Source organism: Cetorhinus maximus, chromosome 6 (genome assembly GCF_964194155.1).
Source record: "Cetorhinus maximus chromosome 6, sCetMax3.hap1.1, whole genome shotgun sequence".
NCBI classification, from domain to species: domain Eukaryota; kingdom Metazoa; phylum Chordata; class Chondrichthyes; order Lamniformes; family Cetorhinidae; genus Cetorhinus; species Cetorhinus maximus.
Genome location: NC_135884.1, coordinates 96,239,085 through 96,366,120, shown reverse-complemented (window position 1 = coordinate 96,366,120; position 127,036 = coordinate 96,239,085). Strand labels below are relative to the sequence as shown.

At 45.6% G+C, this 127,036-nt stretch overlaps 12 long non-coding RNA genes across 18 annotated transcripts; 5 read left to right on the top strand and 7 right to left on the bottom strand.

Moving 5' to 3' along the window:
- Nucleotides 1-4,442: 4,442 nt before the first annotated feature.
- LOC144681359 (uncharacterized) lies at nt 4,443-5,893 on the bottom strand. The gene is made up of 3 exons (XR_013576770.1): nt 5,444-5,893; nt 5,169-5,246; nt 4,443-4,718 (listed from the first exon to the last, which is right to left on the bottom strand). It is a non-coding gene; the product is annotated as an uncharacterized LOC144681359 (long non-coding RNA).
- Nucleotides 5,894-8,884: 2,991 nt separating this feature from the next.
- Nucleotides 8,885-10,033, top strand: LOC144681938 (uncharacterized). The gene is made up of 3 exons (XR_013576882.1): nt 8,885-9,024; nt 9,223-9,300; nt 9,751-10,033. It is a non-coding gene; the product is annotated as an uncharacterized LOC144681938 (long non-coding RNA).
- On the bottom strand, nt 9,006-23,347 carry LOC144681939 (uncharacterized). Its single transcript, XR_013576883.1, has 2 exons — nt 23,306-23,347; nt 9,006-9,085 (listed from the first exon to the last, which is right to left on the bottom strand). It is a non-coding gene; the product is annotated as an uncharacterized LOC144681939 (long non-coding RNA).
- A 5,482-nt stretch (nt 23,348-28,829) lies between these two features.
- On the bottom strand, nt 28,830-98,285 carry LOC144681951 (uncharacterized). Its single transcript, XR_013576892.1, has 4 exons — nt 97,599-98,285; nt 97,323-97,400; nt 96,521-96,872; nt 28,830-28,844 (listed from the first exon to the last, which is right to left on the bottom strand). It is a non-coding gene; the product is annotated as an uncharacterized LOC144681951 (long non-coding RNA).
- On the bottom strand, nt 28,921-30,244 carry LOC144681949 (uncharacterized). The gene is made up of 3 exons (XR_013576890.1): nt 30,081-30,244; nt 29,806-29,883; nt 28,921-29,353 (listed from the first exon to the last, which is right to left on the bottom strand). It is a non-coding gene; the product is annotated as an uncharacterized LOC144681949 (long non-coding RNA).
- On the top strand, nt 49,507-51,016 carry LOC144681952 (uncharacterized). The gene is made up of 3 exons (XR_013576893.1): nt 49,507-49,596; nt 49,795-49,872; nt 50,325-51,016. It is a non-coding gene; the product is annotated as an uncharacterized LOC144681952 (long non-coding RNA).
- On the top strand, nt 59,636-61,036 carry LOC144681950 (uncharacterized). The gene is made up of 3 exons (XR_013576891.1): nt 59,636-60,024; nt 60,223-60,300; nt 60,753-61,036. It is a non-coding gene; the product is annotated as an uncharacterized LOC144681950 (long non-coding RNA).
- On the bottom strand, nt 68,367-82,964 carry LOC144681946 (uncharacterized). 4 transcript variants are annotated; one of them, XR_013576884.1, is made up of 4 exons: nt 76,167-76,394; nt 69,807-69,887; nt 69,095-69,172; nt 68,367-68,642 (listed from the first exon to the last, which is right to left on the bottom strand). It is a non-coding gene; the product is annotated as an uncharacterized LOC144681946 (long non-coding RNA). The 4 variants fall into 4 exon arrangements; XR_013576886.1 differs by lacking the exons at nt 69,095-69,172; nt 69,807-69,887; nt 76,167-76,394 and adding exons at nt 82,263-82,340; nt 82,538-82,790; XR_013576885.1 differs by lacking the exons at nt 68,367-68,642; nt 69,095-69,172; nt 69,807-69,887; nt 76,167-76,394 and adding exons at nt 81,534-81,810; nt 82,263-82,340; nt 82,538-82,964.
- Nucleotides 85,008-87,282, top strand: LOC144681947 (uncharacterized). Its single transcript, XR_013576888.1, has 3 exons — nt 85,008-86,293; nt 86,482-86,559; nt 87,010-87,282. It is a non-coding gene; the product is annotated as an uncharacterized LOC144681947 (long non-coding RNA).
- LOC144681954 (uncharacterized) lies at nt 88,069-124,778 on the top strand. 4 transcript variants are annotated; one of them, XR_013576897.1, is made up of 3 exons: nt 88,069-88,406; nt 123,970-124,047; nt 124,499-124,778. It is a non-coding gene; the product is annotated as an uncharacterized LOC144681954 (long non-coding RNA). The 4 variants fall into 4 exon arrangements; XR_013576896.1 differs by lacking the exon at nt 88,069-88,406 and adding an exon at nt 123,042-123,210; XR_013576898.1 differs by lacking the exon at nt 88,069-88,406 and adding an exon at nt 123,684-123,772.
- Nucleotides 106,076-107,111, bottom strand: LOC144681955 (uncharacterized). Its single transcript, XR_013576899.1, has 3 exons — nt 107,066-107,111; nt 106,791-106,868; nt 106,076-106,340 (listed from the first exon to the last, which is right to left on the bottom strand). It is a non-coding gene; the product is annotated as an uncharacterized LOC144681955 (long non-coding RNA).
- LOC144681953 (uncharacterized) lies at nt 115,608-117,587 on the bottom strand. The gene is made up of 3 exons (XR_013576894.1): nt 116,600-117,587; nt 116,325-116,402; nt 115,608-115,872 (listed from the first exon to the last, which is right to left on the bottom strand). It is a non-coding gene; the product is annotated as an uncharacterized LOC144681953 (long non-coding RNA).
- Nucleotides 124,779-127,036: the final 2,258 nt, after the last annotated feature.

Sequence of the window (127,036 nt, the reverse complement as noted above, 5' to 3'; positions counted from 1 at the left end):
GCTGAGGGAGTATGAGCAGCTAGGATCTAAATTAAAAAGCAGAACCTGAATGGTAATAGTCTCTGTATTACTACCTAAGCCACAAGCAAATTGACATAGGGCAAATCAGATTAGGGAGTGAAAAGTGTGGCTAAAAGTCTGGTGTGGGAAAAATGGATTTTGATTTATGGGGCACTAGCACCAGTGCTGCGGAACGTGGGAGGTGTACCATTGGGACAGTCTTCACCTGAACCATGCTGGGACAAGTGTTCTGGTGAGTGACATAACTATGCCCCTGCATTGAGGGCTTTAAACGAAATAGTGGGTGCAAGGTCTCAAATTTGGTAAGATGTGATAAATTAAATGGAGAAGAAAAGGCAAAGAGCAAGATAATATTAAGGGAAATGATGATCAGTTCTTGGCAGGAAGGTACAGAATGTAGAAACCTAAGAGTGCACCAGCAGAGAAGGCTAGATGTTTCAAAACAAAGAACTACAGGTTCTGTATCTGAATGCACATAGCATTTGCAATGAAACAGGTGAACAAGTATTAATAAATATGCATGATCTGATAGCCATTACTGAGTCATAGCTCCTGGCTGCCAAAGACTGGGACCTGATTATTCACATTGACATTTAGGAAGGGCAGGAAGCTTGGAAAAGGTGGAGGGATAGCTCTGTTAATTAAGGATGACATTGGTCCAATAGAGATGACCTTAGTTGTGGAGATCAAGGTGTAGAATCAGTTTGAGTCGAGATGAGAAGTAGTAATGATGAGAATTCACATGTGGGCGTGGTTTATAGGCCCCTTTCGAGTAACGACACTCTAGACTGGTAAAAGAAGAAGAAATAATGGGGCATGTGAGAAAAGTACAGCAATGATAATGGCTGACATTAATATGCATATCGATTGGACAAATCAGATAGGCAAAGCTCATTTGGATGATAAGTTCATAGACTGCTTTTGGGACAGTTTCTTAATTAATTACCTGATAGTGAAGGCACCCCTTGGTAGCAGCGATCATAAAATAATTGAATTCTACATTCAGTTTGAGGGAGAGAGGAGTGGATCTAAGACTAGTGTTTTAACCTTAAATAATGATGATTATGAGGGCATGAAGACTGAACTGAATGAAGAGAATTAGGAAATTAGGTTAATGGCTAGCTCAGTAGAGATGCAGTGGCAGGTATTTAAGGAGATATTTCAGAACACTCAGAAAACATACATTTCAGTGAGAAAGAAGAATTCTAAGGGAAGGACACACCATCCGTGTCTAACTAAGTAAGTTAAAGATAGTACAAAATTGAAAGAAAAGCATAGAATTCCACAAAAATGAGTGGCAATTCAGAAGTTTGGGCAGAATATAAAGAACAGCTAAGAATGGCTAAGAGATTAATAAGGAGGGAGAAATTATAGTATGAGTCAAAGCTAGCAAGAAATACAAGAACAGATGGCAAGAATCTTTACAGGTAATTAAAAAGGAAAAGATTAAATGAAGTGAGTATTGTTTCTTTAGTGAGTGAGAATGTGGAATTAATAATGGAAAACAGAAATACTGGATGACGTGAATGGATATTTTGCATCTGTCTTCACCATAAAGGATACAAAGAACATCCCAGATATAATTGTGAATCAGAGGTGAAGGAGAGGGAGAAACTTGAAACAATTACAATTACCACAGAAAGGCAACTGAGAAAAGTATTAGAAATAAAATCTGACATGTCATCCTAGGATCTGAAAACAAGTACCTGCTGAGCTAGCGGATGCATTGTTTTTAATTTTCTCAAATTCCCTGGATTCTCGAAATGGCTCATCAGATTGGAAAATAGTGAATGTGACTCCTCTATTCTAGAAAGGAAGGAGTCAGGAAGCAGGAGACTACAGGCCAGTTAGCTTAACATCTGTGATAGGAAAATTGCTGGAATCTATTATTAAGGAGGTTATAGTGGGGCACTTAGAAACTTCCAATGCAATCAATCAGAGTCAATGTGGTTTTGTGAAACTGAAATCATGTTTGACTAATTTATTGGAGTTCTTTGAGGGAGCAACAAGCAACGTGGATAAAGGGGAACCTGTGGATGTGCTGTACTTAGATTTCCAGAATGCATTTGAAAAATTGCAAAATCAAAGGTTACTACGCTAAATAAGTGCTCATCATATAGCGGGTGATATATTAGCATGGACAGAGGATTGGTTAGCTAACAGGAAACAGAGTGTAGTCATTAACTAGACTTTTTCAGGTTGCCAAGATGTGATGAGTGGAGTGCCACAGAGATCAATGCTGGGGTCTCAACTATTTATAATTTATATCAATGAATTGGATGAAGGGACAAAATTGATGGTTACTAAATTTGCTGATGGCACAAAGGTAAGCAGAAAAGTAAGTTGTGAAGGGGGCATAAGGAGTCTGCAAAGGGATATTGATAGGTTAAATAGGTGGACAAAAATTTGGCAGAAGGAGTATAATGATGGAAAATGTGATCTTCACTTTTTCAGGAAGAATAGAATAGCAGTAAATTATTTTAATGGGGAGAGACTGCATAACTCTGAGGTACAGAGGGCTCTGGGTTTCCTGGTGCATGAATCAGGAGAAGTTAGTATGCAGATGAATCAGGTGATTAGGAGGGCAAATGGAATGTTGTTGTTTATTGCAAGAGGAATGGAATATAAAAGCAGAGATGTTTTGCTCCAGTTGTAAAGGACATTGGTGAGACCACATCGAGGGTACTGTGCACAGTTTTTGTGTCCTTATTTAAGGAAGGATTTGCATGCATTAGAAGCAGTTGAGAGAAGGTTCACTCGTTTGGTACCTGGAATGGTGGGTGTGTTGCCTTACAGAGAAAGGTTGGATAGACTGGGCCTGTATCCATTGGAGTTAGAAGGTTGAAAGCTAATCTTACTGAAACAGAAGACCCTGAAGGGACTTGACAGGATAGATGCTGAAAGGATGTTTCCCCTTATGGGGGGGGACTAGAGCTAGGGGACTCAGTTTAAAAATAAGGTGTCTCCCATTGAAGATGGAGATTAGAAGACATTGTTTTCTCTCAGAGTGACGTGAGTCTTTGAAACTCTCTACTCCAGAGAGTGGTGGAGGCAGGGTCAATGAACATTTTAAGGCAGAGGTAGATAGATTATTGACTAACAAGGCAGTCAAAGGTTATCAGGGGTAGACAGAATTTGGAGGTGAAGCCACATTCAGATGAGCCATGATCTTATCAAATGGCATAGCAGGCTCAAGGGGCCGAATAGCCCAATCCTGCTCTTCCTGCTTATGTTCATCAATACAACATGTAAGGGTAGTCAGGTGCCTCAGATTTGCAAGTTCTGTATAGAAGGATAAAACAATATATTGCATTTTTAAAATGCCATGTTTGAACTGTTATGTAATGTACTTTTACATAATTTATGAATGAAGAACAGTTTTTTAAAATAAATTGACTGATTTATTTCAATTATCATGCTTTAATATAGTTAAGAGTTGGAATTCCGTGTTATGTTAGTATTTATTGTTGCACTCTTGCCCCTGAGACACAAGATGCCGGGTGCAAGTCCCACTCCAGGACTTGAGCATAAAAATCAAGACTGATGCACCAGTGCAGTGCTGAGGGAGTGCTGCACTGTTAGGAATGCTGTCCTATGGGTGAGACGTTAAAACAAGCCCCCATCGACATCCTTGGTTGGATGTTGAAGATCCCATGACACCATTTTGAAAAAGAGCAAGAAAGTTGTTCCTGGTGTCCTTTCTAATATTTATTCCTCAATCAACATCACAAAAATAGATAATCTGGTCATTTTCATATTACTGTTTGTGGACTTTACACAAATTGACCATCACGTTTCACACCTTGAACAGTGACTAACGTCTCATTGAAAGGACTGCACTTCATACTGTGTGGCACTCCCTCGGTACTGCACTGGAGTGTCAGACTTCATTTTTGTGCTCAGGGCCTGCACTGGGAGTTGCACCCAAAAACTTTTAACCCGGGGGCAAGGGTGCTACCAACTGACAGACATGTCAACAATACTTCATTGACTGGACTTTGAGAGGTGCTGTGATTATGAGGGGTGCTATATAAACAAAAGTCTTCAATGTTATTTCCCACTGCCCTGTGGGATTCCTCAGGAACATGGCAGAGTGGCGTACTGAAAAACAACATGGGAACAGAGAGCCTATTATCTCACCTCCCATCATTTGCTGGTTTGATGTTGGAGATTAAAGTACACTCCAAACTGACGTGAATCTTACTACTGAACAACAACACCATCACCTCATTCACTTCACCAATCCCCAATCTGCACCATCATCACTTTGGTTAACCTCTTCCAGCACACTGCTCCAGATGGTAACATACGTAAAAGCATCATTTTCTGCAATGTGGTCTGTTTAGACACTAACTCATTCCCCACATGTTGTAGAGTCATTGGAAATGTCATTTCATGAAGGAAGAGAATGACTCATCACAGGAATTGAAGTAGATTTTTTATTCAAACATTTAAAAATATCATTTCAGAAACAATTTATTCACTTTAATTAGTCCACACACACACACAACTCATCAGGATATAGACACTGAGGACATGCAGCTTGTGGAATACAATACATATGCACAATATTTAATCTATTGTGCCTGAAGGGTCTGTTGTTCAGGAACAGCAGCTACATTTGTCAGAGGGATTCCCTTTACACACACAGCCATTGGCGCAGTTCGTACATCCTGCAGGACAGCAAGGGCAGCAACCTGAGAGGAAAGGACAAATACAGAAATTAGGAACAATGAATGAATTCACTGAAACACTCCCAGGGCCTCCCATTACAGCCCTCAGCTCCTCCCTCACAAACTAATCCCTGTCATATCTCCAAGTTACCCATCTGAAGAAGCTCAGCATCACAACACTGTGTAAGAGAGTTTGGGTGAAGATGTAACTGTCACTGTCTCTACAACACTATTTCTAGTGTGAAGTCTATAATATCAACACTTCCTGATGTAAAACTAAGACACTTCTTTAACCAGCAGGGTTCCTGTCTCCAGATTCTTTCGATTGGACATTGAATAAATCTGATGGGAAATAAATCAGGTGAAATCATTGATCTTGTACTTTTCTATCGTGGTCCTCTCTGAGTTCTGCCCAGAACTATCTGTCACATAAACACAATGTGAGGAGTTTTAAACTCTCCCACAGTTACTCACTTTTCCGGCAGCGTCCAGCTTTGCTGCTGGGACATCGGCAGTTGGAGCACCTGCAGGTGTTTTCACAGGAGCAGGATCCTGAAAACAGGAAAAACACAGACACTGAGTTGTGGGAAAACCATGAGAAATGCCCCCCGTGTGGAGGAGGCCCGGCTCTTTGTCACATTCTCTTCTCCAGTGACTTTCAGAAACAGCCTCCCCTACAATGCTGCAGCCCCTCAGTGAGACTGAGCCGGGACACTGTGCTGAAAGGACTGACACCAGTCACCACTCACCATCCAGGCACACACAGGGCTTCGAGTCAGACATTTCAGGAACTTCTTCTTCAGCTTCGAGCCGTCACCCAATCAGCGCTTCTCGATCTTGTGCCGTTTGCTGAATCGGAGCCGAGTTTTATGGGCTTGTGATCGGTGGGGAACCGGCTGCAGAAGCGGGGAAGGGGCGGGTCTGTCCGGGCTGAATGCACACAGAGCACCGAAGTGACTCAGCGGCTGAAAGTTTAAATTGCACCCGGCTCCTTCACTCACAACACGGCCCAAAAAGATTTCTCAATGACAGCAATTTCCCAACGTTTCCTGTGGAGTCAGCGTGTGTCTGAGCGTCTGCAACACGTCCCACCCCCACAGTGTGGGGGAGTCCAGGACTGCACTCTCTGTTTGAAGGTTGAATTCCTGTTCTCACTCTGGACATGTGCTGGTTTCTCATTGCTCTGCCTGATCCTGTGTCCCAGAGAGTTTATCACCTGTTTTGATATCTAACAGAGTTTACATTGATGTTGTGCTTTCAATGGGCAGCACGTTTCAAAGCCCCAGTGTTTGGAGAGATGAGAATTGATCAGTTTTGTCTGATCAGTGTGAGTAACCTGGAGTACAGGTGACCTATGGACCGTGTGCACCCTCCTGTCATTTAAAAGCTGAATTTCTGCACACGACAACAACAACAACTTGTATAATAACAATTTATAAAGCGCCTTTAGTATCATAAAACGTCCGAAGACATTTCACCGGAAATTTATAAGGCAACAATTGTGAAAACTAGGGTGTGATTTTTAAATGATGTGAGTTGAGGGCGAGGGCAGGGGGATAAGTGAGATGTATTTTAGCCTGGGGGGCTGGTGGAACGGGTTGAAGCTGCAGAGGCATCTGATGAGATAAGTCAGAGAGATCGATGGAGGCCATTCGGCCCACTCGTTCTTAGACAAAGAAGTCAGTGAGCTCCTGGCACTGATTGTTGGAGGTGAGGATGGAGTCGGCAAGGTGGAGGGGTTTAGAAATATGGTTTGGGGTAGAGAACCGTTGTTACGGGTTAACTTTACATTCCGGGGTGATCCTGGAGTAGTGAACAGTTTTAACAGACTCATTATTGTGTAATTCAGTGCAGAAATATCAGGAGGTGAATGGTTAAACCAATTACCCACCTGTCCATTCATCTCCCTGTGCCTTGAGCTTAAAGGAACAGAGATGAGGTCCTTACCGGTGGAATAGCTAAAGTGAGAGAGAGTCATGGATTTATTGGGACTAGGGCATCACTGGTGCAGGTGAGAGTGCAGGTGAGCAAATCAGCCCCTGAAGCATTATCATGGCGAGTGGAGGGCCAAAGGCTGGAGAGTTGGAATTTTGAAATTGCAGCTGTAAATAAATTGTCGGATAGATTTTTTCAGAGGCAGATACTGCAGAAAGTAAAGATGGGGATGTGGAATGTGAGTGGGCAGTGGGCCCAACAAGTGTTGAACGATTGCATTGGTTTGATGCGGTGGAAGTAGTGAGGCCCTGTGAGATGGTGAGGTCAAGGTGGTGTCTGTGAACATGGATTGGGGATTTGACATGGAGGGAGAGATTATGGGAGGATCAGAGGTCAGTGAACTGAGAGGGAAAACATGATGAATCAAGATGGAGGTTGAAATCACTGCAGACCCTCGGTGAAGTGGCTGAGAGAGAAAATTAGTGAATTCTATGGACAGAGTAAAGCAATGTCATAAATAATGGGTCCGATTCAAGTTTTGCAGTCATGCCACATCCAGTCATTACTGGTGGGGGACTATTTAACAGCTGACAGGAGATAAGGCTGCATAAATATCCCCATCCTCAAAGATTGGGGAGCCAGCACATGACTGCAAAAGACAAGGCTGAAGCATGTTCAACCATCTTCAAACAGAGGTGCTGAGTGGATAATACATCTCGGCCTCCTCCTGCTGTCCCCAGCATCACAAGTGCCAACTTGCAGCCAATTTGATTTGGTCCATGTGGTATGAAGAAATGGTTAAATGCACTGAACACAGTAAAGTCTATGACATCCCAGCAGCAGCACCAAGACTTGTGCTCCACATCTAATCACAACCCTAGCCATGCTGTTAAACATAGGGAATAGGAACATGCAAAATCGGAGCAGGAGTAGGCTATTCAGCCCATTGAGCCTGCACTGACATTCAAACAGATCCTGGATGAACTTCTACCTCAACATCATTTTCCCCACTATCTCCATCTCCCCTGATGTCGTTAGTCTCCAGAAATGTAATGATTTCTGTCTTGAACATGCTCAATGACTGAGCTTCCAATGCCCCCTGGGGTAGAGAATTCCAAAGATTCACCACCCTCTGAGTAAAGAAATTCCTTCTCGTCTCAGTGTTAAATGGCCTGCCCCTTATTCTGAGACAGTGCCCCCTGGATCTAGACTCACCAGCCAGGGGAAACATCCTATCCACATCGTCCCTGTTACACCCGGTAAGAATTTTGTAAGTTTTAATGAGATCACCTGACGTTTTTCAAAACTCCAGAGAATACAGGCCCAGTATCCTCAACCTCTCCTCATAATACAATCCTGCCATCCCAGGGATTAGTCTGTTGAAGCTCCATTGCACTTGCTCTCAGGCAAGTACATCCTTCCTTAGATAAGGAGACCAGAACGGTACACAATACTCCATGTGAGGTCTCACCAGAGCCCTGTACTATTGCAGAAAGACATCTTTACTCCTCTACACAAATCCCCTTGCGATGAAGGCCAACATACCATTTGCCTTCCTAATTATTTGCTGCACCTGCGTGCTAGCTTTTAGTAGCTCATGAACAAGGACACCCAGGTTTCTTTGGACTCCAAATTTCCCAAACTTTGATCATTTGAGGAATGCTCTGTGGGTGTTCCTACACCACATGGACTGCAGATGTTCAAGAAGGCAGCTCAGCACCACATTCTCAAGGGCAATTAGAGATGGGCAACAAATGTTGGCATTGTCAGCGGTGGCAACATCCCTTGGATGAATAAGAAAGAAAATATCTTGGGGTGTTCTCCAAGATGAAGGTTAGTGGGAGAAAAAAGACACCAAGGGTTATCCCTGTATTCCAGGGTGATTCTGGGATGGTGAGCAGTGTTGAGGGAGCAGGGGAGAAGCCGATAATGTGTAATCTGGAGCAGCCAGATGTGGCGGTGAGTGGTGAAACCAGTTGTCTGTCATACCCATTGCTGAGATCAGGGTGGACCCGGGGGAATGGAGAGGAACCTATGTCCACCTTGTAGACTGAAGTGTGATTTTAGTTACTCTGTAAATAGTTACAAACACAAAGGAGCCGATTGAAATTGCTGTCATTGAGAAATCTTTTTGGGCCGTGTTGTGAGTGAAGGAGCCGGGTGCAATTCAAACTTTCAGCCGCTGAATCACTTCGGTGCCCCGTGTGCATTCAGCCCGGACTGACCCGCCCCTTCCCCGCTTCTGCAGCCGGTTCCCCACCGATCACAAGCCCATAAAACTCGGCTCCGATTCAGCAAACGGCACAAGATCGAGAAGCGCTGATTGGGTGACGGCTCGAAGCTGAAGAAGAAGTTCCTGAAATGTCTGACTCGAAGCCCTGTGTGTGCCTGGATGGTGAGTGGTGACTGGTGTCAGTCCTTTCAGCACAGTGTCCCGGCTCAGTCTCACTGAGGGGCTGCAGCATTGTAGGGGAGGCTGTTTCTGAAAGTCACTGGAGAAGAGAATGTGACAAAGAGCCGGGCCTCCTCCACACGGGGGGGCATTTCTCAGGGTTTTCCCACAACTCAGTGTCTGTGTTTTTCCTGTTTTCAGGATCCTGCTCCTGTGAAAACACCTGCAGGTGCTCCGACTGCCGATGTCCCAGCAGCAAAGCTGGACGCTGCCGGAAAAGTGAGTAACTGTGGGAGAGTTTAAAACTCCTCACATTGTGTTTATGTGACAGATAGTTCTAGGCAGAACTCAGAGAGGAACACGATAGAAAAGTACATGATCAGTGATTTCACCTGATTTATTTCCCATCAGATTTATTCAATGTCCAATCGAAAGAATCTGGAGACAGGAACCCTGCTGGTTAAAGAAGTGTCTTAGTTTTACATCAGGAAGTGTTGATATTATAGACTTCACACTAGAAATAGTGTTGTAGAGACAGTGACAGTTACATCTTCACCCAAACTCTCTCACACAGTGTTGTGATGCTGAGCCTCTTCAGGTGGGTAACTTGGAGATATGACAGGGATTAGTTTGTGAGGGAGGAGCTGAGGGCTGTAATGGGAGGTCCTGGGGGTGTTTCAGTGAATTCACTCATCGTTCCTGATTTCTGTCTTTGTCCTCTCCTCTCAGGTTGCTGCTCTTGCTGTCCTGCAGGATGCACGAACTGCGCCAATGGCTGTGTGTGTAAAGGGAATCCCTCTGACAAATGTAGCTGCTGTTCCTGAACAACAGGCCCTTCAGGCACAATAGATGAAATAGATGTCCATATGTACTGTATTCCGCAAGCTGCTGTCCTCAGTTTCGATATCTTGGTGAGATATGTGTTTATGTAAAGTAATGAAAAATGTCTGAATATTGTTGAAATTCTGATTTTTGTATCAAGAATAAAAAATTTTTCAGTATTTGAAGTTCAGTCATATGTGCTATTGTGTTTCTTGACGATGTGATTTTGCTAATAACAGCACAAGATCTAGGAAATGAGTTGAGTCTAACTTTACCATTTAGACACATGGCATAACATAAGTCACATTTGCATCTGTCACAGTCTGGTCAATGAGGTTAAACAACGTGATGATGGACTAATGTCGAAAATGGTGGAGTGAATGAATCAATGGCGGTTCTGCTGACCCTCTCATCCACGAATGTGGCAGCATGCTACTGTCGAATGCACCAGAAATTGGTTGTAATCTTGCCACCTCTGACTGTTAACTGTGCACCCTAAGGTTAATTTTCAAATATTCTTTGGAAGTATTGGCAGAAATGCAGACTCCTTCAGAGATTTGTGAACTTGCTTCCCCAGGTATTGCTGTTTCTGCACTCCCAATAAAGTTGTATCATTTATTTCACATTGTATCTCCACATTCTTTGTTTAAAACCTATCAAATCACATTTCTGTGCCTTAAATTTCATCTGTCAGATGACTGCTCATTTTACCACTCTGTTTCCTTGAGCCTCATCATTGCTGACTACTACATCCCCTCTATACCGGTTAAGGTTCCTAACTTGTGGAAGGCCAAACATTTAATTCTTGTTATCCAATTTTCTCCTATCCAATCTTAACTTCTCTGTTACTGCTACATAGAGAACATTCTTCTCTACAGAGAAGAAAGTGACAAAAATACACCTCGTACCTTAACAATGACCTCTGCCATCATACGAAGGTTGGCTTTTCAGTTCCTAATCAGCCCCACATTCTGCTTTGACTACTCTTTCACCATTGACATGTTTAATAGGGAAAATCCACATTCTGAGTGAAGGTGCTGAAAATTTCGATTTATTTTAAAAGGCTAGCCATGAACAGCAGCTCGAGTGCCAAAGCATACACAGACAATCACAGCCTTACAAGAAAGCTAAAAACTTGTACAAAGGGCTCAGCTGTAAATTTGCAATTAGGAAATGGGAGACACACACGGTCGGGGACACGGGATGACTCGATCAAGAAATGGGGAAGGCCATTTCACACCGTCTGATAGCCTCGAACCGCATCCAGTCAGCCCCTGTAAACCTTTTGTATAGATCAAACATACATTCTTTGCTATCTTCAAAAGGACAATGCCCTGTCTCTGCACTGTAATTACTGTACAAGGACACAATTATCAGCCCACCGGGAGGTCCTTGCGCTGTGGCCTTTGTCTAACTAATACCATTAAGTTTTAACTGATAGTAAAAAATATATAAACTGTGCCTATTGAACCTCGGTGGAGAATCACCTGGATTGCCCAGCATTTGCTCCCTGCATGCGTAATAAAGGAACCACTTGAATATTGCATCTGGACTCCGAGGATTGAAATTTTGTACCAGAATATTCATCTGACCTTTCAATTGGTGCTGTGAGCTGGGTACAAGGGATGCAGGATAATGACAGGGAACTGGGACAAGTCACAGTGTGAGTACATTTTTATTCATTCTAAATCCGACTCCGTCCCGACCCAGGAAGTGTCAGGTGCCCCGTGTATCCGAAACCTAAGCTGCAGGCAGTAGTTCAAGGGGTGGTAAGGGTGGGGTAGAAACGCTTGTATTATAGATTGTTGTAATTACATCCGGTATTAGTTGCAAGTAACGAGTTTGGTCAGAAAGGACCCAGGTAAGGACCGTATTGCTGACGACAACTATACACTGACCATCTTACCCAGTTATGGCCAGTAGTGGCAAACTCGAATAGGGATGAGAGGGATCCATAACACTGCATTTAGCTGACAAAATAAGAAATTGATAGGCAAAATGATAAAGAACAATTGGAACCCATTTGACTCACCCACTGATCAAAGAAAATGGTAGGATAATCTGAAAAAAGATGATAAAGCATGGATCCTAATGTTAAGACAACATGTAGAGTTACTGCAGAGTAAGAAAGTAAATAGAATGTTGGCCAACAAATCCCAAAATGAAGAGCTAGTACAGGCAAAAAAAATCTCATGTCAGTTTCGCCAGCTTTAACACAGCCACCAGTAGCTCCACAATACACAGATAATGGAGATTGCAACGGGCTGGCGGAACAGACAGCAGGATATGAGGAACAATGGGAAGTGGGTTGGGAATCACCACCCCCATATCCCGTGGCCCCAATTAAGATAGCATATGTGCCCCTGGTGCCTGACAACCAGGCAGACCAGACACAGCAGCAAGCTGATTTCCGAGCCTTCAGAGCAGAAATAGCACAAGTCTTAGGGCAAGCCCCAATTAATTGGAATATAATGACTGGAATAAAACAAGAAAAGGGTAAGGGTGCCCATGAATATGGCAATTGGAAGTTTGAGGCATATTGTAACTACGGGGGTGTAGGTGCCGTGCCGAACCAAGACGATGTACAGTTTATGCAATTGTACAAGAATGTCCTTAGCCTGGCCCACTGGCTAATCCTAGACACCGGGCTAGTAGACAAGAACACATAGGATGAGCTAGAAAGATGGGCCACTGGGGTAGGTCCATAGGGAAAATGTAGATAAAGGTGTAGGCAGCGGAGGTTACAGACCCCACTGAAACAGTGGCCACCACGACAGCTGTCCCTAAACCCGAGGTGTCCTTTCATTGTAAAAACCCAGGGCATAAGCAAAATGAGTGTAAAACCCAAAGGCGAGACAACCACCGGCACTCCGCAATTGCCATAGGTTAGGACATACAGAAAGAGACTGTTGGGCAAAAGGCGGCGGGGCCAAGGGGAGGGGACCCTGACAAAACAAGGCAACACAAAATCCCAACAGCATCTCAGCGAATCCGATGGACATGTCGAACTCCCAGCTGATCAGTATCATTGAGAACCTGACCAAGACAAAGCCCCAATAGGTAGCACCAACCCCCGAGGAAGGAACCGACCCTCGCACATACATAACAGCATTGTTAGGGGGCCGGCAATGTGATATGTTAGTAGACATGGTGGCATCGGTATCCATATCTGCTTTAGATTTGCCATTGACCAGGCATTCTATAACTATTCAGGGAGTAGGGGGACAAGGAGTAAGTGCATACAAGCGCCAAACCCAGGTGTTAGAAATAAAAGGGTTGTTAATCCCAGCCCAATTCTGGGTCTGTAAGAACCCCGAAGGTACAATACTGGGTGTAGATATATTAAACAAATTAGATGTACTAGTAGACCATAGGAATAAGCAGATAATTTGGACAGATAACTGGGAGAAGATACAGAAAACGAAGAGGAGACAGGCTCTAGCCAAAAATATAACCATTCTGGGAAGCGCCTCAGTGATAACAAGGGGTTGGTCCTGGGACGGGACATACGGACTCCTGTGCCAGGCACTACCTGAGGTATGGGCGAGTACCAAACTGGACTGTGGGCTAATTGATACCCCACCAGTTGTGATCCCTGGGCCGCTCCACCAGGCCCACAAACAATACCCCATGAAACCAGAGGCCATGAATGTTGTGGAGGGAATTGTGAAAGAACTCGCAGCTCAGGGAATCCTGAGGCCAACCACCTCAACCACCAACTCCCCAGTATGGCCGGTCAAAAAGCCCGACGGGTCATATCGATCGACAATAGATTATACAGCATTGAACAAGTTAACACCATGGGAGCACTTAATAGTGTCAAGTCCCATGACCATCTTTAACGGATTGAAACATCAGATATTTACAGTTTTAGATATAGCCAATGGATTTTGGTCAATACCACTGGACCAGGAATACCAAGATATATTCGCTTTCACGGTGGGAGGGAGACAGTATACCTGGGCGAGGCTCCCACAGGGATTCCACAACAGTCCAAACATCTTCCATTGGGTCACGAGTGAGAAGCTGAGTCAGTACAATGTAGAGCCATACAACAGTACAATCTTACAATAATTAGATGATATCATAATTGCGTCAGAATCAGAAAGGGGCCACATTGGATCTCTCTTGGTGGTCTTAAGGACACTGAAAAATACTGGATTTAGGATAAACCCCAAAAAAGGTGCAAGTGGGGCAAATACTGGTTAGATACTTAGGACATGAGATCAGTCAGGGAAATAAGATCTTACCACAGGACAGGAAAATATCCATCGCAGACATGCCTCGCCCCATTACAGTAAGTGGGGTCTGAAAGGTCATGGGGCTGTTCAACTACAGCCGCAACGTCCTACCCCAGTTTGCAGCAAAGGCCGCGCCGATACAGAGGTTAGTAAAGGGAGGAAAGCCCAGGACAGAAAAGATCGAATGGGGAACAGAGAAAGAGACAGTGTATACAGAGTTGGAGGCTGGTTTCATGTCAGCAGCGGCCCTCAAGCTACCCGACATGTCCCGACCGTTCCACGTCTACAGCAGTATAGATGGGGATTTTTACAATGCAGTAGTGAGACAACAACGAGGAGAAAGTATGAGACCCGTAGCATATTATTCCACACAGCAGTCCCCTGTAGTGAAGGGACTGGCCAGGTGCATGGCAGCGCTAGACTGTGCTGCGTGGGCAGTCCGGGTGTCTGAACCTGTCACCATGTCTGGATAAATAATACTGCACGCCCAGCATACTTGAGTGGAGTTGTGAAACACTGGGAAACTGGAAGCAGTGTCAGACTCCAGATGGGCAGCATGGGAAGCTGTGTTACTACCAAAAGATAAGGCAGTACAGATCATTAGGGATACTAAAGTTAATCCAGCAAAAGGGATGATATCCGAAGGGGAACTGCACCAGTGTCAGATGAGATTAGACCAAGAGGTGGAGGGGGGCATCTCAGATGAACCATTTGAGAACCCAGATTTGACCCTCTATGTGAATGGATCTAGGAGCTACATAAACAGGCAATTTCGGACTGGGATGGGCAGTCGTAGACCAGAACGAAGAGGCTGTCCTAAAAGACGGATTAGAAGGGGCCCTGTCAGCTCAGGTAGCCGAACTGATTGCCCTTACGGAAGCCCTCAAAGCGGCTAAAGACAAGAGGGTGAACGTGTATACTGACAGCCGGTATGCATTCGGGGAAGTCCACGACTACATGGCAGCATGGAATAGGAGGGGATTCATCACCTCAGGAGGGGGGCACATAACGCACGAGAATGTAGTACGAGAGTTAGTGGAAGAAGCTCGGGCGCTGCAAAGGCAGCAGTTATTAAATACAGGTGCATAGGAATATGGAAAACCAGCAACAAGGGGGTAATATGCTTGCAGACGCAGCTGCCAAAGAAGCAGCCGAGAAAGAGGAAATGCGCGTAGTCCGGGTGGCTGCATATAGCCCAGAGGAGGTGAACGTGCAGAAATTACAGGGAGATATAGATCACATGGAGAAGGAAAAATGGAGAAGGGCAGAGGCAACCATGGGAAAAGACGGAATTTGGAGGAAAGGGTTGTTAGCAATGGCCCTGAATTGTATACAATGCACCCTGTTGAAACTGTATCATGAACCAGACCACAGCGGACGGGGCAGTATGCTCAGTAGACTGCTTCGTAACTGGTGGTAGACTGGCACTGGCAGAGATGTAGCCAAGTATTGTCAGAGATGCATCATCTGGGGCCAGCATAACCCTGGGAAACCGATCAAAGTAAGGCTAACCGATCAAAGTAAGGCTATAACACCAGCTGCGCTCCAAGGGCTCATGGGAAAACCTACAGCTAGATTTTACGGGACCCCTTCCCGATAGCAGGGAAAAGAAATTCTGCCTGGTCAGAATTGACCAGTTCACTAGATGGGTGGAGGCTTTCCCCACCAGGGACTGCAGCGCCACCACGGTCACAAAGATCCTCACTTTTGAAGTAGTACCAAGGTGGGGAACCCCTTTACAGATGGATTCGGATCAAGGAACGCATTTTACGGGCAGTGTTAAGAAAAGGACGTGTGAGATGCTTGGGGCAAAACAGAAATTTCACGTACCTTACCATCCACAAAGCTCAGGAATGGTAGAACGTATGAACCGCACATTAAAAAACGCTATTGGAAAGGCAGTCACAGCAACTGGTAGGGGATGGGTGGATGTGCTACCCTGCATATTGATGTGACTGAGGGCTACCCCTAACAGAACAACTGCATTAATCCTTTATGCATTAAGGACCTGGAAGGCTATGCGCTTGCCAGGGGACTTAGCCACCGGAAGCGAGGATATGGGACCCATCAGAAATAAAATTAACAGCTATATTAAGCAATTTGGTGGACAACTAAAGGAATTACAACAGGAAGTGAGGTACCAACAGTTTATCAGGTATTTAGCAGAGAGGACAAAAGGGGGACCCCCTTCACCACCAGCTGAGGTCGGAGACATGGTGTTTGTTGAAATTGCCCCGAGCCAACCAGGTTTTGACCCAAAATGGACTGGATCTTACAAAATTATTTTGACCAGTGATTCATGTGCCTGCGTTGATACGAAGGGAAAAGGTAGGTGGAAACACTGGTCGCAACTGAAAAGGTATGATGTATGTAAGAAAGACTGAATTACCGGGCAGTGGGGGGAAAATGGGCAACGAGCAGTCTATACTGTGTTAGCCAAGTGGTTTAGGATTCATTCCCAATCTGGAGTACTGGCCATCTGAAAGGCAAAGGGGGATCCTCAACTATGGGGAGGGTCACCATGGGCTGTGCACAAGGAGGGGTGAAAAGGAGAAAGCTGCCTCTTATATATGACCTAACCCCTGGTGATCACCAGCAGTATGCTTCATTACAGAAATAACAATAACCGGGTAACCTCCACGCCAAGATGGAAAAAAGCTGGGTGTCGATAATCATTACCAGGGCCCTGGCTATTGCAGCCACCAGCATACAGAACATAAACCGTGAAGCAGCGGCTGGTATGGGCTTATACTACAAGAATGTCAGCAACGGATATTACGTGAAAGGAGGTGTGAATGTCACAACGGAAAAGTCAATGCTCTTCAAGTGTGGCACTGGGCTTATGCAACTATCCGTTGGAATGAGCGCTGGAGAGAGTCTAGGACAGAGTTCGCATATGAGAATGGAACTCCAATGGAAAAATGAGGGCCCAATATGCATCCAGATCAGCGATGGTTCAGACAGACCCTGGACATGTGCAAAGGAGGCACAGGTCCAGATACAATGTGTGAGAGATTTTTCGCAATTTACCTTCACACCCCGGGACAACAACAACTGGGGTCACTGTCCCGGGGAGGAGGACTTGGGAATGACAGATACCTGGCATTGGATCTTGAGGGCTAAACACGCAGAGTTGACTACAACGGCGGACCCCCGGACTGACACCACTCCGCTATCACAGGACACCATAACACCACAGAGACTTTCTTGCCCAGACATGAACCCTGGGCCACAAAATGGACTGGTACTGTATATGGACAGTGAACTATTGTATGATTAATGTTAAACATGAAATTGTACCGGTAATTGTGAACCTGGCAGGTATACAACTGCCTGAGTATTGCAGTAACCAAGCGCCCCTACGAAAACTGTACAAATTACTGAGTAAGGCTGTGATTAGTCAGGCGGCCGATGCCACGGGCGCCACTAGATTCAGGGGACATGCTGCTTTCCACCGCCAGAAGAGAGGGTTAGTTAACAATGTACTGACAGGGGTGAACACAGGGACTTCCCTGGTAAACTCTCTCGACATTCAAGGAATCAACTCCAAGGTCACGAATCTTAAAGGAATCATGAGGCAGCTGCTCATAAGAGCAGCGAGGGGCAGAGAAATGGCAGCGGCCTTTGGGGGGCAAGAGTGTGGCATCTCTATTGGAAAGTGTACACATTATAGACACCCATGCTAAAACCAGCAACCAATTAATAGAAAGGGAGGAACGACAAGAGGACAGCACCCAAAAAAGCCAGCAGTGCCATGCTTATGGCCAGGGGATGATTGGGCAATTAAAACACAATCTGGCCCAGATCCAAAGGGGGGAGGTACCGGGCTGGATCAACAGTACCCGGTCACAGGGGAAGGCCAAGAACCCAGGTGTCATTGACGCCTGTACATTGAAAGGAATGACCAGGGTGTATCTGGTGATTCAGAATTGCACCACAAACCAATTGTACGTGATAGGCATGGTATTGGCAATCTCCTAAGTCACAGCAGACACAGGACCGCACCCTCAGTACCAACATTGGGTTAATCCGAGACAATGAGTCCCTCCGGTACTACCCCATAAACATGCATGCCAAAGACAAGAATCAGGGCATACATGGGGTATCACTGAGCGGGTGCAGGAGGAAAGGTAGCCTCACGATTTGGCCCCATCCAGTCAGAACGGGGGGGGGCTGGACTCGTGCGGGTACAACCGAATGGAGGGTTGTATGCTAGAAATTACCCACAGAGAAAACCATCACACCCACTCAGGATACAAGGGAAAGGGGGAATACTGTGTGACAACTACTGAGCAGTCATACATGTATGGAAGCCTACATTGCAACATCACCACACCAACTTCTGCTTTAAACCCCGGCTCCCGGTTACTATTGGACACACACAAGTGGTGTACATCCAACAAAGGGGTCAGGTCTCAATCAACACCTCCGACACACACTGGAACATTATAAGGAACCTAAGCAGGCCCCAATTCCCCACCTTCCCGAAAATCTGACAACGATTAAGGGTGACTTATGAAAGGTGATTAAACAGTATTACGTGTTACAGGCAGTGTTTAAAAGGCTAATCAATGAAATGGAAGATCAAATGAGAAATCCGAAATGGTGGGAGCAAGTGGGAGGTGAATGTGGATATGCACCCATGGATAAGAATAATCTCTCATATACTCGTCGCAGTGCAGCTAGTGTTAGCATTGGGGTGGGGAATTGCAGCATGTCGCACCTGTAAGAAGGAAGCCCTTAGACAGGACAAAAATAATGTTAAAGGAGCAACAACGGCTGCTGGGACAGAACACAATATTAATGTAGTAGGGTCCCAGCTTCCCATCTTGGTGGCCGCGCACCACCAGAAAGACAGGAGTCTCGGACATTAGGAAGCTTAAAAACTTGGGGAGAGATCCAGGTGATGCCATGGCCTGTAGGGCTTGCTCGGATCAGCACCACCGGAGCCGTGACAGAACCATCGGATGCAGATTAATTGGCTAGCTTAACCTAATGGTTACGGACCCAAAAGGGGGGGGGAACTGAGGATGCAGAAAATTTGGATTTATTTTAAAGTGCCAGCCAGGACCAGCAGTGAGGGCACAAAAGCATATACAGACAATCACAGCTTTAAATGAAAGCTAAAAATTTGTACAAAGGGCTCCGCTGTCAATTTACAATTAGGAAATGGGAGACACACACGGGCGGGGACACGAGATGACTTGATTAAGAAATGGGGAAGGCCATTTCACACCATCTGATAGCCTCGAACCGCATCCAGTCAGCCCCTGTAAACCTTTTGTATAGATCAAACATACATTCTTTGCTATCTTCAAAAGGACAATGCCCTGTCTCTGCACTGTAATTACTGTACAAGGACACAATTATCAGCCCACCGGGAGGTCCTTGTGCTGTGGCCTTTGTCTAACTAATACCATTAAGTTTTGACTGATAGTAAAAAATATACAAAGTCTGCTCATTTGAACCTCGGTGGAGAAGCGCCTGGATTGCCCAGCGTTTGCTCCCCGCATGCATAATAAAGGAACCACTTGAATATTTCACCTGGACTCCGAGTGTCGAAATTTTGTGCCAGAGTATTCCTCAGACCCTTCACGTCAAAGCATCATTTTCTGCAATGTGGTCTGTTTAGACACTAACTCATTCCCCACATGTTGTAGTGTCATTGGAAATGTCATTTCATTAAGGAAGAGAATGACTCTTATTACAGGAATTGAAGTAGTTTCTTTATTTACACTTTCAAAAAATATAATTTCAGAAACAATTTATTCACTCTTATTGGTTCTTATATACACAAAACTTATCAGGATATAGATACTGAGCACAGCAGCTTGTGGAATACAGTACATATGCACAATATTTCATCTATTGTGCCTGAAGGGCCTGTTGTTCAGGAACAGCAGCTACATTTGTCAGAGGGATTCCCTTTACACACACAGCCATTGGCGCAGTTCGTGCATCCTGCAGGACAGCAAGGGCAGCAACCTGAGAGGAGAGGACAAAGACAGAAATTAGGAACAATGAATGAATTCACTGAAACACTCCCAGGGCCTCCCATTACAGCGCTCAGCTCCTCCCTCACAAGCTAATCTGTGTCATATCTCCAAGTTACCCATCTGAAGAGACTCAGCATCACAACACTGTGTGTGAGAGAGTTTGGGTGAAGATGTAACAATCACTGTCTCTACAACACTATTTCTAGTGAGAAGTCTATAATATCAACACTTCCTGATGTAAAACTAAGACATTTCTTTAACCAGCAGGGTTCCTGTCTCCAGATTCTTTCGATTGGACATTGAATAAATCTGATGGGAAATAAATAAGGTGAAATCATGGATCTTGTACTTTTCTATCGTGGTCCTCTCTGAGTTCTGCCCAGAACTATCTGTCACATAAACACAATGTGAGGAGTTTTAAACTCTCCCACAGTTACTCACTTTTCCGGCAGCGTCCAGCTTTGCTGCTGGGACATCGGCAGTCGGAGCACCTGCAGGTGTTTTCACAGGAGCAGGATCCTGAAAACAGGAAAAACACAGACACTGAGTTGTGGGAAAACCCTGAGAAATGTCCCCCCGTGTGGAGGAGGCCCGGCTCTTTGTCACATTCTCTTCTCCAGTGACTTTCAGAAACAGCCTCCCCTACAATGCTGCAGCCCCTCAGTGAGACTGAGCCGGGACACTGTGCTGAAAGGACTGACACCAGTCACCACTCACCATCCAGGCACACACAGGGCTTCGAGTCAGACATTTCAGGAACTTCTTCTTCAGCTTCGAGCCGTCACCCAATCAGCGCTTCTCGATCTTGTGCCGTTTGCTGAATCGGAGCCGAGTTTTATGGGCTTGTGATCGGTGGGGAACCGGCTGCAGAAGCGGGGAAGGGGCGGGTCTGTCCGGGCTGAATGCACACGGGGCACCGAAGTGATTCAGCGGCTGAAAGTTTGAATTGCACCCGGCTCCTTCACTCACAACACGGCCCAAAAAGATTTCTCAATGACAGCAATTTCCCAACATTTCCTGTGGAGTCAGCGTGTGTTTGAGCGTCTGCAACACGTCCCACCCCCACAGTGTGGGGGAGTCCAGGACTGCACTCTCTGTTTTGCATATTTGCTGCTTTCTCATTGCTCTGCGAGATCCTGTGTCCCAGAGAGTTTCTCACCTGTTTTGATGTCTAACAGAGTTTACATTGATGCTGTGCTTTCAATGGGCAGCACATTTCAAAGCCCCAGTCTTTGGAGAGATGAGAATTGATCAGTTTTGTCTGATCAGTGTGAGGAACCTGGAGTACAGGTGACCTTTGAACCGTGTGCACCGTCCTGTCAGATTAAAGGCTGAATTTCTGTACACAACAGCCAGAACTTGTATTTATAAAGCGCCTTTAGTTTCGTAAAAACGTCCGAAGTCACTTCACCGGAAATTTATCAGGCAACAATTGTGAAAACTAGGATGTGATTTTTAAATGATGTGAGTTGAGGGCGAGGGCAGGGGGATAAGTGAGATATAGTTTAGCCTGGTGGGCTGGTGGAACGGGTTGAAGCTGCAGAGGCATCTGATGAGATAATCAGAGAGATCGATGGAGGCCATTCGGCCCATTCATTCTTAGACAAAGAAGTCAGTGAGCTCCTGGCACTGATTGTTGGAGGTGAGGGTGGAGTCGACAAGGTGGAGGGGTTTAGAAATATGGTTTGTGGTACAGAACAGGTGTTAGGGGTTAACTTTACATTCCGGGGTGATCCTGGATTAGTGAACAGTTTTAACAGGCTCATTATTGTGTAATTTCCTGCAGCAATATCAGGAGGTGGATGGGTAAACCAATTACCCACCTGTCCATTCAGCTCCCTGTGCCTTGAGCTTAAAGGAACAGAGATGAGGTCATTACCAGGTGGAATAGTTAAAGTGAGAGAGAGTCATGGATTTATTGGGACTAGGGCATCAATGGAGCAGGTGAGAGTGCAGGTGAGCAAATCAGCCCCTGAAGCATTATCATGGCGAGTGGAGGGCCAAAGGCTGGAGAGTTGGAATTTTGAAATTGCAGCTGTAAATAAATTGTTGGGTAGTTTTCTTTCAGAGGCAGATACAGAAGTAAGTAAATATGAGGATGCGGGATGTGCGTGAAGAGTGAGACCAAGAAGTGATGAAAGATGGCCTTGGATAGATGTGGTGCAAGTAGTGAGACCCTGTGAGATGGTGAGATCAAGGTGGTATCTGTGAACATGGATTGGGGATTTGACATGGAGGGAGAGATTATGGGGGGATCAGAGGTCACTGAACTGAGAGGGGAGAGAACATGATGAATCAAAATGGTGGTTGCAATCACTCTGGACCCTCGGTTAAGTGGCTGAGAGAGAATATTAGTGAATTCTATGGACAGAGTAAAGCAATGTCATAAATAACGTGTTAGATCCAAGTTCTGCAGTCAATGAACAAAGAAAAGTACAGCTCAGGAACAGGCCCTTCGGCCCTCCAAGCCTGCGCCGATCATATTGCCCGTGAACTAAAACACACTTCAAAGAACAAAGAAAAGTAGAGCACAACAAAGAAAAGTACAGCACATACTTTGCTTTTATATTCCATTCCTCTCTTTAGAAACCCAAGTAATCCACAATTTTTATTAAACCACCTTACGCTGCTGCCTTTAGGGGCTTGTGTATGTGGACACCAAGATCTCTCTGTCCATTTACACTTCTTGTGCCATTTACAGTGCACTCTCTTTCCACATTCGTTCTCCCAAAGTGAATCACTTCACATCTCTGTGCATTCAATTCCGTCTGCCATGTTTCTGCATATTTCATCATTCTGTCTGTTACTCTGAAACCTGGAACTATCCTCACCCCTGTATACTATCATATCATCTGCTAATTTTATAATTCTGCTCCTTGAACCATATGGTTTATAAAAATTGCGCAGAATAATCAATAGACCCAAAACTGACCCTTGGGGAGCACAACTGCAAACCACCTTCCAGTTTGAAAGACATCCCTTTGCTTCTTGAATATATTTTTACAGTTAAGGCAACATCGAACAATATTGTGAGCTATACTAACCACAAGAAAAGAAAACCGATAAAAAGAGTCATTGATGCACAAAGTGAGATGTGCAGATACATAATTTTTATTACACTGTCATTTGAAGAAAAGAGCACTAGAGGGCAGACTGACAAAGGTGACTGACCATTTCAAATTTATGATACAGGATCAATTGGCAAAATAGACAAATCATGAAGACTCGAAACGTCAACTCTTTTCTTCTCCGCCGATGCTGCCAGACCTGCTGAGTTTTTCCAGGTAATTCTATTTTTGTTTTTAAATTTACCTGTAGTTTACTGTATTACTTAACAGATACAATTATCAATTATTTAATGTACTTTAAATTGGCAGTATTGAAAATCACTAGTCACAGGCAAGATTAACTAATCACTGAGATATTGCAACTGGGTACAAGAAGCAGTGGCATTAATCAGCTTAAAGAAATAGTTGAAAGTGTCAATGAGTTCATTGTTTGACTTAATAACTGCAAAACCTTAGAATTTTAAGTACTTTAATGCTTGTGAGAGAGACATTGGGTGGGTCTAGCATGGATGTGATGCCTTCCAACACTCACTGTATATTAAGCACAGCATCAGTGTGAGACTGAACCCATGGAATTGTGTACCAGCAAAATACGTTTGGATGGAGACAAAACTAATGAAAATTAAATTTTCAAATTCCATACGTCTTTTTTTTTGACATTTTTGAACTATGGATCACTGTACAATTGGAAGTCATTGCTGTTACACAATATGTTATTGTCTCTTCCATTACAGTGATTGCTTTGCACATCCCAGTCCGACCACATCCAGTCATTACTGGTTGGGGACTATTTAACAGCTAACAGGAGGATGAGGCTGCATAAATATCCCCATCCTCAAAGATTAGGGAGCCCAGCACATGACTGCAAAAGACAAGGGTGAAACATGTTCAACCATCTTCAACCAGAGGTGCTGAATGGATAATATATCTCGGCCTCCTCCTGCGGCCCCCAGCATCACAGATGCCAATTTGATTTGGTCCACGTGGTATGAAGAAATGATTAAACACACTGAATACAGTAAAGTCTAGGACATCACAGCAGCAGCACTAAGACTTGTGCTCCGCATCCAATCACAACTCTAGCCATGCTGTTACACAAGAACATAGAGAATAGGAACATGGGAAATAGGAGCAGGATTAGGCTATTCAGCCCATTGAGCCTGCACTGACATTCAAACAGATCCTGAATGATCATCTACCTCGACGTCATTTTTCCCACTATCTCCATCTCCCCCGGTGTCATTAGTCTCCAAAAATCTACTGATTTCTGTCTTGAACATGCTCAATGACTGAACTTCCATAACCCCCTGGGGTAGAGAATTCCAAAGATTCACCGCACACTGCGTAAAGAAATTCCTTCTCGTCTCAGTCTTTAATGGCCTGCCTCTTATTCTGAGACTGTGTCCCCTGGATCTAGACTCACCAGCCAGGGGAAACATCCTATCCACATCGTCCCTGTTACACCCGGTAAGAATTTTGTAAGTTTCAATGCGATCACCTCGCAATGTTCAAAACTCTGGAGAATGCATGCCCAGTTTCCTCAATCTCTCTTTATAACACAATCCTGCCATCCCAGGGATCAGTCTGTGAACCTCCATTGCACCTTCTCTTCGGCAAGTATATCCTTCCTTAGAGAAGGAGACCAAAACTGTGCACAATACTCCAGGTGAGGTCTCACCAGGGCCCTGTACAATTGCAGCAAGACATCTTTACTCCTGTACACAAATCCCCTTGCGATGCATGCTAACATACCATTTGCCTTCCTAACTATTTGCTGCACCTGCATGCTAGCTGTTAGTAACTCAGGAAAAAGGACACCCAGGTTTCTTTGGACACCAAATTTCCCATCCTCTCACCATTTAAGGAATCCTCTGTTTCAGTACAGTTACATTCTGTTAATGCAGAAAACTGTCCCAGAATGGCCAAAATGCTAAAAGCAGGAACAATCCAATCCTGCCAAGTACTGTGCCAGCAGCCTGCTCTTCATTATGAACGAAGTGATGGGAGGTGACATGGACAGTGCTATCATGGGTCACTTGTTCACCGATCAGCTGCTCACTGATGCTCAGGTTGGGTTTCACTGGGCAAATCCTGGAACTCCCTCCCTAACAGCACTGTGGGTGTTCCTACACCACATGGAGTGCAGATTTTCAAGAAGGCAGCTCAGCACCACCTTCTCAAGGGCAATTAGAGATGGGAACAATTGTTGGCATTGTCAGCGGTGCCCACATCTCTTGGATGAATAAGAAAGAAAATATCTTGGGGTGTTCTCCAAGATGAAGGTTAGTGGGAGAAAAAAGACACCAAGGGTTATCCTTGTATTCCAGGGTGATTCTGGGATGCTGAGTAGTGTTGAGGGAGCGGGGGAGAAGCGGTTAATGTGTAATCTGGAGCAGCCAGATGTGGCGGTGAGTGGTGAAACCAGTTGTCTGTCATACCCATTGCTGAGATCAGGATGGACCTGGGGGAATGGAGAGGACCCTATGTCCACCTTGTAGACGGAAGTGTGATTTTAGTCAATCTGGAAATATTTACAAACACAAAGGAGTCAATTGAAATTGCTGTCATTGAGAAATCTTTTTGGGCCGTGTTGTGAGTGAAGGAGCCGGGTGCAATTCAAACTTTCAGGTGCTGAAAGAGCCAAGCCATGGCACCACGAATGGCCCAGCTGTACAGGAGGGGAGGAAGCAGAGCAGAAGGGCAGTACCGATAGGGGATTCTTTAGTTAGGGGAGCAGAGAGGTGTTTCTGTGGCCGTCAAGTGACTCCAGGGTGGTTTGTTGCCTCCCTGGTGCTAGGATTAAGGTTGTCACAAAACAGCTGCAGGACATTCTTGTGGAGGAGGGCAAACAGCCAGAGGTCATGGTCCACATTGGTACTAACAACATAGATAGGAAGGGGGATGTGATCCTGCAATCGGAATTTAGGGAGATAGGTAGAAAATTAGTAAGCAGGACCTCTAAGGTAGTAATCTTCGGATTATACCCAGTGCCACGTACAAGAGTGTACAGAAAAAGGAAGACGAGCGTTCCTTGACTGTGTTCAGGAGAATTTCTTACAGCAGTATGTGTCCAGCCCAACAAGTTGGAGGAACTGCCAGACCTGGTTCTTGGGAATGAGGTGGGCCAAGTAGATCAAGTAATGGTAGGGAAACATTTAGGGTACAGGGACCATTGTATCATAAGGTTTCGGTTTATGTGGAAAAGGATATTGGCCAATGCAGAGTAAGAATAATCAATTGGTAGAGTGCGGACTTCAATGGAGCAGGAACGGAGCTGGGCCGGATAGACTGGAACCAAAGCTTGGTGGCAAAAACATTAGTTGAGCAATGGGCTACCTTCAAAGAGGAGATGGTTTGGGCACACTCAAAGTATGTTCTCTCCAAAGGGAAGAATATTACAAACAAGCCCAGAGCTCCCTGGATGACATAGGAGGTAGAAATTAAGTTAAAGAAGAAAACGTGTGCTTACAAGAGGTTTCATGTAGCAAATACAATTGAGAACCAAGTTGAATACAGAAAGGATGTGAAAAAGGAAATACAAGAAGCAAAGAGTGGTTATGAAAAAGGACTGGCAGCTAACATAAAAGGAAATCCCAAAGTATCCTATATGCACATCAACAGTAAAAGGGTGGTAAAAGGAGTAGGGCCGATTAGGTGCCAAAAATAGGATTTACACATAAAGGCAAGTAGCATGGCTGAGGTGTTAAATGAATACTTTGCATCAATCTTTACCTATGAGGTAGATGCTGCACATGCCATGGTGACAGAGGAGGAAACTCAGACAATAAAAGTGTTTAAAATTGATAAGGAGGAAATATCGGATTAATGTTGATAAGGCGCTGCGGCCGGATGAGATGCATCCAAGAATATTGAAGGAAGTGAGAGTGGAAATTGCAGAGACACTAGCAATAATCTTTCAATGTCCCCTGGATTTGTGGCAGGTGCCAGAGGACTGGAGAATTGCAAACATTACGCCCTTGTTCAAAAAAGGTTGTAAGGATCTACCCTGCAATTACCGAACTTCGGTGGTGGGGAGATTTCCGGAAACAATTATTTGGGATAGAATTAATAGTCACATGGAAAAATTTGGGTTGATTTGGAACAGTCAGCATGGATTCATTAAAGGAAAGTCCTGTCTAACTAATTTTCTGGAGTTTTTTGAAGAGGTAACAGAGATGGTTGAGGAGGGCAAGGCTGTTGATGTGGTGTATATGGACTTCCAAAAGGCGCTCCACCTTCTCTGCTGGGGCACTCTTAGCTTTCTACATTCTGTACCTTCCTGGCAAGTGCTGAGCAGCATTTCCCTTCTTATTACCTTGCTCTTTTGCCTTGACTTGTCCATTTTATTTATCACATCTTCCCAAATTTGCCTTGCCCCCACCATTTCATTTAAAGCCCTCTCTACTGCCCTAGTTATATGACTCACCAGAACACTTATCTCAGCATGGTTCAGGTGAAGACCATCCCAATGGTACAGCTCCCACTTTCCGCGGTACTGGTGCTAGTGCCCCTGAATCAAAACCCATTTCTCCCACACCAAACATTTAGCCACGATTTTCACTCCCTAATCTGATTTGCCCTATGCCAATATGCTTGTGGCTTAGATAGTAATACAGAGACTATTACCTTTCAGGTTCTGCTTTTTAATTTAGCTCCTAGCTGCTCATATTCCCTCAGCAGAACCTCTTTCCTAGTTCTCCCTATGTCACTGCTACCTACATTGACCAAGACCACTGCAACCTACCACTCTAACTGCAAGTCCCTCCCCAGCCCAGAGCAGTGGCCCAAACCCTGACACCAGGCAGGCAACACAGCTGCATGAACTCTGACTCTCGGCTGCAGAGAACTGTGTCAATCCCCCTGACTATACTATCCCCAATTACCATTACATTCCCATTAACTCCCACTGCATGAATGTCGTCCTGTACCATGGTGCCAAGGATTAGTTTGCTCATCCATACAGGTTGCAAGAACATCGAACCTGTCGGACAATTGCAAAGATGAATCTCCTCCACTTTTACCTTTTGGGTCCCCATAGCTGTCTCATTTGCACTCACACCCTCCTCACTGCCACTGACCAAATTAAAAGACCCTATTCTAAGGGTGTGACTGCTTCCTAGTACAAAGTGTCGAGGTAACTTCCTCCCTCCCAGATAAAAGATACATTTACATTTCATGTCCGAAATATTCTGGTGCACACATCTGGGAGATTTTTCCATATCTTTCAGCCCTTGTGTGCATTATGATGGCAGTTCCCCAGAATGTGGATTTTCCCCATTAAACACATCAGTGGTGAAAGAGTAGTCAATGCAGAATGTGGGGCTGATTAGCCACTGAAAAGCCAACCTTTTGTCTGGAGGCAGAGGGCATGGTTAAGGTATGAGGTGTATTTTTGCAACTTTCTTCTCTGTTGAGAAGGATTTTCTCAAAACTACTTCCAAAGAATATTTTAAAATTAACCTTAGGATGCACAGTTAACAGACAGATGTGACTGGCTTACAACCAATTTCTGGTATATTTGACAGTAGCATGCTGCCACACTCGTGGATGAGAGGGTCAGCAGAACTGCCATTCATTCATTCACTCCACCATTTCTGACAATGGTCTATCATCACATTGTTTAACCTCATTGACCAGACTGTGACAGATGGTAATGTGACTTATGTTATGCCATGTGTCTTAATGGTAAAGTTAGACTCAACTCATTTCCTAGATCTTGTGCTGTTATTAGTACTATCACATCAGTATAAGTAACAGAATAACACTTATGACTGGACTTGAAATACTGAAAATTTATTTAACTCTTGATACAAAAATCAGAATTTCAACAATATTAACACAGTTTTCATTATTTACGTAAACACACATCTCATCAGGATATAGACACTGAGGACATGCAGCTTGTGGAATACAGTACATATGCACACAGGAATTGAAGTAGTTTGTCTATTTACACTTTCAAAAAATATAATTTCAGAAACAATTTATTCACTCTTGTTGGTTCTTATATACACACAACTTATCAGGATATAGACACTGAGGACATGCAGCTTGTGGAATACAATACATATGCACAATATTTCAGCTATTGTCCCTGAAGGGCCTGTTGTTCAGGAACAGCAGCTACATTTGTCTGAGGGATTCCCTTTACACACACAGCCATTGGCGCAGTTCGTGCATCCTGCAGGACAGCAAGAGCAGCAACCTGAGAGGAGAGGACAAAGACAGAAATCAGGAACAATGAATGAATTCACTGAATCACCCCCTAGGCCTCCCATTACAGCCCTCAGCACCTCCCTGACAAACTAATCTGTGTCATATCTCCAAGTTACCCATCTGAAGAGGCTCAGCATCACAACACTGTGTGTGAGAGAGTTTGGGTGAAGATGTAACTGTCACTGTCTCTACAACACTATTTCTAGTGAGAAGTCTATAATATCAACACTTCCTGATGTAAAACTAAGACACTTCTTTAGCCAGCAGGATTCCTGTCTCCAGATTCTTTCGATTAGACATTGAATAAATCTGATGGGAAATAAATCAGGTGAAATCATGGATCATGTACTTTTCTATCGTGTTCCTCTCTGAGTTCTGCCCAGAACTATCTGTCACATAAACACAATGTGAGGAGTTTTAAACTCTCCCACAGTTACTCACTTTTCCGGCAGCGTCCAGCTTTGCTGCTGGGACATCGGCAGTCGGAGCACCTGCAGGTGTTTTCACAGGAGCAGGATCCTGAAAACAGGAAAAACACAGACACTGAGTTGTGGGAAAACCCTGAGAAATGCCCCCCGTGTGGGGGAGGCCCGGCTCTTTGTCACATTCTCTTCTCCAGTGACTTTCAGAAACAGCCTCCCCTACAATGCTGCAGCCCCTCAGTGAGACTGAGCCGGGACACTGTGCTGAAAGGACTGACACCAGTCACCACTCACCATCCAGGCACACACAGGGCTTCGAGTCAGACATTTCAGGAACTTTTTCTTCAGCTTCGAGCCGTCACCCAATCAGCGCTTCTCGATCTTGTGCCGTTTGCTGAATCGGAGCCGAGTTTTATGGGCTTGTGGTCGGTGGGGAACCGGCTGCAGAAGCGGGGAAGGGGCGGGTCTGTCCGGGCTGAATGCACACGGGGCACCGAAGTGATTCAGTGGCTGAAAGTTTGAATTGCACCCGGCTCCTTCACTCACAACACGGCCCAAAAAGATTTCTCAATTGCAGCAATTTCAATCGGCTGCTTTGTGTTTGTAAATATTTCCAGAGTGACTAAAATCACACTTCAGTCTACAAGGTGGACATAGGGTCCTCTCCATTCCCCCGGGTGCACCCTGATCTCAGCAATGGGTATGTCAGACAACTGGTTTCACCACTCACCGCCACATCTGGCTGCTCCAGATTACACATTATCCGCTTCTCCCCCACTCCCTCAACACTGCTCACCATCCCAGAATCGCCCTGGAATACAAGAATAACCCTTGATGTCTTTTTCCTCCCACTAAGCTTCATCTTGGAGAACACCCCAAGATATTTTCTTTTTTATTCATCCAAGAGATGTGGGCATCGCTGACAATGCCAATGTTTGTTGCCCATCTCTAATTGCCCTGGAGAGAGTGGTGGTGAGCTGCCTTCTTGAACACCTGCAGTCCATGTGGTGTAGGAACACCCACAGTGAGGTTAGGGAGGGGGTTGCAGGATTTGCCCAGTGAAACCCAACCTGAACATCAGTGAGAAGCTGATTGGTGAATAAGTAACCCAGGATTGCGCTGTCCATGTCACCTCTCATCACTTTGTTCACAATGAAGAGCAGGCTGCTGGCACAGTACTTGGCAGAATTGGATGTTTCCTGTTTTTAGTGTATTGGCCATTCTTGGAAAGTTATCTACATGACTAGCTCGATGCCAGTATTGTAGCTGTACTGTAACAGAGCATTCCTTTATGGTGAGAGGTTGGGAAATTTGGTGTCCAAATAAACCTGGGTTTCCTTGCTCATGAGTTACTAAAAGCTAGCATGCAGATCCAGCAAATAATTAGGAAGGCAAATAGTATGTTGGCCTTCATCGCAAGGGGATGTGTACAGGAGTAAAGATGTCTTGCTGCAATTGTACAGGGCTCTGGTGAGACCTCACACAGAGTATTGTGCACAGTGTTGGTCTCCTTATCTATGGAAGGATATACTCGCCTTAAAGAGAGTGCAATGGAGGCCCACCAAACTGATCCCCGGGATGGCAGGATTGTGTTATGAGGAGAGATTGAGGAAACTGTGCAAGTATTCCCCAGGTTTTTGAAGAACGAGTGGTGATCTCATTAAAACTTACAAAATGCTTACCAGGTGTAACAGGGACGATTTGGATAGGATGTTTCCCCTGGCTGCTGAATCTACACCCAGGGGACACTGTCTCAGAATAAGGGACAGGCCATTTAACAATTAGGCGAGAAGGAATTTCTTTACTCAGTAGGTGGTGAATCTTTGGAATTCTCTACCCCAGTGGGCTGTGGAAGATCAGTCATTGAGCATGTTCAAGACAGAAATCAATACATTTCTGGAGACAAATAACATTAGGGGAGATGGACACAGTGGGAAAAATGATGTCGAGGTAGATAATCATCCAGGATCTGTTAGAATGTTCGTGCAGGCTCAATGGGCTGAATAGCCTACTCCTGCTCCGATTTCCCATGTTCCTATTCCCTGTGTTCCTGTGTAACAGCATGGCTAGGGTTGTGATTGGATGTGGAGCACAATTCTTAGTGCTGCTGCTGGGATGTCATAGACTTTACTGTATTCCGTGTCTTTAACCATTTCTTCATACCAAGTGGACCAAATCAAATTGTCTTCAAATTGGCATCTGTGATGCTGCGGACGGCAGGAGGAGGCTGAGATGTATTATCCACTCAGCACCTCTGTTTGAAGATGGTTGAACTTGCTTCAGCCTTGTCTTTTGCAGTCATGTGCTGCGCTCCCCAAACTTTGAGGATGGGGATATTTATGCAACTCATCCTCCTGTCAGCTGTTATATAGTTCCCCACCAGTAATGACTGGATGTGGCAGGACTGCAAAACTTGAATCTGACCCATTATTTATGACATTGATATATTTTGTTCATAGAATTAACTAATTTTCTCTCTCTGCCACTTCACCAAGGGTCCAGAGTGATTTCAACCTCCATCTTGATTCATCATGTTCTCTCTCCTCTCAGTTCACTGACCTCTGATCCTCCCATAATCCCTCCCTCCATGTCAAATCCTCAATCCATGTTCACAGATACCACCTTGACCTCACCATCTCACAGGGTCTCACTACTTCAACCGCGTCAATCCAAGGCCATTTTTCATCACTTGTTGGTCCCACTGCCCACACACATCACTTGTTGGTCCCAGTGCCCACCCACGTCCACCTTCCCTGTTCCCCATCTTTACTTTCTGCTGTATCTGCCTCTGAAAAATACTACCCAACAATTTATTTACAGCTGCAATTTCAAAATTGCAACTCTCCAGCCTTTGGCCCTCCACTCGCCATGATAATGCTTCAGGGGCTGATTTGCTCACCTGCACTCTCACCTGCTCCATTGATGCCCTAGTCCCAATAAATCCATGACTCTCTCTCACTTTAACTATTCCACCTGGTAATGACCTCATCTCTGTTCCTTTAAGCTCAAGGCACAGGGAGCTGAATGGACAGGTGGGTAATTGGTTTACCCATTCACCGCCTGATATTGCTGCAGGAAATTACACAATAATGAGTCTGTTAAAACTGTTCACTACTCCAGGATCACCCCGGAATGTAAAGTTAATCCCTAGCACCTGTTCTGTACCACAAACCATATTTCTAAACCCCTCCACCTTGCCGACTCCACCCTCACCTCCAACAATCAGTACCAGGAGCTCACTGACCTCTTTGTCTCAGAATGAGTGGGTGGAATGGCCTCTATCGAACTCTCTGGCTTATCTCATCAGATGCCTCTGCAGCTTCAACCCGTTCCACCAGCCCCCCAGGCTAAAATACATCTCACTTCTACCCCTGCCCTCGCCCTCAACTCACATCATTTAAAAATCACATCCTAGTTTTCACAATTGTTGCCTGATAAATTTCCGGTGAAGTGTCTTCAGATATTTTTAATGATACTAAAGGCGCTATATAAATACAAGTTGTTGTTGTCGTGTACAGACATTCAGCCTTTAATCTGACAGGGCGGTGCACACGGTCCAAAGGTCACCTGTACTCCTGGTTCCTCACACTGATCAGACAAAACTGATCAATTCTCATCTCTCCAAAGACTGGGGCTTTGAAACGTGCTGCCCATTGAAAGCACAGCATCAATGTAAACTCTGTTAGACATCAAAACAGGTGAGAAACTCTCTGGGACACAGGATCTGGCAGAGCAATGAGAAAGCAGCAAATACCAGAGTGAAAAGGGGAAATGAAATTTCAAACAGAGAGTGCAGTCCTGGACTCCCCCACACTGTGGGGGTGAAACGTGTTGCAGACGCTCAGACACACGCTGACTCCACAGGAAATGTTGGGAAATTGCTGTCATTGAGAAACCTTTTTGGGCCGTGTTGTGAGTGAAGGAGCCGGGTGCAATTCAAACTTTCAGGAGCTGAAAGAGCCAAGCCGTGGCACCACGAGTGGCCCAGCTGTACAGGAGGGGAGGAAGCAGAGCAGAAGGGCAGTACCGATAGGGGATTCTTTAGTTAGGGGAGCAGAGAGGTGTTTCTGCGGCCGTCAAGTGACTCCAGGGTGGTTTGTTGCCTCCCTGGTGCTAGGGTCAAGGCTGTCACAAAATGGCTGCAGGACATTCTTGTGGAGGAGGGCAAACAGCCAGAGGTCATGGTCCACATTGGTACTAACAACATAGATAGGAAGGGGGATGTGATCCTGCAATCGGAATTTAGGGAGATAGGTAGAAAATTAGCAAGCAGGACCTCTAAGGTAGTAATCTTCGGATTATACCCAGTGCCACGTACAAGTGAGTACAGAAAAAGGAAGACGAGCGTTCCTTGACTGTGTTCAGGAGAATTTCTTACAGCAGTATGTGTCCAGCCCAACAAGTTGGAGGAACTGCCAGACCTGGTTCTTGGGAATGAGGTGGGCCAAGTAGATCAAGTAATGGTAGGGAAACATTTAGGGTACAGGGACCATTGTATCATAAGGTTTCGGTTTAGGTGGAAAAGGATATTGGCCAGTGCAGAGTAAGAATAATCAATTGGCAGAGTGCGGACTTCAATGGAGCAGGAACGGAGCTGGGCCGGATAGACTGGAACCAAAGCTTGGTGGCAAAAACATTAGTTGAGCAATGGGCTACCTTCAAAGAGGAGATGGTTTGGGCACAGTCAAGGTATGTTCTCTCCAAAGGCAAGGATATTGCAAACAAACCCAGAGCTCCCTGGATGACAAAGGAGATAGAAATTAAGTTAAAGAAGAAAACGTGTGCTTACAAGAGGTTTCATGTAGCAAATACAATTGAGAACCAAGTTGAATACAGAAAGGATGTGAAAAAGGAAATACAAGAAGCAAAGAGTGGTTGTGAAAAAGGACTGGCAGCTAACATAAAAGGAAATCCCAAAGTATCCTATATGCACATCAATAGTAAAAGGGTGGTAAAAGGAGTAGGGCCGATAAGGTGCCAAAAACAGGATTTACACATAAAGGCAGGTAGAATGGATGAGGTGTTAAATGAATACTTTGCATCAATCTTTACCCATGAGGTAGATGCTGCACAGGCCATGGTGACAGAGGAGGAAACTCAATCAATAAAAGTGTTTAAAATTGATAAGGTGGAAATATCGGATTAATGTTGATAAGGCGCTGAGGCCGGATGAGATGCATCCAAAAATATTGAAGGAAGTGAGAGTGGAAATTGCAGAGACACTAGCAATAATCTTTCAATGTTCCCTGGATTTGTGGCAGGTGCCAGAGGACTGGAGAATTGCAGAGACACTGGCAATAATCTTTCAATGTTCCCTGGATTCGGGGCAGGTGCCAGGGGACTGGAGAATTGCAAACATTACGCCCTTGTTCAAAAAAGGTTGTAAGGATCTACCCTGCAATTACCGAACTTCGGTGGTGGGGAGACTTCCAGAAACAATTATTCGGGATAGAATTAATAGTCACATGGAAAAAGTTGGGTTGATTTGGAACAGTCAGTATGGATTCATTAAAGGAAAGTCCTGTCTAACTAATTTTCTGGAGTTTTTTGAAGAGGTAACAGAGATGGTTGAGGAGGGCAAGGCTGTTGATGTGGTGTATATGGACTTCCAAAAGGCGCTCCATACGGTGCCACACAACAGGCTTGTGAGGAAAGTTATTGGTCATGGAATAAGAGGGGCAGTAGCAACGTGGATACAAAAAATTGCATGAGGGATAGGAAACAGAGAGTAATGGTTAATATGTATTTTTTGGGCTGGAAGAAGGTTTGTCGTGGGGTTTCCTCAGGGGTTGGCATTGGGACCCTTGGTCTTCCTGATATATATAATTGATCTAGCTCTTGGTGTAACTAAATCATTAAAGATGGCAGGACAGGGAGGGAGAGCTGTTTCTAAAGCATACAGTATTGGTTTCATCAGTAGGGGCAATGAGGGGTGTAGACAGAGTAGATAGGGAGAAATTGTCCTCGCTCGTAAATGGATCGAGAAACAGAGGGCACAGTTTTACAGTGTTTTGTGAAAGATGAAAATGCGAGGTGAGAAAAAACTGTTTCACACAGTGAGTAGTTAGGGATAGAATGCACTGCCTGGAAGTGTGGTGGAGGCAGGTTCAGTTGAGGCATTCAGGAGGGCATTAGATGGTTATTTAAATAGAAACAATGTGCAGGGTTACAGGGAAAAGGCAGGAGATAAGCACTAAGCTAAAATGCTCAGAGAGCCGGTACAGACACGACGGGCTGAATGGCCTCCTTCTACACTGTAAGAATTCTGTGATTCTGTGAAATGTCAATGTGAGTATTCAGGTACCTCGACATCCAGGAGCTATGACTCTGTAACGGCTATCAGATCATAAATATTTATTAATATTTGTTCATCTGTTTCATTACAAATGCTATGTGCATTCAGATACAGAACCTTTATTCTTTCTTTTGAAACCTCTAGCCTACTCTGCTGGGGCACTCTTAGGTTTCTACATTCTGTCCCTTCCTGGCAAGTGCTGAGCATCATTTCCCTTCTTATTACCTTGCTCTTTTGCCTTGTCTTGTCCATTTTATTTATCACATCTTCCCAAATTTGCCTAGACCCCACCATTTCATTTAAAGCCCTCTCTACTGCCCTAGTTATACGGCTCACCAGAACACTTATCCCAGCATGGTTCAGGTGAAGACCATCCCAATGGTACAGCTCCCACTTTCCGCAGTACTGGTGCTAGTGCCCATGAATCAAAACCCATTTCTCCCACACCAAACATTTAGCCATGATTTTCACTCCCTAATCTGATTTGCCCTATGCCAATATGCTTGTGGCTTAGATAGTAATACAGAGACTATTACCTTTCAGGTTCTGCTTTTTAATTTAGCTCCTAGCTGCTCATATTCCCTCAGCAGAACCTCTTTCCTAGTTCTCCCTATGTCACTGCTACCTACATAGACCATGACCACTGCAACCTACCACTCTAACTGCAAGTCCCTCCCAGCCCAGAGCAGTGGCCCAAACCCTGACACCAGGCAGGCAACACAGCTGCATGAACTCTGACTCTCGGCTGCAGAGAACTGTGTCAATCCCCCTGACTATACTATCCCCAATTACCATTACATTCCCATTAACTCCCCCTGCATGAATGTCTTCCTGTACGATGGTGCCATGATCAGTTTGCTCATCCATACAGGCTGCAAGAACATCGAACTTGTCGAACAATTGCAAAGATGAATCTCCTCCACTTTTACCTTTTGGGTCCCCATAGCTGCCTCATTTGGACTCACACCCTCCTCTCCCTGCCACTGACCAAATTAAAAGACCCTATTCTAAGAGTGTGACTGCTTCCTAGTACAAAGTGTCGAGGTAACTTTCTCCCTCCCAGATAAAAGGTGCAATTACGTTTCATGTCCGAAATATTCTGGTGCACACATCTGGGAGATTTTTCTATATATTTCAGCTCTTGGGTGCATTATGATGGCAGTTCCCCAGAATGTGGATTTTCCCCATTAAACACATCAGTGGTGAAAGAGTAGTCAATGCAGAATGTGGGTCTGATTAGCCACTGAAAAGCCAATCTTTTGTCTGGAGGCAGAGGACATGGTTAAGGTACGAGGTGTATTTTTGCCACTTTCTTCTCTGTAGAGAAGGATGTTCTCAATGTAGCAGTAACAGAGAAGTAAAGATTGGATAGGAGAAAATTGGTTAACAAGAATTAAAGGTTTGGCATTCCTCAAGTTAAAAATCTTAACTGGTTTAGAAGGGATGTAGTAGTCAACAATGAGGAGGATAATTACAGGCTCAAGGAAACAGAGTGGTAAAATGAGCAGACATCTGAAAGATGAAACTTAAGGCACGGAAATGTGATTTGATAGATTTTAAACAAAGAATGTGGAGATACAATGTGAAATAAATGATACAACATTAGAGGGAATGCAGAAACAGCAAGACCTGGGGAAGCAACTTCACAGATCTCCGAAGGAGTCTGCATTTCTGCCAATACTTCCAAAGAATGTTTTAAAATTAAACTTAGGATGCACAGTTAACAGGCAGATGTGACTGGCTTACAACCAATTTCTGGTATATTTGAGAGTAGCATGCTGCCACACTCGTGGATGAGAGGGCCAGCAGAACTGCCATTCATTCATTCACTCCACTATTTCTGACAGTCGTCCATCATCACATTGTTAAACCTCATTGACCAGACTCTGACAGATGGTAATGTGATTTATGTTATGCCATGTGTCTTAATGGTAAAGTTAGACTCAACTCATTTCCTAGATCTTGTGCTGTTATTAGTAATATCACATCAGTATAAGTAACAGAATAACACTTATGACTGGACTTCAAATACTGAAAATTTATTTAACTCTTGATACAAAAATCAGAATTTCAACAATATTAACACACTTTTCATTATTTACGTAAACACACATCTCTTCAGGATATAGACACTGAGGACATGCAGCTTGTGGAATACAGTACATATGCACACAGGAATTGAAGTAGTTTCTCTATTTACACTTTCAAAAAATATAATTTCAGAAACAATTTATTCACTCTTATTGGTTCTTATATACACTAAACTTATCAGGATATAGACACTGAGGACATGCAGCTTGTGGAATACAATACATATGCACAATATTTAATCTATTGTGCCTGAAGGGCCTGTTGTTCAGGAACAGCAGCTACATTTGTCTGAGGGATTCCCTTTACACACACAGCCATTGGCACAGTTCGTGCATCCTGCAGGACAGCAAGAGCAGCAACCTGAGAGGAGAGGACAAAGACAGAAATCAGGAACAATGAATGAATTCACCGAATCACCCCCTAGGCCTCCCATTACAGCCCTCAGCACCTCCCTGACAAACTAATCTGTGTCATATCTCCAAGTTACCCATCTGAAGAGGTTCAGCATCACGACACTGTGTGTGAGAGAGTTTGGGTGAAGATGTAACTGTCACTACAACACTATTTCTGGTGAGAAGTCTATAATATCAACACTTCCTGATGTAAAACTAAGACACTTCCTTAACCAGCAGGGTTCCTGTCTCCAGATTCTTTCGATTGGACATTAAATTAATCTGATGGGAAATAAATCAGGTGAAATCATGGATCATGTACTTTTCTATCGTGTTCCTCTCTGAGTTCTGCCCAGAACTATCTGTCACATAAACACAATGTGAGGAGTTTTAAACTCTCCCACAGTTACTCACTTTTCCGGCAGCGTCCAGCTTTGCTGCTGGGACATCGGCAGTCGGAGCACCTGCAGGTGTTTTCACAGGAGCAGGATCCTGAAAACAGGAAAAACACAGACACTGAGTTGTGGGAAAACCATGAGAAATACCCCCCGTGTGGAGGAGGCCCGGCTCTTTGTCACATTCTCTTCTCCAGTGACTTTCAGAAACAGCCTCCCCTACAATGCTGCAGCCCCTCAGTGAGACTGAGCCGGGACACTGTGCTGAAAGGACTGACACCAGTCACCACTCACCATCCAGGCACACACAGGGCTTCGAGTCAGACATTTCAGGAACTCCTTCAGCTTCGAGCCGTCACCCAATCAGCGCTTCTCGATCTTGTGCCGTTTGCTGAATCGGAGCCGAGTTTTTGGGCTTGTGATCGGTGGGGAACCGGCTGCAGAAGCGGGGAAGGGGCGGGTTCGTCCGGGCTGAATGCACACGGGGCACCGAAGTGATTCAGCTGCTGAAATTGCATTTGAATTGCACCCGGCTCCTTCACTCACAACACGGCCCAAAAAGATTTCTCAATGGCAGCAATTTCAATCGGCTGCTTTGTGTTTGTAAATATTTCCAGAGTGACTAAAATCACACTTCAGTCTACAAGGTGGACAGAGGGTCCTCTCCATTCCCCCGGGTGCACCCTGATCTCAGCAATGGCTATGACAGACAACTGGTTTCACCACTCACCGCCACATCTGGCTGCTCCAGATTACACATTATCGGCTTCTCCCCTGCTCCCTCAACACTGCTCACCATCCCAGAATCACCCTGGAATACAAGGATAACCCTTGATGTCTTTTTCCTCCCACTAAGCTTCATCTTGGAGAACACCCCAAGATATTTTCTTTTTTATTCATCCAAGAGATGTGGGCATCGCTGACAATGCCAACGTTTGTTGCCCATCTCTAATTGCCCTCGAGAGAGTGGTGGTGAGCTACCTTCTTGAACACCTGCAGTCCATGTGGTGTAGGAACACCCACAGTGAGGTTAGGGAGGGGGTTGCAGGATTTGCGCAGTGAAACCCAACCTAAACCTCAGTGAGAAGCTGATTGGTGAATAAGTAACCAAGGGTTGCGCTGTCCATGTCACCTCTCATCACTTTGTTCACAATGAAGAGCAGACTGCTGGCACAGTACTTGGCAGAATTGGATGTTTCCTGCTTTTAGCGTTTTGGCCATTCCTGGGCATTTTTCTACATGACCAGCTCGATGCCAGTATTGTAGCTGTAATGTAACTGAGCATTCCTTAAATGGTGACAGGATGGGAAATTTGGTGTCCAAGTAAACCTGGATTTCCTCGCTCATGAGTTACTAAAAGCTAACATGCAGGTGCAGCAAATAATTAGGAAGGCAAATAGTATGTTGGCCTTCATCGCAAGGGGATTTGTGTACATGTCTTGCTGCAATTGTACAGGGCTCTGGTGAGACCTCACATGGAGTATTGTGCACAGTGTTGGTCTCCTTATCTATGGAAGGATATGCTTGCCTTAAAGAGAGTCCAATGGAGGCTCACCAGACTGATCCCCGGGTTGGCAAGATTGTGTTATGAGGAGAGATTGAGGAAACTGGGCCAGTATTCTCCAGATTTTTGAAGAACGAGTGGTGATCTCACTAAAACTTACAAAATTCTTACCAGGTGTAACAGGGACGATTTGGATAGGATGTTTCCCGTGGCTGGTGAATCTGCATCCAGGGGACACTGTCTCAGAATAAGCGGCAGGCCATTTAACAATGAGACGGGAAGGAATTTCTTTACTCAGAGGGTGGTGAATCTTTGGAATTCTCTACCCCAGTGGGCTGTGGAAGCTCAGTCGTTGAGCATGTTCAAGACAGAAATCAATACATTTCTGGAGACAAATGACATTAGGGGAGATGGACACAGTGGGAAAAATGACGTCGAGGTAGATAATCATCCAGGATCTGTTAGAATGTCAGTGCAGGCTCAATGGGCTGAATAGCCTACTCCTGCTCTGATTTCCCATGTTCCTATTCCCTGTGTTCCTGTGTAACAGCATGGCTAGGGTTGTGATTGGATGTGGAGCACAATTCTTAGTGCTGCTGCTGGGATGTCATAGACTTTACTGTGTTCAGTGTCTTTAACCATTTCTTCATACCACGTGGACCAAATCAAATTGTCTTCAAATTGGCATCTGTGATGCTGCGGACTGCAGGAGAAGGCCGAGATGTATTATCCACTCAGCACCTCTGTTTGAAGATGGTTGAACATGCTTCAGCCTTGTCTTTTGCAGTCATGTGCTGGCTCCCCAATCTTTGAGGATCAGGATATTAATGCAGCCTCATCCTCCTTTTAGCCGTTAAGTCGTCCCCCAACAAGTAACGACTGGATGTGGCAGAACTGGAGAATTTGAATCTGACCCATTATTTATGACATTGCTTTACTCTGTCCATAGAATTCACTAATTTTCTCTCTCAACCACTTCACCGAGGGTCCGGAGTGATTTCAACCTCCATCTTGATTCATCATGTTCTCTCACCTTTCAGTTCACTGAGCTCTGATCCTCCCATAATCTCTCCCTTCATGTCAAATCCCCAATTCATGTTCAAAGATACCACTTTGACCTCACCATCTCATAGAGCCTCACTACTTCCACCGTATCTATCCAAGGCCATATCTGACCACTTGTTGGGCCCGCGCCCCACCCACGTCCCCCTTCCCTGTTCCCCATCTTTACTTTCTGCTGTATCTGCCTCTGAAAAAATCTATCCAACAATTTATTTACAGCTGCAATTTCAAAATTCCAACTCTCCAGCCTTTGGCCCTCCACTCGCCATGATAATGCTTCAGGGGCTGATTTGCTCACCTGCACTCTCACCTGCACCATTGATGCCCTAGTCCCAATAAATCCATGACTCTCTCTCACTTTAGCTATTCCACCCGGTAAGGACCTCACCTCTGTTCCTTTAAGCTCAAGGCACAGGGAGCTGAATGGACAGGTGGGTAACTGGTTTACCCATTCACCGCCTGATATTTCTGCACTAAATTACACAATAATGAGCCTGTTAAAACTGTTCACTACTCCAGGATCACTGCGGAATGTAAAGTTAACCACGAACACCTGTTCTCTATCGCAAACCATATTTCTAAACCCCTCCACCTTGCCGACTCCACCCTCACTTCCAACAATCAGTACCAGGAGCTCACTGACTTCTTTGTCTAAGAATGAATGGGCCGAATGGCCTCCATCTATCTCTCTGACTTATCTCATCAGATGCCTCTGCAGCTTCAACCCGTTCCACCAGCCCCCCAGGCTAAAACACATCTCACTTTTACCCCTGCCCTCGCTCTCAACTCATCGTTTAAAAATCACATCCTAGTTGTCACAAATGGTGCCTGATAAATTTCCGGTGAAGTGACTTCGAAAAGTTTTATGATACTAAAGGCGCTATAGAAATACAAGTTGTTGATGTGTACAGAAATTCAGCCTTTAAACCGACAGGACGGTGCACACGGTTCAAAGGTCACCTGTACTCCTGGTTCCTGACACTGATCAGACAAAACTGAACAATTCTCATCTCTCCAAACACTGGGGCTTTGAAACTTGCTGCCCATTGAAAGCACAGCATCAATGTAAACTCTGTTAGACATCAAAACAGGTGAGAATCTCTCTGGGACACAGGATCTGGCAGAAAATGAGAAAGCAGCAAATATCCAGAGTGAAAACAGGAAATGAAATTTCAAACAGAGAGTGCATCCTGGACCACCCCACACTGTGGGGGTGAAACATGTTGCAGACGCTCCGACACACGCTGACTCCACAGGAAATGTTGGGAAATTGCTGTCGTTGAGAAATCTTTTTGGGCCGTGTTGTGAGTGAAGCGGGGAAGGGGCGGGTCTGTCCGCGCTGAATTCACACGGAGCACCGAAGTGATTCAGCGGCGGAAAGTTTGAATTGCACCCGGCTCCTTCACTCACAACACGGCCCAAAAAGATTTCTCAATGACAGCAATTTCCCAACATTTCCTGTGGAGTCAGCGTGTGTCTGAGCGTCTGCAACACGTTTCACCCCCACAGTGTGGGGTGGTCCAGGATGCACTCTCTGTTTGAAATTTCATTTCCTGTTTTCACTCTGGATATTTACTGCTTTCTCATTGCTCTGCCAGATCCTGTGTCCCAGAGAGTTTCTCACCTGTTTTGATGTCTAACAGAGTTTACATTGATGCTGTGCTTTCAATGGGCAGCACGTTTCAAAGCCCCAGTGTTTGGAGAGATGAGAATTGATCAGTTTTGAATGATCAGTGTGAGGAACCTGGAGTACAGGTGACCTTTGGACCGTGTGCACCGCCCTGTCGGCTTAAAGGCTGAATGTCTGTACACGACAACAACAACTTGTATTAATATAGCGCCTTTAGTATCATTAAAAATATCTGAAGACACTTCACCGGAAATTTATCAGGCAACAATTGTGAAAACTAGGATGTGATTTTTAAATGATGTGAGTTGAGGGCGAGGGCAGGGGTAGAAGTGAGATATATTTTAGCCTGGGGGATGGTGGAACGGGTTGAAGCTGCAGAGGCATCTGATGAGATAAGTCAGAGAGATCGATGGAGGCCTTTCGGCCCACTCATTCTGAGACAAAGTGGTCTGTGAGCTCCTGGCACTGATTGTTGGAGGTGAGGGTGGAGTCGGCAAGGTGGAGGGGTTTAGAAATATGATTTGTGGTACAGAACAGGTGTTAGGGGTTAACTTTACATTCCAGGGTGATCCTGGAGTAGTGAACAGTTTTAACAGACTCATTATTGTGTAATTTCCTGCAGCAATATCAGGCGGTGAATGGGTAAACCAATTACCCACCTGTCCATTCATCTCCCTGTGCCTTCAGCTTAAAGAAACAGAGATGAGGCCATTACCAGGTGGAATAGTTAAAGTGAGAGAGAGTCATGGATTTATTGGGACTGGGGCATCAATGGTGCAGGTGAGAGTGCAGGTGAGCAAATCAGCCCCTGAAGCATTATCATGGCGAGTGGAGGGCCAAAGGCTGGAGAGTTGCAATTTTGAAATTGCAGTTGTAAATAAATTGTTGGGTGGTATTTTTCAGAGGCAGATACAGCAGAAAGTAAAGATGGGGAACAGGGAAGGGGGATTTGGGTGGGCAGTGGGACCAACAAGATGGAGGTTGAAATCACTCCGGACCCTCGGTGAAGTGGCTGAGAGAGAAAATTAGTGAATTCTATGGACAGAGTAAAGCAATGTCATAAATAATGTGTCAGATTCAAGTTCTGCAGTTCTGCCACATCGAGTCGTTACTGGTTGGGGGAGGATTTAACAGCTAAAAAGAGGATGAGGCTGCATTATATCAGGATGTGAATGGGTAAACCAGTTACCCACCTGTCCATTCAGCTCCCTGTGCCTTCAGCTTAAAGGAACAGGGATGAGGTCCTTACCGGGTGGAATAGCTAAAGTGAGAGAGAGTCATGGATTTATTGGGACTAGGGCATCAATGGTGCAGGTGAGAGTGCAGGTGAGCAAATCAGCCCCTGAAGCATTATCATGGCGAGTGGAGGGCCAAAGGCTGGAGAGTTGGAATTTTGAAATTGCAGCTGTAAATAAATTGTTGGATAGATTTTTTCAGAGGCAGATATAGCAGAAAGTAAAGGCGGTGAACAGGGAAGGGGAACGTGGGTGGGGCGTGGGCCCAACAAGTGATCAGATATGGCCTTGGATAGATGCGGTGGAAGTAGTGAGGCCCTGTGAGATGGTGAGGTCAAAGTGGTATCTGTGAACATGAATTGGGGATTTGACATGAAGGGAGAGATTATGGGGGGATCAGAGCTCAGTGAACTGAGAGGAGAGAGAATATGATGAATCAAGATGGAGGTTGAAATCACTCCGGACCCTCGGTGAAGTGGCTGAGAGAGAAAATTAGTGAATTCTATGGACAGAGTAAAGCAATGTCATAAATAATGTGTCAGATTCAATTCTCCAGTTCTGCCACATCCAGTCGTTACTGGTTGGGGGACGATTTAACAGCTAAAAGGGGGATGAGGCTGCATTAATATCCTGATCCTCAAAGATTGGGGAGCCAGCACATGACTGCAAAAGACAAGGCTGAAGCATGTTCAACCATCTTCAACCAGAGGTGCTGAGTGGATAATATATCTCGGCCTCCTCCTGCAGTCCCCAGCATCACAGGTGCCAATTTGAAGACAATTTGATTTGGTCCACGTGGTATGAAGAAATGGTTAAATGCACTGAACACAGTAAAGTCTATGACACCCCAGCAGCAGCACTAAGACTTGTGCTCCACATCCAATCACAACCCTAGCCATGCTGTTAAACATAGGGAATAGGAACATGGGAAATCGGAGCAGGAGTAGGCTATTCAGCCCATTGAGCCTGCACTGACATTCAAACAGATATTGAATGATCATCTACCTCAACTTCATTTTCCGCACTATCTCCATCTCCCCTGATGTCATTAGGCTCCAGAAATGTATTGATTTCTGTCTTGAACATGCTCAATGACTGAGCCTCCACAGCCCACTGGGGAAGAGAATTCCAAAGATTCACCGCACACTGAGTAAAGAAATTCCTTCTCGCCTCAGTCTTAAATGGCCTGCCCCTTATTCTGAGACTGTGTCCCCTAGATGTAGATTCACCAGCCAGGGAAATATCCTAACCACATCGTCCCTGTTACACCTGGTAAGAATTTTGTAAGTTTTAATGAGGTCACCTCTCAATCTTCAAAACTCTGGAGAATACAGGCCCAGCTTCCTCAATCTCATCTCATTACTCAATCCTGCCATCCCAGGGATCAGTCTGTGAACCTCCATTGCACTCTCTCTCAGGCAAGTATGTCCTTCCTTAGATAAGGAGACCAAAACTGTGCACAATACTCTAGATGAGGTCTCACCAGGTCCCTGTACAATTGCAGCGAGACATCTTTGCTCCTGTACACAAATCCCCTTGAGATGAAAGCCAACATACCATTTGCCTTCCTAATTATTTGCTGCACCTGCACGCTAGCTTTTAGTAACTCATGCACAAGGACACCCAGGTTTCTTTGGACAACCTCTCTTTCCCAACCTCTCACCATTTAATGAATGCCCTGTTACAGTACAGCTACAATACTTTCATCGAGCTGGTAATGTAGAAAACTGTCCAAGAATGGCCAAAACACTAAAAGCAGGAAAAATCACATCCTGTCAAGTACTGTGCCAGCAGCCTGCTCTTCATTATGAACAAAGTGATGGGAGGTGACATGGACAGTGCTATCATGGCTCACTTATTCACCAATCAGCTGCTCACTGATGTTCAGGTTGGGTTTCACTGGGCAAATCCTGCAACCCCGTCCCTAATAGCACTGTGGGTTTTCCTACACCACATGGACTGCACATGTTCAAGAAGATAGCTCACTGCCACCTTCTCAAGGGCAATTAGAGATGGGCAACAAATGTTGGCATAGTCAGCGGTGCCCACCTGTCTTGGGTGAATAAGAAAGAAAATATCTTGGGGTGTTCTCCAAGATGAAGGTTAATGGAAGAAAAAAGACATCAAGGGTTATTCTTGTATTCCAGGGTGATTCTGGGATGGTGAGCAGTGTTGAGGGAGCAGGGGAGAGGCGGATGATGTGTAATCTGGAGCAGCCAGATGTGGTGGTGAGTGGTTAAACCAGTTGTCTGTCATGCCCATTGCTGAGATCAGGGTGGACCCGGGGGAATGGAGAGGACCCTATGTCCACCTTGTAGACTGAAGTGTGATTTTAGTCACTCTGGAAATAGTTACAAACACAAAGGTGCCGATTGAAATTGCTGTAATTGAGAAATCTTGTTGGGCCGTGTTGTGAAGGAAGGAGTTGGGTGCAATTCAAACTTACTGGTGCTGAAACACTTCGGTGACCCGTGTGTATTCAGACCGGACAGACCCGCCCCTTCCCCGATAAAGGAGGGGGAACATCGAAAAGGGGGTGGGGATGGAGGAGAGAGTTCAAGATCTTAAATTGTTGAACTCAATATTCAGTCCAGAAGACTGTAAAGTGCCTAGCCGGAAGATGAGGTGCTGTAATTCCAGTTTGCGTTGAGCTTCACTGGAACAATGCAGCAAGCCAAGGACGGACATGTGGGCATGAGAGCAGGGTGGAGTGTTGAAATGGCAAGCAACAGGGAGGTCTAGGTAATGCTTGCGGACAGACCAAAGGTGTTCTGCAAAGCGGTCACCCAGTCTGCGTTTGGTCCCTCCAATGTAGAGGACACCGCATTGGGAGCAACGAATGCAGTAGACTAAGTTGAGGGAAGTGCAAGTGAAATGCTGCTTCACTTGAAATGAGTGTTTGGGCCCTTGGACGGTGAGGAGAGGGGAAGTGAAGGGGCAAGTGTTGCACCTTCTTCGGTTGCATGGGAAGGTGCAGTGGGAGGGGGTTGAGGTGTAGGGGATGATGGAGGAGTGGACCAGGGTGTCCCGAAGGGAATGATCCCTGCGGAATGCCGCCTGGGGGATGAAGAGCAGATGTGTTTGGTGGTGGCATCATGCTGGAGTTGGTGGAAATGGCGGTGGATGATCCTTTGAATGCGGAGGCTGGTGGGGTGATAAGTGAGGACAAGGGGTACCCTATCATGTTTCTGGGAGGGAGAAGAAGGTGTGAGGGCGGATGCTTGGGAGATGGGCCGGACACGGTTGAGGGCCCTGTCAGACACCGTGGGAGGAAAACCTCGCTTAAGGAAGAAGGAGGACATGTCAGAGGAATTGTTTTTGAAAGTGGCATCATCAGAACAGATGCGACGGAGGTGAAGGAACTGAGAGAATGGGATGGAGTCCTTACAGGAAGCGGGGTGTGAGGAGCTGTAGTCGAGGTAGCTTTGGGAGTCGGTAGGCTTGTAATGGATATTGGTGGACAGTCTATCACCAGAAATTGAGACAGAGAGGTCAAGGAAGGGAAGGGAAGTGTCAGAGATGGACCATGTGAAAATGATGGAGGGGTGGTGATTGGAAGCAAAATTAATAAATTTTTCCAGGTCCCAACGAGAGCATGAAGCAGCACCAAAGTAATCATCGATGTACCGGAGAAAGAGTTGTGGGAGGGGGCCGGAGTAGGACGGGAACAATTTCTGGTGATAGACTGTCCACCAATATCCATTACAAGCTTACTGACTCTCACAGCTATCTTGACTACAGCTCCTTACACCCCGCTTCCTGTAAAGACTCCATCCCATTCACTCAGTTCCTTCGCCTCCGTCGCATCTGTTCTGATGATGCCACTTTCAAAAACAGTTCCTCTGACATGTCGTCCTTCTTCCTTAACCGAGGTTTTCCACCCACGGTGGTTGACAGGACTCTCAACCATGTCCGGCCCATCTCCCAAGCATCCGCCCTCACACCTTCTTCTCCCTCCCAGAAACATGATAGGGTCCCCCTTGTCCTCACTTATCACCCCACCAGTCTCCACATTCAAAGGATCATCCTCCGCCATTTCCACCAACTCCAGCACGATGCCACCACCAAACACATCTGCTCTTCATCCACCTGGCAGCATTCCGCAGGGATCGTTCCCTCCGGGACACCCTGGTCCACTCCTCCATTACCCGCTACACCTCAACCCCCTCCCACGGCACCTTCCCATGCAACCGCAGAAGGTGTAACACCTGTCCCTTTACTTCCCCTCTCCTCACCGTCCAAGGGCCCAAACACTCCTTTCAAGTGAAGCAGCATTTCACTTGCACTACCCTCAACTTAGTCTACTGCATTCGTTGCTCCCAATGCAGTTTCCTCTACATTGGAGGGACCAAACGCAGACTGGGTGACCGCTTTGCAGAACACCTTTGGTCTGTCCGCAAGCATTACCCAAACCTCCCTGTTGCTTGCCATTTCAACACTCCACCCTGCTCTCATGCCCACGTGTCCGTCCTTGGCTCGCTGCATTGTTCCAGTGAAGCTCAACGCAAACTGGAATTACAGCACCTCATCTTCCGACTAGGCACTTTACAGCCTTCCAGACTTAATATTGAGTTCAACAATTTCAGATCATGAAATCTCTCCTCCATCCCCACCGCCTTTCTGATTTTCCCCCTCCTTTTTGTTTTTTCCAATAATTTATATAGATTTTTCTTTTCCAACCTATTTTCATTATTTTTAAATGTATTTCCATCCATTGTTTTATCTCTACCCTTTAGCCTATTTTGATTCCTTCACCCCACCCCACCCCCACTAGGGCTATCTGTACCTTGCTTGTCCTGCTTTCTACCCTTAATTAGCACATTCCTTTAGATAACATCACCACCTTCAACACCTCTTTGCCCTTTTGTCTGTGACATCTTTTGGTTATCTCCCCCTATCACTGGCCCTCTATCCAGCTCTTCTTGTTCCACCCCCCCCCACCCCAAACCATCTTATATTTCACCTCTTTCGCCTTTTTCCTTAGTTCTGTTGAAGAGTCATATGGACTCGAAACGTTAACTGTGTTCCTCTCCGCAGATGCTGCCAGACCTGCTGAGTTTTTCCAGGTATTTTTGTTTTTGTTTTGGATTTCCAGCATCCGCAGTTTTTTGCTTGTAACAAGATCGAGAAGCGCTGATTGGGTGACGGTTCGAATCTGAAGAAGTTCCTGAAATGTCTGACTCGAAGCCCTGTGTGTGCCTGGATGGTGAGTGGTGACTGGTGTCAGTCCTTTCAGCACAGTGTCCCGGCTCAGTCTCACTGAGGGGCTGCAGCATTGTAGGGGAGGCTGTTTCTGAAAGTCACTGGAGAAGAGAATGTGACAAAGAGCCGGGCCTCCTCCACACGGGGGGGCATTTCTCAGGGTTTTCCCACAACTCAGTGTCTGTGTTTTTCCTGTTTTCAGGATCCTGCTCCTGTGAAAACACCTGCAGGTGCTCCGACTGCCGATGTCCCAGCAGCAAAGCTGGACGCTGCCGGAAAAGTGAGTAACTGTGGGAGAGTTTAAAACTCCTCACATTGTGTTTATGTGACAGATAGTTCTGGGCAGAACTCAGAGAGGAACACGATAGAAAAGTACAAGATCAATTATTTCACCTGATTTATTTCCCATCAGATTTATTCAATGAGCGATTAAAAGAATCTGGAGACAAGAACCCTGCTGGTTAAAGAAGTGTCTTAGTTTTACATCAGGAAGTGTTGATATTATAGACTTCTCACTAGAAATAGTGTTGTAGCGATAGTGACAGTTACACCTTCACCCAAACTCTCTCACACACAGTATTGTGATGCTGAGCCTCTTCAGTTGGGTAACTTGGAGATATGACACAGATTAGTTTGTGAGGGAGGAGCTGAGTGCTGTAATGGGAGGCCTTGGGGGTGTTTCAGTGAATTCATTCATTGTTCCTAATTTCTGTCTTTGTCCTCTCCTCTCAGGTTGCTGCTCTTGCTGTCCTGCAGGATGTACGAACTGCGCCAATGGCTGTGTGTGTAAAGGGAATCCCTCTGACAAATGTAACTGCTGTTCCTGAACAACAGGCCCTTCAGGGACAATAGGTGAAACATTGTCCATATGTACTGTATTCTGCAAGCTGCATGTCCTCAGTGTCTATATCCTGATAAGTTGTGTGTTTACATAAAGTAATGAAAAGTGTGTTAATATTGTTGAAATTCTGATTTTTGTATCAAAAGTTAAATAAATTTTCAGTATTTGAAGTCCAGTAATATGTGCTATTGTGTTGCTAATAACAGCACAAGATGTCAGAAATGAGTTGAGTCTAACTTTACCATTTAGACACATGGCATAACATAAGTCACATTTCCATCTGTCACAGTCTGGTCAATGAGGTTAAACAACGTGATGATGGACTAATGTCGAAAATGGTGGAGTGAATGAATCAATGGCAGTTCTGCTGACTCTCTCATCCACGAGTGTGGCAGCATGCTACTGTCAAATATACCAGAAATTGGTTGTAAGCCAGTCACATCTGTCTGTTAACTGTGCATCCTAAGGTTAATTTTCAAATATTCGTTGGAAGTATTGGCAGAAATGCAGACTCCTTCAAAGATTTGTGAACTTGCTTCCCCAGATATTGTTGTTTCTGCACTCCCAATAAAGTTGTATCATTCAATTAACATTGTTTCTCCACATTCTTTGTTTAAAATCTATCAACTCACATTTCCTTGCCTTAAATTTCATCTGTCAGATGTCTGCACATTTTACCACTCTGCTTCCTTGAGCTTCCTCATTGTTGACTACTACATCCCCTCTATACCGGTTAAGGTTCCTAACTTGTGGAAGGCCAAACCTTTAATTCTTGTTATCCAATGCTCTCCTATCCAATCTTAACTTCTCTGTTACTGCTGCATTGAGAACATCATTCTCTGCAGAGAAGAAAGTGGCAAAAATACACCTTGTACCTTAACAATGTCCTCTGCCGTCATACGAAGGTTGGCTTTTCAGTTCCTAATCAGCCCCACATTCTGCTTTGACTACCCTTTACCATTGATGTGTTTAATAGGGAAAATCCACATTCTGAGTGAAGGTGCAGTAAATTTCGATTTATTTTAAGGTGCTAGCCATGAACAGCAACTTGAGTGCCAAAGCATACACAGACAATCACAGCCTTACATGAAAGCTAAAAACTTGTACAAAGGGCTCAGCTGTAAATTTGCAATTAGGAAATGGGAGACACACACGGACAGGGACACGGGGTGACTCGATCAAGAAATGGGGAAGGCCATTTCACAGCATCTGATAGCCTTGAACCACATCCAGTCAGCCCCTGTAAACCTTTTGTACAGAACAAACTTGCATTCTTTGCTATCTTCAAAAGGACAATACGCAGTCTCTGCACTGCAATTACTGTACAAGAACACAATTATCAGCCCACCGGGAGGTCCTTGTGCTCTGGCCTTTGTCTAACTAATACAATTAAGTTTTAATTGATAGTAAAAAATATATAAACTCTGCTCATTTGAACCTCGGTGGAGAAGCACCTGGATTGCCCAGCGTTTGCTCCCTGCATGCATCATAAAGGAACCACTTGAATATTGCATCTGGACTCCGAGTGTTGAAATGTTGTACCAGAATATTCATCTGACCTTTCAATTGGCACTGCGAGCAGGGTACAAAGGACGCCGGATAATGACGGGGAACCGGAAAGAGTCAGAGTGTGAGTACATTTTTATTCATTCTAAATCCGACTCAATCCCGACCCAGGAAATGTCAGGTGCCCCGCTAAACTAAGCTGCAGGCAATAGTTCAAGGGGTGGTAAGAGTGGGGTAGAAATGCTTGTGTTATAGATTGTTATAATTACATCCAATATTAGTCGCAAGTAATGAGTTCGGTCAGAAAGGACCCAGGTAAGGACCGTATTGCTGATGACAACTATACCCTGACCGTCTTGCCCAGTTATGGCCAGTAGTGACAAACCTGAGTGGGGACCAGAGGGATCCCTAACATGGCATTTAGCTGACAAAATAAGAAATTGATAGGCAAAATGATAAAGAATAATTGGAACCCATTTGACTCACCCACTGATCAGAGAAAATGGTGGGATAATCTGAAAAAAGATGATAAAGCATGGATCCTAATGTTAAGACAACATGTAGAGTTAAGTAAGAAAGTAAATAGAATGTTGGTCAACAAATCCCAAAATGAAGAGCAAGTACAGGCAAAAAATCTCATGTCAGTTTCGCCAGCTTTAACACAGCCACCAGTAGCTCTACAATACACAGGTAATGGAGATTGGAACGGGCTGGCGGAACAGACAGCAGGATATGAGGAACAATGGGAAGTGGGTTGGGGATCACCACCCCCATAGCCCGTGGCTCCAATTAAGATAGAGTATGTGCCCCCAGTGCCCGACAACCAGGCAGACCAGACACAGCAGCAAGCTGATTTCCGAGCCTTCAGAGCAGAAATAACACAAGTCTTAGGGCAAGCCCCAGTTAATTGGAATATAGTGACTGGAGTAAAACAAGAAAAGGGTGAGGGTGCCCATGAAAATGGCAATTGGAAGTTTGAGGCATATTGTAACTACGGGGGTGTAGGTACCGTGCCGAACCAAGATGATGTACAGTTTATGCAATTGTACAAGAATGTCCTTAGCCTGGCCCACCAGCCAATCCTAGACACCGGGCTAGTCGACAAGAACATATGCGATGAGCTAGAAAGATGGGCCACCGGGATAGGTAACCACATAGGGAAAACTAAGATAAAGGTGTTGGCAGCGGAATAGGGGGACAAGGAGTAAGAGCATACAAGAGCAAAACCCAGGTGTTAGAAATAAAAGGGTTGTTAATCCCAGCCCAATTCTGGGTCTGTAAGAACCCCGAAGGTACAATACTGGGGGTAGATATATTAAACAAATTAGATGTACTAGTAGACCATAGGAATAAGCAAATAATTTGGACAATAACTGGGGGAAGATACAGAAAACAAAGGGGAGACAGGCTCTAGCCAAAAATATAACCATCCTGGGAAGCGCCTCAGTGATAACAAGGGGTTGGTCCTGGGACGGGATATATGGACTCCTGTGCCAAGCACTACCTGAGGTATGGGCGAGTACCAAACTGGACTGTGGGCTAATTGATACCCCACCAGTTGTGATCCCAGGGCTGCTCCACCAGGCCCACAAACAATACCCCATAAAACCAGAGGCCATGAATGCTGTGGAGGGAATTGTGCAAGAACTCGCAGCTCACGGAATCCTGAGGCCAACCACCTCAACTACCAACTCCCCAGTATGGCCGGTCAAAAAGCCCGATGGGTCCTATCGATCAACGATAGATTATACAGCGCTGAACAAAGTAATACCACAGAAGCACTTAATAGTGTCAAGTCCCACGATCATCTTTAACGGATTGAAACCTGAACATCAGATATTTACAGTTTTCGATATAGCCAATGGATTTTGGTCAATACCACTGGACCAGGAATCCCAAGATAAATTCACTTTCACAGTGGGAGGGAGACAGTATACCTGGGCGAGACTCCCACAGGGATTCCAGACCAGCCCGAACATCTTACATCAGGTCACGAGTGAGAAGCTGAGTCAGTGTGATGTAGAGCCATACAACAGTACAATCTTACAATATGTAGATGATATCCTAATTGCATCGGAATCAGAAAGGGGCCACATTGGAGCTCTCTTGGTAGTCTTAAGGGCACTGAAAAATACTGGATTTAGGATAAACCCCAAAAAAGGTGCAAGTAGGGCAAATACTGGTTAAGTACTGAGGACACAAGATCAGTCAGGAAAACAAGATTCTACCACAGGACAGGAAAATAGCCATTGCAGACATGCCTCGCCCACCACAGTAAGTGGGGTCTGAAAGGTCATGGGGCTGTTCAACCAATGCCACAACATCCTACCCCAGTTTGCAGCAACGGCCGCGCCGATACAGAGGTTAGTAAAGGGAGGAAAGCCCAGGACAGAAAAGATCGAATGGGGAACAGAGCAAGAGACAGTGTATACAGAGTTGGAGGCTGGTCTCATGTCAGCACTGGCCCTCAAGCTACCTGACATGTCCCAAATGTTCCACGTTTACAGCAGTATAGATGGGGATTTTTACAATGCAGTAGTGAGACAACAACGAGGAGAAAGTATGAGACCCGTAGCATATTATTCCACACAGCAGTCCCCTGTAGTAAAGGAACTGGCCAGGTGCATGGCAGCGGTAGACTGTGCTGCGTGGGCAGTCCGGGTGTCTGAACCTGTCACCGTGTCTGGATAAATAATACTGCACACCCAGCATACTTGAGTGGAGTTGTGAAACACTGGGAAACTGGAAGCAGTGTCAGACTCCAGATGGGCGGCATGGGAAGCTGTGTTACTACCAAAAGATAAAGCAGTACAGATCATAAGGGATACTAAAGTTAATCCAGCAAAAGGGATGATATCCGAAGGGGAACTGCACCAGTGTCAGATGAGATTAGACCAAGAGGTGGAGGGGGGCATCTCAGATGAACCACTTGAAAACCTAGATTTGACCCTCTATGTGAATGGATCTAGGAGCTACATAAACAGGCAATTTTGGACTGGGATGGGCAGTCGTAGGCCAGAACGAAGAGGCTGTCCTAAAAGAGGGATTAGAAGGGGACCTGTCAGCTTAGGTAACTGAACTGATTATCCTTACGGAGGCCCTCAATGCGTCTCAAGGCAAGAGGGTGAACGTGTATACTGACAGCCGATATGCATTCAGGGTAGTCCATGACTACATGGCAGCATGGAATAGTAGGGGATTCATCACCACAGGAGGGGGGCACATAAGGCACGAGAATGTAGTACGAGAGTTAGTGGAAGAAGCTCGGGCACTGCAGAGGTGGCAGTTATTAAATACAGGTGCATAGGAAGGTGGAAAACCAGCAACAAGGGGGTAATATGCTTGCAGACGCAGCGGCCAAAGCCGAGAAAGAGGAATCGCGCATAGTCTGGGTGGCTGCATATAGCCCAGAGGAGATGAATGTGCAGAAATTACAGGCAGATACAGATCCCATGGAGAAGGACAAATGGAGAAGGGCAGAGGCTACCACGGGAAAAGATGGAATTTGGAAGAAAGGGTTGTTAGCAATGGCCCTGAATTGTATACAATGCACCCTGTTGAAACTGTATCATGAACCAGACCACAGCGGACGGGGCAGTATGCTCAGTAGACTGCTTCATAACTGGTAGTAGACTGGCATTGGCAGGGATGTAGCCAAATATTGTCAGAGATGCATCATCTGGGGCCAGCATAACCCTGGCAAACCGATCAAAGTAAGGCTAACCGATCAAAGTAAGGCTATAACACCAGCTGCGCTCCAAGGGCTCATGGGAAAACCTACAGATAGATTTTACGGGACCCCTTCCCGATAGCAGGGGAAAGAAATACTGCCTGGTCAGAATTGACCAGTTCACTAGATGGGTGGAGGCTTTCCCCACCAGGGACTGCAGCGCCAGTACGGTCACAAAGATCCTCACTTTTGAAGTAGTACCAAGGTGGGGAACCCCTTTACAGATGGATTCGGATCAAGGAACGCATTTTACGGGCAGTGTTAAGAAAAGGACGTGTGAGCTGCTCGGGGTAAAACAGAAATTTCACATACCTTACCATCCACAAAGCTCAGGAATGGTAGAACGTATGAACCGCACATTAAAAAACGCTATTGGAAAGGCAGTCACAGCAACTGGTAGGGGATGGGTGGATGTGCTACCCTGCATATTGATGCGACTGAGGGCTACCCCTAACAGAACAACCGGGTTAACCCTCTATGAGTTGATAACCAGGAGGGCTATGCGTTTGCCAGGGGGCATAGCCACCGGAAGCATGGATATGGGATCCATCAGAAATAAAATTAAAATCTATATTAAGCAATTGGATGGACAACTAAAGGAATTACAACAGGAAGTGAAGCACCAACAAGCTATCAGGGATTTAGCAGAGGGGACAAAAGTGGGACCCCGTCACCACTGGCCGAGGTCGGAGACATGGTGTTTGTTCAAATCACCCCAAGCCAACCAAGTTTTGCCCCAAAATGGAATGGACCATATGAAATTATTTTGACCAGCAATTCATTCTATCACAGGACACCACAACACCACAGAGACTTTCTTGCCCAGATATGACCCCTGGGCCACAGAGTGGACTGGTACTGTAGTTGGACAGTGAACTATTGTATGATTAATGTTAAACATGAAATTGTACCGGTAATTGTGAACCTGGCAGGTATACAATTGCCTGAGTATTGCAGTAACCAAGCACCCCTATGAAAACTATACAAATTACTGAGTAAGGCTGTGATTAGTCAGGCGGCCGATGCCACGGGTGCCACTAGATTCAGGGGACATGCTGCTTTCCACTGCCAGAAGAGAGGGTTAGTTAACAATGTACTGACAGGGGTGAACACAGGGAATTCCCTGGTAAACTCTCTCGGCATTCAAGGAATCAACTCCGAGGTCACGAATCTTAAAGGGATCATGAGGCAGCTGCTCATAAGAGCAGCGAGGGGCGGAGAAATGGCAGCGGCCCTTGGGGAGCAAGAGTGTGGCATCTCTATTGGAAAGTGTACACATTATAGACACCCATGCTAAAACCAGCAACCAATTAATAGAAAGGGAGGAACGACAAGAGGACAGCACCCAAAAAAACCAGCAGTGCCATGCTTATGGCCAGGGGATGATCGGGCAATTAAAACACAATCTGGCCCAGATCCAAAGGGGGGAGGTACCAGGCTGGATCAACAGTACCCGGTCGCAGGGGATTGCCAAAAACCCAGGTGTCATTGACGCCTGTCCATTGAAAGGAATGACCAGGGTGTAACCGGTGATTCAGAAGTGCACCACAAACCAAATGAACATGATAGGCATGGTATTGGCAATCTCCTCAGTCACAGCAGACACAGGACCGCACCCTCATTACCAAGTGGAGAACATTGGGTTGATCCGAGACAATGAGTCCCTCCGGTACTACCTCATAGACACACATGCCATACACAAGAATGAGGGCATACATTGGGTATCACTGAGCGGGTGCCGGAGGAAAGGTAGCCTCACAATTTGCCCCCATCCAGTCGGGATGACTGGGGGGTGCTGGACGAATGCGGGTACAACCGAATGGAGGGTTGTATGTTAGAAATTACCCACAGAGAAAACTATCACACCCACTCAGGATACAAGGGAAAGGGGGAATACTGTGTGACAACTACTGAGCAGTCATACATGTACGGAAGCGATGCAACATCAACACCCCCAACTTCTGCTTTAAACCCCAGCTCCCAATAGTTACTATTGGACACACATGAATGGTGTACATCTAACAAAGGGGTCAGGTCTCAGTCAACACCTCCGACACACTCCACGATACACTGGAACATTATAAGGAACCTAAGCAGGCCCCAATTCCCCACCTTCCTGAAAATCTGACAAAGATTAAAGGTGACTTACAAAAGGTGATGAAACAGTATTACATGTTACAGGCAGTGTTTAAAAGGCTAATCAATGACACGGAAGGGCAATTTAGGGATCCGACATGGTGGGAGCAAGTGTGGGACTGGGGGCTGAATGTGGATATGCACCCAGGGATAAGAATAATCTCTCACATACTCGTTGCTGTATAGCTAGTGTTAGCATTGGGGTGGGGAATTGCACCATGTCACACCTGTAAGAAGAAAGTCCTTAGACATAGGACAAAAATAATGTTAAAGGAGCAACAACGGCTGCTGGGACAGGACACAATATTAATGTAGTAGGTCCCCAGCCTCCCGTCTTAGTGGTCGTGCACCACTGGAAAGACAGGAGTCTCAGACATTAGGAAGCTTAAAAACTTGGGGAGAGGTCCGGGTGATGCCATGGCCTGTAGGGCTTGCTCGGATCAGCACCACCGGAGCCGTGGCAGAACCATTGGACGCAGATTAATTTGCTAGCTTAACCTAACGGTTACACACCCAAAAGGGGGGGACTGAGGATGCAGAAAATTCGGATTTATTTTACAGTGCCAGCCAGGGCCAGCAGCTAGGTTGCCAAAGCATACACAAACAATCACAGCCTTACATGAAAGCTAAAAACTTGTACAAGGGGTCAGCTGTAAATTTGCAATTAGGAAATGGGGGACACACACGGGCTGGGACATGGGACAATCAAGAAATGAGGAAGGCCATTTAACACCGTCTGATAACCTCAAACCACATCCAGTCAGCCCCCGTTTACCTTTTGTATAGAACAAACGTACATTCTTTGCTATCTTCAAAAGTACAATGCCCAGACTGTGCACTGCAATTACTTTACAAGAACACAATTATCAGCCCACCAGGGGGTCATTGTCATGTGCCCTTTTTCTAACTAATGCCATTAAGTTGTAACTGATAGTAAAAAATATATAAACTCTGCTCAGTTGAACCTCAGTGGAGAAGCACCTGGATTGCCCAGAGTTTGCTCCCCGCATGCGTAATAAAGGAACCACTTGAATATTGCATCTGGACTCTTGAGTGTTGAAATTTTGTACCAGAGTATTCCTCGGACCTTTCAGACCAAGACATCTTTACTCCTGTACACAAATCCACTTGAAATGAAGGCCAACATACCATTTGCCTTCCTAACTATTTGCTGCACTTGCATGCTAGCTTTTAGAAACTCATGAAGAAGGACACTCAGGTTTCTTTGGACACCAAATTTCCCAACCTCTCACCATTTAAGGAATGCTCTGTTATAGTACAGCTACAATACTGGCATCGAGCTGTAGAAAACTTTCCAAGAATGGCCAATACGCTAAAAGCAGGAAAAATCCCATCCTACCAAGCACTGTGCCAGCAGCCTGCTCTTCATTATGAACAAAGTGATGGGAGGTGACATGGACAGTGCTATCATGGGTCACATATTCACCAATCAGCTTCTCACTGATGTTCAGGTTGGGTTTCAATGGGCAAATCCTGGAACTCCCTCCCTAACAGCACTGTGGGTGTTCCTACACCACATGGACTGCACATGATCAAGAATGCAGCTCAGTACCACCTTCTCAAGGGCAATTAGAGATGGGTAACAAATGTTGGCATTGTCAGCAGTGCCAACATCTCTTGGACGAATAAGAAAGAAAATATCTTGGTGTGTTCTCCAAGATGAAGGTTAGTGGGAGAAAAAAGACACCAAGGGTTATTCTTGTATTCCAGGGTAATTCTGGGATGGTGAGCAGTGTTGAGGGAGCAGGGGAGAAGCGGATAATGTGTAATCTGGAGCAGCCAGATGTGGCGGTGAGTGCTGAGATCAGGATGGACCCGGGGGAATGGAGAGGACCCTATGTCCACCTTGTAGACTGAAGTGTGATTTTAGTCACTCTGGAAATATTTTCAAACACAAAGGAGCCGATTGAAATTGCTGTCATTGAGAAATCTTTTTGGGCCGTGTTGTGAGTGAAGGAGCCGGGTGCAATTCAAACTTTCAGCCGCTGAATCACTTCGGTGCCCCGTGTGCATTCAGCCCGGACAGACCCGCCCCTTCCCCGCTTCTGCAGCCGGTTCCCCACCGATCACAAGCCCATAAAACTCGGCTCCGATTCAGCAAACGGCACAAGATCGAGAAGCGCTGATTGGGTGACGGCTCGAAACTGAAGAAGAAGTTCCTGAAATGTCTGACTCGAAGCCCTGTGTGTGCCTAGATGGTGAGTGGTGACTGGTGTCAGTCCTTTCAGCACAGTGTCCCGGCTCAGTCTCACTGAGGGGCTGCAGCATTGTAGGGGAGGCTGTTTCTGAAAGTCACTGGAGAAGAGAATGTGACAAAGAGCCAGGCCTCCTCCACACGGGGGGGCATTTCTCATGGTTTTCCCACAACTCAGTGTCTGTGTTTTTCCTGTTTTCAGGATCCTGCTCCTGTGAAAACACCTGCAGGTGCTCCGACTGCCGATGTCCCAGCAGCAAAGCTGGACGCTGCCGGAAAAGTGAGTAACTGTGGGAGAGTTTAAAACTCCTCACATTGTGTTTATGTGACAGATAGTTCTGGGCAGAACTCAGAGAGGAACACGATAGAAAAGTACATGATCCATGATTTCACCTGATTTATTTCCCATCAGATTAATTCAATGTCCAATCGAAAGAATCTGGAGACAAGAACCCTGCTGGTTAAAGAAGTGTCTTAGTTTTACATCAGGAAGTGTTGATATTATAGACTTCTCACTAGAAATAGTGTTGTAGAGACAGTGACAGTTACATCTTCACCCAAACTCTCTCACACACAGTGTTGTGATGCTGAGCCTCTTCAGATGGGTAACTTGGAGATATGACAGAGATTAGTTTGTGAGGGAGGAGCTGAGTGCTGTAATGTTAGGGTCTGGTGGTGTTTCAGTGAATTCGTTCATTGTTCCTGATTTCTGTCTTTGTCCTCTCCTCTCAGGTTGCTGCTCTTGCTGTCCTGCAGGATGCACGAACTGCGCCAATGGCTGTGTGTGTAAAGGGAATCCCTCTGACAAATGTAGCTGCTGTTCCTGAACAACAGGCCCTTCAGGGACAATAGATGAAATATTGTCCATATGTACTGTATTCCACAAGCTGCATGTCCTCAGTGTCTATATCCTGATGAGTTGTGGGTTTACATAAAGTAATGAAAAGTGTGTGAATATTGTTGAAATTCTAATTGTTGTATCAAGAGTTAAATAAATTTTCAGTATTTGAAGTCCAGTCATAAGTGCTATTCTGTTACTTAAAGATCTGATATTACTAATAACAGCACAAGTTATGATTTGAGTTTAACTTTATCATTAAGACACATGGCATAACATAAGTCACATTACCATCTGTCACAGTCTGGTCAATGAGGTTAAACAATGTGATGATGGACGACTGTCAGAAATGGTGGAGTGAATGAATGAATGGCAGTTCTGCTGACCCTCTCATCCACGAGTGTGGCAGCATGCTACTGTCAAATATACCAGAAATTGGTTGTAAGCCAGTCACATCTGCCTGTTAACTGAGTATCCTAAGGGTAATTTTAAAACATTCTTTGGAAGTATTGGCAGAAATACAGACTCCTTCAGAGATTTGTGAACTTGCTTCTTCGGCTCTTGCTGTTTCTGCACTCTCTCTAAAGTTGTATCATTTATATCAGATTTTATCTTCACATACTTTGTTTAAAATCTATCAAATCACATTTCCGTGCCTTAAATTTCATCTGTCAGATGTCTGCTCATTTTACCACTCTGTTTCCTTGAGCCTGTAATTATCCTCCTCATTGTTGACTACTACATCCCCTATAGACCGATTAAGGTTTCTAACTTGAGGAATGCCAAACCTTTAATTCTTGCTATTCAATTTTCTCCTATCCAATCTTAACTTCTCTGTTACTGCTACATTGAGAACATCATTCTCTACAGAGAAGAAAGTGGCAAAAATCCACCTTGTAACTTAACCATGTCCTCTGCCTCCAGACAAAAGTTGGCTTTTCAATTCCTAAACAGCCCCACACATTCTGCATTGACTACTCCTTCACCACTGATGTGTTTAATGGGGCAAATCCACATTCTGAGGAACAGCTATCATAATGCACCCAAGGGCTGAAAGATATGGAAAAATCTCCCAAATGTGTGCACCAGAATATTTCGGACATGAAACGTAAATGTATATTTTATCTGGGAGGGAGAAAGTTACCTGGACACTTTGTACCAGGAAGCAGTCACACCCTTAGAATAGGGTCTTCTGATTTGGTCAGTGGCAGGGAGAGGAGGGTGTGACTTCGAATGAGGCAGCTATGGGGACACAGAAGGTAGCTGTGGAGGAGATTCATCTTTGCAATTGTCCAACAGGTTTGATGTTCTTGCAGCCTGTATGGATGAACGTGGTGGCTGCAGTGTTGATGAGCAAACTGACCATGGTACAGGAAGACATTAACGCAGGGGGAGTTAATGGGAATGTAGTGGTAATTGGGGACAGTATAGTCTCGGGGGGTTGACACAGTTCTCTGCAGCCAAGAGTCGAAGTTCGTGCAGCTGTGTTGCCTGCCTGGTGTCAGGGTTTGGGCCGCTGCTCTGGGCTGGGGAGGAACCTGCAGTTAGAGGGGTAGGTTGCAGTGGTCATGGTCCATGTAGGTAGCAGTGTCATAGGGAGAATTAGGAAAGAGATTCTGCTGAGGGAGTATTGAGCAGCTAGGAGCTAAATTAAAAAGCAGAACCTTAAAGGTAATAACCTCTGTATTACTACCTAAGCCACGACCAAATTGGCATAGGGCAAATCAGATTAGGGAGTGAAAAGCGTGGCTAAAAGTTTGGTGTGGGTGAAATGGATTTTGATTCATGGGGCAGTACTGCGGAAAGTGGGAGCTGTAACATTGGGATGGCCGTCACCTGAACCATGCTGGGGACAAGTGTTCTGGTGAGTGGTATAACTAGGGAAGTAGAGAGGGATTTAAATGAAATAGTTTGGGCAAGGGATCAAATTTGGGAAGATGTGATAAATAAAATGGAGAATAAAAGGCAAAAGAGCAAGGTAATAATAAGGGAAATGATGCTCAGCACTTGGCAGGAAGAGACAGAATGTGAAAGCCTAAGCGTGCACCAGCAGAGAAGGCTAGAGGTTTCAAAATAAAGAACTAAAGGTTCTGTATCTGAATGCACAAAATATTTGTAATGAAACAGATGAAGAAATATTGATAAATATTTATGATCTGATAGCCATTACAGAGTCATAGCTCCTGGATGTCGAGGGACCTGAATATTCACATTGACATTTCACAGAATCGCAGAATGATTACAGTTTAGAAGGAGGCCATTCAGCCCGTCGTAACTGCACTGGCTCTCTGAGCATTTTAACTCAGTGCGTATCTCCTGCCTTTTCCCTGTAACCCTGCACATTGTTTCTATTTAAATAATCATCTAATGCCCTCCTGAATGCCTCAATTGAACCTGCCTCCACCACACTTCCAGGCAGCGCATTCCATTTCTAACTACTCACTGTGTGAAAAAGGTTTTTCTCACCTTGCATTTGCTTCTTTTGCAAAACACTTTAAAGCTGTGCCCTCTGGTTCTCGATCCTTTTACGAGCGAGGACAGTTTCTCCCTACTCTGTCCGCACCGCTCATTATTTTGAAAACTTCTGCCAAGTGTCCTCCCAGCCTTCTTCTCTCCAAGGAAAAACAGTCCCAACTTCTCCAATCTTTCCTCATAACTGAAGTGTCTGATCCCTGGAACCATTCTTGTAAACCTCTTCTGCACTCTCACCAATGCGTTCATATCCTTCCTATAGTGTGGTGCCCAGAACTGTAACAAGACTCCAGCTGAGGTCTAACCAGTGTCTTATATCAGTTCATCACAACTTCCCTGCTCTTGTACTCTATGCCCCTATTAATGAAGCCTAGAATATTGTATGCTTTCGAAACAGCTCTCTCTCCCGGTCCTGCCACCTTTAATGATTTTAATGACCAAGAGCTAGATGATTTATATATATCACGAAGAGCAAGGGTCCCAATGCCAACCCCTAGGGTAACTCCACTACAAACCTTCTTCCAGCCCGAAAAATACCTATTAACCATTACTCTCTGTTTCCTATCCCTCAGCCAATTTTGTATCCACGTTGCTACTGTCCCTCTTAACCCATGACCTACAACTTTCCTCACAAGCCTGTTGTGTGGCACCATATCGAATGCCTTTTGGAAGTCCATATGCACCACATCAACGGCCTTGCCCTCATCAACCATCTCTGTTACCTCTTCAAAAAACTCCAACAAATTAGTTAGACAGGACTTTCCTTTAATGAATCCATGCTGACTCTTCTGAATCTGTCCAAATATTTCCATGTGACTATTAATTCTATCCCAAATAATTGTTTCTAGAAGTTTCCCCACCACTGAAGTTAAACTGACTGGTCTGTAGTTGCAGGGCAAATCTTTACAACCTTTTTTGAACAAGGGCGTAATGCATGCCATTCTCCAGTCCTCCGGTACCTGCCCCGAATCCAGGGAACATTGAAAGATTACTGCCAGTGTCTCTGAAATTTCCACTCTCACTTCCTTCAATATTCTTGGATGCATCTCATCCGGCCTCAGTGCCTTATCAACGTTAACTACTGACAGCTTATCCGATATTTCCTCCTTATCAATTTTAAACCCTTCTAATGACTAAGTTTCGTCCTCTGTCACCATGGCCTGTGCAGCATCTACCTCATAGGTAAAGATTGATGCAAAGTATTCATTTAACACCTCAGCCATGCTACTTGCCTTTATGTGTAAATCCTCTTTTTGGCACCTAATCGGCCCTACTCCTTTTACCACCCTTTTACTCTTGATGTGCATATAGGATACTTTGGGATTTCCTTTTATGTTATCTGCCAGTCCTTTTTCATAACCTCTCTTTGCTTCTTCTATTTGCTTTTTCACATCCCGTCTGTATTCAGCTTAGTTCTCAATTGTATTTGCTACCTGACACCCATTGTAAGCACATATTTTCTTCTTTAACTTAATTTCTATCTCCATTGTCATCCAGGGAGCTCTGGATTTGTTTGTCCTATCCTTCCCTTTTGAGGGAACATACGTTGACTGTACCAAAACCATCTCCTCTTTGAAGGTAGCCCATTGCTCAGCTACTGTTTTTCCCACCAACATTTGGTTCCAGTCTATCCGGCCCAGCTCCGTTCTTGCCCCATTGAAGTCTGCTCTGTGCCAGTTGATTATTCTTACAATGGATTGGCCAATATCCTTTTCCACCTAAACTTAAACCTGATGATGCATTGTCTCTGCATCCTAACTGTTCCCCTACCATTACTTGATCTACTTGGCCCACCTCATTACCAAGAACCAGGTCTAGCAGTGCCTCCGACTTGTTGGACTGGGCACATACTGCTGTAGGAAATTCTCCTGAACACAATCTAGGAATGCTCGTCCCTCACTGCTCCTTACACTACCGCTGCCCCAGACTATATACGGATAATTAAAGACCCCTATTATAACTACTCCACGATGTTTACACCTCTCTGTAATTTCCTTGCAGATTTGTTCCTCTATATCCTACCCGCTAGCTGGTGGTCTATGCATTACACCGAGAAGTGTAATTGCGCCCTTCTTATTCCTTACCTCTAGCCAAATCAATTCTCTCCTCAATCCTCTGATGCATCCTCTTTCTCCAGCACTACGATACTTTCCTAAACCAAAAACACCACCCTCCTCCGTCTTTCCCTTTCCTATCTTTTTTGAATGCTTTGTAACCAGAAATATTTAGCACCCAGATCTTCCTTAAGACAGGTCTCTGTTATCGCCACAACATCATAATCCCACAAGGCAATCTGTGCCTGTAGCTCCCCAATTAACTATACTCCGTGCATTCACATATATGCAGTGTTACCCTGATTTAGGCTTCTTTACTTGCTCCCTTACCTTGACTCCACCTTTTAAATTACTATTCTCTGTTTTAGTGCTATCTGCCTCTCCCAACATTCCATGCGCCCTGGTGTTATTTTCTAATATTCTCTCCTGGTTCCCACGCCACTGCTGAGTTAGTTTAAAACCTCCCCAACAGCACTAGCAAAACGACCTGCAAGGAATTCAGTCCCAGCTCTGTTCAGCTGCAGCCCGTCCAGCTTGTATAGCTTCCATCTCCACCACAGCCAGTCCCAGTGTCCCAGGAATCTAAAGCCCTCCCTCCTGCACCATCTTTGCAGCCATGCATTCATCTGTCTTATCTTTCTATTTCTGTACTCACTTGCACGTGGCACTGGGAGTAATCTGTAGATTACTACTTTAGAGGTCCTGCTTGCTAATTTTCTGCCTAGCTCCCTAAATTCCGATTGCAGGATCACATCCCCCTTCCTACCTATGTTGTTAGTATCAATGTAGACCACGACCTCTGACTGTTTGATCTCCCCAACAAGAATGTCCTGCAGCCGTTTTGTGACAGCCTTGACCCTAGCACCAGGGAGACAACAAACCATCCTGGAGTCACTTGACGGCCGCAGAAACACCTCTCTGCTCCCCTAACTAAAGAATCCCCTATCGGTACTGCCCTTCCGCTCTGCTTCCTTCCCTCCTGTACAGCTGGGCCACTCGTGGTGCCATGGATTGGCTCTTGCTGCACTTCTCCAGTGATCCATCACCCCGTCCCCCCCTACATATCCAGAATGGAAAACCGGTTAGTGAGCGGGACCTCTGGGGACTCCTACACTACCTGCCTGTTTCTCTTAGGCTGCCTGGTGGTCACCATTCCCTACCTGCCTGCTTGCACCTAACTTGCAGTGTGACCCCCTTTCTCAATGTGCTACCCACCTAGTTCTCTGCCTTACGGATGCACCTCAGCGACTCCAGCCGCTGCTCAAGCTCTGAAACGCGGAGCAGAAGTTTGTGCAGCCGGTGACACTTCCTGCACATGGGCTCGGCTGGGTCACAAGAAGTGTCCACGACTCCCCACATGCCACAGGATGGGCATTCCGCTTGGCTGAGCTGTCCTGACATGCCTTAACCTTAAACTTTTAAAATCACTGAAGCTTTTAAATCCTACTTGATAAACCTTTCCAAAAGGTACAGTTCCTACTTTATTCTAAACCTTAGAAATAGAATAAACCATAAACGCTTACTAGATACTCACCAGATATTCACCAAAAAGCTAGCTTCTTCTTCAACCAATCAAATTGCTCCTTTCCTGTGATATTACAACTTGTTTTTCTTCACTCTCCTTTCGATCTCAGTGTGGGCCGGTTCCGAGCAGCGGACGGGTCCGCCTCTCCCACTGCTCTTCCCGCAGGTCCGCCACTCCCACCGCTCTTCCCTCAGGTCCGCCTCCCCCACCGCTCTTCCCGCAGGTACGCCTCTCCCACCGCTCTTCCCGCAGGTCCGCCTCTCCCACCGCTCTTCCCACAGGTCTGCCTCTCCCACCGCTCTTCCCACAGGTCTGCCTCTCCCACTGCTCTTCCCACAGGTCTGCCTCTCCCACTGCTCTTCCCGCAGGTCCGCCTCTCCCACCGCTCTTCCCGCAGGTCCGCCTCACTGACCTCTCTTTCCCAAGGTGAGTGATGTAAGCCGCACTCCACGGCTTGTATTTATTCTCTCAATGTTGGGACAGACATCCTATTATCTCATCTCCTATCATTTGCTGGTTTGATGCTGGAGATTTAAGTACCCTCCCAACTGACATGAATCTTATTACTGAACAACAACACCATCACATCATTCACTTCACCATTCCCCATGCTTGTTAGGGGAAAATTAAAAATGCTAAAAGAGAACACTGTAAGAATTTACTGAAGAACACTTAAAATTTCCAGGCAGACATGGCTGCTAAACATATTAAGAGTTGAAGATTACCAGATGAACATTGCATAGCCTTGATGGCGGGACTGGGGACACAAGCAGGACATAAATCAGATTAAGTGCACTCCCGTCGCATATAGGGAAGGGGCAGATGGTTTTAGCTTAGATATGGGAGGGCATGCAAAAGACAAAGAGGGGGCTTTGATGAAACACAGTCTTGAGCTGTGAGAACCAAGGTCTTTGCATACGTGTTTTAATTTTGATTGGATAATATAATTATGTATACCTCCTTTAGAATAATTGGTTAGCATAATCACATGTTTATGTACTCATTGGATTGAGTTAGCATGAGACCGGATTGTCAGTTACCTATTGGATGTATTCAAATGTACTCAAATATATTATGATACGAAAATGTACAAAAATAATGAAATGTATTCAGTCTGGGAGCTGAGACTTCAATCTTAGGAATGATTGCAGCTCCATTGCATATGGTTGAAGAAAGTCGGTTAAAGGAAGCCTGAGTCTCTGTGGTCGCTGTGTGATCGGGGATTGTAACTTCACTTCAACTGGTCTATGTGGTAGATTCAGGATTGCAGAAAGTACCTTCTTCAATGCTGCTCCATCATCACTTTGTTTAACATCTTCCACCACACTGCTCCAGATGGTAACATATGTCAAGCATCATTTTCTGCAATGTGGTCTGTTTAGACACTAACTCATTCCCCACATGTTGTAGTGTCATTGGAAATGTCATTTCATTAAGGAAGAGAATGACCCATCACAGGAATTGAAATGTGTTTTTATTTACACATTAAAAATATATGATTTCGGAAACAATTTATTCACTTTCATTGGTTCAGATACACACACAACTCATCAGGATATAGACACTGAGGACATGCAGCTTGTGGAATACAATACATACGGACACTATTTCATCTATTGTGCCTGAAGGGCCTGTTGTTCAGGAACAGCAGCTACATTTGTCAGAGGGATTCCCTTTACACACACAGCCATTGGCGCAGTTCGTGCATCCTGCAGGACAGCAAGAGCAGCAACCTGAGAGGAGAGGACAAAGACAGAAATCAGGAACAATGAATGAATTCACTGAAACACCCCCAGACCCTAACATTACAACACTCAGCTCCTCCCTCACAAACTAATCTCTGTCATATCTCCAAGTTACCCATCTGAAGAGGCTCAGTATCACAACACTGTGTGTGAGAGAGTTTGGGTGAAGATGTAACTGTCACTGTCTCTACAACACTATTTCTAGTGAGAAGTCGACAATATCAACACTTCCTGATGTAAAACTAAGACACTTCTTTAACCAGCAGGGTTCCTGTCTCCAGATTCTTTCGATTGGACATTGAATAGATCTGATGGGAAATAAATCAGGTGAAATCACTGATCTTGTACTTTTCTATCGTGGTCCTCTCTGAGTTCTGCCCAGAACTATCTGTCACATAAATACAATGTGAGGAGTTTTAAACTCTCCCACAGTTACTCATTTTTCCGGCAGCGTCCAGCTTTGCTGCTGGGACATCGGCAGTCGGAGCACCTGCAGGTGTTTTCACAGGAGCAGGATCCTGAAAACAGGAAAAACACAGACACTGAGTTGTGGGAAAACCCTGAGAAATGCCCCCCCGTGTGGAGGAGGCCCGGCTCTTTGTCACATTCTCTTCTCCAGTGACTTTCAGAAACAGCCTCCCCTACAATGCTGCAGCCCCTCAGTGAGACTGAGCCGGGACACTGTGCTGAAAGGACTGACACCAGTCACCACTCACCATCCAGGCACACACAGGACTTCGAGTCAGACATTTCAGGAACTTCTTCTTCAGTTTCGAGCCGTCACCCAATCAGCGCTTCTCGATCTTGTGCCGTTTGCTGAATCGGAGCCGAGTTTTATGGGCTTGTGATCGGTGGGGAACCGGCTGCAGAAGCGGGGAAGGGGCGGGTCTGTCCGGGCTGAATGCACACGGGGCACCGAAGTGATTCAGCGGCTGAAAGTTTGAATTGCACCCGGCTCCTTCACTCACAACACGGCCCAAAAAGATTTCTCAATGTCAGCAATTTCAATCGGCTGCTTTGTGTTTGTAATTATTTCCAGAGTGACTAAAATCACACTTCAGTCTACAAGGTGGACATAGGGTCCTCTCCATTCCCCCGGGTCCACCCTGATCTCAGCAATGGGCATGACAGACAACTGGTTTCACCACTCACCGCCACATCTGGCTGCTCCAGATTACACATTATCCGCTTCTCCCCCACTCCCTCAACACTGCTCACCATCCCAGAATCACCCTGGAATACAAGAATAACCCCTGGTGTCTTTTTTCTCCCACTAACCTTCATCTTGGAGAACACCCCAAGATATTTTCTTCCTTATTCGTCCAAGAGATGTGGGCACCGCTGACAATGCCAACAATTGTTGCCCACTCTAATTGCCCTTGAGAAGGTGGTGCTGAGCTGCATTCTTGACCATGTGCAGTCGATGTGGTGTAGGAACACCCACGGTGCTGTTATGGAGGGAGTTCCAGGATTTTCCCAGTGAAACCCAACCTGAACATCAGTGAGTGGCTGATTGGTGAATAAGTGACCCATGATAGCACTATCCATGTCACCTCCCATCACTTTGTTCACAATGAAGAGCAGCCTGCCAGCACAGTGCTTTGCAGAATTGGATTTTTCCTGTTTTTAGCGTTTTGGCCATACTTGGGTGTTTCTCTACTTTAGCAGTTCGATGCCCGTATTGTAGCTGTACTGTAACAGAGCATTCCTTAAATGATGTGAGGTTGGGAAATTACGTGTCCAAAGAAACCTGGGTGTCCTTGTTCTTGAGTTACTAAAAGCTAGCATGCAGGTGCAGCAAATAATTAGGAAGGCAAATGGTATGTTGGCCTTCATCGCAAGAAGATTTGCATACAGGAGTAAAGATGTCTTGCTGCAATTGTACAGGGCCATAGTGAGACCTCACCTGGAGTACTGTGCACAGTTTTGGTCTCCTTATCTACGGAAGGATATAATTGCCTGAGAGAGAGTGCAATGGAGGTTCACTAGACTGTTCCTTGGGATGGCAGGAATGTGTTATGAGGAGAGATTGAGGAAACCGGGCCTGTATTCTCTAGAATTTAGAAGAATGAGAGGTGATCTCATTTAAACTTACAAAATTCTTACCGGGTGTAACAGGGACGATGTGGATAGGATGTTTCCCCTGGCTGGTGAGTCTAGATCCAGGGGACACAGTCTCACAATAAGGGACAGTCCATTTAACACTTAGAAGAAATTTTGTCACACAGTGGGTGGTGAATCTTTGGAAATCTCTACTCCAGTGGGCTGTGGAAGCTCAATCATTGAGCATGTTCGAGACAGAAATCAATACATTTCTGGAGACTAATGACTTCAGGGGAAATGGAGATAGGGGGGAAAATGACATTCAGGTAGATGATCATACAAGATCTGTTTGAATGTCAGTGCAGGCTCAATGGGCTGAGTATCCTACTCCTGCTCCAATTTCCCATGTTCCTATTCCCAATGTTCCTGTGTAATAGCATGGTAGGGTTGTGATAGGATGTGGAGCACAAGTCTTAGAGCTGCTGCTGGGGTGTCATAGGCTTTACTGTGTTCAGTGCCTTTAACCATTTCTTCATACCACGTGGACCAAATCAAATTGTCTTCAAATTGGCATCTGTGATGCTGCGGGCTGCAGGAGGAGGCCAAGATATATTATCCACTCAGCACCTCTGGTTGAAGATGGTTGGACATGGTTCAGCCTTGTCTTTTGCAGTCATGTACTGGGCTCCCAATCTTTGAGGTTGGGGATATTTATGCAGCCTCATCCTCCTGTTAGCTGTGTAATAGTCCCCCAACAATATTGACTGGATGTGGCAGGGCTGCAGGATTTGAATCTGACACGTTACTTTACTCTGCCCATAGAATTCACTAATTTTCTCTCTCAGTCACTTCACCGAGGGTCTGGAGTGATTTCAACCTCCATCTTGATTCATAATGTTCTCTCTTCTCCCAGTTCACTGCCCTCTCATCGTCCCATAATCTCTCCCTCCATGTCAAATCCTCAATCCATATTCACAGATAGCACAAAAACAAAAATACCTGGAAAAACTCAGCAGGTCTGACAGCATCTGCGGAGAGGAATACAGTTAACGTTTCGAGTCCGTATGACTCTTTAACATAACTAAGGAAAAATAGAGAAGAGGTGAAATATAAGCTGGTTTAATGGGGGCGGGTGGGGGACAGGTAGAGCTGGATAGGGAGCCAGTGATAGGTGGAGATAACCAATAGATGTCACAGATAAAAGGACAAAGAGCTGTTGACGGTGGTGATATTAGCTAAGAAATGTGCTAATGGTGACATTAAGGGTAGAAAGTAGGATGAGCAAGGTACAGACAGCCCTAGTGGGGGTGGGCTGGGGGGAAGGGATTGAAATAGGCTAAAAGGTAGAGATAAAACAATGGATGGAAATACATTTAAAAATAATGGAAATAGGTGGGAAAAGAAAAGTATATATAAATTAATGGAAAAAGGGGGATTGGAAAGGGGGTGGGGATGGAGGAGAGAGTTCATGATCTAATATTCAGTCCGGGAGGCTGTAAAGTGCCTAATTGGAAGATGAGGTGCTGTTCCTTCAGTTTGCGTTGAGCTTCACTGGAACATTGCAGCAGGCCAAGGACAGACATTGGAAAGGGCTAGGAATCTAACTTCAAGCACATCAGATAAAGGGACGACAATGAGAAAGGGGACGCGAAATACAGGACTGAAGGTGTTGTATCTGAATTCACGCAGTATACGAAATAAGGTAAATGAGCTTGTGGCGCAGATTGAAATTGGCAGGTATGATGTGGTGGGCATTACGGAGACATGCATGCAAGGGGATCAGGACTGGGAGCTAAATATACAAGGATATACATCCTATCGAAAAGATAGGCAGGTTGGCAGAGGGGGTTGGGTTGCTTTGTTAGTAAGAAATTAAATTAAATCGATAGCAAGAAATGATGTAGGGTCAGATGATGTAGAATCTGTGTGGGTAGAGTTGAGGAACCGTAAAGGTAAAAAAACCATAATGGGAGTTTTGTACAGGCCTCCGAACAGTAGTCAGGATGTGGGGCACAAGATACACCAGGAGATAGAAAAGTTGTTTAAGAAAGGCAAGGTTACAGTGATCATGGGAGATTTCAATATGCAGGTAGACTGGGAAAATCAGGTTGGTAGTGGATCCCAAGAAAAGGAATTTGTGGAATGTCTACGAGATGGCTTTTTGGAGCAGCTTGTGGTGGAGCCTACTAGGGAACAGGCAATTCTAGATTTAGTGATGTGTAATGAGACAGATTTGATAAGGGAGCTTAAGGTGAAGGAACCCTTAGGAGGAAGTGACCATAATATGATAGAATTTACCCTGCAATTTGAGAGGAAAAAGCTGGAATCAGATGTAACGGTATTACAGTTGAATAAAGGCAACTACAGAGGCATGAGGGAGGAGCTGGCCAGAATTGACTGGGAGATGAGCCTAGCAGGAAAGACATTGGAACAGCAATGGCAGGAGTTTCTGGGAGTAATTTGGGAGAAACAGCAAAAATCCATCCCTAGGAAGAAGAAGCGTACTAAAGGGAGGATGAGGCAACCATGGCTGACAAGGGAAGTCAGGGACAGCATAAAAGCTAAAGAGAAAGCATACAATGCGGCGAAGAGCAGTGGGAAACCAGGGGATTTGGAAACCTATAAAGACCAACAGAGGACAACAAAAAAAGAAATAAGGAGGGAGAAGATTAAATATGAGGGTAAACTAGCCAGTAATATAAAAGAAGATTGCTAGAGTTTTTTTAGATATATAAAGGGTAAGAGAGAGGCAAAAGTGGACATTGGGCCACTGGAAGATGACACTGGAGAAGTAGTAGTGGGGAGCAAAGAAATGGCGGAGGAACTGAATAGGTACTTTGCATCAGTCTTCACAGTGGAAGACACGAGTGACATCCCTAAAGTTCAAGAGAGTCAGGGGGCAGAGGTGAGTATGGTGGCAATTACCAAGGAGAAGGTGCTCGGAAAACTGAAAGGTCTGAAGGTGGATAAATCACCTGGACCAGATGGGTTACACCCCAGAGTTCTGAAGGAGATAGCTGAAGAGATAGTGGAGGCGTTAGTGGTGATCTTTCAGGAATCACTGGAGTCAGGGAGGGTCCCAGAGGACTGGAAAATCGCTTATGTAACCCCCTTGTTTAAGAAGGGAGTGAGGCAAAAGACGGGAAATTACAGGCCGATTAGCCTGACCTCGGTCGTTGGTAAGATTTTAGAGTCCATTATTAAGGATGAGATTTCAGAATACTTGGAAGTGCATGGTAAAATCAGGCAAAGTCAGCATGGTTTCATCAAGGGGAGGTCATGCCTGACAAATCTGTTAGAATTCTTTGAGGAGGTGACAAATAGGTTAGACAAAGGACTATTTTCTAAATGGGGAGAGAATTCAGAAATCTGGAGTGCAACGGGACTTGGGAGTCCTAGTCCAGGATTCTCTTAAGGTTAACTTGCAGGTTGAGTCAGTAGTTAGGAAGGCACATGCAATGTTGGCATTTATTTCCAGAGAACTAGAATATAAAAACAGGGATGTGCTGCTGAGGCTTTATAAGGCTCTGGTCAGACCACATTTAGAATATTGTGAGCAATTTTGTGCCCCGTATCTCAAGAAGGATGTGCTGGCCCTGGAGAGGGTCCAGAGGAGGTTCACGAGAATGATCCCAGGAATGAAAGTTTTAACATATGAGGAACGTTTGAGAACTCTGGGTCTATACTCGATGGAGTTTAGAAGGATGAGGGGGGATCTGATTGAAACTTACAGAATACTGAAAGGCCTGGATAGAGTGGACGTGGGGAAGATGTTTCCATTAGTAGGAGAGACTAGGACCCGAGGGCACAGCCTCAGAGTAAAGGGAAGACCTTTTAGAACAGAGATGAGAAGAAACTTCTTTAGCCAGAGAGTGGTGAATCTATGGAATTCATTGCCTCAGAAGGCTGTGGAGGCCAGGTCATTGAGTGCATTTAAGACTGAGATAGATAGGTTCTTGATTGGTAAGGGGATCAAAGGTTACGGGGAGAAGGCGGGAGAATGGGGTTGAGAAACTTATCAGCCACGATTGAATGGCAGACTCGATGGGCCAAATGGCCTAATTTCTGCTCCTATGTCTTATGGTCTTATGGACATGTGGGCATGAGAGCAGGGCGGTGTGTTGAAATGGCAAGGGACAGGGAGTACTGGGTCATGCTTGTGGACAGACCAAAGGTGTTCCGCAAAGCGGTCACCCAGTCTGCGTTTGGTCTCTCCAATGTAGAGGAAACCGCATTGGGAGCAGCGAATGCAGTAGACTAAGTTAGGGGCAATGCAAGTGAAATGCTGCTTCACTTGAAATGAGTGTTTGGGCCCTTGGACGGTGAGGAGAGAGGAAGTGAAGGGGCAGGTGTTGCACCTTCTGTGTTTGCATGGGAAGGTGCCGTGTTCCAGTCCTACTCCGGCCCCCTTCCACAACTCTTTCTCTGGTACCTTGATGATTGCTTTGGTGTAGCTTCATGCCCTTGTCTGGACCAGGAAAAAATGATTAATTTTGCTTCCAATCTCCACCCATCCATCATTTTCACATGGTTCATCTCTGACATTTCCCTTCCCTTCCTTGACCTCTCTGTCTCAAAATCTGGTGATAGACTGTTGAAGAGTCATACGGACTCGAAACGTTAACTGTATCCCACTCTGCAGATGCTGTCAGACCTGCTGAGTTTTTCCAGGTATTTTTGTTTTTGTTTTGGATTTCCAGCATCCGCAGTTTTTTGCTTTTTTCACAGATACCACCTTGACCTCATCATCTTACAGGGTCTCACTCCTTCCACCGCGTCAATCCAAGGCCATCTTTCATCAGTTGTTGGGACTAATCTCCACCCACGTCGCCCTTCCCTGTTGCCCATCTTTACTTTCTGCTGTATACGCTTCTGAAAAAAACTACCCAACACTTTATTTACAGCTGCAATTTCAAAATTGCAACTCTCCAGCCTTTGGCCCTCCACTCGCCATGATAATACTTCAGGGGCTGATTTGCTCACCTGCACTCTCACCTGCTCCATTGATCCCCTAGTCCCAATAAATCCATGACTCTCTCTCACTTTAGCTATTCCACCCGGTAAGGACCTCATCTCTGTTCCTTTAAGCTGAAGGCACAGGGAGCTGAATGGACAGGTGGGTAATTGGTGTACCCATTCACCTCCTGATATTGCTGCAGGAAATTACACAATAATGAGTCTGTTAAAACTGTTCACTACTCCAGGATCACCCTGGAATGTAAAGTTAACCCCTAACACCTGTTCTGTACCACAAACCATATTTCTAAACCCCTCCACCTTGCCGACTCCACCCTCACCTCCAACAATCAGTACCAGGAGCTCACTGACTTCTTTGTCCAAGAATGAGCGGACCGAATGGCCTCTATCTACCTCTCTGACTTATCTCATCAGGTGCCTCTGCAGCTTCAACCCGTTCCACCAGCCCACCTCTTATCCTTACTTATCCCCCCGCCCTCGCACTCAACTCACATCATTTAAAAATCACATCCTAGTTTTCACAATTGGTGCCTTATAAATTTCCGGTGAAGTGTCTTCGGATGTTTTTATGATACTAAAGGCTCTATAGAAATACAAGTTGTTGTTACTGTATACAGAAATTCAGCCTTTAAACCGACAGGAGGGTGCACACAGTCCAAAGGTCACCTGTACTCCTGGCTCCTCACACTGATCAGACAAAACTGATCAATTCTCATCTCTCCAAAGACTGGGGCTTTGAAACGTGCTGCCCATTGGAAGCACCTCATCAATGTAAAAACAAACAAACTACTGCGGATGCTGGAAATCCAAAACAAATACAGAATTACCTGGAAAAACTCAGCAGGTCTGGCAGCATCGGCGGAGAAGAAAAGAGTTGACGTTTCGAGTCTTCACGACCTTCAACAGAACTGAGTAATATTAGGAGAGGGGTGAAATATAAGCTGGTTTAAGGTGGCGGGGTCGGGGTGGGGTGGTCGTGGGGAGAGAAGTTGGGGGGTGTTGGTTGTAGGGACAAGCAAGCAGTGATAGGAGCAGATAATCAAAAGATGTCACAGATAAAGGAACGAAGAGGTGTTGAAGGTGGTGATATTATCTAAGAGAATGTACTAATTAATAATGGGTGGCAGGACACTCAAGGTACAGCTCTAGTGGGGGTGGGGTGGAAAGACTGACAGGGCATTACAGGTATAGATTTAAAAATAGTGGAAATAGGTGGGAAAAGAAAAATCTATATAAATTATTGGAAAAAACAAAAGGGAGGGGGAAGAAACGGAAAGGGGGTGGGGATGGAGGAGGGAGTTCAAGATCTAAAGTTGTTGAATTCAATATTCAGTCCGGAAGGCTGTAAAGTGCCTAGTTGGAAGATGAGGTGCTCTTCCTCCAGTTTGCGTTGGGCTTCACTGGAACAATGCAGCAAGCCAAGGACAGACATGTGGGCAAGAGAGCAGGGTGGAGTGTTAAAATGGCAAGCGACAGGGAGGTTTGGGTCTTTCTTGCGGACAGATCGCAGGTGTTCTGCAAAGCGGTCGCCCGGTTTACGTTTGGTCTCTCCAATGTAGAGGAGACCGCATTGGGAGCAACGAATGCAGTAGACTAAGTTAGGGGAAATGCAAGTGAAATGCTGCTTCACTTGAAATGAGTGTTTGGGCCCTTGGACGGTGAGGAGAGAGGAAGTGAAGGGGCAGGTGTTGCACCTTCTGTGTTTGCATGGGAAGGTGCCGTGTTCCAGTCCTACTCCGGCCCCCTTCCACAACTCTTTCTCTGGTACCTTGATGATTGCTTTGGTGTAGCTTCATGCTCTTGTCTGGACCAGGAAAAAATGATTAATTTTGCTTCCAATCTCCACCCATCCATCATTTTCACATGGTTCATCTCTGACATTTCCCTTCCCTTCCTTGACCTCTCTGTCTCAAAATCTGGTGATAGACTGTTGAAGAGTCATACGGACTCGAAACGTTAACTGTATCCCACTCTGCAGATGCTGTCAGACCTGCTGAGTTTTTCCAGGTATTTTTGTTTTTGTTTTGGATTTCCAGCATCCGCAGTTTTTTGCTTTTTTCACAGATACCACCTTGACCTCATCATCTTACAGGGTCTCACTCCTTCCACCGCGTCAATCCAAGGCCATCTTTCATCAGTTGTTGGGACTAATCTCCACCCACGTCCCCCTTCCCTGTTGCCCATCTTTACTTTCTGCTGTATATGCCTCTGAAAAAAACTACCCAACACTTTATTTACAGCTGCAATTTCAAAATTGCAACTCTCCAGCCTTTGGCCCTCCACTCGCCATGATAATACTTCAGGGGCTGATTTGCTCACCTGCACTCTCACCTGCTCCATTGATCCCCTAGTCCCAATAAATACATGACTCTCTCTCACTTTAGCTATTCTACCCGGTAAGGACCTCATCTCTGTTCCTTTAAGCTGAAGGTACAGGGAGCTGAATGGACAGGTGGGTAATTGGTGTACCCATTCACCTCCTGATATTGCTGCAGGAAATTACACAATAATGAGTCTGTTAAAACTGTTCACTACTCCAGGATCACCCTGGAATGTAAAGTTAACCCCTAACACCTGTTCTGTACCACAAACCATATTTCTAAACCCCTCCACCTTGCCGACTCCACCCTCACCTCCAACAATCAGTACCAGGAGCTCACTGACTTCTTTGTCCAAGAATGAACAGGCTGAATGGCCTCCATCTACCTTTCTGACTTATCTCATCAGGTGCCTCTGCAGCTTCAACCCGTTCTACCAGCCCACCTCTTATCCTCACTTATCCCCCCGCCCTCGCCCTCAACTCACATCATTTAGAAATCACAACCTAGTTTTCACAATTGGTGCCTTATAAATTTCCAGTGAAGTGTCTTCGGATGTTTTTATGATACTAAAGGCTCTATAGAAATACAAGTTGTTACTGTATACAGAAATTCAGCCTTTAAACCGACAGGAGGGTGCACACAGTCCAAAGGTCATCTGTACTCCTGGCTCCTCACACTGATCAGACAAAACTGATCAATTCTCATCTCTCCAAAGACTGGGGCTTTGAAACGTGCTGCCCATTGGAAGCACCTCATCAATGTGAAAACAAACAAACTACTGCGGATGCTGGAAATCCAAAACAAATACAGAATTACCTGGAAAAACTCAGCAGGCATTGTTTTTAATTTTCCCAAATTCCCTGGATTCTGGAAATGTCCCATCAGATTGGAAAATAGTGAATATAACTCCTCTATTCTAGAAAGGAAGGAGACAGGAAGCAGGAAACTACAGGCCAGTTAACTTGACATCTGTGATACGGAAATTGCTGGAATCTATTATTAAGGAGGTTATAGCAGGGCACTTCGAAACTTCCAGTGCAATCAAGCAGAGACAATGTGGTTTTGTGAAACTGAAATCATGTTTGACTAATTTATTGGAGTTCTTTGAGGGGAGTAACAAACAACGTGGATAAAGGGGAACCTGTGGATGTGTTTTACTTAGATTTCCAGAATACATTTGAAAAATTGCAAAATTAAAGGTTACTACACTAAATAAGAGCTCATCATATAGCGGGTGATATACTAGCATGGGCAGAGGATTGGTCAGCTATCAGGAAACAGAGAATAGTTATTAACTAGACTTTTTCAGGTTGCCAAGATGTGATGAGTGGAGTGCCACAGTGATCAGTGCTGGCGTCTCAGCTATTTACAATTTTTATCAATGAATTGGATGAAGGGACAAAATTGATGGTTGCTAAATTTGCTGATGGCACAAAAATAAGTAGAAAATTAAGTTGTGAAGGGGACATAAGGAATTTGCAAAGGGACATAGGTAGGTTAAGTAGGTGGACAAAAATTTGGCAGAAGGCTTATAATGGTGGAAAATGTGAACTTCTCCACTTTTTCAGGAAGAATAGAATGGCAGTAAATTATTTAAATGGATGGGGACTGCAGAACTCTGAGGTACAGAGGGCTCTGGGTTTCCTGATGCATGAATTAGGAAAAGTTATTATGCAGATGCAGCAAGTGATTCGGAGGGCAAATGGAATGTTGTTGTTTACTGCAAGGGGAATGGAATATATAAGTAGAGATGTTTTGCTCCAGTTGTAAATGACATTGGTGAGACCACATCTGGGGTACTGTGCACAGTTTTTGTGTCCTTATTTAAGAAAGGATGTGCATGCGTTAGAAGCAGTTGAGAGAAGGTTCACTTGCTTGATTCCTGGGATGGTGGTGGGGGGGTGGGGATTTATCTTAGAGAGAAAGGTTGGACAGGCTGAGCCTGTATCCATTGGAGTTTAGAAGACTGAAAGCTAATCTTACTGAAACAGAAGACGCTGAGGGAACTTGACAGGGTAGATGCTGAAAGGAGGGAGAGGGGGAGACTAGAGCTAGGGGACTCAGTTTAAAAATAAGGTGTCTCCCATTGAAGATGGAGATTAGAAGACATTGTTTTCTCTCAGAGTGACGTAAGTCTTTGAAACTCTCTCCCCCAGAGAGTGGTGGAGGCAGGGTCAATGAAAGTTTTAAGGCAGAGGTAGATAGATTCTTGACTAACAAGGCAGTCAAAGGTTATCAGGAGCAGGCAGAATTTGGATGTGAAGCCACATTCAGATGAGCCATGATCTTATCAAATGGCATAGCAGGCTCAAGGGCTGAATGGCCCACTCCTGCTCTTCCTGCTTATGTTCGTAAATACAACATGTAAGTGTAGTCAGGTGCCTCAGATTTGCAAGTTCTGTATATAAGGATAAAACAATATACGGCATTTTTAAAATGCCATGTTTGAACTGTTATGTAATGTACTTTTACAAAATTTATGAATGTAGCACAGATTTTTTAAAAAGGAATTGACTGACTTATTTCAATTCTCATGTTTTAGTATGATCAAGAGTTGGAATTCTGTGTTATGTTAGGATTTATTGTGTGCCAGTTGGTAGCACTCTTGCCCCTGAGACACAAGATGCTGGGTGCAAGCCCCACTCCAGGACTTAAGCATAAAAATCAAGACTGATACACCAGTGCAGTACTGAGAGAGTGCTGCACTGTTAGGAATGCTGTTCTATGGATGAGATGTTAAAACAAGCCCCCATCGACATCCTTGATTTGATGTTGAAGATCCCATGGCACTATTTTGAAGAAGAGCAAGAGAGTTGTTCCTGATGTCCTGGTTAATATTTATTGCTCAATCAACATTACAAAAACAGATTATCTGCTCATTATCATATTACTGTTTGTGGACTTTAAACAAATTGGCCACCACGTTTCACACCTTGAACAGTGACTAACGTCTCATTGAAAGGACTGCACTTCATAGTGTGTGGCACTCCCTCGGTACTGCACTGGAGTTTCAGACTTCATTTTTGTGCTCAGGCCCTGCACTGAGAGTTGCAACCACAACCTCTTAATCCAGCAGCAAGGGTGCTACCAAGTGACAGACATGTCAAAAATACTTCATTGTCTGGAGTTTGAGAGGTCCTGTAGTTATGAGAGATGCTATATAAATGAAAAAGTCTTCAATTTTATTTTCCTCTGCCCTGTGGTGTTCCTCAGGAACATGGCAGTGTGGCAAACTGGATCACAACATGGGAACAGAGACCCTATTATCTCAGCTCCCATCATTTACTGGTTTGATGTTGGAGATTTAAGTACCCTCCCAACTGACATGAATCTTCTGACTGAACAACACCATCACATCATTCACTTGGCCATTTCCCATGCTGCTGCATCATCACTTTCTTTAACCTCTTCCACCAAACTGCTCCAGATGGTAGCATATGCCAAAGCACCATTTTCTGCAATGTGGTCAACTCATTCCCCACATGTTGTAATGTCATTGGAAATGTCATTTCATTAAGGAAGAGAATGACTCATCACAGGAATTGAAGTAGATTTTTTATTTACACTTTTAAAAAATATCATTTTGGAAACAACTTATTCACGGTTATTGATTCTTATATACACACAACTTATCAGGATATAGACACTGAGGACATGCAGCTTGTGGAATACAATACAAAAGGACAATATTTCATCTATTGTGCCTGAAGGGCCTGTTGTTCAGGAACAGCAGCTACATTTGTCAGAGGGATTCCCTTTACACACACAGCCATTGGCGCAGTTCGTGCATCCTGCAGGACAGCAAGGGCAGCAACCTGAGAGGAGAGGACAAAGACAGAAATCAGGAACAATGAATGAATTCACTGAAACACCCCCAGGGCCTCCCATTACAGCCCCCAGCACCTCCCTCACAAACTAATCTCTGTCATACCTCCAAGTTACCCATCTGAAGAGGCTCAGCATCACAACACTGTGTGTGTGAGACTTTGGGTGAAGATGTAACTGTCACTGTCTCTACAACACTATTTCTAGTGAGAAGTCTATAATATCAACACTTCCTGATGTAAAACTAAGACACTTCTTTAACCAGCAGGGTTCCTGTCTCCAGATTCTTTCGATTGGACATTGAATAAATCTGATGGGAAATAAATCAGGTGAAATCTTGGATCTTGTACTTTTCTATCGTGGTCCTCTCTGAGTTCTGCCCAGAACTATCTGTCACATAAATACAATGTGAGGAGTTTTAAACTCTCCCACAGTTACTCACTTTTCCGGCAGCGTCCAGCTTTGCTGCTGGGACATCGGCAGTCGGAGCACCTGCAGGTGTTTTCACAGGAGCAGGATCCTGAAAACAGGAAAAACACAGACACTGAGTTGTGGGAAAACCCTGAGAAATGCCCCCCGTGTGGAGGAGGCCCGGCTCTTTGTCACATTCTCTTCTCCAGTGACTTTCAGAAACAGCCTCCCCTACAATGCTGCAGCCCCTCAGTGAGACTGAGCCGGGACACTGTGCTGAAAGGACTGACACCAGTCACCACTCACCATCCAGGCACACACAGGGCTTCGAGTCAGACATTTCAGGAACTTTTTCTTCAGCTTCGAGCCGTCACCCAATCAGCACTTCTCGATCTTGTGCCGTTTGCTGAATCGGAGCCGAGTTTTATGGGCTTGTGATCGGTGGGGAACCGGCTGCAGAAGCGGGGAAGGGGCGGGTCTGTCCGGGCTGAATGCACACGGGGCACCGAAGTGATTCAGCGGCTGAAAGTTTGAATTGCACCCGGCTCCTTCACTCACAACACGGCCCAAAAAGATTTCTCAATGACAGCAATTTCCCAACATTTCCTGTGGAGTCAGCGTGTGTCTGAGCGTCTGCAACACGTTTCACCCCCACAGTGCGGGCGAATCCAGGACTGCACTCTCTGTTTTGGATATTTGCTGGTTTCTCATTGCTCTGCCAGATCCTGTGTCCCAGGGATTTCTCACCTGTTTTGATGTCTAACAGAGTTTACATTGATGTTGTGCTTCCAATGGGCAGCACGTTTCAAAGCCCCAGTCTTTGGAGAGATGAGAATTGATCAGTTTTGTCTGATCAGTGTCAGGAACCAGGAGTACAGGTGACATTTGGACCGTGTGCACCCGCCTGTCGGTTTAAAGGCTGAATTTCTGTGCACAACAACAACTTGTATTTATATAGCACCTTTGGTATCATAAAAACGTCGGAAGACACTTCACCGGAACTTTATAAGGCAACAATTGTGAAAACTAGGATATGATTTTTAAATGATGTGAGTTGAGGGCCAGGGCAGGGGGATAAGTGAGATGTATTTTAGCCTGGGGGGCTGGTGGGACGGGTTGAAGCTGCAGAGGCATCTGATGAGATAATCAGAGAGATCGATGGAGGCCATTCGGCCCACTCATTCTTGGACAAAGAAGTCAGTGAGCTCCTGGCACTGATTGTTGGAGGTGAGGGTGGTGTCGGCAAGGTGGAGGGGTTTAGAAATATGGTTTGCGGTAGAAAACAGGTGTTCGTGGTTAACTTTACATTCCGGGGTGGTCCTGGAGTAGTGAACAGTTTTAACAGACTCATTATTGTGTAATTTAGTGCAGCAATATCAGGAGGTGAATGGGTAAACCAGTTACCCACCTGTCCATTCAGCTCCCTGGGCCTTGAGCTTAAAGGAACAGAGGTGAGGTCCTTACCGGGTGGAATAGCTAAAGTGAGAGAGAGTCATGTATTTATTGGGACTAGGGGATCAATGGAGCAGGTGAGAGTGCAGTTGAGGAAATCAGCTCCTGAAGCATTATCATGGCGAGTGGAGGGCCAAAGGCTGGAGAGTTGGAATTTTGAAATTGCAGCTGTAAATAAATTGTTGGATAGATTTTTTCAGAGGCAGATACAGCAGAAAGTAAAGATGGGGATGTGGGATGTGAGTGGAGAGTGAGACCAAGAAGTGATCAACGATGGCCTTGGATTTACACTGTGGAAATAGTGAGACCCTTTGAGATGGTGAGGTCAAGGTGGTATCTGTGGACATGCATTGGAGATTTGACATGGAGGGAAAGATTATTGGAGGATCTGAGGGCAGTGAACTGAGAGGAGAGAGAACATGACGAATCAAAATGGTAGCTGAAATCACTCTGGACCCTCGGTGAAGTGGCTGAGAGAGAAAATTAGTGAATTCTATGGACTGAGTAAAGCAATGTCACAAATAATGGGTAGGTTCTGCAGTCCTGCCACATCCAGTCATTCCTGGTGGGGGACTATTTAATGAGGCTGCATAAATATCCCACTCCTGAAAGATTGGGAAGCCCAGCACATGACTGCAGAAGACAAGGCTGAAGCATGTTCAACCATCTTCAAACAGAGGTGCTGAGTGGATAATACATCTCGGCCTCCTCCTGCAGTCCCCAGCATCACAGATGCCAATTTGAAGACAATTTGATTTGGTCCACGTGGTATGAAGAAATGGCTAATGACACTGAATACAGTAAAGTCTATGACATCCCAGCAGCAGCACTAAGACTTGTGCTCCACATTCAATCATAACCCTAGCCATGCTGTTACACAGGAGCATAGGGAATAGGAACATGGGAAATCGGAGCAGGAGCACGCCATTCAGCCCATTGAGCCTGCACTGACATTCAAACAGATCCTGGATGATCGTCTACTTCTACATCATTTTCCCCACTATCTCCATCTCCCCTGATGTCATTAGTCTCCAGAAATATATTGATTTCTGTCTTGAACATGCTTAATGACTGAGCTTCCACAGCCCCGTGGGGTAGAGGATTCCAAATACTCACCACACACTGAGTAAAGAATTCCCTTATCCTCTCAGTCACAAACCGCCTACCCCTTTTTCTGAGACAGAGTCCCCTGGATCTAGACTCACCAGCCAGGGAAAACATCCTATCCACGTCATTCCTGTTATACCCGGTAAGAATTTTGTACGTTTTACTGAGATCACCTCTCATTCTTCAAAACATTAGAGAATAGATGCCCAGTTTCCTCAATCTGTCCTCATAACACAATCCTGCCATCCCAGGGATCAGTTTGGTGAACCTCCATTGCACCCTCTCTAAGGCAAGTATATCCTTCTGTAGATAAGGAGACCAAAACAGTACACAATATTCTGGGTGAGGTCTCACCAAGGCCCTGTACATTTGCAGCAATACATCTTTACTCCTGTACACAAATCCCCTTGCGATGAAGGCCAACATACCATTTGCCTTCCTAACTATTTGCTGCACCTGCATGCTAGCTGTTAGAAACTCATGAACAAGGACACCCAGGTTTCTTTGGACACCAAATTTCCCAACCTCTCACCATTTAAGGAATGCCCTGTTACAATACAACTACAATCCTGGCATTGAGCTGGTAATGTAGAAACTGTCCAAGAATGACCAAAACACTAAAAGCAGGAAAAATCCCATCCTACCAAGCACTGTGCCAGCAGCCTGCTTTTCATTATGGACAAAGTGATGGGAGGTGACATGGACAGTGTTATCATGGGTCACTTATTCACCAATCAGCTTCTCACTGATGTCCAGGTTGGGTTTCACTCGGCAAATCCTGGAACTCCCTCCCTAACAGCACTGTGGGTGTTCGTACACCACATGGACTGCACATGTTCAAGAAGGCAGCTCAGCACCACCTTCTCGAGGGAAATTAGAGATGGGCAATAAATGTTGGCATTGTCAGCAGTGCCCACATCTCTTGGACGAATAAGAAAGAAAATATCTTGGTGTGTTCTCTAAGATGATGGTTAGTGGGAGAAAAAAGACACCAAGGGTTATTCTTGTATTCCAGGGTTATTCTGGGATGGTGAGTAGTGCTGAGGGAGCAGAGGAGAAGCAGATAATGTGTAATCTGGAGCAGCCAGATGTGGCGGTGAGTGCTGAGATCAGGATGGACCCGGGGGAATGGAGAGGACCCTACGTCCACCTTGTAGACTGAAGTGTGATTTTAGTCACTTTGGAAATATTTTCAAACACAAAGCAGCCGATTGAAATTGCTGTCATTGAGAAATCTTTTTGGGCCGTGTTGTGAGTGAAGGAGCCGGGTGCAATTCAGACTTTCCGCCGCTGAATCACTTCGGTGCCCCGTGTGCATTCAGCCCGGACAGACCCGCCCCTTCCCCGCTTCTGCAACCGGTTCCCCACCGATCACAAGCCCGTAAAACTCGGCTCCGATTCAGCAAACATCACAAGATCGAGAAGCGCTGATTGGGTGACGGCTCGAAGCTGAAGAAGAAGTTCCTGAAATGTCTGACTCGAAGCCCTGTGTGTGCCTGGATGGTGAGTGGTGACTGGTGTCAGTCCTTTCAGCACAGTGTCCCGGCTCAGTCTCACTGAGGGGCTGCAGCATTGTAGGGGAGGCTGTTTCTGAAAGTCACTGGAGAAGAGAATGTGACAAAGAGCCGGGCCTCCCCGACATTTCTCAGGGTTTTCCCATAACTCAGTGTCTGTGTTTTTCCTGTTTTCAGGATCCTGCTCCTGTGAAAACACCTGCAGGTGCTCCGACTGCCGATGTCCCAGCAGCAAAGCTGGACGCTGCCGGAAAAGTGAGTAACTGTGGTAGAGTTTAAAACTCCTCACATTGTGTTTATGTGACAGAAAGTTCTGGGCAGAACTCAGAGAGGAACACGATAGAAAAGTACATGATCCATGATTTCACCTGATTTATTTCCCATCAGATTAATTCAATGTCCAATCGAAAGAATCTGGAGACAAGAACCCTGCTGGTTAAAGAAGTGTCTTAGTTTTACATCAGGAAGTGTTGATATTATAGACTTCTCACTAGAAATAATGTTGTAGAGACAGTGACAGTTACATCTTCACCCAAACTCTCTCACACAGTGTCGTGATACTGACTATCTTCAGATGGGTAACATGGAGATATGACACAGATTAGCTTGTGAGGGAGGTGCTGAGCGCTGTAACGGGAGGCCTAGGGGGTGATTCAGTGAATTCATTCATTGTTCCTGATTTCTGTCTTTGTCCTCTCCTCTCAGGTTGCTGCTCTTGCTGTCCTGCAGGATGCACGAACTGCGCCAATGGCTGTGTGTGTAAAGGGAATCCCTCTGACAAATGTAGCTGCTGTTCCTGAACAACAGGCCCTTCAGGCACAATAGATGAAATATTGTCCATATGTATTGTATTCCACAAGCTGCATGTCCTCAGTGTCGATATCCTGATGAGTTGTGTGTGTATCTGAGCCAATGAAAGTGAATAAATTGTTTCCGAAATGGTATATTTTTATTGTGTAAATAAAAAAACTACTTCAATTCCTGTGATAAGAGTCATACTCTTCCTTAATGAAATGACATTTCCAATGACTCTTCAACATGTGGGGAATGAGTTAGTGTCTAAACAGACCACATTGCAGAAAATGATGCTTTGACGTATATTACCATCTGGAGCAGTGTGGTGGAAGATGTTAAACAAAGTGACGATGGAGTAGCATGGGGAATGGCTAAGTGAATGATGTGATGGTTTTGTTGTTCAGTCGTAAGATTCATGTCATTGGGAGGGTACTTAAATCACCAACATCAAACCAGCAAATGATCGGAGGTGACAGAATTAGGTGTCTGTCCCTATGTTGAGAGAATAAACACCACCCGGGGAGCGCTGCTTACATCACTCACCTTGGGGAAGAGCAGTGGGAGAGGCGGACCTGTGGGAAGAGCAGTGGGAGAGGCGGACCTGCGGGAAGAGCGGTGGGAGAGGGGGACCTGCGGGAAGAGCGGTGGGAGAGGCGGACCTGCGGGAAGAGCGGTGGGAGAGGCGGACCTGCGGGAAGAGCGGTGGGAGAGGCGGACCTGCGGGAAGAGCGGTGGCAGAGGCGGACCTGCGGGAAGAGCGGTGGGAGAGGCGGACCTGCGGGAAGAGCGGTGGGAGAGGCGGACCTGCGGGAAGAGCGGTGGGAGAGGCGGACCTGCGGGAAGAGCGGTGGGAGAGGCGGACCTGAGGGAAGAGCGGTGGGAGAGGCGGACCTGAGGGAAGAGCGGTGGCAGAGGCGGACCTGCGGGAAGAGCGGTGGGAGAGGCGGACCTGCGGGAAGAGCGGTGGGAGAGGCGGACCTGCGGGAAGAGCGGTGGGAGAGGCGGACCTGCGGGAAGAGCGGTGGGAGAGGCGGACCTGCGGGAAGAGCGGTGGGAGAGGCGGACCTGCGGGAGAGCAGTGGGAGAGGCGGACCTGCGGGAAGAGCAGTGGGAGAGGCGGACCTGAGGGAAGAGCGGTGGGAGTGGCGGACCTGCGGGAAGAGCGGTGGGAGAGGCGGACCTGTCCGCTGCTCGGAACCGGCCCACACTGAGTTCGAAAGGAGAGTGAAGAAAAACAAGTTGTGGCATCACAGGAAACAGGCAATTTGATTGGTTGAAGAAGAAGCTAGCTGTTTGGTGAATATCTGGTGAGTATCTAGTAAGCGTTTATGGTTTAGAATAAAGTAGGAACTGTACCTTTTGGAAAGGTTTATCAAGTAGGATTTAAAAGCTTCAGTGATTTTAAAAGTTTAAGGTTAAGGCATGTCAGGACAGCTCAGCCAAGCGGAATGCCCATCCTGTGGCATGTGGGGAGTCGTGGACACTTCTTGTGACCCAGCCGAGCCCATGTGCAAGAAGTGTCACCGGCTGCACAAACTTCTGCTCCGCGTTTCAGAGCTTGAGCAGCGGCTGGAGTCGCTGAGGTGCATCCGTAAGGCAGAGAACTAGGTGGGTAGCACATTGAGAAAGGGGGTCACACTGCAAGTTAGGTGCAAGCAGGCAGGTAGGGAATGGTGACCACCAGGCAGCCTAAGAGAAACAGGCAGGTAGTGTAACTCTTTCGAGTTATCAACAGATCGCATGTAACTCTTTCGAGTACATTCACAGTTCTTGGTTTCCGGGAGTGGGACATGAACCCACAACCTTCTGATTCAAAGGCGATGGAGGCAGGTAGTGCAGGAGTCCCCAGAGGTCCCGCTCACTAACCGGTTTTCCATTCTGGATATGTAGGGGGGGCGGGGTGATGGATCACTGGAGAAGTGCAGCAAGAGCCAATCCATGGCACCACGAGTGGCCCAGCTGTACAGGAGGGGAGGAAGCAGAGCGGAAGGGCAGTACCGATAGGGGATTCTTTAGTTAGGGGAGCAGAGAGGAGTTTCTGCGGCAGTCAAGTGACTCCAGGGTAGTTTGTTGCCTCCCTGGTGCAAGGGTCAAGGCTGTCACAAAACGGCTGCAGGACATTCTTGTGGAGGAGGGCAAACAGCCAGAGGTCATGGTCCACATTGGTACTAACAACATCGATAGGAAGGGGGATATGATCCTGCAATCGGAATTTAGGGAGATAGATAGAAAATTAGCAAGCAGGACCTCTAAGGTAGTAATCTCCGGATTACTCCCAGTGCCACGTGCAAGTGAGTACTCAAATAGGAAGATAAGATGGATGAATACATGGCTGCAAAGATGGTGCAAGAGGGAGGGCTTTAGGTTCCTGGGACACTGGGACTGGCTGTGGTGGAGATGGGAGCTATACAAGCTGGACGTGCTGCAGCTGAACAGATCTGGGACTGAATTCCTTGCAGGTCGTTTTGCTAGTGTTGTTGGGGAGGGTTTAAATTAACTCAGCAGTGGCGTGGGAACCAGGAGAGAATATTAGAAAATAACACCAGGGCACACGGAATTTTGGGAGAGGCAGATAGCACTTAAATAGAGAATAGTAATTTAATAGGTGGAGTCAGAGTAAGGGAGCAAGTAATGAAGTCTAAATGAGGATTACACTGCACACATGTGAATGCACAGAGTACAGTTAATAAAATTGGGGAGTTACAGGCACAGATTGCCTTATGGGATTATGATGTTGTGGCGATAACAGAGACCTGGCTTAAGGAAGCTCTGGGTGCTAAATATTTCTGGTTACAAAGCATTCAAAAAATATAGGAAAGGGAAAGACGGAGGAGGGTGGTGTTTTTGGTTTAGGAGAGTATCGTAGTACTGAAGAAAGAGGATGTGTGAGAGGATTCAAGGACAGAATCAATTTGGCTAGAGCTAAGGATTAAGAAGGGTGCAATTACACCGCTTGCAGTAATGTATAGACCACCAGCTAGCGGGAGGATATAGAGGAACAAATCTGCAAGGAAATTACAGAGAGGTGTAAACATCATTGAGTAGTCATAATGGTGGTCTTTAATTACCCATATATAGACTGGATAGTTGTAGTGTAAAGGGCAGTGAGGGACGAGCGTTCCTAGATTGTGTTCAGGAGAATTTCTTACAGCGGTATGTGCCCAGTCCAACAAGTCGGAGGCACTGCTAGACCTGGTTCTTGGAAATGAGGTGGGCCAAGTAGATCAAGTAATGGTTGGGGAACATTTAGAGTAATGGGGCCATTGTATCATAAGGTTTCGGTTTAGGTGGAAAATGACATTGGCCAATCCAGAGTAAGAATAATCAACTGGTACAGAGCGGACCTCAATGGAGCAGGAACGGAGCTGGGCCCGATAGACTGGAACCAAAGGTTGGCGGGAAAAACAGCAGCTGAACAATGGGGTACCTTCTAAGAGGAGATGGTTTGGGCACAGTCAAGGTATGTTCTCTCAAAGAGGAAGGATATGACAAACAAATCCAGAGCTCCCTGGATGACAATGGACATAGAAATTAAGTCAACGTAGAAAAAAGTATGCTTACAACAGGTTTCAGGCAGCAAATACAATTGAGAACCAAGCTGAATGCAGAAGGGATGTGAAAAAGCAAATACAAGAAACAAAGAGAGGTTATGAAGAAGGACTGGCAGCCAACATAAAAGGAAATCCCAAAGTATGCTATAAGCACCTCAATAGTAAAAGGGTGGTAAATGGAGTAGGGCCGATTAGGTGCCAAAAAGAGGATTTGCATATAAAGGCAATAGGCATAGCTGAGATGTTAAATGAATACTTTGCATTAATCTTTACCTACGAGGTAGATGCTGCGCAGGCCATGGTGACTGAGGAGGAAACTCAGTCAATAGAAGGGTTTAATATTGATAAGGAGGAAATATTGGATAAGCTGTCAATACTTAATGTTGATAAGGCGCTGAGGCCGGATGAGATGCATCCAAGAATATTGAAGGAAGTGAGAGTGGAAATTGCAGAGACACTGGCAATAATCTTTCAATGTTCCCTGGATTCGGGGCAGGTGCCAGGGGACTGGAGAATTGCAAACATTATGCCCTTGTTCAAAAAAGGTTGTAAAGATCTACCCTGCAATTACCGAACTTCAGTGGTGGGGAAACATCCAGAAACAATTATTCGGGATAGAATTAATAGTCACATGGAAAAATTTGGGCTGATTTGGAAGAGTCAGCATGGATTCATTAAAAGAAAGTCCTGTCTAACTAATTTGCTGGAGATTTTTGAAGAGGTAACAGAGATGGTTGGTGAGGGCAAGGCTGTAGATGTGGTGTCTATGGACTTCCAAAAGGCGCTCCATACGGTGGCACACAACAGGCTTGTGAGGAAAGTTATTGGTCATGGAATAAGAGGGACAGTAGCAACGTGGATACAAAAAGTTGCCTGAGGGATAGGAAACAGAGAGTAATGGTTAATAGGTATTTTTCGGGCTGGAAGAAGGTTTGTCGTGGAGTTTCCCCAGGGTCGGCATTGGGACCCTTGCTCTTCCTGATATATATAAATGATCGAGCTCTTGGTGTAACTAAATCATTAAAGGTGGCAGGACAGGGAGGGAGAGCTGTTTCTAAAGCATACAGTACTCTAGGCTTCATTAATAGCGGCTTAGAGTACAAGAGCAGGGAAGTTATGATGAACTTATATAAGACACTGATTAGACCTCAGCTGGAGTCTTGTTAAAGTTCGGGGCAATATGAATGCATTGGAGAGAGTGTAGAAGAGGTTTACAAGGTTTACAAGGAATCAGACTCTTCAGTTATGAGGGAAGATTGGAGAAGTTGGTAAAAACAAAAACTACTGCGGATGCTGGAAATCCAAAACAAAAACAGAATTACCTGGAAAATCTCAGCAGGTCTGGCAGCATCGGCGGAGAAGAAAAGAGTTGACGTTTCGAGTCCTCATGACCCTTCAACAGAACTGGGTAAAATTAGGAGAGGGGTGAAATATAAGCTGGTTTAAGGTGGGGTGGTGGGGGGGAGAGAAGTTGGAGTGGGGTGGTTGTAGGGACAAGCAAGCAGTGATAGGAGCAGATAATCAAAAGATGTCACAGACAAAGGAAACAAGGGGTGTTAAAGGTGGTGATATTATCTAAGAGAATGTGCTAATTACGAATGGATGGCAGGACACTCAAGGTATAGCTCTAGTGGGGGTGGGGTGGAAAGACTGACAGGGCATTACAGGTATAGATTTAAAAATAATGGAAATATGTGGGAAAAGAAAAATCTATATAAATAATTGGAAAAAACAAAAGGGAGGGGGAAGAAATGGAAAGGGGGTGGGGATGGAGGAGGGAGTTCAAGGTCTAAAGTTGTTGAATTCAATATTCAGTCCGGAAGGCTGTAAAGCGCCTAGTCAGAAGATGAGGTGCTGTTCCTCCAGTTTGCGTTGAGCTTCACTGGAACAATGCAGCAAGCCAAGGACAGACAGGTGGGCAAGAGAGCAGGGTGGAGTGTTAAAATGGCAAGCGACAGGGAGGTCTGGGTCTTTCTTGTGGACATACAGCAGGTGTTCTACAAAATGGTCGCCCAGTTTGCGTTTGGTCTCTCCAATGTAGAGGAGACCGCATCGGGAGCAACGAATACAGTAGACTAAGTTAGGGGAAATGTAAGTGAAATGCTGCTTCACTTGAAAGGAGTGTTTGGGCTCTTGGACGGTGAGGATAGAGGAAGTGAAGGGGCAGGTGTTGCATCATCTGCGTGGGCATGGGGAAGTGCCATAGGTGGGGGTTGAGGAGTAGGGGGTGATGGAGGAGTGGACCAGGGTGTCCCGGAGGGAATGATTCCTACAGAATGCCGCTGGGGGGGGTGAAGGTAAGATGTGTTTGGTGGTGGCATCATGCTGGAGTTGGCAGAAATGGCGGAGGATGATCCTTTGAATGCGGAGGCTGGTGGGGTGATAAGTGAGGACAAGGGGGACCCTATCATGTTTCTGGGAGGGAGGAGAAGGTGTGAGGGCGGATGCGCGGGAGTTGGGCCGGACACGGTTGAGGGCCCTGTCAACGACCGTGGGTGGAAAACCTGAGTTTAGGAAGAAGGGCATGTCAGAGGAATTGTTTATGAAGATAGCATCATCAGAACAGATGCGAAGGAGGCGAAGGAACTGAGAGAATGGGATGGAGTCCTTACAGGAAGCAGGGTGTGAGGAGCTGTAGTCGAGGTAGCTGTGGGAGTTGGAAGGCTTGTAATGGATATTGGTGGACAGTCTATCACCAGAAATTGAGACAGAGAGGTCAAGGAAGGGAAGGGAAGTGTCAGAGATGGACATGTGAAAATGATGGAGGGGTGGAGATTGGAAGCAAAATTAATAAATTTTTCCAGGTCCCAACAAGAGCATGAATCAGCACTGAAGTAATCATCGATGTACTGGAGAAAGAGTTGTGGGAGGGGGCCGGAGTAGCACTGGAACAAGGGATGTTCCACATACCCCGTAAAGAGACAGGCATAGCTGGGGCCCATGCGGGTACCCATAGCCACACCTTTTATTTGGAGGATGTGAGAGGAGTTAAAGGAGAAATTGTTCAGTGACAACAAGTTCAGCCAGACGGAGGAGTGTAGTGGTGGATGGGGATTGTTCGGGCCTCTGTTCAAGGAATAAGCTAAAGGCCCTCAGACCATCCTGGTGGGGGATGGAGGTGTAGAGGGATTGGACGTCCATGGTGAAGAGGAAGGGGTTGGGGCCAGGGAACTGGAAATTGTTGATGTGACGTAAGGTGTCAGAGGAATCACGGATGTAGGTGGGAAGGGACTGGACAAGGGGAGAGAGAAGGGAGTCAAGATAATGAGAAATGAGTTCCGTGGGGCAGGAAAAGGCTGACATGATCGGTCTGCCGGGACAGTTCTGTTTGTGGATTTTGGGTAGGAGGTAGAAGCGGGCCATCCGAGGTTGGGCGACTATCAGGTTGGAAGCTGTGGGAGGAAGATCTCCAGGGAAGATGAGGTCAGTGACAGTCCTGGAAACAATGGCTTGGTGTTCAGTGGTGGGGTCATGGTCCAGGGAGAGGTAGGAGGAAGTGTCTGCGAGTTGACGCTCAGCCTCCGCGAGGTAGAGGTCAGTCTGTTTTCCTTGGAGAGAAGAAGGCTGAGAGGAGACTTGGTAGAAATTTTCAAAATAATGAGGGGTGTAGACAGAGTAGATAGAGAGAAACTGTTCCCGCTTGGAAACAGATCGAGAACCAGAGGGCACAGTTTTAGTGTTTTGCAAAAGAAGCAAATGCGAAATGAGAAAAACCTTTTTCACACAGTGAGTAGTTGGGGATGGAATGCACTGCCTGGAAGTGTGGTGGAGGCAGGTTCAATTGAGGCATTCAGGAGGGCATTAGATGATTATTTAAATATAAACAATGTGCAGGGTTACAGGGAAAAGGCAGGAGATACGCAGTAAGTTAAAATGCTCAGAGAGCCGGTGCAGACCCGATGGGCTGAATGGCCTCCTTCTACACTGTAAGAATTCTGTGATTCTGTGAAATGTCAATGTGAATATACAGGTCCCTCGACATCCAGGAGCTATGACTCTGTATTGGCTATCAGATCATGCATATTTATTAATATTTCTTCATCTCTTTCATTACAAATGCCATGTGCATTCAGATACAGAGCCTTTAGTTCTTTATTTTGAAACCTCTAGCCTTCTCTGCTGGTGCACTCTTAGGTTTGCACATTCTGTACCTTCCTGCCAAGTGCTGATCATCATTTCCCTTGTTATTATCTTGCTCTACTGCCTTGTCTTGTCTATTAAATTTATCACATCTTCCCAAATTTGATCCCTTGCCCCCACTACTTTGTTTAAAGCCCTCTCCACTGCCCTAGTTATACGACTCACCAGAACACTTGTCCCAGCATGGTTCAGGTGAAAACTGTCCCAATGGTACAGCTCCCACCTTCTGCAGTACTGGTGCCAGTGCCACATGAATCAAAACCCTTTTCTCAAACTTTCAACCATGCTTTTCACTCCCTAATCTGATTTGACCTATGTCAATTTGCTCGTGGCTTAGGTAGTAATACAGAGATTAGTACCTTTCAGGTTCTGCTTTTTAATTTAGCTCCTAGCTGCTCAATACTCCCTCAGCAGAAACCATGACCACTGCAACCTACCCCTCTAACTGTTAGTTCCTTCCCAGCCCAGAGCAGTGGCCCAAACCCTGACACCAGGCAGGCAACACAGCTGCATGAACTCCGAGTCTGGGCTGAGGAGAACTGTGTCAAACCCCTGACTATACTGTCCCCAATTACCACTACATTCCCATTAACTCCCACTGCATGAATGTCTTCCTGTACAATGGTGCCATGGTCAGTTTGCTCATCCACACTGCAGCCACCACTTTCATCCATACAGGCTGCAAAAATATCAAACCTGTTGGACAATTGCAAAGGTGAATCTCCACCACTTTTACCTTCTGGGTCCCCATAGCTGCCTCATTCGCAGTCACACCCTCCTCTCCCTGCCACTGACCAAATCAGAAGACCCTAGTCTAAGGGTGTGACTGCTTCCAGGTACAAAGTGACCCTTTCTCCCTCCCAGATAAAAGATACATTTACGTTTCATGTCGGAAATATTCCGGTGCACACATCTGGGAGATTTTTCCATATCTTTCAGCCCTTGGGTGCATTATGATGGCAGTTCCCCAGAATGTGGATTTTCCCCATTAAACACATCAGTGATGAAAGAGTAGTCAATGCAGAATGTGGGGCTGATTAGGAACTGAAAAGCTAACCTTTGTCTGGAGGCAGAGGACATGGTTAAGGTACGAGGTGTATTTTTGCCACCTTGTTCTCTGTAGAGAATGATGTTCTCAATGTAGCAGCAACGGAGAAGTTAAGATTGGATAGGAGAAAATTGGAGAACAAGAATGAAAGGTTTGGCCTTCCTCAAGTTAGAAACCTTAAAGGGTCTAGAGGGGATGTAGTAGTCAACAATGAGGAGGATAATTACAGGCTCAAGGAAACAGAGTGGTAAAATGATCAGATATCTGACAGATGAAATTTAAGGCATGGAAATGTGATTTGATAGACTTTAAACAAAGAATGTGGAGATACAATGAGAAATAAATGATACAACTTTAGAGGGAATGCAGAAACAGCAAGACCTGGGGAAGCAAGTTCACAAATTTCTGCCAAAACTTCCAAAGAATATTTTAAAATTAACTTTAGGATGCACAGTTAACAGGCAGATGTGACTGGCTTACAACCAATTTCTGGTATATTTGACAGTAGCATGCTGCCACACTCATGGATAAGAGGGTCAACAGAACTGCCATTCATTCATTCACTCCACCATTTCTGACACTGGTCCATCATCACATTGTTTAACCTCATTGGCCAGACTGTGACAAATGCTAATGTAACTTATGTTATGCCATGGGTCTTAATGGCAAAGTTAGACTCAACTCATTTCCTAGATCTTCTGCTGTTATTAGTAATATCACACCTTTAAGTAACAGAATAAGACTTATGACTGGACTTCAAATACTGAAAATTTATTTAACTCTTGATTCAAAAATCAGAATTTCAACAATATTCAGACACTTTTCATTACTTTATGTAAACACACAATTCATCAGGATATAGACACCGAGGACATGCAGCTTATGGAATACAATACATATGGACAATATTTCATCTATTGTGCCTGAAGGGCCTGTTGTTCAGGAACAGCAGCTACATTTGTCAGAGGGATTCCCTTTACACACACAGCCATTGGCGCAGTTCGTGCATCCTGCAGGACAGCAAGAGCAGCAACCTGAGAGGAGAGGACAAAGACAGAAATCAGGAACAATGAATGAATTCACTGAATCACCCCCTAGGCCTCCCATTAAAGCCCTCAACTCCTCCCTCACAAGCTAATTTGTGTCATATCTCCAAGTTACCCATCTGAAAAGTCTCAGCATCACGACACTGTGTGAGAGAGTTTGGGTGAAGATGTAACTGTCACTGTCTCTACAACACTATTTCTAGTGAGAAGTCTATAATATCAACACTTCCTGATGTAAAACTAAGACACTTCTTTAACCAGCAGGGTTCCTGTCTCCAGATTCTTTCGATTGGACATTGAATAAATCTGATGGGAAATAAATCAGGTGAAATCTTGGATCTTGTACTTTTCTATCGTGTTCCTCTCTGAGTTCTGCCCAGAACTATCTGTCACATAAACACAATGTGAGGAGTTTCAAACTCTCCCACAGTTACTCACTTTTCCGGCAGCGTCCAGCTTTGCTGCTGGGACATCGGCAGTCGGAGCACCTGCAGGTGTTTTCACAGGAGCAGGATCCTGAAAACAGGAAAAACACAGACACTGAGTTGTGGGAAAACCCTGAGAAATGCCCCCCCGTGTGGAGGAGGCCCGGCTCTTTGTCACATTCTCTTCTCCAGTGACTTTCAGAAACAGCCTCCCCTACAATGCTGCAGCCCCTCAGTGAGACTGAGCCGGGACACTGTGCTGAAAGGACTGACACCAGTCACCACTCACCATCTAGGCACACACAGGGCTTCGAGTCAGACATTTCAGGAACTTTTTCTTTAGTTTCGAGCCGCCACCCAATCAGCGCTTCTCGATCTTGTGCCGTTTGCTGAATCGGAGCCGAGTTTTATGGGCTTGTGATCGGTGGGGAACCGGCTGCAGAAGCGGGGAAGGGGCGGGTCTGTCCGGGCTGAATGCACACGGGGCACCGAAGTGTTTCAGCACCTGAAAGTTTGAATTGCACCCGTCTCCTTCACTCACAACACGGCCCAAAAAGATTTCTCAGTGACACCAATTTCAATCGGGTCCTCTGTTTTTGTAAATATTTCCAGATTGACTAAAATCAGACTTCAGTCTACAAGGTGGACATAGGGTCCTCTCCATTCACCCGGATCCACCCTGATTTCAGCAATGGGTATGACAGACAATTGGTTTCACCACTCACCGCCACATCTGGCTGCATCATCCGCCTCTCCCCTGCTCCCTCAACACTGCTCACCATCCCAAAATCATCCTGAATACAAGAATAAGCCTTAGTGTATTTTTTCTCTCAATAACCTTCATCTTAGAGCACACACCAAGATATTTCCTTTCTTATTCGCCCAAGAGATGTGGGCACCGCTGACAATGCCAACATTTATTGCCCATCTCTAATTGCCCTTGAGAAGGTGGTGGTGAACTGCCTTCTTGAACATATGCAGTCCATGTGGTGTAGGAACACCCACAGTGCTGTTAGGGAGGGAGTTCCAGGATTTGCCGAGTGAAACCCAACCTGAACATCAGTGAGCTGCTGTTTGGTGAACAAGTGACCCCTGATAGCACTGTCCATGTCACCTCCCATCACTTCGTTGATAATGCAAAGCAGGCTGCTGGCACAGTGCTTGGCAGGATGGGATTTTCCCTGCTTTTAGTGTATTGGCCATTCTTGGAAAGTTATCTACATGACCAGCTCGATGCCAGTATTGTAGCTGTACTGTAACTGAGCATTCCTTATATGGTGAGAGGTTGGGAAATTTGGTGTCCAAATAAACCTGGGTATCCTTGTGCATGAGTTACTAAAAGCTAGCATGCAGGTGCAGCAAATAATTAGGAAGGCAAATGGTATGTTAGCATGCATCGCAAGGGGATTTGTGTAGAGGAGTAAAGATGTCTTGCTGCAATTGTACCGGGCCTTGGTGAGACCTCACCTGGAGTATTGTGCCCAGTTTTGGTCTCCTTATCTATGGAAGGATATACTTGCCTTAGAGAGAGTGCAATGGAGGTTCACCAGACTGATCCTTGGGATGGCAGGATTGTGTTATGTGGAGAGATTGAGGAAACTGGGCCTGTATTCTTTAGAGTTTTGTAGAATGAGAGGTGATCTCATTAAAACTTACAAAATTCTTACCAGGTGTAACAGGGACGATGTGGATAGGATGTTTACCCTGGCTGGTGAATCTAGATCCAGGGGACACTGTCTCAGAATAAGGGACAGGCCATTTAACACTGAGACGAGAAGGTATTTCGTAACTCAGAGGGTGGTGAATCTTTGGAATTCTCTACCCCAGGGGGTTTTGGAAGCTCAGTCATTGAGCATGTTCAAGACAGAAATCAATATATTTCTGGAGACTAATGACATCAGGGGAGATGGAGATAGTGGGGAAAATGACGTTGAGGTAGATGATCAGCCAGGATTTGTTTTAATGTCAGTGCAGGCTCAATGGGTTGAATAGCCAACTCCTGCTCCGATTTCCCATGTTCCTATACCCTGTGATCCTGTGTAACATTTTGGCTAGGGTTGTGATTGGATGTGGAGCACAAGTCTTAGTGCTGCTGCTGGGATGTCATAGACTTTACTGTGTTCAGTGTCATTAACCATTTCGTCATACCACATGGACCAAATCAAGTTGGCTTCAAATTGGCTTCTGTGATACTGGGGACTGCAGGAGGAAGCTGAGATATATTATCCACTCAGTACCTCTGGTTGAAGATGGTTGAACATGGTTCAGCCTTGTCTTTTGCAGTCATGTGCTGGGCTCCCGAATCTTTGAGCATGGGGTCATTTATGCAGCCTCATGCTCCTGTTAGCTGTTAAATAGCCCCAGACCAGTAATGACTGGATGTGGCAGGACTGCAGAAATTGAATCTGACCCATTATTTATGACATTGCTTTACTCTGTCCATAGAATTCACTAATTTTCTCTCTCAGCCACTTCACCGAGGGTCTGCAGTGAATTCAACCTCCTTCTTGATTCATCATGTTCTCTCCTCTCAGTTCACTGACCTCTGATCCTCCCATAATCTTTCCCTCCATGTCAAATCCTCAATCCATGTTCACAGACAGCACTTTGACCTCACCATCTCACAGGGACTCACTACTTCCACCACATCAAACCAAGGCCATATCTGATCACTTGCTGTGCCCACGCCCCACCCACGTTCCCCTTCCCTGTTCCCCATCTTTACTTTCTGCTGTATCTGCCTCTGAAAAAATCTTTCCAACAATTTATTTACAGCTGCAATTTCAAAATTCCAACTCTCCAGCCTTTGGCCCTCCACTCGCCATGATAATGCTTCAGGGGCTGATTTGCTCACCTGCACTCTCACCTGCACCATTGATCCCCTAGTCCCAATAAATCAATGACTCTCTCTCAATTTAGCTATTCCACCCGGTAAGGACCTCACCTCTGTTCCTTTAAGCTGAAGACACAGGGAGCTGAATGGACAGGTGGGTAACTGGTTTACCCATTCACCTCCTGATATTGCTGCAGGAAATTACACAATAATGAGTCTGTTAAAACTGTTCACTACTCCAGGATCACCCCGGAATGTAAAGTTAACCCCTAACACCTGTTCTGTACCACAAACCATATTTCTAAACCCCTCCACCTTGCCGACTCCACCCTCACCTCCAACAATCAGTGCCAGGAGCTCACTGACTTTTTTGTCTCAGAATGAGTGGGCCGAAAGGCCTCCATCGCACTCTCTGACTTATCTCATCAGATGCCTCTGCAGCTTCAACCCGTTCCACCAGCCCCCCAGGCTAAAATACATCTCACTTATCCCCCTGCCCTCGCCCTCAACTCACATCATTTAAAAATCACACCCTAGTTTTCACAATTGTTGCCTTATAAATTTCCGGTGAAGTGTCTTCGGAAATTTTTATGATACTAAAAGCGCTATATAAATTGTTATTACACAAGTTGTTGTTGTCGTGTGCAGAAATTCAGCCTTTAAACCGACAGGCTGGTGCACACGGTCCAAATGTCACCTGTACTCCTGGTTCCTGACACTGATCAGACAAAACTGATCAATTCTCATCTCTCCAAACACTGGGGCTTTGAAACGTGCTGCCCAATGAAAGCACTACATCAATATAAACTCTGTTAGACATCAAAACAGGTGAGAAACTCTCTGGGACACAGGATCTGGCAGAGCAATGAGAAAGCAGCAAATATCCAGAGTGAAAACAGCAAATCAACCTTCAAACAGAGAGTGCATCCTGGACCACCCCACACTGTGGGGGTGAAACGTGTTGCAGACGCTCAAACACACGCTGACTCCACAGGAAATGTTGGGAAATTGCTGTCATTGAGAAATCTTTTTGAGTCGTGTTGTGAGTGAAGGAGCCGGGTGCAATTGAAACTTTCCGCCGCTGTATCACTTCGGTGCCCCGTGTGCATTCAGCCGGACAGACCCGCCCCTTCCCCGCTTCACTCACAACACGGCCCAAAAAGATTTCACCCCCACCGTGCGGGCGAGTCCAGGACTGCACTCTCTGTTTGGAGTTTGATTCCCTGTTTTCACTCTGGATATTTGCTGCTTTCTCATTTTCTGCCAGATCCTGTGTCCCATTGAATTTCTCACCTGTTTTGATGTTTAACAGAGTTTACATTGATAAAAGCAAAAAAACTGCGGATGCTAGAACTCCAAAAAAAAACTAAAGTACCTGGAAAAACTCAGCAGGTCTGGCCGCATCTGTGGAAAGGAGCACAGTTAACATTTCGAGTCCGCATGACTCTTCAACCGAACTAAGGAAAAATAGAATAGGGTTGAAATATAAGCTGGGATAAGAGTGGGGGTGGGGGGGGAGGGGGGTTGGTGGGACAAGAAGAGCTGGATAGAGGGCCAGTGATAGGTGGAGATAACCAAAAGATGTCATAGACAAAAGGGCAAAGAGATGTTTGAGGTGGTGATATTATCTAAAGGAATGTGCTAATTAAGGGTAGAAAGCAGGACAAGCAAGGTACAGATAGCCCTAGTGGGGGTGGGGTGGGGTGAAGGTATCCAAATAGGCTAAAAGGTAGAGATAAAACAATGGATAGAAATACATTTAAAAATAATGGAAATAGGTGGGAAAAGAAAAATCTATATAAATTATTGGAAAAAACAAAAAGGAGGGGGAAAATCTGACAGAGGGTGGGGATGGAGGAGAGAGTTCATGATCTGAAATTGTTGAACTCAATATTAAGTCCGGAAGTCTGAAAAGTGCCTAGTCGGAAGATGAGGTGCTGTCCCTCCAGTTTGCGTTGAGCTTCACTGGAACAATGCAGCAAGCCAAGGATGGACATGTGGGCATGAGAGCAGGGTGGAGTGTTGAAATGGCAAGCGACAGGGAGGTCTGGGTAATGCTTGCGGACAGACCAAAGGTGTTCTGCAAAGCGGTCACCCAGTCTGCGTTTGGTCTCTCCAATGTAGAGGAAACCGCATTGGGAGCAACGAATGCAGTAGACTAAGTTGAGGGAAGTGCAAGTGAAATGCTGTTTCACTTGAAAGGAGTGTTTGGGCCCTTGGATGGTGAGGAGAGAGGAAGTGAAGGGGCAGGTGTTGCATCTTCTGCGTGGGCATGGAGAGGTGCCATAGGTGGGGATTGAGAAGGAGGGGGTGATGGAGGAGTGGACCAGGGTGTTCCGGAGGGAACGATCCCTACGGAATGCCGCCGGGTGGGTGAAGGTAAGATGTGTTTGGTGGTGGCATCATGCTGGAGTTGGCGGAAATGGCGGAGCATGATCCTTTGAATGCGGAGGCTGGTGGGGTGATAAGTGAGGACAAGGGGGACCCTATCATGTTTCTGGGAGGGAGGAGAAGGCATGAGGGCGGATGCGCGGGAGATGGGCCGGACCCGGTTGAGGGCCCTTTCAATGACTGTGGGTGGAAAACCTCGGTTAAGGAAGAAGGATGACATGTCAGAGGAATTGTTTTTGAAGGTAGCATCATCAGAACAGATGTGACGGAGGCGACGGAACTGAGAGAATGGGATGGAGTCCTTACAGGAAGCGGGGTGTGAGGAGCTGTAGTCGAGGTAGCTGTGGGAGTTGGAAGGCTTGTAATGGATATTGGTGGACAGTCTATCACCAGAAATTGAGACAGAGAGGTCAAGGAAGGGAAGGGAAGTGTCAGAGATGGACCATGTGAAAATGATGGAGGGGTGGAGATTGGAAGCAAAATTAATAAATTTTTCCAGGTCCCAACGAGAGCATGAAGCAGCACTGAAGTAATCATCGAAAGTGTTGTGGGAGGGGGCTGGAGTAGGACTGGAACAAGGAATGTTCCACATACCCCATAAAGAGACAGGCATAGCTGGCGCCCATGCGGGTACCCATAGCCACACCTTTTATTTGGAGGAAGTGAGAGGAGTTAAAGGAGAAATTGTTCAGTGTGAGAACAAGTTCAGCCAGATGGAGGAGAGTAGTGGTGGATGGGGATTGTTCGGGCCTCTGTTCAAGGAATAAGCTAAAGGCCCTCAGACCATCCTGGTGGGGGATGGAGGCGTAGAGGGATTGGACGTCCATGGTGAAGAGGAAGGGGTTGGAACCAGGGAACTGGAAATTGTTGATGTGACGTAAGGTGTCAGAGAAATCACGGATGTAGGTGGGAAGGGACTGGACAAGGGGAGAGAGAAGGGAGTCAAGATAACGAGAAATAAGTTCCATGGGGCAGGAATAGGCTGACACGATCGGTCTGCCAGGACAGTTCTGTTTGTGGATTTTGGGTAGGAAGTAGAAGCGGACCATCTGAGGTTGGGCGACTATCAGGTTGGAAGCGGTGGGAGGAAGATCTCCAGAGGAGATGAGGTCAGTGACAGTCCTGGAAACAATGGCTTGGTGTTCAGTGGTGGGGTCATGGTCCAGGGGGAGGTAGGAGGAAGTGTCTGCGAGTTGATGCTCAGCCTCCGCGAGGTAGAGGTCAGTCTGTTTTCCTTGGAGAGAAGAAGGCTGAGAGGAGACTTGGTAGAAGTTTTCAAAATAATGAGGGGTGTAGACAGAGTAGATAGAGAGAAACTGTACCCGCTTGGAAACGGATCGAGAACCAGAGGGCACAGTTTTAGTGTTTTGCAAAAGAAGCAAATGCGAAATGAGAAAAACCTTTTTCACACAGTGAGTAGTTGGGGATGGAATGCACTGCCTGGAAGTGTGGTGGAGGCAGGTTCAATTGAGGCATTCAGGAGGGCATTAGATGATTATTTAAATATAAACAATGTGCAGGGTTACAGGGAAAAGGCAGGAGATATGCACTAAGTTAAAATGATCAGAGAGCCGGTGCAGACCCGATGGGCTGAATGGCCTCCTTCTACACTGTAAGAATTCTGTGATTCTGTGAAATGTCAATATGAATATACAGGTCCCTCGACATCCAGGAGCTATGACTCTGTATTGGCTATCAGATCATGCATATTTATTAATATTTCTTCATCTCTTTCATTACAAATGCCACGTGCATTTATCATATCACATATTATCACATATCACTTATATTATCACATCTTCCCAAATTTGATCCCTTGCCCCCACTACTTCGTTTAAAGCCCTCTCCACTGCCCTAGTTATACGACTCACCAGAACACTTGTCCCAGCATGGTTCAGGTGAAAACTATTCCAATGGTACAGCTCCCACCTTCTGCAGTACTGGTGCCAGTGCCCCCATGAATCAAAACCCTTTTCTCAAACTTTCAACCATGCTTTTCACTCCCTAATCTGATTTGACCTATGTCAATTTGCTCGTGGCTTAGGTAGTAATACAGAGATTAGTACCTTTCAGGTTCTGCTTTTTAATTTAGCTCCTAGCTGCTCAATACTCCCTCAGCAGAAACCACGACCACTGCAACCTACCCCTCTAACTGCTAGTTCCTTCCCAGCCCAGAGCAGTGGCCCAAACCCTGACACCAGGCAGGCAACACAGCTGCATGAACTCCGAGTCTGGGCTGAGGAGAACTGTGTCAAACCCCTGACTATACTGCCCCCAACTACCACTACATTCCCATTAACTCCCACTGCATGAATGTCTTCCTGTACAATGGTGCCATGGTCAGTTTGCTCATCCACACTGCAGCCACCACTTTTAACCATACAGGCTGCAAAATCATCGAACATGTTGGACAATTGCAAAGGTGAATCTCCACCACTTTTACCTTCTGGGTCCCCATAGCTGCCTCATTCGCAGTCACACCCTCCTCTCCCTGCCACTGACCAAATCAGAAGACCCTAGTCTAAGGGTGTGACTGCTTCCAGGTACGAAGTGTCCCTTTCTCCCTCCCAGATAAAAGATACATTTACGTTTCATGTCAGAAATATTCCGGTGCACACATCTGGGAGATTTTTCCATATCTTTCAGCCCTTGGGTGTATTATGATGGCAGTTCCCCAGAATGTGGATTTTCCCCATTAAACACATCAGTGATGAAAGAGTAGTCAATGCAGAATGTGGGGCTGATTAGGAACTGAAAAGCTAACCTTTGTCTGGAGGCAGAGGACATGGTTAAGGTACGAGGTGTATTTTTGCCACCTTGTTCTCTGTAGAGAATGATGTTCTCAATGTAGCAGTAACAGAGAAGTTAAGATTGGATAGGAGAAAATTGGATAACAAGAATGAAAGGTTTGGCCTTCCTCAAGTTAGAAACCTTAAAGGGTCTTGAGGGGATGTAGTAGTCAACAATGAGGAGGATAATTACAGGCTCAAGGAAACAGAGTGGTAAAATGATCAGATATCTGACAGATGAAATTTAAGGCACGGAAATGTGATTTGATAGACTTTAAACAAAGAATGTGGAGATACAATGTGAAATAAATGATACAACTTTCGAGGGAGTGCAGAAACAGCAAGACCTGGGGAAGCAAGTTCACAAATCTCTGAAGGAGTCTGCATTTCTGCCAAAACTTCCAAAGAATATTTTAAAATTAACTTTAGGATGCACAGTTAACAGGCAGATGTGACTGGCTTACAACCAATTTCTGGTATATTTGACAGTAGCATTCTGCCACACTCGTGGATAAGAGGGTCAGCAGAACTGCCATTCATTCATTCACTCCACCATTTCTGACACTGGTCCTTCATCACATTGTTTAACCTCATTGGCCAGACTGTGACAGATGCTAATGTGACTTATGTTATGCCATGGTTCTTAATGGCAAAATTAGACTCAACTCATTTCCTAGATCTTGTGTTGTTATTAGTAATATCACACCTTTAAGTAACAAAATAAGACTTATGACTGGACTTCAAATACTGAAAATTTATTTAACTCTTGATCCAAAAATCAGAATTTCAACAATATTCAGACACTTTTCATTACTTTATGTAAACACACAATTCATCAGGATATAGACACCGAGGACATGCAGCTTGTGGAATACAATACATATGGACAATATTTCATCTATTGTCCCTGAAGGGCCTGTTGTTCAGGAACAGCAGCTACATTTGTCAGAGGGATTCCCTTTACACACACAGCCATTGGCGCAGTTCGTGCATCCTGCAGGACAGCAAGAGCAGCAACCTGAGAGGAGAGGACAAAGACAGAAATCAGGAACAATGAATGAATTCACTGAAACACCCCCAGGACCTACCATTACAGCCCTCCGCTCCTTCCTCACAAGCTAACCTGTGTCATATCTCCAAGTTACCCATCTGAAGAGTCTCAGCATCACAACACTGTGTAAGAGAGTTTGGGTGAAGATGTAACTGTCACTGTCTCTATAACACTATTTCTAGTGAGATGTCGATAATATCAACACTTCCTGATGTAAAACTAAGACACTTCTTTAACCAGCAGGGTTCCTGTCTCCAGATTCTTTCGATTGGACATTGAATAAATCTGATGGGAAATAAATCAGGTGAAATCTTGGATCATGTACTTTTCTATCGTGTTCCTCTCTGAGTTCTGCCCAGAACTATCTGTCACATAAATACAATGTGAGGAGTTTTAAACTCTCCCACAGTTACTCACTTTTCCGGCAGCGTCCAGCTTTGCTGCTGGGACATCGGCAGTCGGAGCACCTGCAGGTGTTTTCACAGGAGCAGGATCCTGAAAACAGGAAAAACACAGACACTGAGTTGTGGGAAAACCATGAGAAATGCCCCCCGTGTGGAGGAGGCCCGGCTCTTTGTCACATTCTCTTCTTCAGTGACTTTCAGAAACAGCCTCCCCTACAATGCTGCAGCCCCTCAGTGAGACTGAGCCGGGACACTGTGCTGAAAGGACTGACACCAGTCACCACTCACCATCTAGGCACACACAGGACTTCGAGTCAGACATTTCAGGAACTTCTTCTTCAGCTTCGAGCCGTCACCCAATCAGCACTTCTCGATCTTGTGCCGTTTGCTGAATCGGAGCCGAGTTTTATGGGCTTGTGATCGGTGGGGAACCGGCTGCAGAAGCGGGGAAGGGGCGGGTTCGTCCGGGCTGAATGCACACGGGGCACCGAAGTGATTCAGTGGCTGAAAGTTTGAATTGCACCCGGCTTCTTCACTCACAACACGGCCCAAAAAGATTTCTCAGTGACACCAATTTCAATCGGGTCCTCTGTTTTTGTAAATATTTCCAGATTGACTAAAATCAGATTTCAGTCTACAAGGTGGACATAGGGTCCTCTCCATTCACCCGGATCCACCCTGATTTCAGCAATGGGTATGACAGACAATTGGTTTCACCACTCACCGCCACATCTGGCTGCATCATCCGCCTCTCCCCTGCTCCCTCAACACTGCTCACCATCCCAAAATCATCCTGAATACAAGAATAAGCCTTAGTGTATTTTTTCTCTCAATAACCTTCATCTTAGAGAACACACCAAGATATTTCCTTTCTTATTCGCCCAAGAGATGTGGGCACCGCTGACAATGCCAACATTTGTTACCCATCTCTAATTGCCCTTGAGAAGGTGGTGGTGAACTGCCTTCTTGAACATGTGCAGCCCATGTGGTGTAGGAACATCCACAGTGCTGTTAGGGAGGGAGTTCCAGGATTTGCCGAGTGAAACCCAACCTGAACATCAGTGAGCAGCTGATTGGTGAACAAGTGACTCCTGATAGCACTGTCCATGTCACCTCCCATCACTTTGTTCATAATGAAAAGCAGGCTGCTGGCACAGTGCTTGGCAGGATGGGATTTTCCCTGCTTTTAGTGTATTGGCCATTCTTGGAAAGTTATCTACATGACCAGCTCGATGCCAGTATTGTAGCTGTACTGTAACTGAGCATTCCTTATATGGTGAGAGGTTGGGAAATTTGGTGTCCAAATAAACCTGGGTGTCCTTGTGCATGAGTTACTAAAAGCTAGCATGCAAGTGCAGCAAATAATTAGGAAGGCAAATGGTATGTTGGCCTTCATCTCAAGGGGATTTGTGTAGAGGAGTAAAGATGTCTTGCTGCAATTGTACCGGGCCTTGGTGAGACCTCACCTGGAGTATTGTGCCCAGTTTTGGTCTCCTTATCTATGGAAGGATATACTTGCCTTAGAGAGAATGCAATGGAGGTTCACCAGACTGATCCCTGGGATGGCAGGATTGTGTTATGTGGAGAGATTGAGGAAACTGGGCCTGTATTCTTTAGGGTTTTGAAGAATGAGAGGAGATCTCATTAAAACTTACAAAATACTTACCAGGTGTAACAGGGACGATGTGGATAGGATGTTTACCCTGGCTGGTGAATCTAGATCCAGGGGACACTGTCTCAGAATAAGGGACAGGCCATTTAACACTGAGACGAGAAGGTATTTCGTAACTCAGAGGGTGGTGAATCTTTGGAATTCTCTACCCCAGGGGGTTTTGGAAGCTCAGTCATTGAGCATGTTCAAGACAGAAATCAATATATTTCTGGAGATTAATGACATCAGGGGAGATGGAGATAGTGGGGAAAATGACGTTGAGGTAGATGATCAGCCAGGATCTGTTTGAATGTCAGTGCAGGCTCAATGGGTTGAATAGCCAACTCCTGCTCCGATTTCCCATGTTCCTATACCCTGTGATCCTGTGTAACATTTTGGCTAGGGTTGTGATTGGATGTGGAGCACAAGTCTTAGTGCTGCTGCTGGTATGTCATAGACTTTACTGTATTCAGTGTCTTTAACCATTTTGTCATACCACATGGACCAAATCAAGTTGGCTTCAAATTGGCTTCTGTGATACTGGGGACTGCAGGAGGAAGCTGAGATATATTATCTACTCAGTTCCTCTGGTTGAAGATGGTTGAACATGGTTCAGCCTTGTCTTTTGCAGTCATGTGCTGGGCTCCCCAATCTTTGAGCATGGGGTCATTTATGCAGCCTCATGCTCCTGTTAGCTGTTAAATAGTCCCAGACCAGTAATGACTGGATGTGGCAGGACTGCAGAAATTGAATAATCCCATTATTTATGACATTGCTTTACTCTGTCCATAGAATTCACTAATTTTCTCTCTCCGCCACTTCACCGAGGGTCTGCAGTGATTTCAACCTCCATCTTGATTCATCATGTTCTCTCCTCTCAGTTCACTGACCTCTGATCCTCCCATAATCTCTCCCTCCATGTCAAATCCTCAATCCATGTTCACAGACACCACTTTGACCTCACCATCTCACAGGGACTCACTACGTCCACCGCATCTATCCAAGGCCATATCTGATCACTTGCTGTGCCCACTCACCACCCACGTCCCCCTTCGCTGTTCCCCATCTTTACTTTCTGCTGTATCTGCCTCTGAAAAAATCTATCCAACAATTTATTTACAGCTGCAATTTCAAAATTCCAACTCTCCAGCCTTTGGCCCGCCACTCGCCATGATAATGCTTCAGGGGCTGATTTGCTCACCTGCACTCTCACCTGCACCATTGATGCCCCAGTCCCAATAAATCCATGACTCTCTCTCACTTTAACTATTCCACCCGGTAAGGACCTCACCTCTGTTCCTTTAAGCTGAAGCCACAGGGAGCTGAATGGACAGGTGGGTAATTGGTTTACCCATTCACCTCCTGATATTGCTGCAGGAAATTACACAATAATGAGTCTGTTAAAACTGTTCACTACTCCAGGATCACCCCGGAATGTAAAGTTAACCCCTAACACCTGTTCTGTACCACAAACCATATTTCTAAACCCCTCCACCTTGCCGACTCCACCCTCACCTCCAACAATCAGTGCCAGGAGCTCACTGACTTTTTTGTCTCAGAATGAGTGGGCCGAATGGCCTGCATCGCACTCTCTGACTTATCTCATCAGATGCCTCTGCAGCTTCAACCCGTTCCACCAGCCCCCCAGGCTAAAATACATCTCACTTCTACCCCTGCCCTCGCCCTCACTCACATCATTTAAAAATCACACCCTAGTTTTCACAATTGTTGCCTTATAAATTTCCGGTGAAGTGTCTTCGGAAATTTTTATGATACTAAAAGCGCTATATAAATTGTTATTACACAAGTTGTTGTTGTCGTGTGCAGAAATTCAGCCTTTAAACCGACAGGCTGGTGCACACGGTCCAAATGTCACCTGTACTCCTGGTTCCTGACACTGATCAGACAAAACTGATCAATTCTCATCTCTCCAAACACTGGGACTTTGAAACGTGCTGCCCAATGAAAGCACAGCATCAATATAAACTCTGTTAGACATCAAAACAGGTGAGAAACTCTCTGGGACACAGGATCTGGCAGAGCAATGAGAAACCAGCATATATCCAGAGTGAAAACAACAAATCAACCTTCAAACAGAGAGTGCAGTTCTGGACTCCCCCACACTGTGGGGGTGAAACGTGTTGCAGACGCTCAAACACACGCTGACTCCACAGGAAATGTTGGGAAATTGCTGTCATTGAGAAATCTTTTTGGGTCGTGTTGTGAGTGAAGGAGCCGGGTGCAATTCAAACTTTCAGCCGCCGTATCACTTCGGTGCCCCGTGTGCATTCGGCCCGGACCGACCCGCCCCTTCCCCGCTTCACTCACAACACGGCCCAAAAAGATTTCTCAACGACAGCAATTTCCCAACATTTGCTGCGGAGTCAGCGTGTGTCTGAGCGTCTGCAACACGTTTCACCCCCACCGTGCGGGCGAGTCCAGGACTGCACTCTCTGTTTGGAGTTTGATTCCCTGTTTTCACTCTGGATATTTGCTGCTTTCTCCTTTTCTGCCAGATCCTGTGTCCCATAGAATTTCTCACCTGTTTTGATGTCTAACAGAGTTTACATTGATAAAAGCAAAAAAACTGCGGATGCTAGAACTCCAAAAAAAAACACAAAAATACCTGGAAAAACTCAGCAGGTCTGGCAGCATCTGTGGAAAGGAGCACAGTTAACATTACGAGTCCGCATGACTCTTCAAACGAACTAAGGAAAAATAAAAAAGGGTTGAAATATAAGCTGGTTTAAGAGGGGGTGGTGGTGGGACAAGAAGAGCTGGATAGAGGGCCAGTGATAGGTGGAGATAACCAAAAGATGTCACAGACAAAAGGGCAAAGAGGTGTTGAAGGTGGTGATATTATCTAAAGGAATGTGCTAATTAAGGGTAGAAAGCAGGACAAGCAAGGTACAGATAGCCCTAGTGGGGGTGGGGTGGGGTGAAGGTATCCAAATAGGCTAAATGGTAGAGATAAAACAATGGATAGAAATACATTTAAAAATAATGGAAATAGGTGGGAAAAGAAAAATCTATATAAATTATTGGAAAAAACAAAAAGGAGGGGGAAAATCGGAAAGGGGGTGGGGATGGAGGAGAGAGTTCATGATCTGAAATTGTTGAACTCAATATTTAGTCCGGAAGGCTGTAAAGTGCCTAGTCGGAAGATGAGGTGCTGTCCCTCCAGCTTGCGTTGAGCTTCACTGGAACAATGCAGCAAGCCAAGGATGGACATGTGGGCATGAGAGCAGGGTGGAGTGTTGAAATGGCAAGCGACAGGGAGGTCTGGGTAATGCTTGCGGACAGACCAAAGGTGTTCTGCAAAGCGGTCACCCAGTCTGCGTTTGGTCTCTCCAATGTAGAGGAAACCGCATTGGGAGCAACGAATGCAGTAGACTAAGTTGAGGGAAGTGCAAGTGAAATGCTGTTTCACTTGAAAGGAGTGTTTGGGCCCTTGGATGGTGAGGAGAGAGGAAGTGAAGGGGCAGGTGTTGCATCTTCTGCGTGGGCATGGAGAGGTGCCATAGGTGGGGATTGAGAAGGAGGGGGTGATGGAGGAGTGGACCAGGGTGTTCCGGAGGGAACGATACCTACGGAATGCCGCCAGGGGGGGTGAAGGTAAGATGTGTTTGGTGGTGGCATCATGCTGGAGTTGGCGGAAATGGCGGAGGATGATCCTTTGAATGCGGAGGCTGGTGGGGTGATAAGTGAGGACAAGGGGGACCCTATCATGTTTCTGGGAAGGAGGAGAAGGCGTGAGGGAGGATGCGCGGGAGATGGGCCAGACACGGTTGAGGGCCCTGTCAACGACCGTGGGTGGAAAAACTCGGTTAAGGAAGAAGGATGACATGTCAGAGGAATTGTTTTTGAAGGTTGCATCATCAGAACAGATGCGACGGAGGCGAAGGAACTGAGAGAATGGGATGGAGTCTTTACAGGAAGCGGGGTGTGAGGAGCTGTAGTCGAGGTAGCTGTGGGAGTTGGAAGGCTTGTAATGGATATTGGTGGACAGTCTATCACCAGAAATTGAGACAGAGAGGTCAAGGAAGGGAAGGGAAGTGTCAGAGATGGACCATGTGAAAATGATGGAGGAGTGGAGATTGGAAGCAAAATCAATAAATTTTTCCAGGTCCCGACGAGAGCATGAAGCAGCACCGAAGTAATCATCGATGTACCAGAGAAAGTGTTGTGGGAGGGGGCCGGAGTAGGTCTGGAACAAGGAATGTTCCACATACCCCATAAAGGGACAGGCATAGCTGGGGCCCATGCGGGTACCCATAGCCACACCTTTTATTTGGAGGATGTGAGAGGAGTTAAAGGAGAAATTGTTCAGTGTGAAAACAAGTTCAGCCAGACGGAGGAGAGTAGTGGTGGATGGGGATTGTTCGGGCCTCTGTTCAAGGAATAAGCTAAAGGCCCTCAGACCATCCTGGTGGGGGATGGAGGTGTAGAGGGATTGGACATCCATGGTGAAGAGGAAGCGGTTGGAACCAGGGAACTGGAAATTGTTGATGTGACGTAAGGTGTCAGAGGAATCACGGATGTAGGTGGGCAGGGACTGGACAAGGGGAGAGAGAAGGGAGTCAAGATAACGTGAAATGAGTTCCGTGGGGCAGGAATAGGCTGACACGATCGGTCTGCCGGGACAGTTCTGTTTGTGGATTTTGGGTAGGAGGTAGAAGCGGGCCGTCCGAGGTTGGGCGACTATCAGGTTGGAAGCTGTGGGAGGAAGATCTCCAGGGGAGATGAGGTCGGTGACAGTCCTGGAAACAATGGCTTGGTGTTCAGTGGTGGGGTCATGGTCCAGGGAGAGGTAGGAGGAAGTGTCTGCGAGTTGATGCTCAGCCTCCGCGAGGTAGAGGTCAGTCTGTTTTCCTTGGAGAGAAGAAGGCTGAGAGGAGACTTGGTAGAAATTTTCAAAATAATGAGGGGTGTAGACAGAGTAGTTAGAGAGAAACTGTTCCTGCTTGGAAACAGATCGAGAACCAGAGAGCACAGTTTTAGTGTTTTGCAAAAGAAGCAAATGCGAAATGAGAAAAACCTTTTTCACACAGTGAGTAGTTGGGGATGGAATGCACTGCCTGGAAGTGTGGTGGAGGCAGGTTCAATTGAGGCATTCAGGAGGGCATTAGATGATTATTTAAATATAAACAATGTGCAGGGTTACAGGGAAAAGGCAGGAGATATGCACTAAGTTAAATTGCTCAGGGAGCCGGTGCAGACCCGATGGGCTGAATGGCCTCCTTCTACACTGTAAGAATTCTGTGATTCTGTGAAATGTCAATATGAATATACAGGTCCCTCGACATCCAGGAGCTATGACTCTGTATTGGCTATCAGATCATGCATATTTATTAATATTTCTTCATCTCTTTCATTACAAATGCCACGTGCATTTATCATATCACATATTATCACATATCACTTATATTATCACATCTTCCCAAATTTGATTCCTTGCCCCCACTACTTCGTTTAAAGCCCTCTCCACTGCCCTAGTTATACGACTCACCAGAACACTTGTCCCAGCATGGTTCAGGTGAAAACTATTCCAATGGTACAGCTCCCACCTTCTGCAGTACTGGTGCCAGTGCCACATGAATCAAAACCCTTTTCTCAAACTTTCAGCCATGCTTTTCACTCCCTAATCTGATTTGACCTATGTCAATTTGCTCGTGGCTTAGGTAGTAATACAGAGATTAGTACCTTTCAGGTTCTGCTTTTTAATTTAGCTCCTAGCTGCTCAATACTCCCTCAGCAGAAACCATGACCACTGCAACCTACCCCTCTAACTGCTAGTTCCTTCCCAGCCCAGAGCAGTGGCCCAAACCCTGACACCAGGCAGGCAACACAGCTGCATGAACTCCGAGTCTGGGCTGGGGAGAACTGTGTCAAACCCCTGACTATACTATCTCCAATTACCACTACATTCCCATTAACTCCCCCTGCATGAATGTCTTCCTGGACCATGGTGCCATGGTCAGTTTGCTCATCCACACTGCAGCCACCACTTTCATCCATACAGGCTGCAAGAACATCGAACCTGTTGGACAATTGCAAAGGTGAATCTCCACCACTTTTACCTTCTGGGTCCCTATAGCTGCCTCATTCGCAGTCACACCCTCCTCTCCCTGCCACTGACCAAATCAGAAGACCCTAGTCTAAGGGTGTGACTGCTTCCAGGTACGAAGTGTCCCTTTCTCCCTCCCAGATAAAAGATACATTTACGTTTCATGTCGGAAATATTCCGGTGCACACATCTGGGAGATTTTTCCATATCTTTCAGCCCTTGGGTGCATTATGATGGCAGTTCCCCAGAATGTGGATTTTCCCCATTAAACACATCAGTGATGAAAGAGTAGTCAATGCAGAATGTGGGGCTGATTAGGAACTGAAAAGCTAACCTTTGTCTAGAGGCAGAGGACATGGTTAAGGTACGAGGTGTATTTTTGCCACCTTGTTCTCTGTAGAGAATGATGTTCTCAATGAAGCAGTAACAGAGAAGTTAAGATTGGATAGGAGAAAATTGGATAACAAGAATGAAAGGTTTGGCCTTCCTCAAGTTAGAAACCTTAAAGGGTCTAGAGGGGGTGTAGTAGTCAACAATGAGGAGGATAATTACAGGCTCAAGGAAACAGAGTGGTAAAATGATCAGATATCTGACAGATGAAATTTAAGGCACGGAAATGTGATTTGATAGACTTTAAACAAAGAATGTGGAGATACAATGTGAAATAAATGATACAACTTTCGAGGGAGTGCAGAAACAGCAAGACCTGGGGAAGCAAGTTCACAAATCTCTGAAGGAGTCTGCATTTCTGCCAAAACTTCCAAAGAATATTTTAAAATTAACTTTAGGATGCACAGTTAACAGGCAGATGTGACTGGCTTACAACCAATTTCTGGTATATTTGACAGTAGCATGCTACCACACTCATGGATAAGAGGGTCAGCAGAACTGCCATTCATTCATTCACTCCACCATTTCTGACACTGGTCCTTCATCACATTGTTTAACCTCATTGGCCAGACTGTGACAGATGCTAATGTGACTTATGTTATGCCATGGGTCTTAATGGCAAAGTTAGACTCAACTCATTTCCTAGATCTTGTGCTGTTATTAGTAATATCACACCTTTAAGTAACAGAATAAGACTTATGACTGGAATTCAAATACTGAAAATTTATTTAACTCTTGATCCAAAAATCAGAATTTCAACAATATTCAGACACTTTTCATTACTTTATGTAAACACACAATTCATCAGGATATAGACACCGAGGACATGCAGCTTGTGGAATACAATACATATGGACAATATTTCATCTATTGTCCCTGAAGGGCCTGTTGTTCAGGAACAGCAGCTACATTTGTCAGAGGGATTCCCTTTACACACACAGCCATTGGCGCAGTTCGTGCATCCTGCAGGACAGCAAGAGCAGCAACCTGAGAGGAGAGGACAAAGACAGAAATCAGGAACAATGAATGAATTCACTGAAACACCCCCAGGGCCTCCCATTACAGCGCTCAGCTCCTCCCTCACAAGCTAATCTCTGTCATATCTCCAAGTTACCCATCTGAAGAGTCTCAGCATCACAACAGTGTGTGTGAGAGAGTTTGGGTGAAGATGTAACTGTCACTGTCTCTACAACACTATTTCTAGTGAGATGTCGATAATATCAACACTTCCTGATGTAAAACTAAGACACTTCTTTAACCAGCAGGGTTCCTGTCTCCAGATTCTTTCGATTGGACATTGAATAAATCTGATGGGAAATAAATCAGGTGAAATCTTGGATCATGTACTTTTCTATCGTGTTCCTCTCTGAGTTCTGCCCAGAACTATCTGTCACATAAACACAATGTGAGGAGTTTCAAACTCTCCCACAGTTACTCACTTTTCCGGCAGCGTCCAGCTTTGCTGCTGGGACATCGGCAGTCGGAGCACCTGCAGGTGTTTTCACAGGAGCAGGATCCTGAAAACAGGAAAAACACAGACACTGAGTTGTGGGAAAACCATGAGAAATGCCCCCCGTGTGGAGGAGGCCCGGCTCTTTGTCACATTCTCTTCTCCAGTGACTTTCAGAAACAGCCTCCCCTACAATGCTGCAGCCCCTCAGTGAGACTGAGCCGGGACACTGTGCTGAAAGGACTGACACCAGTCACCACTCACCATCCAGGCACACACAGGGCTTCGAGTCAGACATTTCAGGAACTTCTTCTGCAGTTTCGAGCCGTCACCCAATCAGCGCTTTTCAATCTTGTGCCGTTTGCTGAATCGGAGCCGAGTTTTATGGGCTTGTGATCGTTGGGGAACCGGCTGCAGAAGCGGGGAAGGGGCGGGTCTGTCCGGGCTGAATGCACACGGGGCACCGATGTGTTTCAGCACCTGAAAGTTTGAATTGCACCCGTCTCCTTCACTCACAACACGGCCCAAAAAGATTTCTCAGTGACACCAATTTCAATCGGGTCCTCTGTTTTTGTAAATATTTCCAAATTGACTAAAATCAGACTTCAGTCTACAAGGTGGACATAGGGTCCTCTCCATTCACCCGGATCCACCCTGATCTCAGCAATGGGTATGACAGACAATTGGTTTCACCACTCACCGCCACATCTGGCTGCTCCAGATTACACATCATCCGCCTGTCCCCTGCTCCCTCAACACTGCTCACCATCCCAATATCATCCTGAATACAAGGATAAGCCTTAGTGTATTTTTTCTCCCAATAAAATTCATCTTAGACAACACACCAAGATATTTCATTTCTTATTCGTCCAAGAGATGTGGGCACCGCTGACAATACCAACATTTGTTGCCCATCTCTAATTGCCCTTGAGAAGGTGGTGGTGAACTGCCTTCTTGAACATGTGCAGTCAGTATGGTGTAGGAACACCCACAGTGCTGTTAGGGAGGGAGTTCCAGGATTTGCCCTGTGAAACCCAACCTGAACATCAGTGAGCAGCTGATTGGTGAATAAGGACCCATGATAGCACTGCCCATGTCACCTCCCATCACTTTGTTCATAATGAAGAGCAGGCTGCTGGCACAGTGCTTGGCAGGATGGGATTTTTCCTGCTTTTAGCGTATTGGCCATTCTTGGAAAGTTATCTATATGACCAGCTCGATGCCAGTATTGTAGCTGTACTGTAATTGAGCATTCCTTATATGGTGAGAGGTTGGGAAGTTTGGTGTCCAAATAAACCTGGGTGTCCTTGTGCATGAGTTTCTAAAAGCTGGCATGCAGGTGCAGCAAATAATTAGGAAGGCAAATGGTATGTTGGCCTTCATCTCAAGGGGATTTGTGTAGAGGAGTAAAGATGTCTTGCTGCAATTGTACCGGGCCTTGGTGAGACCTCACCTGGAGTATTGTGCCCAGTTTTGGTCTCCTTATCTATGGAAGGATATACTTGCCTTAGAGAGAATGCAATGGAGGTTCACCAGACTGATCCCTGGGATGGCAGGATTGTGTTATGTGGAGAGATTGAGGAAACTGGGCCTGTATTCTTTAGAGTTTTGAAGAATGAGAAGTGATCTCATTAAAACTTACAAAATTCTTACCAGGTGTAACAGGGACGATGTGGACAGGATGTTTACCCTGGCTGGTGAATCTAGATCCAGGGGACACTGTCTCAGAATAAGGGACAGGCCATTTAACACTGAGACGAGAAGGTATTTCATAACTCAGAGGGTGGGGAATCTTTGGAATTCTCTACCCCAGGGGGTTGTGGAAGCTCAGTCATTGAGCATGTTCAAGACAGAAATCAATATATTTCTGGAGACTAATGACATCAGGGGAGATGGAGATAGTGGGGAAAATGACGTTGAGGTAGATGATCAGCCAGGATCTGTTTGAATGTCATTGCAAGCTCAATGGGTTGAATAGCCAACTCCTGCTCCGATTTCCCATGTTCCTATTCCCTGTGATCCTGTGTAACAGCATGGCTAGGGTTGTGATTGGATGTGGAGCACAAGTCTTAGTGCTGCTGCTGGGATGTCATAGACTTTACTGTATTCAGTGTCTTTAACCATTTTGTCATACCACATGGACCAAATCAAATTGGCTTCTGTGATACTGGGGACTGCAGGAGGAAGCTGAGATATATTATCCACTCAGTACCTCTGGTTGAAGATGGTTGAACATGGTTCAGCCTTGTCTTTTGCAGTCATGTGCTGGGCTCCCCAATCTTTGAGCATGGGGTCATTTATGCAGCCACATGCTCCTGTTAGCTGTTATATAGCCCCAGACCAGTAATGACTGGATGTGGCAGGACTGCAGAAATTGAATCTAACCCTTTATTTATGATATTGCTTTACTCTGTCCATAGAATTCACTAATTTTCTCTCTCAGCCACTTCACCGAGGGTCTGCAGTGATTTCAACCTCCATCTTGATTCATCATGTTCTCTCCTCTCAGTTCACTGACCTCTGATCCTCCCATAATCTCTCCCTCCATGTCAAATCCTCAATCCATGTTCACAGACACCACCTTGACCTCACCATCTCACAGGGACTCACTACGTCCACCGCATCTATCCAAGGCCATATCTGATCACTTGTTGGGCCCACTCACCACCCACGTCCCCCTTCGCTGTTCACCGCCTTTACTTTCTGCTGTATCTGCCTCTGAAAAAATATATCCAACAATTTATTTAAGGCTGAAATTTCAAAATTCCAACTCTCCAGCCTTTGGCCCTCCACTCGCCATGATAATGCTTCAGGGGCTGATTTGCTCACCTGCACTCTCACCTGCACCATTGATGCCCCAGTCCCAATAAATCCATGACTCTCTCTCAATTTAGCTATTCCACCCGGTAAGGACCTCACCTCTGTTCCTTTAAGCTGAAGGCACAGGGAGCTGAATGGACAGGTGGGTAATTGGTTTACCCATCCACCTCCTGATATTACTGCAGGAAATTACACAATAATGAGTCTGTTAAAATTGTTCACTAATCCAGGATCACCCCGGAATGTAAAGTTAACCCCTAACACCTGTTCTGTACCACAAACCATATTTCTAAACCCCTCCACCTTGCCGACTCCACCCTCACCTCCAACAATCAGTGCCAGGAGCTCACTGACTTCTTTGTCTCAGAATGAGTGGGCCGAAAGGCCTCCATCGCACTCTCTGACTTATCTCATCAGATGCCTCTGCAGCTTCAACCCGTTCCACCAGCCCCCCAGGCTAAAATACATCTCACTTATACCCCTGCCCTCGCCCTCAACTCACATCATTTAAAAATCACACCCTAGTTTTCACAATTGTTGCCTTATAAATTTCCGGTGAAGTGTCTTCGGAAATTTTTATGATACTAAAAGCGCTATATAAATTGTTATTACACAAGTTGTTGTGGTCGTGTGCAGAAATTCAGCCCTTAAACCGACAGGCCGGTGCACACGGTCCAAATGTCACCTGTACTCCTGGTTCCTGACACTGATCAGACAAAACTGATCAATTCTCATCTCTCCAAACACTGGGGCTTTGAAACGTGCTGCCCATTGAAAGCACAGCATCAATATAAACTCTGTTAGACATCAAAACAGGTGAGAAACTCTCTGGGACACAGGATCTGGCAGAGCAATGAGAAACCAGCATATATCCAGAGTGAAAACAACAAATCAACCTTCAAACAGAGAGTGCATCCTGGACCACCCCACACTGTGGGGGTGGGACGTGTTGCAGACGCTCAAACACACGCTGACTCCACAGGAAATGTTGGGAAATTGCTGTCATTGAGAAATCTTTTTGGGTCGTGTTGTGAGTGAAGGAGCCGGGTGCAATTCAAACTTTCAGCCGCCGTATCACTTCGGTGCCCCGTGTGCATTCGGCCCGGACCGACCCGCCCCTTCCCCGCTTCACTCACAACACGGCCCAAAAAGATTTCTCAACGACAGCAATTTCCCAACATTTGCTGAGGAGTCAGCGTGTGTCTGAGCGTCTGCAACACGTTTCACCCCCACCGTTTGGGCGAGTCCAGGACTGCACTCTCTGTTTGGAGTTTGGTTCCCTGTTTTCACTCTGGATATTTGCTGCTTTCTCCTTTTCTGCCAGATCCTGTGTCCCATAGAATTTCTCACCTGTTTTGATGTCTAACAGAGTTTACATTGATAAAAGCAAAAAAACTGCGGATGCTAGAACTCCAAAAAAAAACACAAAAATACCTGGAAAAACTCAGCAGGTCTGGCAGCATCTGTGGAAAGGAGCACAGTTAACATTACGAGTCCGCATGACTCTTCAAACGAACTAAGGAAAAATAAAAAAGGGTTGAAATATAAGCTGGTTTAAGAGGGGGTGGTGGTGGGACAAGAAGAGCTGGATAGAGGGCCAGTGACAGGTGGAGATAACCAAAAGATGTCACAGACAAAAGGGCAAAGAGGTGTTGAAGGTGGTGATATTATCTAAAGGAATGTGCTAATTAAGGGTAGAAAGCAGGACAAGCAAGGTACAGATAGCCCTAGTGGGGGTGGGGTGGGGTGAAGGTTTCCAAATAGGCTAAAAGGTAGAGATAAAACAATGGATAGAAATACATTTAAAAATAATGGAAATAGGTGGGAAAAGAAAAATCTATATAAATTATTGGAAAAAACAAAAAGGAGGGGGAAAATCGGAAAGGGGGTGGGGATGGAGGAGAGAGTTCATGATCTGAAATTGTTGAACTCAATATTTAGTCCGGAAGGCTGTAAAGTGCCTAGTCGGAAGATGAGGTGCTGTCCCTCCAGTTTGCATTGAGCTTCACTGGAACAATGCAGCAAGCCAAGGATGGACATGTGGGCATGAGAGCAGGGTGGAGTGTTGAAATTGCAAGCGACACAGAGGTCTGGGTAATGCTTGCAGACAGACCAAAGGTGTTCTGCAAAGCGGTCACCCAGTCTGCGTTTGGTCTCTCCAATGTAGAGGAAACCACTTTGGGAGCAACGAATGCAGTAGACTAAGTTGAGGGAAGTGCAAGTGAAATGCTGTTTCACTTGAAATGAGTGTTTGGGCCCTTGGACGGTGAGGAGAGGGAAAGTGAAGGGGCAGGTGTTGCATCTTCTGCGGTTGCATGGGAAGGTGCCGTGGGAGGGAGTGGAGGTGTAGGGGGTGATGGAGGAGTGGACCAGGGTGTCATGGAGGGAACGATCCCTATGGAATGCCGCCGGGGGGTGGGGGGGGGGGGTGAAGGGAAGATGTGTATGGAGGTGGCATCATGCTGAAGTTGGCGGAAATGACGGAGGATGATCCTTTGAATGCGGAGGCTGGTGGGGTGATAAGTGAGGACAAGGGGGACCCTATCATGTTTCTGGGAGGGAGAGGAAGGTGTGAGGGCGGATGCGCGGCTGATGGGCCAGACATGGTTGAGGGCCCTGTCAACCACCGTGGGTGGAAAACCACGGTTAAGGAAGAAGGAGGACATTTCAGAGGAACTGTTTTTGAAAGTGGCATCATCAGAACAGATGCGATGGAGGCGAAGGAACTGAGAGAATGGGATGGAGTCCTTACAGGAAGCGGGGTGTGAGGAGCTGTAGTCGAGGTAGCTGTGGGAGTTGGTAGGCTTGTAATGGATATTGGTGGACAGTCTATCACCAGAAATTGAGACAAAGAGGTCAAGGAAGGGAAGGGAAGTGTCAGAGGTGGACCATGTGGAAATGATGGAGGGGTGGAAATTGGAAGTAAAATTAATAAATGTTTCCAGGTCGAGACGAGAACATGAAGCAGCACCGAATTAATCATCAATGTACCGGAGAATGTGTTGTGGGAGGGGGCCGGAGTAGGACTGGAACAAGGAATATTACACTGAACAATTGAACAATTTCTCCTTAAACTCCTCTCACTTCCTCCAAAGTAAATGTGTTGCTATGGGTACCCGCATGGGCCCCAGCTATGCCTTTCTCTTTATGGGGTATGTGGAACATTCCTTGTAGATTCACCAGCCATGGGAAACATCCTATCCACATCGTCCCTGTTACACCTGGTAAGAATTTTTTAAGTTTTAATGAGATCACCTGTCTGGAGATTAATGAGATTAAAACTCTGGAGAGTACAGGCACAGTTTCCTCAATCTCTCCACATAACACAATCCTGCCATCCCAGGGATCAGTCTGGAGACCCTCCATTGCACTTTCTCTAAGGCAAGTATAAACTTCATTAGATAAGGGGACCAAAACCAAAAGATGTACACAATACTCCAGGTGAGGTTTCACCAAGGCCCTGCACAATTGCAGCAAGACATCTTTCCTCCTGTACACAAATCCCCTTGCAATGAAGGCCAACATACCATTTGCCTTCCTATTTGCTGCACCTTTTAGTAGCTCATGAACAAGGACACCCAGATTTCTTTGGACACCAAATTTCCCAACCTATCACCATTTAAGGAATGCTCTGTTACAGTACAGCTACAATAATGGAATCGAGCTGGCAATGTAGAAAACTGTCCAGGGATGGCCAAAACGCTAAAAGCAGGAAAAATCCAATCCTGCGAAGTACTGTGCCAGCAGCCTGCTCTTCATTATGAACAAAGTGATGGGAGGTGACATGGGCAGTGCTATCATGGGTCACTTATTCACCAATCAGCTGCTCACTGATGTTCAGGTTTGGTTCCACTGGGCAAATCCTGGAACTCCCTCCCTAACAGCACTGTGGGTGTTCCTACACCACATGGACTGCACATGTTCAAGAAGGCAGCTCAGCACCACCTTCTCAAGGGCAATTAGAGATGGGCAACAAACGTTGGCATTGTCAGTGGTGCCAACATCTCTTGAACGAATAAGAAAGAAAATATCTTGGGGTGTTCTCCAAGATGAAGGTTAGTGGGAGAAAAAAGACACCAAGGGTTATTCTTGTATTCCAGGGTGATTCTGGGATGGTGAGCAGTGTTGAGGGAGCGGGGGAGAGGCGGATAATGTGTAATCTGGAGCAGCCAGATGTGGCGGTGTGTGGTGAAACCAATTGTCTGTCATACCCATTGTTGAGATCAGGGTGGACCTGGGGGAATGGAGAGGACCCTATGTCCACCTTGTAGACTGAAGTGTGATTTTAGTCACTCTGGAAATAATTACAAACACAAAGGACCCGATTGAAATTGGTGTCACTGAGAAATCTTTTTGGGCCGCGTTGTGAGTGAAGGAGCCGGGTGCAATTCAAACTTTCAGCCACTGAATCACTTCGGTGCCCCGTGTGCATTCAGCCCGGACAGACCCGCCCCTTCCCCGCTTCTGCAGCCGGTTCCCCACCGATCACAAGCCCATAAAACTCGGCTCCGATTCAGCAAACGGCACAAGATCGAGAAGTGCTGATTGGGTGACTGCTCGAAACTAAAGAAGAAGTTCCTGAAATGTCTGACTCGAAACCCTGTGTGTGCCTGGATGGTGAGTGGTGACTGGTGTCAGTCCTTTCAGCACAGTGTGCCGGCTCAGTCTCACTGAGGGGCTGCAGCATTGTAGGGGAGGCTGTTTCTGAAAGTCACTGGAGAAGAGAATGTGACAAAGAGCCGGGCCTCCTCCACACGGGGGGCATTTCTCATGGTTTTCCCACAACTCAGTGTCTGTGTTTTTCCTGTTTTCAGGATCCTGCTCCTGTGAAAACACCTGCAGGTGCTCCGACTGCCGATGTCCCAGCAGCAAAGCTGGACGCTGCCGGAAAAGTGAGTAACTGTGGGAGAGTTTGAAACTCCTCACATTGTGTTTATGTGACAGATAGTTCTGGGCAGAACTCAGAGAGGAACACGATAGAAAAGTACAAGATCCATGATTTCACCTGATTTATTTCCCATCAGATTTATTCAATGTCCAATCGAAAGAATCTGGAGACGGAACCCTGCTGGCTAAAGAAGTGTCTTAGTTTTACATCAGGAAGTGTTGATATTATAGACTTCTCACTAGAAATATTGTTGTAGAGACAGTGACAGTTACATCTTCACCCAAACTCTCTCACACACAGTGTTCTGATGCTGAGACTCTTCAGATGGGTAACTTGGAGATATGACAGAGATTAGTTTGTGAGGGAGGTGCTGAGCGCTGTAACGGGAGGCCTAGGGGGTGATTCAGTGAATTCATTCATTGTTCCTGATTTCTGTCTTTGTCCTCTCCTCTCAGGTTGCTGCTCTTGCTGTCCTGCAGGATGCACGAACTGCGCCAATGGCTGTGTGTGTAAAGGGAATCCCTCTGACAAATGTAGCTGCTGTTCCTGAACAACAGGCCCTTCAGGCACAATAGATGAAATATTGTCCATATATATTGTATTCCACAAGCTGCATGTCCTCAGTGTCTATTTCGTGATGAGTTGTTTGTACGGATATGAACTAATGAAAGTTAATGAATTTTCTGTGAAATGATCATTTTCCTATGTGTAAATAAAGAAAACTGTTCCAATTCCTGTGATAAGAGTCATTCTCTTCCTTATCAAATGACATTTCTAATGACAGTACTGCATGTACAGAATGAATTAGACCACATTGCAGAAAATGATACCTTAACCTTAATGGCCATATTGCCATTGTGTGCAGTGCGGTGGTAGAACATAAACCATGTTGTGATGGATCAGTGTGGTGAACGGTGGAGTGAATGATTTGATTGTGTAATTGCTTCAGTATTAGGATTCATGTTGGCCAGTTTGGTACTTCCAGTTTCAGTATTAAGCCTGCCAATGATGGGAGTTGGGGGAATAGTGCCATTCTTCCTATGTTTTGACTTGGGTGCTGCCATGTCACATTAAGACATATCCCCACAGGACGGGACAATAAAAAAGGAAAGTAAAGACTTGCAATTATACAGGGCTTTTCATGATTGCTGGATCTTTCAAAGCACTTTATACCTAATGAAGTACTTTTGTTGTAATGTATGAAATGCTCAGCTAATTTGTGCATAACAAGGTCCCACAAACAGCAATGTGATCATTACCAAATAATCTGTTTTGTGGTTTTGATTGAGGGATAAATATTGTCCAGGCCACAAAGGATAATTCCCCTGCTCTTCATTGAAATAGTGATCTTTTATATCCTCCCAAGTAGGCATATGAGGCCTTGGTTGAACAGCTCATCCAAAAGACATCTCCTCTGACAGTGCAGTCTTCCCTCAGTATTGCACTCGAGTGTCAGCCTTGACTTTTGTACTCAAGCCCTGGAGTGAGTCTTGAACACAGAATCTTGTGACTCAGAGACTAGCGGGCTACCAACCGAACTACAATAAATGCAAACGGAACATAAATTCAAACTCCTGAATGTATTACAGCAAATAATTCACATAACCCAACCAATTTTTTTCAAAAAATACATTTAATTCATAAATCTTGTAGAAGTACATTACATAACAGTTCAAATTTGACAATACATAAAGTGCAATACAACTCAATTTCTTTCAATACAATACGTGTAATGTTGTGGTGCCACACTATACTCACAACTGCATGTTACATTTACGAGATAAATTTACATTTCATGCCAAATATTCTCTGGTGCTCACAGTTCGAGGTGTTTTTCCCTGAGTTCCAGACCCTCAGTGTATTATGGCAAGAGGCTGTGACCTTTCCCCATTGAGCCTTTGCGGCAGCTGCTCCAAGCTTTAGTGCATCCTTCTGCATATCATTCTGGACATTGAAATATGCTAGTCTGCAACACTCGATTGTAAACAGCTCTGCGGACTGGAAGACCGATGACTTTTGGCAGACCCTAGAGCATCTTTCATTGAGTTGATGGTTCTCCAGCAGTTGTTGATGTGCGTCTCAGTGTGCACCCTCGGAACAGTCCATACAGTATGAATTGATTTTGAAATGATCACTTTTGTATCAGAAAATAAACTATTTCAATTGCTATGATAAGAGCCATTCTCTTTATTAAATAATGATATTTCTAATGAGAATTGATATGCTGGGAATGAATAAGAACCAAATTGCATAAAATGATGCTTAAAACCTTATAGCCATCTGGTGCAGTTTGGTGGGAGAGGTGCTTTGTGGTGCATGAACAGTGTGGGGAATGGCGGAGTGAATGATTTGATGGTGCGATTGTTTCAGAATTAGGATTAATATGGGTTGGGACAATTCATAGAGCTTCAACATTAAGCATGAAAATAACACGAGAGTTGGGTCCTAGTGTCTATTTTGTGATTCAGGGGAAGCTGTTCTTCCACATCATAGAGGGAGCCCCCATGGAGCAACGGACAATATATTCAAATTCTGAGATGTAGTAAAGTTCCACAAATGCTGTAGCTCTTTCAAATTGGAGTGAGATATGCAGTAATAATCTTAATTACCAATGTCTGTAGAGCAGGGAAGCCGAACCCCTTTCTCTGCGGACCACTCCACTGGAAATCCTGGTTTCCTGTAGGCTGCATATTGACAAATACAACGACAAATATCAAAATTATCACAAATATCATATGCTTGTCTAAATTTCCTTTAAATGCATTGATACTATTCAACTTGTGTGCAATGAAAAATCTTCATATGTGACATAGTCCACATATAGTATGCTTATTCAACCACAGTGAAAGCTGCCAAATCTGCAAAGAAATTGACCACAAATAGATAGCTCAACATTCAGACATAACATAGAAATTGTGTGTTAGTTTTGTGTGCGTGTGTGTCTCTAGGGGTGTTGAGTTAGTCACTGCTAGCTACCGCAGTTTATATTCAAC